At 44.9% G+C, this 144179-nt stretch overlaps 1 protein-coding gene across 1 annotated transcript; it reads right to left on the bottom strand.

Annotated features, from left to right (window-relative positions):
• Positions 1 to 57384: 57384 nt before the first annotated feature.
• On the bottom strand, positions 57385 to 141547 carry CUNH1orf162 (chromosome unknown C1orf162 homolog). Its single transcript, XM_077481528.1, has 6 exons — positions 141441 to 141547; positions 97306 to 97349; positions 79715 to 79805; positions 71628 to 71722; positions 66770 to 66837; positions 57385 to 57584 (listed from the first exon to the last, which is right to left on the bottom strand). Exons 2-6 carry the CDS (start codon positions 97331 to 97333, stop codon positions 57483 to 57485), a joined length of 384 nt encoding a protein of 127 aa, XP_077337654.1. The 5' UTR covers positions 97334 to 97349; positions 141441 to 141547; the 3' UTR covers positions 57385 to 57482.
• Positions 141548 to 144179: the final 2632 nt, after the last annotated feature.

Below are 144179 nucleotides of genomic sequence, written 5' to 3'. Positions count from 1 at the left end.
GGCCATCATGGGACACCAGGGGGAAACAAAAGCAGGATGATCCTAACAGACCAATATATACGAACAAACCCAACTTTGGTACACATAATCATCTGAGCAGCACAGTACATTACTTTAAGGCAGAAAAAACCCTCTCCCCAGAACATATGACACCCTACCCAAACATCATGATAACCAAGTTCAATGGCCAAAAAATAGACCAGAGAGCCATACAAACCAATGCAGGGTTTTGTCCCATAACTAGAGAAAAAGAAAAATTGTAGAATCCTTAGGTCGCTGGAACTCTTGGATGTTGGGCCGCCGGGCCAACGCTGGATATAATCCTTCCCAATAGAGTCCATCTCGGTTCGGGAGGAGAATCCAAGTGTGTAGGGGGGAAACGGGGGGGTAAACAGGGGGGCACTTCCAAACGAAGGTGGGGTAAGTCCGTGGCGTTCATTGGAGCTCCTTAGGCAGGAGTAAACAGCAGTCTAGCCAGCAACGTAAGGCAAAACACATTCAGAGTGGATAAGTTGGGATGTAGCAGGGAGGAAAGGGCTGGGGACAAAGAGCAATTAGAGCTGGGAGTCAGCTAGAGTCAATTCTTTTAAAGAACAAGAGGGATACTTAGTTACTTCCTACTGGCCTTGATCGGTCACTTTTCTCTTCTGAACGCTACACGTTAGCAGGCATCCAGCCATGCCGCTGCAGCCTCCGGAGTGTCAAAAAACCGAGTATTGTCACCATCAGTAATTTGTAGCCTGCTGGGATACAAAAGGCCAGAGCGAATTCCTCTTTCTCTCAGCCGGCGTCTCACATCGGAAAAGGATTTGCGTCTTTGCTGTACCTCCTGAGAGAAGTCCGGGAAAAAGAGCAGCTTGGTATTCTCAAACTTAATTTCAGGCATAGTATGAGCCGCCGCCAGGATGCGGTCCCGAACGCGGTAATTTAGCAGCCGTAACAGGAAAGGGGTGCCCCAGGCCTCGGAGGGAGCGGTGGGACCCTGTGGGCTCTCTCTACTACAAAGGTGGGTGGCATCTCCCCCAGGTCAAACAGGGTGGACAAGAGCCGCTCAGTAAACTCTGCTGGCCTAGGGCCCTCAGCCCTCTCAGGGAGTCCATGTATGCGGATATTGTTTCGCCTGAGGCGGTTTTCGGTATCTATTGCTCGCTCCTGGAGCGCTTTCACCTGGATCTGCAAGGCCTTCATGTCCCTGGAATCTGATCGGACCGTGTCCTCCACCTTGGGGACCCTGTCCTCCACCACTGTGACACGCAAGCGGAATTGATGGCGGATGAGACCGACATCTACAGACAAGAAGTCGATCTTTGCTGTCAGAGTTTCTTTACAGGACGTTATGGCTGCTAGGATCTCTGCTCCCGTGGGAGCCCCCATCTCCCCCGAATTCACGGCCGCCCATGTGCCGGATGCCATTGTAGCCGTTGACCGCCTTGTAGACGAGGCAGCAGCTGGCTGGGGGGCACGAGGGGATTTTGAACTGGATTTGGAGCAGAGGGTCTTAGGGTGGCCCATCAGCAGCAGAGCGAAAGCTGTTTCAGCGGTAGTGACCTGGGACAGGGGCTAAGTCTCTTTGCTGGGGGGCAGCAGTCAGGTGCCTGGGTTCTGGTTGCAGGATGGAAGGTGGATGAGCTTCCTGCACTGGAGCAGGGCCCTCAGCAGAGCACAGCCTCCACAGGGGGGAGACACAGGGAGGGCAAATCAGCGTGTCTGGGGCACAAATGGTGACACAGGGAGGGTAATGTGTTGTCTCTGGGGCACAGAGTGAGGCTCAGGGAGGATGGTACAGCAGTGCCACGACACCGTACCTGAGGATGGGGGATGAGCCTGGGAGAGTAGGCCGCAAGATGGTGCCTGTATTCAGCCTGTATAGATCCCCCAGCGCTTCCCCAGTCACAGACTAACCTTCTCTCAGGGACTTCAGGCAGGTATTCAAGGAATCGATGTCTCACCACCTGCGGATCGCGGTACCTGAGCCCAAGGATGGTGGAGGCAAAGTAGGCCTCAAGATGGTGGTAGGCCTCTGAAGTGTGCCGGGCTCCACAATTTTGGGTAGGGCGGGTACAGTTGATGTTCAGTAGCCTCCAGGGAGAATCCAGAGTCCCCCCAGGTTCAAGAAAAAGAAGGATGGCTCCGGATTATCAGGCCGCAAGATGGCGACGGCCGCGAGCTCCCGGGAGCATTCTCTGTGATTCTCCGGCAATCCCTCAGGCCCCCTCACTGTCATGCACCCCCCCAGGGACAGCTGATGCAGATGCTTCACGATGTGCTGCCTGTCTTCCCGCAGGTCGCGTCACCCGAGCCCGAGGATGCCGGAAGCGAAGTAGGCCTCAAGATGGTGATGGGTCCGCGGCCCTGTAAAGCCTCAATCGGCCGGCCGAGCTTCTCAATTTCTGCTAGGGCCGGTGCAGGTGATGTGCGTTGCCTTGTAGGGAGAGTTTGGACACTCCCCAGGTGCTGGAAATAGCAGGATGGTGGTGGATTGTAGCAGGATCTGCGGAGCTTCTCTGGAACACGTCCTGTTCCTGCTACATCCGGGCACGCCCCCCTCACAGATTGCCAGATTGCTGTCCTTCTTGAGCATCCCCTCTCTCTGCGCTCACGCTACTGCCTTCCTCTAGCTGAGTATCATCATCAGAGCCTACAAAACACTGGGCATCCTCCTGGAGCATGTACTCAACACTGTGCTCAAACAGTTCGGGGGACTCCTCAGGAGGACATGGTGGGTCTAGGGAAGGAGTGACTGATGATGACATTGAGACGAGGGAAGAGGATGCATTGGCAGCTGCTTTGCTAGTACCCTGAGTCTGAGTGAGAGAGGATGAGGAGGATGAAGAGGGCTTGGTTATCCACTCTACCAAGTCTTCGGCATGATGCGGCTCAACACGTCCAGCTGTCGAAAATAAGGACAAGCGTGTCCCATGGCCACGTGCTGATGACGATGCACCACGTCCACGACCAGCACTGTTGTCTCTAGACCCAGAGCCTGCTTGCCCTCTTTTATTGGCTTGTGACTGACTGCCTCTCCTTGTTGGCCTTCCAGACATAGTAATGGCATGCAGGGAGATGGGAAAACCGGCAATTAGGTAGTGTATACTGTGCAGGAGGCACACAACACCCACTAACACCTGCAGATGCCTGTATTATAGAACATCAGCAATAAAGGGTAGATACAGATGTATATTGTGCTGTGCTGGAGGCACACAACACCCACTAACTCCTGCAGATGCCTTTATTATAGAACATCAGCAATAAAGGGTAGATACAGGTGTATACTGTGCTGTGCTGGAGGCACACAACACCCACTAATTCCTGCAGATGGCTGTATTAGCGAACACCGGCAATTAAGGGTAGATACAGGTGTGTATTGTGCAGTGCTGGAGGCACACAACACCCACTGATTCCTGCAGATGACTCTAATAGAGAACAGCAATAAAGGTAGATACAGGTGTATACTGCGTTGGAGGCACACAACACCCACTAACTCCTGAAGATGGCTGTATTAGAGAACACCAGCAATAAAGGGTAGATACAGGTGTATATTGTGCTGTGCTAGAGGCACACAACACCCACTAACTCCTGCAGATGCCTTTATTATAGAACACCAGCAATAAAGTGTAGATACAGGTGTATACTGTGCTGTGCTGGAGGCACACAACACCCACTAATTCCTGCAGATGGCTCTATTAGAGAACAGCAATAAAGGTAGATACTAGACTTGCGCACAACGGAAAATTTTGTTTAGTTTCGGTTCGTTGTCATTCGGAAAATACATAATTTCGTTCTGTTATATTCGTTATGTTACGTTAATACGTTTTCGGATAATTCGTTATTATTCGTAGAGTGTCGAATTCATTCGTTCGTATTCGTTGAAATTTGCTATTTATGTATGTATAGACATTCGTGATAATGATTCGTAGTTTGGAAAGTCGTTTGTTTATTGAATCTTTTAACACACACAATGACAACGTCTCTTCTTGGCTCAAATACAATACAACAACCTTCTCACTCAGTTCTCAGGAATGCACTTTGCCAGTAATCCAACCTCCGGCACAAAATTAATTCGCTGATTGGACTATAAGATTTACTTTAAGCTGACCTTTTGTTTCATTAGATGTTTAAATAATTACCAAATTCATTCGAATTCATTCGTTATATTTCTTTCGTATTCGTTGTTATTCGTTATTTTTTTATTCAGACATTCGGATGCATTCGAATGTCCGAAAGATGCAAAATTCGGCCAAATTTCGATTCGTTACGAAACAAATTGCATAAGTCTAGTAGATACGCGTGTATACTGCACTGGAAACACACAACACCCACTAACTCCTGCAGATGGCTCTATTAGAGAACAGCAATAAAGGTAGATACGGGTGTATACTGCGCTGGAAGCACACAACACCCACTAACTCCTGCAGATGGCTCTATTAAAGAGCAGCAATAAAGGTAGATACAGGTGTATACTGCACTGGAAGCACACAACACCCACTAACTCCTGCAGATGGCTCTATTAGAGAACAGCAATAAAGGTAGATACGCGTGTATACTGCGCTGGAAACACACAACACCCATTAACTCCTGCAGATGGCTCTATTAGAGAACAGCAATAAAGGTAGATATGGGTGTATACTGCGCTGGAAGCACACAACACCCACTAACTCCTGCAGATGGCTCTATTAGAGAACAGAATAAAGGTAGATACCGGTGTATACTGCACTGGAAGAACACAACACCCACTAACTCCTGCAGATGGCTCTATTAGAGAACAGCAATAAAGGTAGATACAGGTATATACTGCACTGGAAGCACACAACACCCACTAACTCCTGCAGATGGCTCTATTAAAGAGCAGCAATAAAGGTAGATACAGGTGTATACTGCGCTGGAGGCACACAACACCCACTAACTCCTGCAGATGGCTCCATTAGAGAACAGCAATAAAGGTAGATACAGGTGTATACTGCACTGGAGGCACACAACACCCACTAACTCCTGCAGATGGCTCTAGTAGAGAACAGCAATAAAGGTAGATACAGGTGTATACTGCGCCTGAGGCACACAACACCCACTAACTCCTGCAGATGGCTTTATTAGAGAACAGCAATAAAGGTAGATACAGGTGTATACTGCGCTGGAAGCACACAACACCCACTAACTCCTGCAAATGGCTCTATTAGAGAACAGCAATAAAGGTAGATACAGGTGTATACTGCACTGGAAGCACACAACACCCACTAACTCCTGCAGATGGCTCTATTAGAGAACAGCAATAAAGGTAGATACAGGTGTATACTGCGCTGAAGGCACACAACACCCACTAACTCCTGCAGACGCCGGTACACTACACAAGGCCGCCACGCTGGCGGCCTTATATAGTGTGGGGCATGTACTAAACAGCCTGAGCTGTAATTGGCCACAGGCATCCTGCCTGTGGCCAATTATGGTTCTCTTCGCTGCCGGCGCTGTGATTGGCCAAGCATGTGGGGTCACAATGCATGCCTGGCCAATCACGAGCCAGCAATGCACTGTGATGGCGCAGTGCATTGTGGGCCGTGAGCGCCACGTGAATTTGGCGTGAACGGTCCACAGAGTTCTGGCTTCGCCGAAGGGGCGAACAGCCAGTGTTTGAGTCGAACATGCGTTCGACTCGAACACCAAGCTCATCCCTAATGGCATTATTGAATAATCATACATCCAGAACAGCTGGAAAAATATGGTGATCAGATTGAACCTACAAAATGTACCCTGTACACTTGTGCTCTGAAGTTTATTGCCACGGTGTAAAAGCCAACCAGGAACTCAGAACAAGGATCAGGAGAACCCCTTATAATGGGCACAGCAGCCAGCAGGTGTACAGACCTGGGAACTCAGCACAGGCATGGTGGGAACACCTCATTATGGGCACAGCAGGTGTACAGACCCAGGAACTCAGCACAGGAATGGTGGGACCCCTGATAATACGCACAGCAGGTGTACAGACCTAGGAACTCAGCGCAGGGATGGTGGAGACCCCTTATAATGGACACAGCAGCCAGAAGGTGTACAGACCCAGGAACTCAGCACAGGCATGGTGGGAAACTGCCATTCTGCTCCTTGACAGTGAGGTTGCTGGTTCCTTAGGTCCTGTGCTTCCAGAAACCAGGGGCTATAGTTGCTTCTCTACCCCAGGAAGAATCCTGGATCCTGGGGAGGACCCTGGCGGAGCCCTCTGGATAGGCCTGTGGAAGATTCTGTGCCTGGCCAAGGGGTGATGAGTCCCAGTCTGCCTTTAGACAGAGGATTGTCGGTAAGCTGAAGTGGATTGAGAAGGAAGAGGAGAAATTGTTGGTTTTGATGGAATAAAAAGCAGATGTTTGCCAAATTATACAGTAAGAAGAGACTAGGTCTGAGGCCTGAGTTGAAGGACTTGGAGCAAGCTGTGAAGAAGCAGAAGAAACTGGTGAGTTCTCTGAAGGAGAATAGTGGAATTTTTTAAGAAAAATATAGGAAGGAGGAGTGATTTAATCGCATGGGGAGAGGAGCCGCTTGCTGCATGGAGGGTGACCCAACCAGTGAGGAGATGCAGGTTCCAACAGACTCAGCCGAGAGTGAGAAAGTGGGCCCGGAGGATTAGCCCAGCTCTTCAACACTTCAGGAATCTGCTGAGCCCTCAATGGCGGAGGCCTCTGTCCCCCTTAGTCCCCAGCAGTAAGGATGAGCTCTGGTGTGTTCACACACCCCACGTGCAGAGCCCACCAGGAAGTTGGCACTGCGCTGCGCTAATCACAGGCAGTGAGACATTTCCCAATCTCTGCAGCCGTGCACTGGGACAATGTCTCACTGCCTGTAATCAGTGCAGTGCCGACTTCCTGGCGAGCTCTGCACGTGTGGTGTGCGAACACGCTGGAGCTCATCCTTACCCAGCAGCAATATAGAACATCTGCGCAAGAGGTTGAGGAAGGTGCTGGTATGCTGGAGTTCATCTCTAAGCCAGAATCCCCTCCAGGTGCAGATTTATAAGATGATGAGGATGGAGAGAGCAAGATCTGCCATGAAGTCTGCAACAACTGGGAGGAAGTATGTTCCCACTGTCAGCCATGACTAGGGATGAGCTTCGTGTTCGAGTCGAACATACGCTCGACTTGAACATCGGCTGTTCGCCCGTTTGGCGAATTCCGAACGTTGTGGGCTGTTCGAGCCAAATTCGTGTGGCGCTCACAGCCCACAATGCACTGCGCCATCGCAGTGCATTGCTGGCTCATGATTGGCCAAGCATGCACTGTGACCCCGCATGCTTAGCCAATCACAGCGCCGGCAGCGAGGAGAGCCATGATTGGCCACAGGCAGGATGCCTGTGGCCAATCATAGCTCACACTGTGTAGTACACGCCCCACACTATATAAGGCCGCCAGCGCGGCAGCCTTGTGTAGTGTGTTGGCGTCTGTAGGAGTTAGTGGGTGTTCTTTGTACTTTCAACACAGTATACACTGATCATTATCGGCTGATTTTGCGTTCTTGCTCTTCTATAGTGGTTGTTGTCTGCGTGCCCTGACCGCAGTATACACCGCTATATCCACCTATATAGCTAGCTATATTTCTCTTTTTTAATAGAGCTTGCAGTCAGTTGTAGGAGATTGTGCGTGCTGTCTGCGTGCCCTGAACCCAATATACGCCGCTATATCCATCTATATAGCTAGCTATCTTGCTCATTTTAAATAGAGCTTGCAGTCAGTTGTAGGAGATTGTGCGTGCTGTCTGCGTGCCCTGAACCCAGTATACACTGCTATATCCACCTATATAGCTAGCTATCTTGCTCTTTTTAAATAGAGCTTGCAGTCAGTTGTAGGAGATTGTGCGTGCTGTCTGCGTGCCCTGAACCCAGTATACACCGCTATATCCACCTATATAGCTAACTATCTTGCTCTTTTTAAATAGAGCTTGCAATCAGTTGTAGGAGATTGTGCGTGCTTTCTGCATGCTCTGAACCCAGTATACACCGCTATATCCACCTATATAGCTAACTATCTTGCTCTTTTTAAATAGAGCTTGCAGTCAGTTGTAGGAGATTGTGCGTGCTGTTTGCGTGCTCTGAACCCAGTATACACCGCTATATTCACCTATATATCTAGCTATCTTGCTCGTTTTAAATAGAGCTTGCAGTCGGTTGTAGGAGATTGTGCGTGCTGTCTGCGTGCCCTGAACCCAGTATACACCGTTATATCCACCTATATAGCTAACTATCTTACTCTTTTTAAATGGAGCTTGCAGTCAGTTGAAGGAGATTGTGCGTGCTGTCTGCGTGCCCTGAACCCAGTATACACCGCTATATCCACCTATATAGCTAACTATCTTGCTCTTTTTAAATAGAGCTTGAAGTCAGTTGTAGGAGATTGTGCGTGCTGGCTGCGTGCTCTGATCTATGAGAGCTTCCAGAGTGGTGGAGGAGGAGAGGGAGCTGATGGCTTCAGTCAGCCCAGGCCAGGGGCCTGTTTCTCGGCCTAGTGAAGGACGTGGAGCCCCTAAGCTCCTGGAGCTCGTCAAGGAGGAGAGGTTGTTCTTGGAGAACCAACTGGATCTTGCAGATTGGTCTCTGAGACAGCCAGGAGAGGATGCGGAGAAATCTGCAGACAGAAGAAAGAAAGCTAAAAGCTTAATTGTGAAGGCTTCCCGCAGCTACTGCGAGAAAATGAAGGTCCTGGCGGAGCTAAGGAACCGGAGAGACAGATCGGGCGTTGTAAAGAGACAGGAGTATAAGACGGTGATAGACGGATTGAAGAAGCAGTGCAACATGATGGGTGAGCTGTTATCCAACCTGATTGACAGTGCTTCTGGTGAGAAAGACTTTCTATCTAACGTGGACAAAGCGATGAGAATTGCGTGTGACGAGGGGACCCAGGCAGGGAGACGCCGTAGACAGTATCCAGCCCCGAACACAACGCAAGAGGAGGAAATGGCGGGTCCCTCTGAGGTGGCCACCCGTGAAGAGACAGAAAAAGTGGTGGAAGGAAAGATGGATGGTGAGAAACCAGTGAGAAAGACTGTGGGTGAGGGAAAGCCATTGACCTGCAAAGAGACAGTCCCAGTGAGTAAAGGTACAGAGAAACCTGGAAAAGTGAAAAACGTCCCTAAAGACAAAACTACTGACTCCAGTAATCTTACAGAGGGGTCAGGTAAGCCTAAGGGTTGCCAGCCTATGAACGAGGCTGTGTCCCATGAAGGCAGGTTAGACCCCAATGATGTAGGAAGGAGGCAACAAAGAGACAATAAAGAGAAGAAGGATACCAAGGAGAAGAAGATTCCGGTGGTTCAGCTGGCTAGACTAGAGAAAATGGACTTACCAATACAGTCCCCAATGATCCCAGCCGGTAGTTGCAAGCAGGGCACGCCGTCAGTTGCGTTGTCGGCCGCCACTGCCGCAAGCCGGTCTCAGGGTAAGGGAGCCGGGGTGTGTGTGGAGGATGGGAAGAGTCTGGCCAGCTTGGCTGCCGCTGTGGGGAGCGGTACAGTATCAGCCGGCGGCATGGCGTCTGTTAACTCAGCAATGGCGGCCGTGTGCAAAAAAACGCCGTCTTCCCGCGGGAGGAGGGGCGGTGCTTCTGGTCGAGAGGCCAATGGTAGTGTAATAGAGGGGGATGACGCACTTCCGGTGCGTGGGTTGGCTTCCGGCGGGGTTAGTCCGCGACCGGAAGTGACGATGGCGGAACCGGAAGTAGGCCGCGAGGGACACATCCAGCCGGTGACTACTATGATTTGGGGCCCTCCTTCCGGTCAGGGAAATACTAATGAAAATATTTGTATTGTAACATCAAATAATATAGAGCCAGGTCAAGTTACTGCCTGGGGTGACTGCCCAATGGGTGAGTTGGATGGGGAGAATCCCGCAATGGCATATATTCGTGGCTTAGAGGGATCCCAGCAGGAACAGGGCCAGGTGTTGGTGGATCCCTGTGGGGCCCACATGGAGGTAGAATGGCAGGAAGCTTGGAATGCTCTTTTTGATAGTTCTGAAGAGGAAGTTTCCCTGGAGGATCAGAGTGGTGTAAATGGTGGGGGGAATGTGAGTTCTTGTGCTGGGGGGGGAAAAACCTCTTCCCAAGCTGTTCCCCCAGTATTAGTGACAGAAGCTCCTCCTCCGGGACCCGTATTAAGGGGTACGCCGGAGGTAAGATTGCTGACAGCTCTTGGCGAAAAACGCTCCTACGCCAATGTGGTTGGGTCCAGTGTGCCTCTGGACCACCTGTACCATCAGTTCGGGCCAGTAATTTTAGAGTGCCTCCGGCTGATCAGACCTCTGGGGCCAACTCTTGGTCTAGGGGGACAGGTGGTCCAGAGCGCAAGCGTAGAAAAGTAGTCCAACTAAGGTGGGAGAGTACTGGTCAGTGCCCCACGAGAGGGCAAGTTGTGGACATGGTCCTGGCGTTGGGGTTCAAGGTGGAGGAATTATTTGCTGTAATTCACCCATCGGGTTCCCCGGACTTTGATGTCAGCTTTACTAACGCAGTGACCATGGAGCGATTCATTACTGCTTTTGGGCTAGTCAGGGGGACTGACCCTTGGAAGGGATTCCGCCTGATCCCATTGAGCAGACAGGAGGATATTAAAAGTCTTACAGTTTTAGTAAGAAATGAGAGCCTGCCTGACATAGCGACTTGGCTGGGTAGACACGGTCAGTTGCTGTGTCCTTTGAATAAATGCCTGGACGAACGCGGGGTATGGACTGGGGCATGGAACACCAGGATTCGCTTAAGAAGATCTGGCAACACAGTTGCACATGTCCCAGGGAGTGCGTTCCTGGGTAGGGACAGAATCCTGGTGTTCTACCCGGGCCAGCCCCGCCGATGTTTTAGATGTGGGTGTCCAACCCATTTGAGTGCGGACTGCACAGTTATGCGCTGCACCAAATGCAACAAGTTTGGGCACTCAGGTGACACCTGCGGATTAATTTGCTGCAACCTTTGTGGACAGATGGGGCATCCCTTTAGTAGGTGCCCCAGGGCTTACAGGGGTGAAGCAGCAGCAGGTGATAGGCCAGGGAGGGATAGTGCTCCGCCCCCTACTGGGCAGAATTCAAGGGGGGTGAGTCAGGAGGGTGTTCCTGAGTCGCAAGGGGAGTCTCGAGCCCAAAGGGCAAGTAGGGTTCCTCAAAAAGAGAAAGGAGTACAGCCTGCTGAAGCTGTCCAGGTCCCTGTTGTTGAAGCCCAAATGTCTGACCAAAATGTTGGTCAAGCTGAGGTAGTTGGGCCTCCTCCTTCGGGTGAGAAAACTCAGGGTTCCCATTCCCAAGTTTCTGTTCCTACTCCTCTTCCTCGGAGATGTCGGCCAGGTAGGCGTCTGGTCGCTGCCCCTTTGTCCGATTCCTCGGCCAGTGAGGATAAGTCTGGGGAAGAGGAGATGGAAGTCTCAATAAAAGGGGCTCAGAAACGCCCAAAAGAGGTGTCTGATGAGGAGGGTGAGGTGGCGTGGGTCTCAATCAGGAAGAAACAGGGAAAGAAAAAGAAAAAGAGGGCTCCACCACCTGAGGTGGAACCTAGGCCATTGCCAAGGCCTAATAGTAGAAGTGATGCCCTATTTATAGATTTTTCCTCTGAAGAAGTAGATGGGGAAGATGACATGTAAAGTTGTTTTCCCTTTGATTGTATAGTTTATTGTTTGTTTATTTGTAAAGTGAATTGATTTGTAATGAAAATTTGTATGATTGGTAGCAGATAATTATTAAAAAATATCCACCTATATAGCTAACTATCTTACTCTTTTTAAATGGAGCTTGCAGTCAGTTGAAGGAGATTGTGCGTGCTGTCTGCGTGCCCTGAACCCAGTATATACCGCTATATCCACCTATATAGCTAACTATCTTGCTCTTTTTAAATAGAGCTTGCAGTCAGTTGTAGGAGATTGTGCGTGCTGTCTGCGTGCTCTGAACCCAGTATACACCGCTATATCCATCTACTGTATATAGCTAGCTATCTTGCTCGTTTTAAATAGAGCTTGCAGTCGGTTGTAGGAGATTGTGCGTGCTGTTTGCGTGCTCTGAACCCAGTATACACCGCTATATCCACCTATATAGCTAGCTATCTTGCTAGTTTTAAATAGAGCTTGCAGTCGGTTGTAGGAGATTGTGCGTGCTGTCTGCGTGCCCTGAACCCAGTATACACCGCTATATCCACCTATATAGCTAACTATCTTGCTCTTTTTAAATAGAGCTTGCAGTCAGTTTTAGGAGATTGTGCGTGCTGTCTGCATGCCCTGAACCCAGTATACACCGCTATATCCACCTATATAGCTAACTATCTTACTCTTTTTAAATAGAGCTTGCAGTCAGTTGTAGGAGATTGTGCGTGCTGTCTGCGTGCCCTGAACCCAGTATACACCGCTATATCCACCTATATAGCTAACTATCTTGCTCTTTTTAAATAGAGCTTGAAGTCAGTTGTAGGAGATTATGCGTGTTGTCTGCATGCTCTGAACCCAGTATACACAGCTATATCCATCTATATAGCTAGCTATCTTGCTCGTTTTAAATAAAGCTTGCAGTCAGTTGTAGGAGATTGTGCGTGCTGTCTGCGTGCTCTGAACCCAGTATACACCGCTATAACCACCTATATAGCTAACTATCTTGCTCTTTTTAAATAGAGCTTGCAGTCAGTTGTAGGAGATTGTGTGTGCTGTCTGCGTGCTCTGAACCCAGTATACACCGCTATATCCACCTATATAGCTAACTATCTTGCTCGTTTTAAATAGAGCTTGCAGTCAGTTGTAGGAGATTGTGCGTGCTGTCTGCGTGCCCTGAACCCAGTATACACCGTTATATCCACCTACATAGCTCTTCTCTATTTGAGCCATCTGCCATCTGCAGGAGTTAGTGGAAGTTGTGTGTGCCTCCAGCACAATATACACTACCCAATTGCTGGTTTTCCCAACTCCCTTCAGGCCATTACCATGTCTGGAAGGCCAGCAAGAGAGGCAGACAGGCGTGAGGCGATAAAAGAGGGCAAGCAGGCTCTGTGTCTAGAGACAACAGTGCTGGTCGTGGACGCGGTGCATCGTCATCATCAGCACGTGGCCATGGGACACACTTGTCCTTCTTTTCGGGAGCTGGACATGTTGAGCCGCAACATGCCAAGGACTTGGTAGAGTGGATGACCAAGCCCTCTTCATCCTCCTCATCCTCTCTCACCCAGGCTCTGGGTACTAGCAAAGCAGCTGCCAATGCATCGTCTTCCCTCCTCTCAATGTCATCATCAGTGACTCCTTCCCGAGACCCACCACGTCCTCCTGAGGAGTCTCCTGAACTCTTTGAGCACAGTGTTGGGTACATGCTCCAGGAGGATGCCCAGTGTTTTGTAGGCTCTGATGATGATACTCAGCTAGAGGAAGGCAGTAGCGTGAATGCAGAGAGAGGGGATGCTCAAGAAGGACAGCAATCTGGCAGTCATGTTCCACAAGCTGCAGCATACTGCCAGGTTTGCTCCAGCGATGAAGAGGGAGGGGATGATGAGGGCACTGACTCCACCTGGGTGCCTGGTAGGAGAGAGGAGGAGGAGGAGGAGGCACATGTCCAACGAGGCAGGATGCCCTCCGGGGGCCAGCTTAGGGGCAGCACACTGACTGAATCACACCGCAGAGCTCCGCCTGTGCAGGGCGCTGCCTCTGCGCGTTATTCTAAAAGTTCTTTGGTGTGGGCCTTTTTTGAGACGAGTGCATCAGATCGCACCGCTGCTATTTGCAACATATGTCTCAAGCGTATCTCGCGTGGCCAAAACATCAGCCGCTTGGGCACCACATGCTTGACCAGACATATGTTGACCTGCCATGCAGCTCGTTGGCAAGCGTACCTCAAAGACCCACACCAAAGAACAAAGCGGACCTCTCCTTGCTCCTCACAAGCTGTGATCTCCAACCCCACTAGACCTTCAATCCTCTCTGAAACCTGCTCTGAGAGGAATGAAGGTGTAGAATTAGGTGTGTCACAGCCAAGTGCTTCCGGGCACTCTGCTAGCAGTACAGCCACGTCCGATTATAGCAGGCAAATGTCCCTGCCCCAGCTGCTGGACCGGCGAAAGAAGTTCACTCCCAGCCATCCACATGCCCAGCGGTTGAATACTAGCTTGGCTAAATTGCTAGCACTTCAACTGCTGCCTTTTCAGTTGGTAGACTCGGCCCCCTTCCGTGAGTCTGTACAATGTGCGGTTCCTCAGTGGCAAGTCCCCAAACGCCACTTTTTCTCACGGAAGGCGATTCCGGCTCTCTACCGGCATGTGGAAGGCAATGTCCTTGCCTCGCTGGACAGGGCGGTCAGCGGTAAGGCGCAAATATGCCTGCTGACTCATGGTCTAGCAGGCATGGACAGGGACGTTACCTGCCTTTCACGGCCCATTGGGTCACTCTTCTGGCAGCTGGGAAGGATGCAGGACAAGGTGCAGTAGTGTTGGAGGTTGTTCCGCCACCACGCCTCCAAAATGCTACTATTGGTTGTGACACACCTCTCTCCTCCACCCCTCCTCTTCTTCTTCCTCCATGGCCTCTTCCAGTGCTCTGTCCTCAGAACCAGTGGTGCTCCGTAGGCATTCCAGGGGCTACGCAAGTACGCAGGCAAAACTATGCCATGCCGTGCTTGTGCTGGTTTGTTTGGGGGACAGGAGCCACACTAGGGCAGATGTTTTGTCAGCTCTGCAGGGGCAGGCCGAGAGGTGGTTGACGCCACACCAGCTTAAGCCAGGAATGGTGGTTTGCGACAATGGCACCGACCTCCTCTCCGCCCTCCGACAGGGACAACTGACCCATGCGCCCTGTATGGCTCACGTCCTTAACCTGGTGGTGCAGCGGTTCTTGGGCAGGTACCCGGGCTTACAGGATGTGCTGAAGCAGGCCAGGAAAGTCTGTGTGCATTTCCGCCAATCATTTAATGCCTGTGCTCGGCTGGCTGAGCTCCAAAAGGAGTTGAACCTGCCCAAGAACCGCCTTATATGTGACATGCCCACCAGGTGGAACTCAACGTTGGCCATGCTGCAGCGGCTGCACACGCAGCAGAGGGCCATCAATGAGTACCTGTGCGACTACGGCACCAGGACAGGGTCAGGGGAGCTCGGTTTTTTCTCACTACGCCAGTGGGGCATGATCAGGGATGCATGCACTGTCCTGTCACCGTTTGAGGAGGTCACAAGGATGGTGAGCAGTGACAGTGCATGCATCAGTGACACTGTACCTCTTGTCCACCTCTTGGAGCATATGGTGCGTGGAATAATGGACAGGGCACTTGAGGCAGAACAGAGGCAGGAAGAGGAGGACTTCCTTGCCTCTCAAGGCCCCCTTTATCCAGACAGTGTTCCTGCTGTGCCACCCATCACACAGGAAGAGGATGAGGAGGAGGAGGAGGATGATGATTGTGTCAGCATGGAGGTGGAGGCTTTGCACTCAGCATCAGCAGCAGCAGCAGTCTTGTAGGGATGATTTACAGTCCCAAGAAACCCGTGGACTTGTACGTGGCTTGGAGGAGGTAGCTGCGGATCATGTTGTCCTTAGTGACCCAGAGGACTCCGGACCGAATGCCTCAGCTAACCTACGCTACATGGCCTCCCTGATCCTGCAAATCCTGCGGAAGGATCCTCGTATTCTTCGGATCAAGGAGAGGGACCATTACTGGCTGGCCACTCTCCTTGATCCACGGTACAAGGGTAAGGTTGCCGACCTTATCTTGCCGTCGCAGAGGGAGCAGAGGATACAACATCTCCGGGAGGCCTTGCAGAAAGGTCTGTGCAACGCGTTCCCAGAGACTGGGAGGTTACAAACTCCTGGTCCTGGACAACGTGTTGCTGATGCATCGGTCAGAAGGAGCGGTGGAGAAGGTGGCCATCTGACCGATGCTTTCAGACAATTTTTTAGTCCGCAGCCCCAAGGTATGATCGGTTCCAGCAACCATCGCCAACGTCTGATTTACATGGTGCAGGAATACCTAGGGGCAAGGTCAGACTTGGACACCTTTCCCACCGAAAATCCTCTGGCTTACTGGGTCTTGAGGATAGATCACTGGCCAGAGCTTGCACAGTATGCAATTGAGCTACTGGCCTGTCCTGCATCCAGCGTTCTTTCGGAACGCACCTTCAGTGCTGCTGGTGGCTTTGTTACCGATCACAGGGTGCGCCTGTCCACCGACTCAGTTGATCGACTGACCTTCATCCTCAAGATGAATCAGTCTTGGATCGCCCACAGCTACCAAGCACCTGAAGCTGATGTAACGGAATACATTTTTTTAGAAATATCACATCCCTTCAAGACTGCCTATGCTGATACTGAGTGACTGTCCTGTTATGTTGATTGTCTATCCTCGTCCTCCTCTTCCTCCTCCGCTGATATGTTGGAAGAACATTTTTGGTTCTGGGTGATGCCACCAGCCCAATTTTTCTGCCCCTGTTTAACAGGGGCGTTTAATTACAATTTTTGATGCAATGCTTTGCAGCAGGGCTCATTCCTGCACTACAACTAGAGTATATGGGAGAGGTTGCAGTGTCGTGGCACCAGCACCATTGCTAGCAGCCCAATTTTTAAGCCCCTGTTTAACAGGGGCATGTAATTACAATTCTTGATATAATATTTCACAGGAGGGCCAGTTCCTGTGCCCACCCAGAGTAACTGTGATGACTTATAGTGGTGTGGCACCAGCACCACAACCACCAAAAGGTAAATTTTTCTACCACTGTTCAACAATGGCATGTAATTACAATTCTTGATATAATCGTTCACAGCAGGGCGCTCCAGCGCCCACCAAGAGTCACTTTGAGGGCTTACAATGTTGTGGCAAAACCAACACCTTGTTCCGCCATTTCTGCAGAGCATATAGGCCAGGCCCCTACTTTCAAACATCCAACTTACAAACATCTCCTACTTGTAAACGGAAGGAGACAACAGCAAATGAGATGAAAAAAGACGGACGGCAAAACAAATTATACAGGGGTGATAACCCTTCCCTATGTTTTCCAAAAAGCTTAAAAATAGATTTTTTGACTGGAGCTACACTTTAAAAATGTACCAGTTGAAAATTACAAACAGATTCAACTTAACACAACAAATCTACACAGTCCCTGTCTTGTTTGCACCACCTGTATACTGCTGTTCTGAGTATATAGGGCCTGGGGGCCACACGTATTTCCTTTTTTTAATATGGGTACGGGGTTCCCCTTAATATCCGTACAAGACCTAAAGGGGCTGGTAATGGGCAGGGAGGGCTACCCATGCCATTTTTCTCAATGATTTTCAACCATATTGCAGGAACCAGATATAACATTAAAACCGCAAGCAGTTTTAAATGACGTTATTTCCGTTAAATGTCATTTTGTGCAGGGACTGTTCTAAACACGGGAAACACGTGGCACTTCACAGGCATACTATAGACACCCCCCAGGCATGATATTTAAAGGAATATTTCACTTTTTTTCACTTTAATCGTCATTAAAATCAGTGCTCCTGCCAAAACGGCCATTTTTAAAAACGTTTTAGGCATTAACCCATGTCCCCTGGGGCAGGAGCCAGGTCCCCAAACCCTTTTTAGGACAGTATCTTACATATTAGCAGTTAAAATGAGCACTTTTAATTTGGAACGTTCGAGTCCCATAGACTTTAATGGGGTTCTAACGTTCGTACGAATTTGGGGTCCGTTCGAAAGTTCTGGTGTGAACCGTACCGGGGGGTGTTCGGCTCATCCCTAGCCATGACAATGGCACAGACGTAACAACACAGCAAGCAGGTAGAGTGTGTGTGCAGGATGGTGGTGTGATCTTTAATGACAATGGGCTTGCTAAGGGTTGTAGTGCTATGGGCAGTAAGCCCAGACCCATAGACGATGTACAGCATACAATGCAGTCTGATTTACCTGCTGGAAACAAAGCTTCAGATGAAACCGGTGAGAGTAATTGTCTGCTTCTGGGTGGAAGAGTCTGCAGAGAGGAGTGCCATAGACAATACAGAGACTTTGCCTGTACCAGACACAGCAACTGTTCCTGTGAATGGTGGAGGAGATGCTGGGTGTAGTAGTGCTACAACTCTCCAGAAGTCTGCAGTGGACAGAATTGTGATTGAACCCAAGAAAGAAGCGTGTTCAGAGCAGGGGGAGAGGGCGGGTCCTGCCCTGCTAATCAGAAGACTGCTATCCCAGACGATTCAGATTCTCTGCCAGCATAATATTGGAGAAATGGTTGGTGTGGGAGTGCTGGGATAGCCGCTCACGCTAGCCCTTTAAGCAGTCCCAAACCACAATGGTGTAAGTTGGACTTTACCGGAACTTAATAATAAGTAAAGCAAAAAGTAACTTTAAAATTTCATATTATTTAATAAACACATAGAAAAGTAACAAAAATCACTCATTAAAGTACAATTAAGTGTACACCACAATAAGAGCGTTCTTGACGAATTCTCCACAAGGGGAGTTCAAACTTAGTGGGGCACAGGGTCTCCTCTACTAGTTTTGCGGGACAAACCGCTTCTTCAGGAGGATATCTATACAGGACATGGTAAGTAATATATAAACAATTAGCAAACAAGAGCAACATAACATGAAAATAATCATTAATATATAAAATTCATCATATAATTGGGAAAAGAAGGGAGGTCAGCTCACCCCGAACGTGAAAAAATGGATTGCAGACAAAAGGACCCCTATATTCCCCCTATGGAGGACATGGGGGATTGGTTAAACGGCAAGGGGAGGGGGGGCTGTACCCTTCACCAAAAAGAGGGAAAAAAATGTGACTTACCAAAAAACGTATTAATATAAGATTGCCCAGGCGCAATAGATAAAGGCCATAGGATTACATCAACTTAGATATTAGAATTGGGGCTGGGCTGGTAAGCCCAATAAAATCAAACCAGCAGGAGTAGGCTGCAGCGCTTGTGTCTATAAGCAAAAGTACAGCAATCACTATAGTATCCATCCATCCAATCATTATAGGTAATGGCAGCAAACACTAGGTCCATTAGAAATAAATTACCTAGTAATAGGGATTGCCACAAGCTGAGCCCCCAGAGAGACCATGTAACCTGCCCGTCTAGCGGTCAAACGACGGCTAAATAGGCTCCCTGACACACTCACGCCAGACGCTCACCGGGAAGCCGGCGGTGTCTGAAGTCATGTGGTCAGTTCCTCCACACTGCACAGACGCGGTGTTGAACCGCTACTGTGCAAGTGCGCAGGGGAAAAAATGATGCCGGCAGACCAATTGGTCCCAGCGTTAACCGCTGCAAGCCAGGGAAGAGTCCTACCTCATCCCCAGCCAGGGAGAAGACATGTCCGCTGAGGGGGGGATAAAAGGGGGGCTCTAATGTCAAAAAGGGGGGGGGAAGGGAGAGGAAGGGGAGAGGAAGGGAAGGGACGGGGGGGGAGAAAAAAAATTAAATACCATCCTTCAAATATCGGGGTGGAACGGAGCTCTTGATACAAAAAAGTTTTTTAATTATAATAATACAACCTAATACATAATATATCAATGCTAATGATAAATAAGACAGATTATATGTCGGGGCTGTGTAGTGCCCCAATAAATATGCCAACTCATAGTAAACCGGGTGACTATTAAAAGAATCAGAAAAGTAAGGGGAAAAAGGGGGGGGAAAGAGAGGGGTGTGAGGGAAGGGGGGGGATTTGAGGTTAGGATGACGTGTTGAGCTAAATTTATAAAAAAGGCTTATAGGAAATTGTCTCGTTAAGACCTGGAGGGTGGGTGGCGTTGAGCCGTTCGATCCACAGGGTCTCCCTCTGTAGGATCGTTCGGTCCCAATCGCCACCCCTGGGATTTGGAGAGACCACCTTGAGAATGAAGAACTGAATCACCGAAGTATCAAAGCGATGATGGAGGCCGATATGTCTACCAATTGTTGTAAGTTTGCCACTTTCAGAATAATAAAGATGAGCCCCAATTCGCTGTCTAAACTCACAGGAGGTCTTTCCAATATAAAATGCATTGCACTTACAAATCATTATATATATAACGCCTCTAGTATTGCAATCAGAAAATGTACGTGGTGAAAATAATTCACCATTTGGTAGAACAAATTGTTTACCCTCCATAACCCATGGACAACGGGAACAGTTGTTGCATTTAAATGTACCACCTGGGGCATTACGTATAGGGTTAGTAGGTGTGTAATGACTACGTAGTAGGAGTAAGTAGTAATAAATCTAAGCCCTTGTACACACGGTCGGAGAATCCGTCAGAATGTGTCCTTTCGGACCGTGTCGTCGGATAATCCGACTGTGTGTGGTATGCATCGGACTGATTCCGTCGGAATATCCGTCGAACCCAATTTTCCAACATGTTGGAAATATTTCCCGACCAACTGAGCCGATCGGACATACTCCGATCATGTGTAGAGAATTTTGATCGGACCAAGTGCCACGCATGCTCAGATCAAATTCCTACATCAAAGCTATTGGCTACTAGCCTGAATGTAGTCCCATCGTAACGAAATTACGTCATCACGTTCTGAAAGATCGTATTTTTCGACAACTTTGTCCGACCGTGTGTATGCAACAGTTTCGGACAAGATCCGACGGACAAAATCGGATGGGCAAAATCCAACGGATTTGGTTGTGGAAATCTCCGACCGTGTGTACAGGGGCTAACAGATTCACTGCCAGTAGTTTTGGGGCGTTGGTGTAGTAATGCACTACGGGGATGTGACACGGCTTTGTTAAAAGCTTTTTTTCAAACTCGTGGGGGAATAAACTCTCGCCAATAGTCGGTCACGTAAGGCATCTGCCTGAATATTTTTTTTTTTAAATCATTTTTATTGAAATTTTTCATACGGTACAAACAAAATGAAACAAATACAAGTAGTGATGACTACAATTAGATGATGCATATCAATTCAATAATGCGCTTATAGGTATAAATCTAGTTTTCGTCCACATTATCTACATATCTTATTACTACTAACTCAATCTCTTGTATTGGAAGTCCGACCAGTATTCTTAAATAATTAGTACGACCATGTAGTACGGTGAACTCTGTCTGGCTTCCTCCGCACCCCAACTGGGATCACACTGTGTCGGAAGGGCCATCCAGAGTATCACTGAATAACGCCAACTGCAGCAATCAGGTTTTTACCACAATATTGTCCAAAAATGGATGGTGATATAAAGGGACTAGCATCTGTACAAAGAATAAGTATCTATACACGACACAGTTCGATGGTCTGTTCGAGGATCTGTTCGAGGATTCCCATTACTAATGAAAGTAGAGATTATTTCTTATACCACTCTGTCCAACATTTCCACTGCGAATCAAAATTTTTACCACAAGATTTCGTAAGAGCCAACAATCTCTCATATTGAAAGTTCAAGTTCACCTGGACTAGAACTTCGGATGGGTTTGGGGACAATGTGCTTTTCCAGTGTTGGGCTATAACTAATTTAGCCGTAATCAGGATATGGATCACTACTGTACAGAAATGGGGCGGATAATTGTCAATACCGAGGTGGAGAACTGCTAGAGCTGGGTTTGGGGACTGCAACACTCCTGTGATTTCTGTGAGTATGCTGAACAACTTCCTCCAATAGCTAGAAACATTTTTGCAATGCCAGAATATATGCAATATAGTGTCTACGCTACCGCAATCTCTCCAACAAAGCGAAGAGTGTGTAGAGAACATTCTTGCTAACTGATGAGGAGTTCTATACCATTTATGGAGTATCTTCTGAGTGAGCCCCCAGTGGTTAACGCAATGGGCGGCTTTGTAATTATATCTTAGGGCATTGCTCCATTGATTGACATTGTAGGTTTGGTTTAAATCTTTCTCCCATGTGAGCATAGAGGAGGGTTTCACAAGTAGTTGTTTGTGTTGCAAAGTGTTGTACAAAAGTGAGATGCCTTTGCTCCTAGTGTTGGGGGACATATAGTATTGCCATATGAGGTTGTTTATTTCAATATTTGGTGGGGGAGATTTCAGTAGAAAGGATGACACCTGATTGTATAGAAATTTGCTAGTTTGGGGTATATTATAGATGGATTTTAAGGAGTCGAACGATCTTAGGGTTTCATGGATGTATAAGTCGTCCACCCACTCTATTCCATTCTCCTTCCATTTGGTAACAGGACTATACGGGAGCAGTATTTGCAAAGTTTGGATCGGGATTCTAACTGTAGTGCAGAGATTTCCCAGCAATTGTTGCTGTCGTAAGTGTCTCCATGCCACGATAGTTGCTGTAATAGTTGGGGAGAGGCATGTTAAGGATCTAGATTTCCAAGTGTCTGCTATGAGAAGGAGACTCATATGCTGGATTTTTGCTATAGACGCTTCAATGTTTACCCATAATGGTTCAGGGTAGTCCAATAATAGTCCTTGATGTCGGGAAGGTCCATGCCTCCCGCTTTCCTATGTATTATAAGTTTATTAATTGGGCATCTGGCTCTTTTACCCTGCCAGATGTACTGCTTGAGGAGTTTAGTCAGTTCTTGAAAATGTGAGGCTTTATATTGTATCTGGAGGGTTCTAAATATGTATAGAATTTTCGATAGGATCAACATTTTATAGGATGCTATTCTCCCTGCCCACGATAATTCAGTTGTTGAGGTTTTGGAAAGGGTCTTTTTTACTTCTTGTAGAAGAATTTTTATGTTGACATCTGCAATATGGGACAGGTTTGTCGTCAACTGTATGCCGAGGTAGGGAATCTGTTTAGAGGCCCATACATATGGGAATGTTTGTTTAAGATATGAGCTCACATGGTGATTCAGCCCTAGATCTAATATTAGGGATTTGGTAAAATTTACTTTATAGTAAGATATCTGTCCAAATGCTTCTAAAACTTCATGTGTAAATGGTAGAGACACAACCGGATTCGATAGAAAAAGAATGATATCATCAGCGAACAGATTAACTATGTGTTCCTTTCGCTGGACTTTGAGTCCTGAAATATGTGGATGAGATCTAATGGCCTCCACCAGGGGTTCTATCATCAGGTTAGATATTACAGGTGACAGAGGGCAGCCCTGGCGGGTGCCATTCGATATGATAAAAGTTTTGGATAGAAGCCCCAAGGTAAATACCTGAGCAGAAGGATTGGAGTAAAGTGCCAAGATAGCCGACAAGGCTTCATTTTGAAAGCCAAACTTCCTTAGCGCCGCTTCCATGTATTCCCACTGGACCCTGTCGAACGCCTTCTCCGCATCTATTGAGAGAAGCAGAGAAGGCGTTCCACGGGTCCCAGCTTGGTGAATGATATTTAGTAAGCATCGTGTGGCGTCTGACGCCTGCCTCCCTTTCATGAATCTAGTTTGGTCCGGGTTCACTAAGTCTGGCATAATATCATAAATTCTGTTTGCTATCACTTTGGCATACAGTTTGATATCTCCATTGAGAAGGGGTATGGGGTGGAAGTTAGCTGGTGTGTCTGAGGATTTCCCTGGCTTGGGCAGAGTGACAACATAGGCCTTAAGCATTTCTGCTGGGAAGGATCCGGTTGTCCTAGCTATGTTAAAGATAGAGAGAAGAGAGGGGATAGTATGTTACTGAGATTTTTATAATACACGTTAGAAAGCCCATCTGGGCCCGGGGATTTCCCTAAAGGTAGGGATTGGATAGCTTTCCCTAACTCGGTTGACGTAAATGGGGCTTTTAGTTCCTGAAGTTGAGTGTTCGATAGTGAGGGTAGATGGACTTTAGCTAAGAAAGAATCTATGTTCTCCTTTGTTGGCCTAATTGTGTTGGGGTCTGCATGTAGGTTATAAAGGGATGCATAGTAGTCTGCAAATGCGTCTGCAATTTCCTGGGGGTTTTCTACCTCAGCTGTTGTTTTGGGGTGGAACAGATGTGGAATTGATGTTTTAGAACGTTTATCTTTTAAATGATTGGCCAGGAATTTACCTGCGCTATTGTTGTTTCCATAATAATTAAGTTTGAGCCTTTTCATAGCGTGTTCATGTTTTACGCAGTACCATCCCCTATTTTTATATCTTACTTGAAATAACTGGGTGGCGAGGTCAACGGATGGGTTTGACTGGTGCGTTGTTCTAAAGAACGGAGTTCAGTCAGTAGGATATTTAATTTGGTAGAGCGGGCTTTCTGGATTTTGGAATTAAGTTTTATTAGAGCTCCCCTTATAAAAGCTTTATGGGCATTCCAATTAGTGAAGGGACTAGTGCACTTAGGGTCATTGAAATTAAAGTATTCCTCAAGTTGTTGGGAAATTTCTATTTGAAATTTTGGGTCTTGTCATATAGTCTCATTGTTCCTCCATATGCGGGATGGAGCGTGGGTTCTCCCTCCTTCCATGTGAATCGATACGGGGGCATGGTCTGACCATGTAAGATCTTGTATAGATGAATGTGTAATCCTATGGAGCAAGTCCTTATCAGTAATAAACATATCTAGACTGGAGTAGGAATTAAATCTAGGGGAGTAGCATGTGTATGATCTCTCGCTTGCATTTAGGCAGCGCCAGGCATCATATAATCCTTCCTTAAGCAGGAGTTCTCGAAATTTAGGGAAATGATTCCTGACTCCAGAGGAGGTATCTAAATCTCTATCTAGAATCATGTTAAAGTCCCCACAAATCAATATGCTTCCAACTCGCATCAGTTCTATTTTTTTAATAACTTTCTTTAGAAACTTTAGTTGGTGCAAGTTAGGAGCATATATACATGCAAAGGTAATGGGAATCCTGTTTATGTTACAAACCAATATGATGAACCTTCCATCCGGATCAATAAAAGAATCTTTAAGCTCAAAGTTCACCGAATCCCTCATGGCTATCATGACTCCTCTTTTCTTTGCCGTAATAGAAGAGTGGACAATAAACGGAAAGTTCTGGTGTGTGCATGTGGGCTTAGACAATTTGTGAAAGTGTGTTTCTTGCACTGCCAGTATGTCAACTTTTTGTTTGACTGCTTCTTGCCAGAGGGATCGCCTTTTGGCAGGGTGGTTGAGTCCTTGTGCGTTAAGTGAGAGAATTTTAATACTCATAGACGTTTTGTATGAGGTGATAGTTTCTACAGTGCCCAAATGATTTATAATTCAGTCCAGGGAAGTGGTCTAGTCGATAGATGTAGATGCAATTGAAAGTTTGAGTGTAAAGTGCTGCCATAGGAATGTGTCGTCCGCCAAGTCCAACTTATGGTATGGGTCCATAGAAAGTTGTTGTGCTGCAACTCTTCAGTCTTGTCATATGATTACGCGGGTTTTGTACATGCGAGTCAGAGCGTAGTAAGTAGATATATGAGAGATCCTTGATAGATAAAACTTGTGTGTTCAACGTGTGAGCAGTCATTTCTTCTTGCCAGTGCCATGACGAATGCAAGCGCCAAAAAAACAAAACAAAAAAAAAGAAAAAATAGAACAGCAAAACTAGAATAAGAAACAAGACCCATAAGGGCCAGGCAACTGAAATGCCCAATTTGGGGGATATATGGTACGGTGTTTGGTACCATGAATGCTCAGGGAATCCTAATGGAACCTATGGGAGGGAGGATACTGTAGGAGAGATTCAAGTGTAGTGTGCATTTGATCTTCGTTGTTGTTTTACTTGCCAGTCATTATGTAGTTTGATTGGCATTCGTCCTGACGGCTGAGATGTATCCGAAACTGGATCAGGATGTAAGATTTGCCATTTTCTCAAGAATTACAGCCCTTCTTCCAGGGAGTGGATAAGGTGGGTGGATCCATTGTAGGTCGCTTGTAGTTTAGCAGGGTATTTCCATTTGTACATGATCTTATGGTTTCTCATGGCTTTGGTTATAGTCGCCAAATTGCGACGAAGCTGCAAGGTGTGTTGCGACAGGTTTGGCAAGATCTGGAGTTTAGAGACCGCCTTTGGGATGTTGTCACCCTTACGGAGTGCCTCCAGGATTTTTTTGTTTGGCGTCGAAAAAATGCACTCTAAGCAGAATGTCCCGGGGTACTTCTTGAGGCGGAAAAGATGGTTTCGGGACCCTGTGAATTCGGTCGATCGTCAGATCCAATGGTGATAACGACGGGACCAATGCTTGAAAAAGGTCCTGAGCGTAGGTTGGGAGTTGTTGTGCTGTTACTGATTCTGGGACCCCCCGGATCTTTAGATTGTTCCTGCTGGAACGATCTTCGAGGTCCGCCATTTTTGATTGCATTTTGTCGATAGCCTCTAGGTGCGCTGCATGTGAGTCCACCAGCGCATTGAAAGAAGAGGTGACATCACACATTCTAGACTCCACCTGGTGCACTCTTCCCCCCAAATCGTTGATTTCAGCTCTGCATTGATGTAGACATGCCATCATATCAGTTTGCAAAGATGATCTCAACAGCATTAATAATTCCTTAAGGGTGGTATCGGAAATAGGCTGACCTGTGGTTGGGAACTGTGCGATTGGATCCACTTGTTGTTGGATTGCCGGTCCACTACAGATCGAACCACTCACCTTCATGTCTAGCCCAGCCATTCTATTTTGTGCATTAGTAGCAGGCTCCAATCTGGGCTTGGATTTAATGGGGCTTCTGGTCGATCGGGAGTTGTTTGGAGAGTCTGAATCAGAAGACTGTGTGCCTGTTTCAGCATCCATCTCCGCTGTGTATTCTGTTGTGGTCAGCGTCTTAGCTGACAATGCTGGCGCTTGAGGCTGAGAGCGCTGTTCTGTGTGCTGTCCTCCCTTGCCATCTTTCCGTGGCCCGAGGTCTAGGGCCGGATAAAAGTCCGGCAATTTCATCACATTTGGCGGGTTCTGGGATCTCCTCCGCATATTGGATCATTTGGCGGAGGTCTCCTGTGTCGCTGGCACTCAGTCCGCCGGCTGTGATGTTCGTCTAGTGGGCTTATAGGAGCTCATTCCCTGAGCGTTGAGCGGAGCTCTCTTAGAATGCGGCCATTACGCTGCGCGGTCGCCACACCCCCCCCCCCCCATCTGCCTGAATTTTAAAATCCGTGTCTAAGCTACAGTTTCTGCGTAGCCGCAGAAACTGCGCAAAAGGAATACTACGCACTAAAGGTTCTGGATGGGCACTGGTGGAAAACAATAAAGTATTGCCTGCAGTGGGTTTACGGTAGAGATCTGTGCATAAAGTGCCATCGGATTGCTTGATAATAGATAAATCTAAAAAAGGAATCCGTTCAGTATCAAAGGTAAAAGTAAATTTAAGATTAAAGTCATTTTTACCCAATTCCTGTATAAATTGTAAGAGTATTTCCTTAGTCCCAGTCCACACCCTAAACAAATCATCCAGATAACCATACCATAGAAGTGCATCTTCCAAAAAAGAGGCAAGTCTCTCATTCGAATGGACTTGTCTCTCCCAGGACCCCAAATATAAGTTTGCGTACGCCAGTACGTTTGAATGTGTCTTAGGACAAGACTGCAAATACTGATGGTGTAAGAAAAACTTATGCTGGTGTTGTTGCTACAGGATCTGGAAAGGGGGAGCAAGCAGGGACAAAATATGGAAATGTTTTATCTTCCTCTCTGTTTAAAAGGAGGAATGTTGTTCAATTAAAATGGGAAGGCAGTGGAATCCCCCCACATAGGAGGGCAGGGGTGGATAAGATTCTGCAGATGGGGTTTACGCCCACAGATATCTTTGCCCTGATCAGTCCGGCAGGTTCCTATCAATACTATTTGTTATTTATTCATCCGTCTTTGGACATATTTTGGGAGTAATATGAGCACGTGTGTAGGGGCCTGCCGGACTGTAAAGGGCTCATCCCAAAGCTTATATCACACCAGCCACTCATTAAAATGGTGACAATTCTTGTCCGCAATGAATCCATACCACAGGGGGATTTATCTGTTAGGTTTATGAGGTATGGAGAGCCCGCTAAAGAAGATTTTGGACGATCTGGGAATATGGACGGGGGTGGTCTGTGCAGTTAAAGTCAAAAATAATTGACAATGTTGTCCAGCATCTGCCAGCTTTCTTGGGGAGGGATAGGCTGACCATCTTCTATCCAGGCCAGCCAAAGATCTACAATAAGTGTGGACATAAAGGGCATCTTGCATCCTCCTGTCCAGTGATGAAGTGCTCTTTGTGTCAAGGTATAGGACATTTGGCAAAGGATTGTAATATCATCAGGTGCAATCTGTGCAATGCGGTGGGACATCCTTATAGTTAATGTCCTGAGGAAATGCACAACAAGCCAGAGCTCATGAGAAAGTTCCTCCACCTGGATATGGAGGATGCTCAGAGCTCAGCAGCTGGAGTGCCTGTGAGTCCATCTGAGTTTGTGCCAATACCCAATGTCTCTGTGTCTTCCCAGTCTGTGTGTTTACCTAGTGTGCCCGTGTCTTCCCAGTCTGTGCATTTACCTAATGTGCCTGTGTCTTCCCAGTCTGTAGGTAAGGTATCAGTTACTGAGAATGTGTCCAATCCTTCTGTGTCTATGTCTTCTAAAATTGCAAAGGCAACGAGAGGTGCTGAGGCTGGTACGTCAGGTGTGATGCCAGTCCCCCTTCTTCGACGCTACAGGGTTCCTGTTAAGGATCATGGCATACAGAGGAGTGGGGAGGATGGTGAAGAGACTGGCTTTGTAGTAGATAAGGGAAGGGAGAGTGGGGGGGGTGAAGGGGTGGATAGGTGTGGGGAGGCTGTTGACTCCAGTTTGTTCAAGGATGATATGGAGTGCTTGGAGGATAAAAGGAGGAGGGGCAAAAGGAAGAAAAAAAGAGGTACAGTTACCTTAAGTCCTAAGGTTTTGCCTTTGGCAAATAAATTTAAGGTCCTGTCAGATGACGATGATGATAAATGGTACTCGAGTTCTGCATCCTTTATGGATGATAAGTGCCAAGGTGCAACGAAGCGTACTGGTTCTCCAGGGAGAGGGAGTAGTCAGGCTAAAAAATAGCTGCCTCAACCACCTAATGGCAATTCCAGCTCCATTAAAGTGGCAACCATTAATGTTGTCAGCTTAAGATCAGTAAGTGCTCGTCATATGGCCTCATTTTGCTCAGCGAGTTTGGTGCTGACATTTTGTTTTTTCAAGAGACCCATCTGAATAGTCTGTCCAATATACATCTGGCAAAGAAGGAGTGGAGACCTGGTCACTCATTTTGGTCTCTTGTGGCCGAGCTTTACAGCGGGGTTGCAGACCTTTTTTTTGGTATGGTAACGTGCCGGTGGGTAATTGAGGTAGCGATGGGGAGATGCATGGTCTTAGACGTCTCTGTGAAGGGGCAGGACTTGCGCCTGATTAACATCTATGGTCCCCAGACAAAGCGGGACAGGAAATACCTCTTTACAAAGATTAAGCCTTTTCTTTTTACAACCCAGCTGGTTATCTTTGGAGGTAAATTCAACACTCTTACTAGGTCTAAAGACAGGAGAGGTTTCAGAGATAAGCTGGGCTATGGCACCCTTTTTCTCAATGCGATAGTTAGGGAATTAGGTTTGATAGATGTGCACATTAAGTGCTGTCCAGACAGCACAGGGATCACTTTTCAGTGCGGTAGTAGTCAGAGTAGGATAGATAGTGTTTTTCTTCTTTTTTTTTTTTAAAGGGAGACTCTGCTTTTTTTGGCACCTGTGCATCGGGCAGTGGAGTTTTCCGACCACTGTATTCTATCTGTGACTCTGAATACCTCAGACATGCCACCTGGGGGAGGGGTATCTGGAGATTGAATTCGGCCCTCCTGGAAGACAAGAGATTAAGACAATCCTTTGAGGATTTTTTTCAAGCACAGGTAACTTTCTGTGCAGGATGCAGCAGCATAAAACAATGTGGTTCAGTTTGTATTCTCCCAGGCTGATTGCCGTTAGAAATAAGTGGAACCAGCTGGCCATTATCCCAAAGGTATTCCCCACGACTCTTTGGGATCTGGCCAGCCGGTAATTAAAATCCCTCTTCTCCAGGGTGAGCGTCCTCTGGGGGAATGGCCTCATCACGTGATTGCCCAGACCAAATGCTTCATCAGCATGGAAAACAAACAGAAGTCTTTCCACATTCTCTTCCACAGGTGCCAAGTCACCGCTCTGGAGATGTCCATAGAATTTGGTCTGGGCAAAGACTCCACCATCCGACATTCAGCCTTCTTCCCCACGTCCACATATAGAAACTCATGTCACCGACACCACCGCTATCAACACAATGCTATGAAACCCCTTATAGTTAAAACAGTATGACCCAGAATGGGGTGGTGGGATAATATGGACGTGCTTCCCATCTATTGCCCCGCCACAGTTAGGAAAGTCCCAACAATGGGCAAAGTGGGATGCCACAGTCTGCCATTCTTGTGGCATTGAAGGAAACTGTGAAGTCAAAACAGAAAAAAAATTGTCATTTTGCAAATAAACATTGCAAGCAGATTAGACACAAACATTCTTGGCAAATATCAGTATAACATTGATTTTAATGTGTATTTAAAGACAAAAAAATAAGGTCCACTTATCAGATTCCTCACCCCCCTCTGATGGCCCATTGTCCAAATTTTAGAAGGGGAGGGTTCTGAATGAGTTTGTGAGCCCAAAAAAAGCCTCTGACACTCTGCATGAATTTAAGGACAACAATAACATTTGTACACATCATAAGGGGTGTTTCGGGTAAAACATTACAATGGAGCTGACAAATTACATTGTTAAATGACTAGGCTAGGTGTGTATGGGCCCAGGATAGCATGCTGGGGAGGTTAGTGAAGGCAAATGCATGTAGGCCAAAAAAGGAGTATTAAAAGATTCAAGCATGCATGAGGACAAAGGGGACATTCACAGCATATTACAGGGTAATTATGGAATGAGAACTTGCGGTCCTGTAGACTTCTCCCAGTCGCCAAGTACCAGAAGGTGGCGACTAGCCTCTGCTCCGGAGTGATGGCTTTCAGCATGCAGGTGTCCTGCCTGCTAATATAAGGGGTGAGCAAAGCCAACAAACAGTAAAAATGGGGTCCGTCATCTGGACAAAATTCCTGAAATCATCAGGGTTATTATCCTGGATCTCATGAAGCAGAGGCATATGAGAGAATTGATCACGCTGGAGTAACCAATTCTTGGTCCATGAACTCCTCGCCCTGTTCATGGGCTGGGCTTGTGTCAAAGTAAGAACCCCAACACCAAGCCCCCATATAGCACGAACTCTACGACGAGTTTGTAACCGCAACATGGTTTCAAAATGGTTGGCTGATCAGAACGAACTAACACACTGAAGAACAGCAAGGCCTGTGAAGAGTGAGCTGAAAATCAGAAACGAGCGGACAAGAACGCACTGAAAAACAGATATGCACTGACTGCATGCACTGAAAACCAGATACAAACCCACAAGCACACACTAAACCGCAGTAAAACAATCAGAATAAGCACGAGTCTGAAAAGCACGAATCGTCTCTCGCCAAACTTCGACTAACACAAGATTAGCAGGAGAAGCCCAAAGGGTTGAACACTGGGTCTTGAACTTCCTTTTCTAGTCGTACGTGTTGTATGTCCCCGCGTTCTTGACCGCCGGAATTTGGTGTGATGCAAGAAAGCTTGAGCAAAATCGGAATTCCATCGGGAAAACCATCAGAGCTTTTTCTTACCAAAATTCCAATCGTGAGTACATGGCATAAGGCCTTTGATTGGGTTAATCATGATTACTTATGGATTCTTCTTGGCAAATATGGCCTGGAAGGAGGTTTCATTGATTGGCTCAACATTTTGTACAAAGGTGCTGAAAGTTTTCTTCTGGTTACTGATTGGGTTGGACAGCCCTATGTGGTCAGCTCAGTGTGCATCAGGGGTGCCCATTGAGTCCTCTGTTATATGTGTTTGAAATCGACCCCTTCATTAGAAGGCGAGAGAGTGGACCATTGTGTGGGGTACCATTGGGCATCGCTGGTGAGCCTCCTTTGAAGGTTGTGGCCTATGCTGATGATGTTTCTGTTTTTGCCTCTGGGACTGGGGAGGTGCAGGAGGTGGTCTCAGTGATAAGACAGTAAACAGAGGCATCAGGTTCTAAAGTAATGTGTAACGATTGTATAACAAATTTTGTATAATCATCATATTTTTTTTGTAAACATTGTATTCTAATTTACGATTGTATAACACATTTTGTATAATTATCATATCTTTTTTGTAAACATTGTATTCTAATTTACCCCATTGTTGTTAACCTGCCTCATCTATGATGAGTGCTTTTCAGGGGGATGAATGGACCCATCTTATGTTTGGTTACGAGACTGATCTCGAACAAGGTGACCAGGTAGAAACTCAAATTTCTTTATTAATACGTAAATTTACATGTTTATGGGAAAAAATCACACCTTTCTTAAAAGGTTATACCTCAAGAAAAATGAGCTAAGGCATCAAGATGAGGGATTAAAAAGAAAAATGAAACAATATTAGTGAATGCAAAGAAATATATTCTTTGGTTGAATCTCAACATGGAGCCATCATGTGGGCTCAGCCATTATCCCTCTGTTTTCCCTCTGTTTCCCCCTCCCCCTTTTCCATTTTTGTTCTTCTCTCTCCCGTCTCCCCTTTTTTCCAGGATCATAATTGAATTTTTACCATAAAAATACCATGGAAGAAGCAGTGAAACAACAGTGGTGGTATCCATTACTCTGATAATATTTCGCATTACTAGCAATATATGTATTATATTTATTGGTGCATTGTCACTTTATGTGATTTCTCCTCAAGGATCTGCTGAAATTATTGAGGTCTGACTATATCGGGGGTTTCGCTGACTTCCCGGCACGGGGAGGGGAGGAGGGAGCACTTCATTGTTGCTTCCTATCCCCCAATTCCCTCGGCTAGGTTTGGCTGGGGGGAGTAAGCCCCGTGCCGGCGGCATTCCGTGATCGCCGCCGCACGTCGCGGGTTGCGCTTGTGCAAGTTCTCCCCGGGTTTTCATGGGGAGTATTGCATTGCGCATGCGCGCGTGCATTATCGCGACGTCACGCAGGTTGCGTCGGAGACGACAGTGTTTCCGGGGCATTGTTTAGCCCCGTACACACGAGAGGACTTATGTCTGACAGACTTCCGAAGGAGTTCCGCCGGAGTTCTGCCAGAGTTCCGACAGAGTTCTGACAGACTTTTCGGCTGAGCGGACTTGGCCACACACAATCACACTAAACTCCGACGGATTCGAACGTGATGACGTACGACTGGATTCGAATAAGGAAGTTCATAGCCAGTAGCCAATAGCTGCCCTAGCGTCGGTTTTAGTCCATCGGAATAGCATACACACGAGCAAATTTTTCGAAGGGACCGGGTCCGGCGGAGTTCCGTCGGAAAAATTTGAAGCATGTTCCATATCCTAAAGTCCATCAGACTTTGGTGAATCAAAAGTCCGTTGCAGCCCACACACGATCGAATAGTCTGACGGAATCAGTCCGTCGGACTTTGGATGTTGAAAAGTCCGCCCGTGTGTACGGGGCTTTAGCCTTCCGGAACGCAGAGGAACTGACAGGAGCCATAATTATGGCTCTGGGCGCTGAGGAGAGCAGTGGAGGGGCGGAGAATAGGGACACCTTTTAGGAAGAAGGAGAACCACACCTATACTCCATTCGAACAATTAAGCAAGTGATATAAATAGGGTGTAGCAGTCAGGACTCATTCATTTGATTCCTGGAACACCATACGATACAGGTCATTGAAACAGGTATGGAGGATGTTGAAGAGAGATATTTCCTCTTCCTTTGTTTTTCTCCGTTAATATAATGTGAAGTTGAATAACTATATTACTTTATATTTAGTTGTAGGGCTGCTGCGGTACTGGGGGCTCTCTCTTTTTTTACTTGCCATAATGGGGCTAACTTAATCATCTGCAGGCTACAAAACAAGTGCAGCAGATAGAGTATACAGGTATTATATTATCAATCATTAATGCTACTAATATCTTTTTAGTTTTCACTGCACTTTCTATCACTAATACTATCACAGTCACATCACCATATGCAGATGGGTCAGTGGTTTAAACACACTCCTGTGTCAGTTTTTTTTCTACACATTTTGGTTTGTTCGCACCACTCGTTAATCATTTACGAATAATAGTAACACCACTTCACAATAACGATAATCATCATACTGGTGACTCCACAGTTTTTTACTAAATTGCTTTTGTATAAACATATAATATTTGGGCAACTAAGCATTACTTTTCTTCCACTTTCTATTTCTTTTTTATATTCATATATGCACCTATATAATAGTACAATATTGTAACACAACATTTTATCTATTCACTTAGAATATCTTGACGTGGAACACTTAATTTATATTTTATTATATTTCATTATTTTTAGGTGTGGCCACCTAGGGTGTGCCAAGAACCTCCTCTTCTGTTCCTCTGGTTCCCCTGGATAAACTCCAGATACTGTCAATTTTTGCAAGTCAGCGATCAATGCCCCTGTGAAGTCATTTTCCTTTCCCCCCCCCCCCCTTCTTTCCCCCAGTTTGGTGGGTGGATGAAGTGGGTTAGAACAGCAGGGCAGCGGTACCAGGATGACCCTTCGAGAGAAGGCACTCATTTATTTTTCAGATTTTAATAAAAGTCTCTGGTTGAACAGTAACGGTTTGGTGGAACTGGTAAATATTACTGAAATAAGGTATAATAATTAGCTAATTTGTAGGCTAAAAAACTTTTTTATTGAAAGTCTTTTTTCTTTTGACTATTTGCAGAATATACGATATAATCACCCCTTCTGCTTGGGTTTTGCCCCCCCCCCGAAGAAGACCCTGGAGGTCGAAATGCATTGGGGTAGCATGGGTGCCATTTGTAGCTTTTGAAATATTGATGTATTTGTAAACTGTTCCTGTAACTATCTTTGTGCCAAATGTTGCATATATCCTTTACCCATCGATATGCTGTAATAACATATACCAGAGTCCGTATTTTAAATTTATGAAGGCGATTAAGCCTTTGAACTAATAAAATAAATATATTTTTACAAATTTATTTCTGCTTCTTGTCGCTGCCTAAAAAACCCCAAGGGGAACCTGTCCTTTCATTCTTTTCAGGTTCTAAAGTCAACCAGGACAAATGTGAAGCTTTCTGGATGGGCGTAGAAGGTGAGAGCTTTGTTCTCCCGGATGACTTCCCAGAGCCCCAACAAAAAATTTGAGTTCTAGGCATTGAATTTGGCCCAGATGACTATCGCCATTAAATTTGGTGAACAAGCTGGAGAATGCTGATGCCAAGTTGGAAAGCTGGAAAGGTTGGCAGCTTTCCATGAGGGAAAAATTAGATCTGATCAAAACTTACCTGATTCAGATTTTTCTGTATGTCAGTTTTGTTTGCATTTTGCCATAGTTGTTTCTTCAAGCTGTTATGGGGGAACAAAATAAACCTCATCAGAAGGAATGTGACTTACCTTCCTAGGCGGGAGGGTGGTTAAGGGATGATCAACCCTGTAGTCTTTTTATCTCTGATGTTTGTGAAGTACAATCTTGGTAACATGTTGGCAGAGAGACCGCCTGGGTGGGTTGGAATTTTCCAGTCCTAGTTTAGGCTCGGTTTGTAAGACTGGGAAAATGGTGGGTCAGTGAAAAGTCTGAGGGTCAATCATGATAAGCTCCCAGCTTATGTTCACCCCGTGTTTGAAAATGCTTCAGCAGTGGCAAGTAACAGCAGGAGAAGTCAGATCTCTTCCAAGAAAACTTCTTAAGAAGCAAATTATGAGCTTCTGAAGCCACTGGCCTTGAGGGATTGCCCAAGCCTGGTTTTGGGGTGGGTTATGCGATTGATTAATCTAGAGAGAATCCCAATGGAGTTTAGGGATCAAGCTTGGCTTGCCTTTTATGGAAAATTATATGTGAAAGGGCAACTTGAAGTTTCTTTCCATGAGTGATCTGGGCTGCCCAAGAGTGGAGTGTGGTGAAGTGGTGGAGTCCATGGATCACTACTTCAGTGCCCTTTTAATATAGAGGTGTAGAAGAGGGTGGGGAGGGCTCTGAGTATACCCTTCCTCCTCCTATATGAGTTATGCAGAGTGGGTGTATGGGGCATTCCAGACTTGTTGGGATTATTATTTGGAAACACTTTTAGTTAGGTACTGATCATTGTGGAAAAGGTTTTCAAAATGAGTGAAAATTCGGTTCCATCTTTGAAACTATTTCCCTTCACAAGGTGTTCAGATGAAGAAAAAAAGAGGATAAAGGAGCTCGGACCACATCAACCTAAATTGCAAATTGAGGTCAAGTGATTAGGGATGAGCCGAACACCCCCCGGTTCGGTTCGCACCAGAACTTGCGAACGACCCCCGCGTTCGGTACGAACGTTAGAACCCCATTGAAGTCTATGGGACTCGAACGTTCGAATTGGAAAGTGCTAATTTTAACGGCTAATATGCAAGATAGTGTCCTAAAAAGGGTTTGGGGACCTGCCTCCTGCCTCAGGGGACATGGGTCACTGCAAAAAAAAGTTTTAAAAACTGCCGTTTTGGCGGGAGCACTGATTTTAATGACGATTAAAGTGAAAAAAAAAAGTGAAATATTCCTTTAAATATGGTGCCTGGGGGGTGTCTGTAGTATGCCTGTGAAGTGCCACGTGTTTCCCGTGTTTAGAACAGTCCCTGCACAAAATGACATTAAACGGAAATAACACCATTTAAAACTGCTTGCGGTTTTAATGTTATATCTGGTTCCTGCAATATGGTTGAAAATCATTGAGAAACATGGCATGGGTAGCCCTCCCTGCCCATTACCAGCCTATTTGGGTCTTGTACGCATATTAAGGGGAACCCCGTACCCATATTAAAAAAAGGAAATGCGTGTGGCCCCCAGGCCCTATATACTCAGAACAGCAGTATACAGGCGGTGCAAACAAGACAGGGACTGTGTAGGTTTGTTGTGTTAAGTTGAATCTGTTTGTCATTTTCAACCGGTACATTTTTAAAGTGTAGCTCCAGTCAAAAAAACTATCTTTAAGCTTTTTGGAAAACATAGGTAAGGGTTATCACCCCTGTATAATTTGTTTTGTCGTCCATCTTTTTTCATCTCACTTGCTGCTGTCTCCTTGCATTTGCAAGTAGGAGATGTTTGTAAGTTGGATGTTTGAAAGTAGGGGCCTGCCCTATATTATAGCGGTATGTACTGGGTACAGAGCACGCAGACAGCACGCACTATCTCCTAACACTACTGACTGCAAGCTCTATTATTAACCACTTGTTAGCCCAATGTTTGCATAAAGTGAAAGATGAAGTTATGCTGAGTAAATAGATATCAAACATGTCACTCTTCAAAATTGCACATGCCCGTGGAATGGCGCCAAACGTCGCTACTTAAAAAATCCCCATAGGCGACGCTTTAATTTTTTTTTTACTGGTTACATGTTTTGAGTTGCAGAGGAGGTCTAGGACTAGAATTATTGCTCTCGCTCTAACATTCTCGGCGATACCTCACATGTGTGGCACATGCGAGCACATGGGGACATGGGCGCTTTAATTTTTATTTTATTTTTTTATTGTTCATTTTACTTTATTTATGTTAGTTTGACATTTTTTTCCCCAAAAATATATTTTTGATCACTTTTATTCCTATTACAAGAAATGTAAACATCCCTTGTAATAGGAATATGGGGTGACAGGTCCTCTTTACAGTGAAATCTGGGGGGTCAATATGACCCCACATCTCACCTCTAGGCTGGGAAGCCTGAAATAAAAAATAAAAAAAAGATTCTGGCTTTGATCGTACTGGCGAGTTGGTAGAAGCACCGGAGGGCGGTGAGGGGTGGGGGGCGTCTATGGCTGGGTATTTCAGGGTATCACTGAGTATGGCTGGGTATCTCTGAGTATGGCTGGGTATGGCAATTTATGGCAGGGTATTACAGAGTATTGGCGGGGTATTGGCGGGGTACTACAGAGTAATAGCAGGGTACTGCAGAGTATTGGGGGGTACTACAGAGTAATGGCAGGGTACTGCAGAGTATTGGGGGTACTGCAGAGTAATGGCGGGTACTGCAGAGTATTGGGGGGTACTGCACTGCAGAGTAATGGCAGGGTACTGCAGAGTAATGGCGGGTACTGCAGAGTAATGGCGGGTACTGCAGAGTAATGGCGGGTACTGCAGAGTATTGGGGGTTACTGCAGAGTAATGGGGGTTACTGCAGAGTAATGGCGGGTACTGCAGAGTATTGGGGGGTACTGCAGAGTAATGGGGGTTACTGCAGAGTAATGGGGGGTACTGCAGAGTAATGGCAGGGTACTGCACTGCAGAGTAATGGCAGGGTACTGCAGAGTATTGGGGGTACTGCAGAGTAATGGCGGGTACTGCAGAGTAATGGCGGGTACTGCAGAGTAATGGGGGTTACTGCAGAGTAATGGGGGGTACTGCAGAGTAATGGCAGGGTACTGCACTGCAGAGTAATGGCAGGGTACTGCACTGCAGAGTAATGGCAGGGTACTGCAGAGTAATGGCAGGGTAATGCAGAGTATGCACTGGTATTGCAGAGTATTGGCAGGGAATTGAGGGGTTAAATTCGGTGAGCAGCGATGTGGGCACTGCAGATGCAGCCCACATCGCTGCTGACACCGATCTCTTTCCCCTCCGCTGTACCGATCGGTACAGAGAGGGGAGGGAGGAACAGGCGTCATAACATGACGCCGGTTTGTTTCCAAGTGATCACTCCGTCATTTGACGGAGCAATCACGTGGTAAACGGCCGCTATGAGCGGCCGTTTACCGTGATCCGTGATGCGACCCGGCGGTCACGGATGCTCTCGAGTGCGCACACCTCGGGGCACGCGAGAGCAGAATTCTGGGAGGCCGTTAATTAACGGCCTCTCAGAGTTAAACAACCCCCCTGAAGCCGTTAATCGGCAATGGGCAGTTGTTAAGTGGTTAAAGCTAGATCACTAGCTATATAGGTGAGGTGAATATAGTGGTGTATACTGCAGTCAGGGCACAGACAACAACCACTACACAGCAGCAAGATAGGAAATCAGCCAAAAACGATTGGTGTGTACTGTGTTGAAGGTACACAGAACACCCACTGCTTCAGATGCTAAGTAACACACTACACGAGGCCGCCTCAAAGACGGCCTTATATAGTGTGGGGCGTGCACTACACAGCCTGAGCTATGATTGGCCACAGGCAGGATGCCTGTGGCCAATCATGGCTCTCCTCGCTGCCGGCGCTGCGATTGGCCAAGCATGCGGGGTCACAGTGCATGCTTGGCCAATCATGGGGCAGCAATGCACTGCGCCACCGCAGTGCATTGTGGTCCGCACGCGCGTCACTCGAATTTTGACGCGAACGGCCCAAACGTTCGGAATTCGCCGAACGGCCGAACAGCCAATGTTCGAGTCGAACGTACGTTCGACTCGAACACGAAGCTCATCCCTACAAGTGATCATGATCAAGTTTACGCTCAAAGCTTTCCCACCACTTCTTATAATAAATGGAGTTGGCTAGCTGGATGTGACTTGACTCATGCCTATTATTGTTTTCCCTGTTTGCTATTTCAAAGTCATGGCACCGACATGCTGTGGATATCAACAGGGGTTTGCGACCTAAAGCATCTCACTGAAAAGTGCAAGCGGCATGAAACTACCCAAAGCCATCTTGACAACATTATGAGGCTCAAGTTTTTTGGGAAGCATAGCATTGGTTAACAGCTTGATTGAATACAGAATTGCCATTAGAAGACACAATGAAGACGTCACAAAAAATCAACACATTTTGTCTAGAATAATAGACTGTGTGAAATTTTGTGGTGCATTCAAACTGGCTTTGCGTGGCCATGACAAGAGTGAGAGATCAGATAATCCTGGGATATTCCATGGCTTGGCCGATTTTGTTGCTTCTCTTGAGTTTTGAAATGCCCCGTACACACGATCGGAATAACCGGTGGACTTTGCAGTGGATGTCCGCCGGACTTTCCGAACAAGTGGACTTGCTCACACACGACCACACACGAACTGACTTTTCCAGCGGACAATCCACCGGACTTTTGGCAGAGGTCTGCCAGACTTTCCAAATGAACGGACTTGCTCACACATGGACTAAAGTCCATTAATTTTGAACGTGACTTCAGGTACGACGGGAATAGAGAAGGAAGTCAATCTTGCCACCTCCATCGGTGAGATTGACACCTTTTGAGCCCCGTCTCCTGGTATGAATTTTAAGGGGAAGCCCCTACGCCGAAAAAATGGCATGGGGTCCCCCTAAAGTCCATACCAGACCCTTATCCGAGCACGCAGCCCGGCCGGTCAGGAAAGGGGGTGGGGACGAGCGAAGGCCCCCCTCCTGAGCCGTACCAGGCCACATGCCCTCAACATGGGAGGGTGGGTGCTTTGAGGAAGGGGGCGCCCTGCGGGCCCCCCACCCCAAAGCACCTTTTCCCCATGTTGATGAGGACAAGGGCCTCTTCCCGACAATCCTGGCCGATGGTTGTTGGGGTCTGCGGGCGGGGGGCTTATCGGAATCCGGGAGCCCCCTTTAATAAGGGGCCCCCAAATCCTGGTCCCCCACCCTATGTGAATGAGTATGGGGTACATCATACCCCTACCCATTCACCTGGGGGGAAAAAGTGTCAATAAAAAAACACACAACACAGGTTTTTCAATTTGTTTATTAGGCAGCTCCGGGGGTCTTCTTCCGACTTCGGAGGTCTTCTCCTCCGCTATCTTCTGCTCTTTTGCCGCTCTTTTGGTAGCAGAGGAGCCCGGCTTTCTCCTTCGTTGTCATCTTCTTCTTCCTTCTTCTCTTCTGATGTTGACACGACGCTCTCCCCTTGTGTCCCCCAGGACTGTGATATCATAAGGGGCAGGGTCACCATGTGACATCACCCGGTGACCCCGCCCATTATGCCTATATAAGTCGTCGGGCAACGTGTCCCCTGGCATTACAGCGGGAGAGAGTATCGTGTCAACTTCGGAAGAAGAGAAGAAAGAAGAAGAAGAAGACGGCAACGACGACAACGAAGGAGAAAGCCGGGCTCCTCCGCTAGCAAAAGGGAGGCAAAAGAGCAGAAGATAGCAAAGGGGAGCCCAGCAAGAAGAACCGGAAAGCGCAGAGAAGTTTGAAGAAGACCCCTGAATTCGGAAGAAGACCACAGGATGGCGACAACGACAAAGGCCGGGCTCCTCCACTAGCAAAAGAGCAGCAAAAGAGAAGAAGATAGAGGAGGAGCCTGGCGAGAAGACCCCCAAAGTCGGAAGACCCACATAGCTGCCTAATAAACTACTTTAAAAACTGTTGTGTGTTTTTTTATTGACACTTTTTCCCCCAGGTGAATGGGTACCCCATACTCATTCACATAGGGTGGGGGGTCGGGATCTGTGGGCCCCCTTATTAAAGGGGGCTCACGGATTCCGATAAGCACCCCACCCGCAGACCCCAACAACCAATGGCCGGGGTTGTCAGGAAAAGGCTCTTATCCTCATCAACATGGGAACAAGGTGCTTTGGGGTGGGGGGCCCACAGGGCACCCCCCTTCTTCAAAGCACCCACCCCCCATGTTGAGGGCATGCAGCCTGTTACGGCTCAGGGGGGGCACTCACTCATCCCCACCCCCTTCCCTGAGCGGCCGGGCTGCGTGCTCGGATAAGGGTCTGGTATGGACTTTGGGGGGACCCCCACGCCGTTTTTTCAGCATAGGGGCTTCCCCTTAAAATCCATACCAGGCAACAGGGCTCGCAAGGTGTCAATCTCGCCGATGGAGGCAGCAAGATTGACTTCCTTCTTCAGTCCCGTTGTACCTGAAGTCACGTTCAAAATGAATGGACTTTAGTCCATGTGTGGGCAAGTCCGTTCATTTGGAAAGTCCGGCGGACTAGCAGACACACGAGCGGATTGTCCGCTGGAAAGCCGAGTCCGGCGGACAATTTTGAGTCAAGCCTTCTTTAAAAGTCTGCCTTGGGAAGAAAAAGTCCACAGCAGCCCACACACGGTCGAATCGTAAGATCATGTTTACGTGGCAAAAGAGCTCCTTGAGAATGCCACTGTTTTTAAGGGAACTTTGAAAAATGTGTAGAATGAGCTGTTGGACTGTATGTTGTCTGTTGTGAAGGAGCACATTATCCAAGAAGCACGGAGCAACAATTTTATCTAAGTCCAGGCCGGTGAGACCACTGATATTGCTATACAGTGCCAACTTGTGCTTTTATTGCACTACATTGATGCCAAAAGCAACGTACAAGAGAGGTTTTTTGAGTTTATTCCTCTGCATTCAACTACAGCAGATTCCAACACTACAGCACTACAAGAGCATCTTGCTGCCATCCTTCCATGGGATCAGAAGCATAAACTCATCTCCCAAGCATATGATGGAGCCAGCATAATGAGGGGTGCCACTGCAGGGGTTCAAAAGAAGATTCAAGATACACAAATGCCCATTACATCCACTGCTATGCACATCAGCTCAATCCGATAATGCAACAGTCCACTTCTCAAATGCCCAAAGTGAGACTTTTTTTTGCTAACCTTGGAGGATTTGCCAGCTTTTTTGCAATAGACTACAGACATCAAGCAGTGTCAGGTGGAACTTCCTCAGCCCTGCCGTCACTACAATGAGCACAGAGGACCTTATCCGCTGTTTTGAAACTATGCGAGACTCGGGTGACTTTGACCTTATTAATATGAGAGTAGGCAGTAGGCTTTGCAGTGCTGCTGGAGGATCAGGATTTTAAATATTTTCTGACACTTTTCCACAACTTCATGCTGCATGTGGACCTCCTCTATGCCAAACTCCAGGAGAAGGACATAGATTCAGTCCACATTAAGGAGAGCATCTAGCAGTTTCAGCAGGACATACAAAAGATCAGGTATCAGCTGTATTCCTCCTTTTCCATGTGTTGTTGTTGTTATTATTATTATTTATATTATTATTGCTCATACATTTTGCAGAGATTCTATCCCATCCCTGGTTGACCAAAGCAGTAAGGCCCCTTTCACACCACACCGCCCATAGCGTGGGCAGTAAAACGCCGCTATTTTAAGCGGCGTTTTACCGCCGGATTTGCTGGGGATTTCCGGTGCATTTCAGCCGCTAGCGGGGCGCTTTTACCCCCCGTTAGCGGCCAAGAAAGGGTTAAAACCGCCGGCAATACGCCGCAATGGCAGCGTTTTGACAGCGGTATTACTGCGCTGCCCCATTGATTTCAATGGGGAGCAGCGGTGGAGGAGCGGTAAACACACCGCTCCTTCACCGCTCCAAAGAAGCTGCTGCCAGGACTTTTCCCTGACGTCCTGCCAGCGCACCGCTGTAGTGTGAAAGCCTTGGGGCTTTCACACTATATACAATGGTGCAGCTTTTTTAGGGCGGATTACAGGCGCTATTTCTAAAGCTATAGCGCCTGCAAAATGCCCTGGTGTGAAAGGGGTCTGAAGGTGGTTCTCAACCGAGGAGGCGGTGCTCGCTGAATCTAGGAGAACATAAACGCATTGCAGCTGAGGTAAGTTTTTATTTATTACAATATTTGTCTTTTTGATAGCATCCTCTTATAGATATGAAGATTACAAAGAAAAATATAAAAAATTATGTGATCTAAAAGGAGTTATTCCCTCTAGTGGGTAACATTATTATTACAGCCTCCATCTGTGTTAGCTGCCTGAGCATCAGAAATGCATGAAACTTGACATATTTACTAAGAATGTCTTGTCCGTGTGTATGCGGTTCTGAGAAGTTATGGATTCAAAACCACTGAAACTGATCTCCCTTTATAACTTAAAACTGAACATTTTAAAATGACCAGTTTTAAGTTATGAAGGGAGATCAATTTCAGTGTTTTTGAATCCATAATTTCTCAGAACTCCATACACATGGACAAGACATTCTTAGTAAATACGTCAAGTTTCATGCATTTCTGATGGTCAGGGAGCTAACAGAGATAACATTGACATTTTGTCATCACTACATAATTTTAGTTTTTATCCTTCACTCTATAGGTCTGTGATACCATACTATTACACACCATGTAATGTTTCTCCTTCATAAGCCACCTTGCTTCAAGCAGACAGGTTTGAACAGTACGCAATGGAGATTCCGGAGGATGCACTGAGTAAGACTTTGCTCAATAAGAGTAAGCTAAAGACAGAGCTTAGTCTCATCTACCGCAAAGATGAGTTCAGAAAGTGTAAGGCCCCTTTCACACGGGGCGGATCAGTAATGATCCGCCTGTGATGATCCGCTTGCTCAGCGGGGATCGCTCTGTTTTCCCCGCTGAGCCAGCGGATAACAGGGCGGTCCTGGCACACTGTGCATCCCTGTCAGCTCTCTGCTCTCCTCTATGGGGGATCGGATGAACACTGTCCGTGTTCATCCGATCCGCTCTGCAGACGGATAGAAAAATAGGATTTTCCTCCGTCTGCAGAATCGGACAATAGCGAAGGCGGACGATAGCGGGTGTCTGTGGATGTTTATCCCCAGACACCCGCTATCCCATAGGAATGCATGTATGTCCGTATTTCATCCGCAAACGGATGGATGAAATACGGACATAATGTCCGCATGTGTGAAAGGGGCCTAATGGTGCTGTGGACCTATTCCAGCTGTTTATGGAGAACAATCTTGAAAAAGTATTTAGAGAAACTGTAAGGGTCCTTTCACACGGGGCGGATCAGTGCTGATCTCCGCTTGCTCAGCGGGGATCGCCGGACCGATCTCCACTGAGTAGGAAGAGGACAAGTCCGTCTCTGCACACTGCGCAGGGATGTACCTGTCACAGCGCCGCTCTCCCCTATGGGAGATCGGATGACGATGAGCCGCAGTGTCCGTTGTCATCCGATCCGATCCGAAGACAGATGGAAAAATAGCTTTTTCCTCCATCACACTTTTTCGGATCGGAGCGGGTCGGATGTCTGCAGACATGTCACCGCTGACATCCGACGGTCCATAGACCTCTATGGAGCATCTGTTCAGGTCCGCCTGAAAAACTGACAGGCGGATCTGAACGGATCTGTAGTGTGAAAGGGGCCTTACTCTGCTAAAGATTCTCATCACCACAGCAGAAGCTGAGAAGTGCTTCTCAACCTTAAAAAGGATTAAGGCTTTTCTGAGAAATAACATGACCCAGGAGAGGCTAAATGCATTGGCCATGCTGTCAATGGAAAAAAGAGCGGTGACACAGACAACTGACTTCAATCAGAAGGTCATTGAGAAATTTGAAAGCCAGAAAGAAAGGAGAGCAAAATTTATTTTCAAATAGTTCTACTGGCGCTAATGTGAATATGGCGTGCATTTGTATTCAGTCACCTTTACTCTGATTCAGAGTTTTTTTGTTGTTTGTTGTACAATAAAGTTTGTTTACTGTTTTTAAAAAAATCACTGATTCTTGGTACATTTATTGCAATCTTTAACAGTTGACAGTTAACATTTTCTATATTTTATCTAGCAGTAATGACATATAATCACCTGATAAATGCCTATTTAGGGTCCTTCATTACTAACAGTGTAATTTTTCAGTTGGTTTGCACTGATCTGCGAGGCTGTGCTATATACCATGATCTGCGAGGCTGAGCTATATACTCTGTCCTGTTGTAATAGATAAGAACTACAAATTAGTTCTTGGTTATCTGCTGCTATTTCTAATTAAAAAGTATAAATGTGCATGCACATTAGAAGTAAACACTCTCTGAGATACGTTCAGTTCAGGCTACTTCTAAATTCTGATTTATTGGTGGGCGGTGTTAATATTTTATACAGAAATATACGTCATTACTATGTCAGTCTAATTGGTACATCTCATTGGTTACAATACAAGAGAAATGAAGAAACTTGATGCTTGAAGTTTGGTTGAAGCTTGTTCCCTTATCTCCAATGAATTCTTCTAATGCGTGGGATGTAGGGTATAGACGCCATCTTGGCTCCGAACAGAAAGTCAATCTGTATATTACATAATAAGTAAGGAGCATGGGAACATGTATATACATAAGCAAATAGACATTTTCTGATTATCATCATGTACATTGGATTCCTTAACAGTCCCCCCTAAAATGGCTATTTTCTTCTGTCCCTCATCTAAAGGTCCTACTCACCTGGCCCATTCTCCTCAGCAACTCTTTTTAAGCTGTATATAGAGTTAGGCAGCAACTAGTTCACTACCCCCCTCGATACAGCTGGAGAAGGGCAATCAGGTGCTATCTACCCCTATAACCCTAGAGGATTGTGAGATTTTGGACAGGGAGTGACTGTAGAGGAGTGAAGGGTTTGACATCTTCCATCATAAGAGGGTCCTCTTCTTCTTGGTGGAGAAATGTAGGTGGGCTGTTGTCTACAGCCTTGCTCATTAACTTCTTTACGAAAGGTAGAATACAGCATACAATCGGGGCTAAAAGAACCAGGATTATTAGTACCGTTACCCCTATCTGGGCGAGCACCTTCTGCCACCCACTCATCCAGCTAAAATATTGATCCCATGGGTCTGTAATACCGGAGTTCTTCTTCAACTCCAATGACAAATCTTCTAATTTCTTTATAGCTAAAGTTACTTTACAATTTGGGCCGGTATTATCAGGAATGTAGGTGCAACAGGTTCCCATTTTTTCTATAATTTTACAGACACCTCCTTTCTCAGCTAACACCATGTCTAAGACCATCCAGTTCTGGAATGTCATGTAGGAAGTGGGGGGGGTAACTGGTCAGCAATTCCCTGGAGGGCATCTTTAGTGTAATTCACCAATCTTTGTTGGTTGTAGTTTATGTAATTGATCCAATCTACATTCTTGTTCACAGTTATTATGGGGATCAAAGACTCAAAACCAACTTTTACCTGATCCCTGGCTTTGAATTCATCAGGGACCCCTCTTGGGACCCCTATAGCATCTATGTACACATGAGGGTCAAAGCTTCCGGAGAGAGCTGCTCGCTTCCTCCTCTGACTGTGTGCTGGGTCAGTGTATGTATCAGGGGTATCTTCTGCTAGGATATGGAGAGGCATAATCACCTTTTCAAGGGCACATTCACCGGTCCAGATACCCTCTAATCTGGTCCTATGTTTCAACCCACTGTCCCTCCCAGGAACCACAATTCTGGCCCCAGTAACTGTCTGTAAAACACACATATATATCCTTACCATCAGGGATGTCACTGTACCAATGGCATTGCCATGAAAGAGTCAAACGGACAAGGTACTATGTCACAGTAATCAAAGGTAAAGGTGGTCACATGTGTACCTGAAGAGTTATACCAAAATGTAATTATATTATAATTTTTTTTGTGATGACCACCTCCTGGGCCTCCCCCCTAGACCAAACAGAAAAAGGATATGCAGCATGATCGTCATGAAGTGGGCAGGATCTTGTCCTTGGGGGTGCAGCTTTCTTGCAGTGGGAAGCGTGTATTCAGGTATTCTTCCCGGCCAGTTCGACTGAGTTGGCTGTGGTCAGCAAAACTTGGAATGGACCATCATATCTGGGTTCAAGAGAATGTTTTCTCACAAATTTCTTTACCAGCCCCCAATCTCCAGGCAGTAGTTGGTGTGTTCCTGTATCTAATTCAGGATCTGGAATGGAAGAAAACACCTGGACATGCATTTGGGTTAATTCTCGTGATAATGCGGTTACATAATTAGTCAACACATCAGATTGCAACTGTAACTGTTGTGGAAAGTAACAGCCAAGTCTGGGGCTGAACCAAACTAAATTTCATAAGGGGATAGGGCATATTTCCCCCGAGGTGTGTGTCTGACACTGAACAGGGCAATGGGCAAACTGTCTGGCCGACTCATGTTAGTCTTTTGGGCCATCTTTAACATCCTGTTTTTCTAGTGTCCCTTTTATCCTTTCTACCTTCCCGCTACTTTGAGGGTGGTAAGGGGTGTGTAGAGCCAACTGAACCCCCAGTGCTGCCCTAATCTTTTGTAAGGGTTGCTGTGAAGGCTGGGCCTGATCGTTCTCTATCACCTCTGGGACCTCAAATCTACATACTATCTCACTCAGTAGTTCCTTAGCTGTGGTCCTGGCAGTCATGTCCACCTCCACTAGGGCGTATTCGAATCTGTCACTCCTTTGGCATTTGGGAGTGATCAATTTGTATCCTCTGGAAGGGGGTATAGAGCTTTTGCCAGGTGCTTCTTCTGTGCCTTTTCTGTACATTCTGGGTTACATTTGTTGCAGATAGTGCATGATCTGCAGAAGTCGTTGGTCAATGAAGTAACTCATAAGTTCATAAGAGTCTTTGTCAAGTGGGCAGTTCCATTTCCCCATTGCACCATGGCTGGGTACATACTCCTGGGTAGACAAGGCTTCTTGTTGCACTCGAATAGTCCATCTCTGAGAGTTGCCCCTCTCCGTTTCCAGCTTTCCTTCTCATCCGGACTTGCTGCTTCCTGTAATTATTTCAGATAAACTCTGTCCACTGGGAGAGTCCGTAGGGTAAGCACGGAGTGGTCTTCTTCTACCACCCTGCTGTCCACTTCCCGTGGACCACTGGCTGTCTGTTTGGCAGCTGAATCGGCTAGATTGCCTCAAGCTTCCTTCGAGTTGAGTTTGTTGTGTGCTTTTACTTTTAGAATAGTCATTTGGGTTGGGAGAAGCAGGGCGTCTATCAAGTCCTTGATGGCTGAACTATGTTTCACAGGTGTTCCTGCAGCCATCAGGAACCCTCTGTCCTTCCAGATAACACCAAAATCATGGGCAACGCTGAAAGCATATCTTGAGTCCGTATGAATGTTGGCTCTTTTTCCCTCTGCCAATTTACATGCTGTAGTAAGTGCTTGCAGCTCTGCTACCTGTGCAGACATCACCGGCGGTAAGGTTTCAGTTTGGAGAACCGAGTTTTTAGTGGTGACCTGGATCCTGCGGGGTATTTCACTCATGGTGGGGATATGCGTGGTTTCCAGCCGCATTAGTTCGATGCAGTCATGGGGTGACAAGTCAAGACTCGACTCCTCCTCCTTACCCCCCTCGAGAAGTGGAAGAAGGGTGGTAGGTTTCGGTGTTTGACAACGTAATAGAGTAATGCTGTCTAGAAGGTAGGAACTCAGGAGTCTCAAGTGTCTGGCAGTGGACGGATGTTTCGGCTGGATCTTGGTTGAGTATGGGAGCAATGTCATGGGAGCAAGCAGAACGAGGCAGAGTCCGAGGACCAAGCCCGAAGTTTCGTCAAACAAGGCTTGTACAGCAAAGACAGCTCACAGACACGATGGGCCTCCTCTTACTATCGCATCCAGCTGACAGGGATAATATCCTATAGGGCGTAGGCAGATGCCGTGTGATTGGATGAGTACACCTGTAGCATGTCCCAGATGTTCGGATACAAAAGGGCTTGAACGTTTTGTCGTAGTCTGGGAGCCCTAGCGCCAGAGATGGTGTGCTTGAAGGCCTCAAAGTTGGATATTGCTTCAGGAGACATCTGGAAGGGGTCTGCTTTCAGGGTATCATACAAAGCTTGCATCAGTAGGGAGCCTTCTGGAATCCATGCTCTGCAATACGAAATTAGTCCAAGGAAGGAATGAAGGGGCTTCTGGCCTTGTGGCAGTGGGATGTCAGAGATTGCTTACACCCTGTCTTCAGTGAGGTGTCTTGTCCCATGGGGCAAGACAGTGTCCAAGAACAATTACAGATGTTGAGCACCACTGCAATTTGGGCTTTGAGGCTTTGCAGCCCTGTGTGGCAAGATAGCCCAACTGGCTTTCTGAGGTGACTTCAACAGTGGGTAAGTCAGCTACACAGTGGAGAATGTCATCAACATATTGGAGGAGAGTCACTTCCAGGTGATCCTCTTGTTATGTGTCAAGGATGATAGCCATAGCATTTGCAAACTAGCTTGGAGAGTTCTGTGCCCCTTTTGGCATAACTATCGAGGTACGTTGCTGTCTTTTCGTGAGTGAATGCAAAAGGTACCAGCAGGAGGGGTGAGGGTGGACACTGAAGAGAGCGTTTGCATGGTCCACCACTGTGAGGTACTTTGCAGTCAGGGACACCCCTGCAAGTAGCTGGTTCTCTTTTAGGGGTTCTCTTCTTCCTAGAGAACAGAGGTGTGTTGCATGGAGATGCGCAGGGTATCAGGGCTCCATCTGACACGAAGGCCTTGACATGCTTCAAAATAGCTGCAGATTGAGCTAACTTTAGGGGGGTTATTGTGGTTTCCGGGGCAATGATGCGCCCTCTTTGAACTTGACTGAAACTGGTGGCACCTTTAAGTGACAGTTGTCTTCCGGTCCTCTGGATCATAGGCACGCAGGGATTCTGTCAAGTACTTCCTGTGGTATTGAACTTGGAGTTATTGCTTAATGAAGTGTCATCAGGAGAGGCAGAGAACACAAAGCAGATGAGTCTTCCAAGGATAGGGGAGTATGTAACTTCACCCCCCCTTCAGGTGTGAAGATGATTGACGCCTGTAGTCTGGACAGCACATCAGCTCCTAGTAGATTCAAGGGACATGTAGAGGACACCACAAACTTGGCAAGCAAATCAGGAAATGCCCCCACTTGGAGAGGCTCAGTGAGTGGACTGGAGCGGGGCACCCCATCCACTCCCACGCAGGAAACATCAATAGTGGAAAGGAAAGAATTATCAGGCAGGTCCTCAGCCCTCAACACACTCCTGGCTGCACCCGTGTCAATGAGAAAAGTGGTAGGTTTTCCTTGTATAGGTAACATGACCTTTGCTAGGGGTCCCCCAGTCTCATTTGAGGACACTGTCATATGGGGTGACACGGGTTTGCCCATTTCCTAGCATGAGTTGGGGCGTGGTGGGGAAGGTTCATGTCCATGTTGCCCTTCGCGGGGATCCCTGTCTTGTCTCGGATGTCTTGGGGCTCTGCGTACTCTTCTGATGTTACCCCGCTTCCCACAGTTATAACAGATGATCTTTTCCCTGGTATTGGGCAGTGGTGGTGGACGAGTGTAGGCGGGATCTTCGTCTTGTGTTACCATGAGGGGCATTGGTTTTTTTCCTTTTTGGTTTTCTATCCCTCTGGCCACCAACAGTAAATCTGACATTTTCATTGAGCGATATTCAGGGCGGACCACCATCAAGCTTTTTCTGATATCCTGTCTGAGTCCCGAGACAAAAGCGGATGATAACACGTGTGTGTGTGTGTTTTTTCATAGATGGAGAAGCCCAGATGTTCAAAGGCCTGTATGAGTCTAGCATGATACTTCTCCACAGACTCCCCGTTATCTTGGGCAATATCTTGGATGGTGGTGGTCTGATCTGCCAATTTCTCCTTTTCCCAGTCGCAGAGTTGTGCACAGAACTCAAAGCCTGAGGTGTAAGAAGTGGCACTTGCCAGGCAGGCATCATTGAAGGCTGTCTGCATGACCAGCCAAAGGACATGTCCTGCTTTAATTTGGCATAGGCTGATCAAGTCTCTCCAAGCAGCTGAGTAAGTTTCTTGTATCTGCACTATCCTGCGGTAGAAGAGCATTGGCTGTTTCTCTGGGTCAGGCAGACTTGTCACTAAGGTTGCTGCTCGTGATGGGGTAAAAGCGACATACATCACCAGTGCCCCTTCTGGTAACCGAGACTGGTGTTGGGGCAGGGGCTGAGAATGGGCACTGTTTCTCATGGTTGTCAGCATATGTTTGCGATCCTCTCGGAATTGTGAGTCCGGAGCCGGATTAGGGGTTAAATCAGCAGGTGGCCTTGCTGCCTGTTGTTGGTCTTCCCACTCGGACGCTTCTTCATCATTAACATATCCGGCCTGTGAAGGTAGTGCTTCCATATTAGGGAAGACAGGTGTGTGGTAGGAACCATCCTGGTTTAAAAACGGGAAGAACTGGTTATATGCCATGGCTGGACCTATTGGGTGTACCAAGATGGCCGCTGGCAGGAAGTGCACTGGGCTGTGCCTGAAGTGAGGGCTTGGGTGTACCAAGATGGCCGCCTGGGAGTGGTCACAGTGGGTTATGCTCGGGTTAGGGTGGTGAGAAGGGAGTGGGCGTTAGGCGGATAGCAGGGTTGTCCCTCTCCTCCTTCGTTCCAGTTTTTGTATTTGGGGGCGGTACAGCCACATTATCAACTCTGTGATACACATACATAGTATAATTTGCATCTTTCTTGATTTCCTCTTCTATCCAACCCTCTTTGCAATGTCCTTGCCGTCCTGTACCATGCTTCTGCCACATCCAATAAGCCGTTATCACACAGAGCGCCTCTTTGTTCTCTTATCAGCACATGCCATTCCTCTGCTTTTTGCAACATCTTCTCTCCTCTTCTAATATCACATTCTAGCATTCCCTTCTCTCTCTCTCTCTCTCTCTCTCTCTCTCAGCGGACGGCTTAAGAGGAGAATACAGGCAACAAATTGGTTAATACTCCTCTGACTGCTGTCTTATCAAAGAATTCCTAGGGTGGGGGCTCGCATCCCTGTGAGAGATCTGTCTCCTCGCACACTCCTGACTGTTCTATCTCTTCGAGGGTCAAAACTAGCATGTCAGAGGTGGTGTGGAGCAGTGGCTTATGGCCCAACTGAATCTCCAGGTAGCCACCTTCTCTCCAACCCTCTTCGTGTATATCAAACAGTAATGGACAAATACACACACAGTACAGGACATGACACCTGACACTCTTTGAACTGCAAAGATAGCCCTCGGGAAAAGCTCACCTGAGTCACAAGACTGCCAAATTCCAGCTAGCCTTCTTTCAAACTGCCCTAATTCACAGTTTGAGATAAACCCTCAGGAAAATCTCACCCGATAAGAACGTGTATAGACGGTTGCAAGACTGCCACTTCCGCAAGTCTTCTTTCAAAGTGCCCTAATTCACAGTTTGAGATTAACCCTCAGAGGTCCTACACAGCCAACCTCGAGTAACCCCGTCTATAAACGCCTGCAGAATTCCACCCCACCACCAGAGATACAATCTAGGCATGTCGACACGTTCACACCGCCCTACGCGTTTCGTAATAATTTACGTCGTAAATTAAATTATTACGAAACGCGTAGGGCGGTGCGAACGTGTCGACATCACCCCAGTCGTGTTCGTTCTTTTTGGACCAGGAAGGACGGGTCGGTCTCTGCGTTGGCGTGCATCCGGCCGGTGCACGCTTCTGTTTTGAACCTGCTTTTAAAGTCTTTTATGTAAGTGTATACGTTCGTTTTTGCAAATTAAAGTCATTTGGTTTTACACTATCTGGAGCCTATGTTTTTCCCTATGTGATACCACGTTGAGTTGGGAGTGATATGTGGAATAACAGCCATAACCCTATCGCGTGAAAGATTCAGGATCGCTTGAGGAGGAATCGCTATCCGGATATCCTTTGACTATTGTCGCCTGTGGTGACCCTCTGTAACGGGGGGTCGCTTGGATCTGGTAAGGAGCCAATTCACACATTCGGTGATGGGAAAAGCACAGTACATCTTTGGAGAAGATTTTAATTTGTGTACTTATAACTCAGCTGTTTGAGGATTGTTCTTCACTGCTGTACTCCACTTGAAGCTTCACTTCACTGGTGTTTTGTTTACTATATGGACAGTCTATTATTATTATTTTTTGATATATGACTATATGGACATTATATAGAGTGTCTCTGAATACAATCTCTTTTCCTGCTAGTTCATTTATGTAAAAAAATTGCAAACATTTTTTTCATATTCTATTCTATTTTTAAAAAAAAAATTATTTTCTAGAGGTATATGCACTGAGTTTGATATACTCATATTGTGTTTGGGAACTCACACTATTGACACGCATTTATGGTTTGTTTTTGTATTTAAATTGCACTTATTTGTATATGGTTTGTACTATATTTTGGAGGTGGTCTTGGAGACATTAAGATACTAAGACCCATATCGTGGGTCTGGCACATATACATACCCTACTCACGTTGGGTATTCGTGGTTAGCGCAGTTCTTTCTTTTTTCTACAATCTATGGTGTAGATATAAAAAAAAACACCATCGTATATAGAATATAAACATAAGGATCTTCTACAAAGGCATACAACTAGTGACTTTTCCCCATCTACATCCTTATATATGAAATGTGACAAAGCTCATGCCTTGATTCATACCTTATCCCTTCAGGGACCCATGTTAAAGTTCCATAAACATGTTATGTAAAACAGCTTTGTTATATGGAGGCAGTGCTGATACCAGAGACAGAGCTGATACTCCAAGTTACGGTGCACCCACTGCCGCCTGAAAAGACTAAGCAGTAAGGGGAGTTGCCTAAAATGCCAACCTGACTACCATACTTTACAGATTATGGGATGCCAAAAATCCACTAGAACAAGCCTCCACATGCACCTTGTGCTTGAGGAAAATGCTATTTAAAGGCACCAGCTAGCCCTTCCCCTCAGGGGCTGCCCATCCATAGGAGGCGCCTGGGCACCGCCCCCCTCCAGGCAGTCAAAAAAAGAAAGAAAAAAATGTCCAAAAAATTTTTTTTTCAAGCTGGCCCTTTTTAAAAAAAAAAAAGAAAAAAAAAGGTCTGTAAGTGCACTGTGTTCGGACGCCGGACAGTGCACCTATGGGAAGCACCACCTCTATGTAATCACAAGATTGCAGACGTGGCGCTTAATTTGCGGGCGAGTAGCTCCTGCCCGTTCTTAGTATATATAACTATGGCCAGGCGGTTTGATTGACATGTGAGTTTGATGTACTTCCTGTTTTTTCTCTCCAATTGCACCCAGGAGAGAGGAAACAGGAAGTATGAGGGGACGGACCTCTCCACAGGACAACACAGTGCAAGGTAAGTAAGGGGGAGGGGACAACACACTGCAAGGTAAGGGGGAGGGGGGTTTGATGTGAGGCTGCTGCAACTTGGTGGGACACATGCTGCTGCAACTTGGTGGGACACATGCTGCTGCAACTTGGTGGGACACATGCTGCTGCAACTTGGTGGGACAAATGATGCTGCAACTTGGTGGGACACATGCTGCTGCAACTTGGTGGGACACATGCTGCTGCAACTTGGTGGGAAACATGCTGCTGCAATTTTGTGGGATGCATGCTGCTGCAATTTGGTGGGACGCATGCTGCTGCAATTTGGTGGGACGCATGCTGCTGCAATTGATGGTGGCACATGATGCTGCAATTTGGCGGTGACACATGCTGCTGCTATTTGGTGGGATGAATGCTGCTACAATTGGTGGTGACACATGCTGCTGCAATTTGGCAGTGATGCATGCTGCTGCAATTTGGTGGGACACATGTTGCTGCAATTGGTGGTGACACATGCTGCTGCAACTTGGTGGGACACATGCTGCTGCAATTTGGTGGGACGCATGCTGCTGCAATTTGACTGTGATGCATGCTGCTGCAAGTTGGTGGGATGCATGCTGCTGCAATTGATGGTGACACATGCTGCTGCAACTTGGTGGGGCACATGCTGCTGCAATTGATGGTGACACATGCTGCTGCAATTTGATGGGACACATGCTGCTGCAATTTGGTAGTGATAAATGCTGCTGCAATTGGGTGGTGACAAATGCTGCTGCAATTTGGTGATGCACATGCTGCTGCAACTTGGTGGGACACATGCTGCTGCAATTTGGTGGGACACATGCTGCTGCAATTGATGGTGACACATGCTGCTGCAATTGGTAGGGACGCATGCTGCTGCAATTTATGGTGACACATGCTGCTGCAATTTGGTGGGACACATGCTGCTGCAATTTGGTGGTGACACGTGCTGATGCAATTGATGGTGACACATGCTGCTGCAATTTGATGGTGACACATGCTTCTGACATTTGGTGGTGACCCACGCTGCTGTAATTTGGTGGTGACACATGCTGCTGCAATTAATGTTGACACATGCTGCTGCAATTGATGGTGACACATGCTGGTGCAATTGATGGTGACACAGGCTGCTGCAATTTGGTGGGACACAAGCCGGTTTTTGGTCGGACACAGGCTGCATGTAAGGAGGGACTCTGCTGGGGACCCCCGATGTAAGGACAGACTCCGCTGGGGACACCTGATGGCATCTGGTGGCAGGCGACGTGGCTAGTGACCACTCAGGGCTCCCAGTGATTCTGCATTATGGCAAGTTGAATGATTTCATTTTATATTACAATGTTATAATAGATATAATGTGCTTCAATCATCCTGACACCATAACAACCATGGTGCCAGGATGATTAAAGTGCTAACACAAGGTGTTTGGAATATCTTTATCCGCTGATTGTTAAACTTTCTAGAATACACATATTTCTATTGTTGTGTAGGATCTAGGCCTTCTGTCCCTCTATCCCTCTCTCCCTCTCCCTCGTTCATCTCAGACACTAACCACACCACCTTAGAGCCACACCCACTATTTCTCTGAAACCACACCCAATTTCACCAAGTGGGAGGGGTCAAAAAGGGAAGAGCAGGATCTGGTGCCCCCCCATCCTAAAACTTCACCAGCCACCACTGCTTCCCCACTCCTGTGCCGAAAAAGAGGCTTGGAACCAAAACTTCCAGTGCCTGGAAATTACTTTTCCCCTACAAGTATTACTGCCGTGCATCATCCGGTCACACAGGAACACAGGCAGGCCACAACCCAATGTAGCTACTGCATGAGCCCCTCTGTCCAAAAATGTCCTATAGTGCAGACAATGCACACACCCAGACATTTGGACTGGGAACCCACGCTGCCTCCTGTGAAGGGGGTATGCCACTTCTAGTCATGGCCTTTACCAAGCATGGAAGGAAAAAGGGAGCTAAGCTTCCACTTTCCTCCCAAGAGTGGTTTTGGAGGGCCTTCTTGAGAAAAATCCTACTAGCTGCTCCCAATGGAGCCAAGTAGGTAAAAATGTGGGTGAAACAAAAAGAAAGCCGGAGAACAGAGGCCTACCTCACCTTAGTTCTATGTGATGCATCTCCTCCATCCGGTATTGGTGATGCATTACCTGTTCATCACCAATACAGGATGGAGGAGATACATCACCTGTTCCTGTCAGGAGGAGGGGCTTCTCTCATGGGCTGTCCTGGAAGACGACTGGGGAAATTCACTTAGGATAATGCACTAGGCTGGTGCGTCTTCTTTTCTTCTCTCTGTCTGTGTCTCTGCAGCAGAAGCTGGCTGAATGGTATCAGATCAGTGCTGGCAACCAATGACTCTGAGCGCTGACCAGTATGTTCTGGCAGGGCAGTCCTCCATGTCCCCCCTGTCAGAACACAATAGCTCCGTGGGGAGATCACTGTGCTAACCTCAACCATCTACTGAGCTCTCCAGAACCAGCTCTTGAGGGAATCTATTCTACATTTTCACAGCTCTTACTGTGAAGAAGCCTTTGCGTATTTGGAGGTTAAATCCCTTTTTATTCAAATATAAAGTACCCCCCCCCCATCCCCTGTGATGACCTTAAAGTGAATAACTCAACACCAAGTTTACTATATGGACCATTTATATATTTATACATGTTGATGATAACCCCTCCCCCCCCCCCCCCCCCATTAATCTCCTCTTCTCAAGAGAGAATAAATTCAGTTCAGATAATCTATCCTCATAGCTGAACTACCCACGCTTCTTACCAGTTTGGCTGCCCATCTTGGCGCTTTATAATGATAATGGGGTTAATACCAGCTTCTGATGCCAAGGGTGTACTTACCTTTTCCACAGCACACCATTACATTTTTTTTCTTTAATACAGCATTAATTTTCCTTGAATTTTTATTCAAGTATATACCCTATACTCTATCAACTGGAATGTTTTGAATGAAGGTCTAATACTTGTCTGTTCAAATATGGTAAATAAAAGTTAACAATTTATCAGTGTGAGCACATTTCCAATACATTGGTGTAGAATGGGATTAAAAATTATGCAGGAGATTGAGAAAATATTCATATTAAGGAAGAAGGGGGTCTTGCTTGATTCTTGCCATATACTGTGGAGTTTCTTTCATCAAAACGTAAGGTAGCATATGTGATTCCTTCATCTAATGCCTGGTGATAAAGTGATAAAGATATATTGGATTAATTGCATATACAAGCTTAGCAAAAGCAATGATGCCTTGCAAAGCACGTTAATATAATACAGAATTAGGCAAATATTCTCAAAATCTCAGAATTATCTACAAAATTTAGGACCCAGTGTTGCATTAGGAAAAAGGATATGTTATTACAGATACAGTATATTCCTAATTCAGCCGAATTGATAAATACTCATAGTTTAGGAACACAATAGGCTTGCAGACTTTAATTGACATCTAGCTGCCAATTTGTTTCTGAATTTGGTTTTAGGTTTTGTGGAGTAGGCAGATAATTAACTGTTGTCTCAAAAACCTACAAAGAATCTACACAGACCAATGGGACTACAACTCACCAGGAAAAAAGTGTTTTTTACAAATTGACTCTACATTGTCTGGGAACCACTTCTCATTTTCTTAATATCATATGTTCATCTCAAATAAAATCAAAAATTTTAGTCACAGAGAGATGGAAATTATGCCTTCTGATTGAATAAACTGTGAGCTTCAGGTGAATTGTGTATGGGGGCTATAGATGGTGGCCATGTGATATTTGAATTCATTTAGATTGGGATGATGGGCTGGGGTCACAAATCTTAACCATGACCAGGCTATCAGATTTAGCTGGTCCATAACCTATGACCATTTTAAGAGTTGGGGCCTCTCCTCACAGCTGGTGAGGTAACATCTTCAAAGGTGATTCATCAAGGTTAGCAGAAAAACACAAACTTGGCAAGGCATTTCAACCGATTTTACCATCAAAATGTAAAATCCTTTAAAATTCAAATATTTGAAAGGGTTAATTGCCCGGCTCACGGTGGTGATTGCTTCTCCCTTCTGTGCAGAAGGGAAGCCAATTGGATCTTTAAACTGGATATTCATATCCCCAAAGGCCTAAAAGCCTAAACCATGAGTGGAATATTACCCTGAATAATATATACTTATTTCTGTCTTCATTCTTACATAGACTCTCATTATTTATTATATATATATAATATTCCATCGTTTCTTATTCCATCGTTTCAGTGTTCTGTTCCTCTTTGGAGATTCCACATCATTTCCATTAGTGTAACATTAATTTTTTTATTTTATTTTTTAATTCTTCATTAGTGGTTTAATATGATAAAATAATTAATTTAAATTAAATTAATTTAATTTAAATTTAATTCCAGCTCAGCATCAGTATTTTTTACTTTATCATTATAATTTTTTGCATTTTCATTCATTGAAATTCCCAGCCTAAGGAGGTTTAATAATCCCACATCTTTTAATTACAAACCAACATTTTTTCAGTTTTTTTAATATACTCTCTCACCATTAGGGATGAGCTGAACACCCCCCGGTTTGGTTCGCAACATGAACTTTCGAACGGACCAAAAATTTGTGCGAACTTTAGAACCCCATTGAAGTCTATGGGACTCGAACGTTCAAAATAAAAAGTGCTAATTTTAATGGCTAATAAGCAATATATTGTCCTAAAAAGGGTTTGGGGACCAGGCTCCTGCCCCAGGGGACATAGGTCAATGCCAATTTTTTTTTCAAAAACTGTAGTTTTTTCAGGAGCACTGATTTTAATGATGATTAAAGTGAAAAAAAAGGGAAATACTCCTTTAAATATCATGCCTGGGGGGTGTCTATAGTATGCCTGTGAAATGGCACATGTTTCCCGTGTTTAGAACAGTCCCTGCACAAAATGACATTTAACGGAAAAAAAGTCATTTAAAACTGCTTGCGGTTTTAATGTCATGTCTGGTTCCGGCAAAACGAATGAAAATCTTTGAGAAAAAAATGGCATTGGTAGCCCCCCCCCCCCCCCCCCCCCGCCCATTACCAGCCCCTTTGGATCTTGTACGGATATTAAGGGGAACCCCAGTACCTAAATTAAAAAAAGGAAAGGCGTGGGGCCCCCAGGCCCTATATACTCAGAACAGCGGTATACAGGCGGTACAAACAAGACAGGGACTGTGTAGGTTTGTTGTGTTAAGTAGAATCTGTTTGTAATTTTGAGTTGGTACATTTTTAAAGTGTAGCTCCGGTCAAAAAAATCTATTTTTAAGCTTTTTGAAAAACATAGGGAAGGGTTATCACCCCTGTATAATTTTTTGGGGCATCCGTCTTTTTTCATTTCAATTCCTGTTGTCTCCTTTCGTTTGCAAGTAGGAGACATTTGTAAGTTGGATGTTTGAAAGTAGGGGCCTGCCGTATATGCTCTGCAGAAATGGGGCCGAAGGTGTTGGTGTTGCCACAACACTGTTAGCCCTCAAAGTGACTCTTGGTGGGCGCTGGTGCACCCTGCAGTGAACGATTATATAAAGAATTGTAATTATATGCCATTGTTGAACAGTGGTAGAAAAATTGGGCCTTTGGTGGTTGTGGTGCCACAACACTATAAGTCCTCACAGTTACTCTTGGTGGGCGCAGGAACGGGCCCTGCTGTGAAATGTTATCTCAAGAATTGTAATTACATGCCCCTGTTAAACAGGGGCTGAAAAATTGGGACTTAGGCACTGCTTGCAGGTGCCACGACAATGCAACCTCTCCCAGATACTCTAGTTGGAGTGCAGGAATGAGCCCTGCTGCAAAGCATTGCATCAAAAATTGTATTACATGCCCCTGTTAAACAGGGGCTGAAAATTGTGCCTTAGGCACTGGTGCCATGACAATGCAACCTCTCCCAGATGCTCTAGTTGGAGTGCAGAAATGAGCCCTGCTGCAAAGCATTGCATCAAAAATTGTATTACATGCCCCTGTTAAACAGGAGCTGAAAAATTAGGCCTTAGGCACTGGTGCTGGTGCCATGACACTGCAACCTCTCCCATATACTCTAGTTGTAGTGCAGGAATGAGCCCTGCTGCAAAGCATTGCATCCAAAATTGTAATTACACGTCCCTGTTAAACAGGGGCTGAAAAATTTGACTGGTGGCGTCACCCAGAACCAAAAATGTTCTTCCAAGCTATCAGCAGGATCATTGAGGAGGAAGAGGATAGTCAGTCAACATAACAGGACAGTCAGTCAGCATCAGCATAGGCAGTCTTGAAGGGATGTGACATTTCAAAAAAAATTATTCAGTTACATCAGCTTCAGGTGATTGGTAGCTGGTGGTGATCCAAGACTGATTTATCTTTATGAAGGTCAGTTGATCAACCGAGTCGGTGGACAGGTGCACCCTGTGATTGGATACAAAGCCTCCAGCAGCACTGAAGGTGCGTTCCGAAAGAACGCTGGATGCAGGACAGGCCAGTAGCTCAATTGCATACTGTGCAAGCTCTGGCCAGTGATCCATCCTCAAGACCCAGTAAGCCAGAGGATTTTCTGTGGGAAAGGTGTCCAAGTCTGGCCTTGCCCCGATGGTGGCTGGAACCGATCATACCTTGGCCACCTTTCCCACCACTCCTTCTGGGACTGAACAAAGCCTCAACAACACATTGTCCAGGACCAAGAGTTTGTAACCTCCCATTCTCTGGGAACGTGTTGCACAGACCTTTCTGCAAGGCCTCCCGGAGATGTCTCATCCTCTGCTCCATCTGCAATGGCAAGATAAGGTCTGAAACCTTATCCTTGTACCATGGATCAAGGAGAATGGCCAGCCAGCAATGGTCCCTCTCCTTGATCCAAAGAATACGAGGATCCTTCTGCAGACTTTGCAGGATCAGGGAGACCATACAGCATAGGTTAGCTGAGGCATTCGGTCCGGAGTCCTTTGGGTCACTAAGGACAACATGATCCGCAGCCACCTCCTCCCAGCCATGTACAAGTCCACTGGTTTCTCAGGACTGTAAATCATCCCTAAAAGACTGCCGCTGCTGAGTGCCAGGCTCCACCTCCATGCTGACACAAGCCTTCTCCTCCTCCTTCTCGTCCTCTTCCTGTGTGATGGGTGGGACAGCAGGAAGACTGTCTGGATAAAGGGGGTCTTGAGAGGCAAGTCCTCCTCTTCCTGCCTCTGTTCTGCCTCTCACTCAGCGTGTGCTCCAACAGGTGGATAAGAGGTACAGTGTCACTGACAGGACAGTGCATGCATCCCTGATCATGCCCCACTGGCGTGGTGAAAAAAAAATGAGCTCCACTGACCCTGTACTGGTGCCGTAGTCGAACAGGTACTCATTGATGGACCTCTGCTGTGTGTGCAGCCGCTGCAGCATGGCCAACGCTGAGTTCCACCTGGTGGGCATGTCACATATAAGGTGGTTCTTGGACAAGTTCAACTTATTTTGGCGAGCACTAGCATTAAATGATCGGCGGAAATGCATACAGACTTTCCTGGCCTGCCTCAGGACATCCTGTAAGCCTGGGTACCTGCCTAAGAACCGCTGCACCACCAGGTTAAGGACATGAGTCACACAGGGCACATGGGTGAGTTGTCTCTGTCAGAGGGCGGAGAGGAGGTTGGTGCCATTGTCGCAAACCACCATTCCTGGCTTAAGCTGGCGTGGCGTCAACCACCTCTCGGCCTGCCCCTGCAGAGCTGACAAAATATCTGCCCCAGTGTGGCTCCTGTCCCCCAAACAAACCAGCGCAAGCACGGCATGGCATCTTTTTACCTGCATACTTGCGTAGCCCCTTGAACGCCTACGGAGCACTGCTGGTTTCCCGAGGACAAAGCACTGGAAGAGGCCATGGAGGAAGAAGAAGAGGAGGGGGTGGAGGAGAGAGGTGTGTCACAACCAGTAGTAGCATTGGAGGCATGGGGGTGGAACAACCTCCAACACTACTGCTCCTTATCCTGCATCCTTCCCTACTGCCAGAAGAGTGACCCAATGGGACGTGAAGGATAGGTAATGTCCCTGTCCATGCGTGCTGGACCATGAGTCAGCGGTAATCTTACCACTGACCCCCCTGTCCAGCGAGGCATGGACATTGCCTTCCACATGCTGATAGAGAGCCGGAATCACCTTCCGTGAGAAAAAGTGGCGTTTGGGGACCTGCCACTGAGGAACCGCACATTGCACAAACTCACGGAAGGGGCCAACTCTATCAACTGAAAAGGCAGCAGTTGAAGTGCTAGCAATTTAGCCAAGCTAGCATTCAATGGCCGGGCATGTGGATGTCTCGGAGTGAACTTCTTTCGATGGTCCAGCAGCTGGGGCAAGGAAATTTGCCTGCTACAATCGGATGTGGGTGTACTGCTAGCAGAGTGCCCGCAAGTACTTGGCTGTGACACACCTAATTCTACACCTTCATTCCTCTCAGTGCAGATTTCAGAGAGGACTGAAGGTCTAGTGGGGTTGGAGATCCCAGCTGATGAGGAGCAAGGAGAGGTCCACTTTGTTCTTTGGTGTGGGTCTTTAAGGTACGCTTGCCAACGAGCTGCATGGCAGGTCAACATATGTCTGGTCAATCATGTGGTGCCCAAGCGGCTGATGTTTTGGCCATGCGAGATACGCTTGAGACATATGTTGCAAATAGCAGCAGTGTGATCTGATGCACTCGTCTCAAAAAAGGCCCACACCAAAGAACTTTTGGAATAACGCGCAGAGGCAGCGCCCTGCACAGGCTGGAGCTCTGCGGTGTGATTCAGTCGGTGTGCTGGCCCTAAGCTGGCCCCCGGAGGGCATCCTGCCTCATTGGAGATGTGCCTCCTCCTCCTCCTCCTCTCTCCTATCAGGCACCCACGTGGAGTCAGTGACCTCATCATCCCCTCCCTCTTTATCACTGAAGCAAACCTGGCAGTATGCTGCAGCTGGTGGAACATGACTGCCAGATTGCTGTCCTTCTTGAGAATCCCCTCTCTCTGCGCTCACGCTACTGCCTTCCTCTAGCTGGGTATCATCATCAGAGCCTTCAAAACGCTGGGCATCCTCCTGGAGCATGTGCCCAACACTGTGCTCAAACAGTTCGGGGGACTCCTCAGGAGGACATGGTGGGTCTAGGGAAGGAGGGACTGATGACACTGAGACGAGGGAAGAGGACGCGTTGGCAGCTGCTTTGCTAGTACCCTGAGCCTGGGTGAGAGAGGATGAGGAGGATGAAGAGGGCTTGGTCATCCACTCTACCAAGTCTTCGGCATGATGCGGCTCAACATGTCCAGCTGCCGAAAATAATGACAAGCATGTCCCGTGGACACGTTCTGATGACGATGCACCGCGTCCACGACCAGCACTGTTGTCTCTAGACCCAGAGCCTGCTTGCCTTCTTTTATTGGCTCTTGACTGTCTTCCTCTCCTTGTTGGCCTTCCAGACATAGTAATGGCCTGCAGGGAGATGGGAAAACCAGCAATTGGGTAGTGTATACTGTGCAGGAGGCCCACAACACCCACTGTAAATGCTGCAGATGCCTGTATTACAGAACACCAGTAATAAAGTGTAGCTTCAAGTGTATATTGTGCTGGAGGCACACAACACCCAATTTAACTGCTGCAGATGCCTGTATTACAGAACACCAGCAATAGGGGGTATCTTCAGGTGTATACTGTGCTGGAGGCACACAACACCCACTTTAACTCCTGCAGATGCCTGAGAAAAGAACACACTGCCTATCCTTCTCTCCCTGCATGCTGGAACACACTACACAAGGCCGCCGCGCTGGCAGCCTTATATAGTGTGGGGCGTGTACTAAACCCCCAGCGCTGCCGGCGCTGTGATTGGCCAAGCATGCGGGGTCACAGTGCATGCCTGGCCAATCATGAGCCAGCAATGCACTGCGATGGCGCAGTGCATTGTGGGCCGTGAGCACCACATGAATTTGGCACGAACGGCCCATAACGTTCGGTATTCAAGTCAAACGTGCATTCAACTCGAACACCAAGCTCATCCCTACTCACCATACACACCTGCTAATCCTTTGTACATTTGAATGATGGCCAATGATGCATAAATACTCCCCCATATGCCTGGCATCTTCATCCCCATAACTAAGCTCAAAGGGGCAGAGCAAAACGTGTTGGGGGTGTGGCTTGGTCAGAGTCCAGGCTGAAGTTGCCATTCATACACCCAGTATAGGGACAACACGGATGTGTGGCTTCAGGGAGTCCTTTCTTTACTGCCAGTGATTCATCAAGGGTTAACATCCATTCCACATCTATACCCCTATAAACTATGTAACATTTTAAGTAGCTTATTCTAAATAAGGCGGCTCCTGGGACTTCTGATGTGCTCTCACCAGCAAGTTAAAGCATACTGCCCCAAATGGTAAAGGAGCATTGAATTATAAAAATAAATAAGTGCCCTCTATGTACTAAGATAAGAATTTACACTACTAGAGAAATTGTTGCAATAATTTATTAATGCCAATATGCTTGGTTGTAAATTCGCTTTTAATCTGATTGAAATTGTGTTGTTTACCTTCTGACTGCATATAGATTAGTTTCAATGCGTGGAAGCCATTGGATTTTTCAAAAAGGATATGCATGTGTGTTTATGGTTGCCTACCTGACCAACTGCAGATGCTGGCAAGTTACCCTAAGTCAGTGATGGCGAACCTTGGCACCCCAGATGTTTTGGAACTACATTTCCCATGATGCTCTAGCACTCTGCAGTGTAGTGGAGCATCATAGGAAATGTAGTTCCAGAACATCTGGGGTGTCAAGGTTCGCCATCACTGCCCTAAGTTGTATGTCTTGTGTGTATGGCAGTTGAAAAAATGATCACGCCAAGATTCTAGCTTTCAGGAGAGCTTGGGAAATCATTAACGCACCAGATTGTATGTAACATTTGTATCTGCCTGTGTGTTTAGCTACCCCATTTCCCCAAAATTAAGCTTGGGTCTTATATTAATTTTGGCAAGAAAAGACACAGTAGGGCTTATTTTCGAGGTAGGTCTTACCATTTAATGTGATGTCTTCTCTCCCCTCTTCTTCCCTGCCTGTCAGGAATCCCCAGTGTGAACATAGTAAAAGTGCTTGTAAAATTCTAGAATCCTCTATTACAGTAGTATATAATGTACAATATGTGTATTTCTGTAATCTAAATGTGCCAAATACCTTCTTATAGTGCCTTTTGGCACTTCTGTGACCCAACCTAACTGTCTTCCCTGCTCTGAGCACTGCGGGGGGGGGGGGGGGGGGCGAGATCCCCCACTGACAGCTGGGAGAAGAGGAGGAGAGCAGCGGGAGATCAGCTAAATGCTGAGTGACGCTGTACCATACCGGTATTTGGCAAAATTAGATTACAGAAACACACACATTTTACATTATATACTACTGTAATAGAGCGGATTCTACAGGCACTTTAAACTAGGGCTTATTTTCGGGGTAGGGCTTATATTGCAGTCTTCCCCAAAAATCACAGGTGGTCTTACCTTCAGGGTAGCTTTTATTTTCGGGGGAAACATGGTAGCTAGATATTGAGTCTCCCTCCAGTGGTGGCCATCAGTATTACAAGACGTTTCACAGCTCTGCTTTATGTCCCCAAAGGAAGCATTCTCCACATTCCTCCTCCATTAAATAAGGATTTTAAACTTCTTCTCTAATGAGTTGTAGACTTATGGTCTGTGAGTGTTTTTGATGGTTTGTGAAGTGACAATTGATTAACTTTACCCCATAAGCCTGTCAGAAACTTGTTGGCAGTTAGATGGTAATTCAGGTCTACAAGCCGATTCAGATCTTAAACTATGAGTTTTTGCCCAATTGGATGAATTAGGAATACATCTATAAATGCAGATCGTTTTTAATATCTAATTTTACATCCAACAATATGACTGATCTGATGTCAGTTATCGCCCCACACAGCAGCCATATTATACGAATATTCATTTGCCATTAAACATCCCCCACCCCCAAACAAATAAAGAATACTGTGTGCATATATATATATATATATATATATATACATATATATATATATATATATATATATATAAAAACCACCACCCTATTATTCATACCTCTTTTGGGCATAATTGGTGTTTCAAGATTACCGATTTGCCTTTCAACAGTCCTGTATAGCAGTAATCAATAAGCACAACACTCAAACCTATTAGCCAGACAACCTTTCTTTATATACAGTATAGTCCTTTGGTAAGATTTTTGTTGAAAGTAATGGTCTGGCGACAGGGTCACTTTAAATCAGAAAAGTAACATGAAGAAGATGAGCTTTTAAAAATAAAAGTAGAACCTAAACAGGCATGTACTTGGGAAATTAGGCATTTGATATTACATTATATTATTATATTTGACTAATTGTGATTTTTTTTTTGTTTTTTTAAATATAAAATGATTATTTACCATGTGGAGACCAGTGGGAGAGGAAACATCTTTACTTGTGCCTTGTGACGTGGTAGGATCATGTTTCACTTACAAAAAAAAAATTAAAAATATTATTAGGTTATAAAATATAATCATCAATAATATATTTAAATCCTGGTTAGGCTATTTATAATTAGAAATATGGTCTAACCCTGTCGTGCCTTATCTAACAAAAACAAAACAAAAAACAAGGTTCATATTTAGATATACTTTCACCTCGAAATGTTACAAGATGTAAAAATTATTACATACAAGTTTACTAATAAATACTTCGGAATATGGTATGGAGCCTCTGACAGAGGCTTCTTACCACATGTTTAGCTGTGACCAATCGTGTGAACCAGGAAGTGCCTTTAAACAGCTTTACTCGGTTCACACTGATAGGGAGAGCTGATCGATGGCACTCCTTGTCAGAGGGGGGTTCTGCGCTGATAATCAGTACATTGATTATCAGTGCAGCCCCCATCAGATGTGCCCATCAGCTGCCAATAAGTGCCCATAACCTGCCAGCCTGTGTCCCATAATAAACGCCTGCCAGTGCCCATAAAAGTGCCAGTGTCCACAACAGTGCCAATCAGTGCCCAATAAAAGTGCCAATCAGTGCCCCATCAGTAATGCCTGTCAGTGCCCTTCAGATGCCACTCAGTCATGCCTGTCAGTAGTTCCTCATCAGTGCAGCCTATCAGTGCCCATCAGTTGTTTTTTTTTCCCAAAATTGTCGAGCTTTTTTCTTTATAGCTCAAAAAATAAAAACCACAGAGGTGATCAAATACCACCAAAAGAAAGTACTATTTGTGGGAAGAAAATTATAAAAATTCAGTTTGGATACAGCGTTGCATGACCGCGCAATTGTCATTCAAATTGCAACAGCGCTGAAAGCTAAAAATTGTCCTTGGCAGGAAGGGGGGAAAGTGCCTGGTATTGAAGTGGTTAAAGGGTAGACATATTAATTTTTTTTGCTAATTTTACTTTACATCTTTTTAAGCAGAGCTCCACCCAAAAGGGGAAGCTCCTCTGCCACATTTGGCACCTTTGGGGGGGGGGGGGGTGGTCGGGTAGCTAGTTTTGACCCACCCTGACGAACTGAGCTGAAAGTTCTTTTTTTCCCTGCAGCCTTCTGAGACGCTTCACAGGTCCCAGAAGACTGCGGCCTATTAACAAAGGGCACCATGCTTTGCGTATGTTCAGTAGGAAGCCACAAGACTTAACTGCCAGTTTCTTTAGTCAAGGTGGCGGCACCAGCACCCGATAGCCAATTGAAGGACCAGCTCAGGTGAGGACACTGCCAGATGCCTGGACAGGTAAGTGCCATAATATTGAAAGTCAGCAGCTACAGTTTTTATAGCTGCTGACTTTTAATTTTATTGGGGGGGGGGGGGAGCCTAGAGGTCTTCTTTTATTCTATAAGTACTTATTTGTTTGCTATTTACCTAAAATCCTTATTTTGCAAGTACATTTGTGACAGCATTTATATATCATTTGTGTGTGTGTTTTTTTTAAAGAGAGCACAGCAGGAGATTTTATTTATTTGTTCAAACAGATTGAAACTCCCTTTGGTTCTGTTTGAGCACAACCGGACAACAGGGGTAGGGAGGGAGAAATGTCAATCGTCTGCTCATTATGTTCTATTCTCTGCGTAAATTGAAGTTTGATCACTATAAATGACAGGATTTATTTCAGCAAACTAAATAATCTCTACAATCCCTATGACTAAGCCCTCTCGATGATGGAATGCATTAATGAAGTGGCTCTATGTTATGCCTTGTACACACAATCAGATTGCTGGCCAACAAAACCGTGGAATTTTGTCCGAAGGGCGTTGGCCCAAAACTTGTCTTACATACGCATGGTCTCACAATTGGCCAACAACTACGAACGTACTGATGTACTAGACGTACTACGTGTTTTTTTTCAGCTCTTTTGCGCCACCCTTTGGGCTCCTTCTGCTAATTTCGTGTTAGTAGAAGTTTGGTGAGTCTTGATACGCACTTTTCATTTTACACTTTTCAGTTTGCGCTTTTCAGTTTGCACTTTTCAGTTAGTTTCTGAACGGCCGCTCGTCAACCAGACATGTTGCGGAATCGGAGAAGATAACATGTTATTTAGTATTGGCCTTGGAGTTATTGCTTTGACATTATTTTTTTGGTTGAATAATGATTTGATTTGCTATATTTTCTATATTTTTGGATGCACAGAATGCACCTTTTTGGTTAAGTTCTATTGGCAGATAGCATGTCTAATTTTATTAGTTTTCTTTTTTTAATGCACAATAAAAAATGTGTGTAGAATAATACTTGGCTATGTGTTCCTTGCTTCCGAGCATGCGTGTTTGTACTTTGGACTTTTGTCCGCCGGACTTGTGTACACACGCTCAGAAAATCCGACAACGCACATCTGTCCGTGGAAAATTTGAAAACCTGCTGGCCAACATTTGTTGAAGGAAAGTCCAACAATTGTCCGGTGGAGCATACACATAGTCGGATTTACCGAAAACAGCCTGTCTTTAAACATTTCCCGTCGGAAAGTCAGATCGTGTGTACGGGGCTTAACTCTTGCCTGCATAATAAACTTAAGTAGAGTTCGGACACCATTGGCGTGCAGCCCATTTCTTTCAACTTATATTTATACTATATTCTTGATTTAGAGCCTGCAGGTAGAACATTAAGTTATTTTAACAGACCAATCGTATTTAGTTTGCTGAAAAAAAATCCTGTTATTTGTAGAGATCAATAACTCAAGCTTCAATTTATACAAAGAAAAGAATGAGTAGAGAATTTACTAATTGCCCCCTCTCTCCATCGGGCTGTTGTGCATAAACAGAGAGCAGATCTAGGAGACGACAGGCAGCTTTTGGAGAGGTGAGACACGTACAGATCATCCAAACCAGTGTTGGACAACTTTCTTAATATGAGGGGCCTCAAGTGTGGCCCCCAACATCACCAAGGGGCAACATATATAATTAAGTGAATATTATGTTTTTAAATCAGCAGACACATGTAACACTACCCCCAGTAGAGGCTGCAGGTGACAGGGTTCCCCACTGCTGCACAGCCAGGCATGCAACGGTTTCAGCTTTCATCCAAACACAGGGATCAGTCTTTGAGCTTTGCTTTTGTTTTATTGAGGGTTATTAACTTGGATGGGGATAGGAAGTATGGGATGCCCAACTTGAAAGTGACAAAAAAAAGCAGGGACAACTTCCTCCCTATGTGCAACTCCAATTGATTCTTCTGTACAGCTTCAATTTATTATTTTCTTTAGCTCAAATTGATCCTTCTGCCCAGACTAACAGTCAGTGTTAGATTTAGCAACAGCCCTTTACAGGCTAGGAATCTCAGTCTCTTTAGTAACTCTTTAGTAAGTAGCACAATGTGGTGTGAACTGCATTTGGAGCTCCTCCACTCCCTTGTGGACACTGGTCTCAGCTCTAACGCTACAAGAAATGCTAGCCCACCTGGCTGCCTCTTTACCAGCCCACCTGGCTGCTTCTCTTCACTAGTCTACTTGACTGACACTCTGGAGATCTCTCAGGGCAAGGCTAGAGGACTTAAGCACCCCGCTGTCTTCAAAAGAGACCTGCTACATGTGGCAGTCTCTTCCCTTGTTGATACCTGTACTGTGCTGTAGTACTCAAACTTTTTTTCCTGCTCCTGCTGCCTCGTAGGAAAGCCTCCTTAGAATTCCTCCTGTGGCAGGATCCTTCTAAGCCAGCACCCAATCCCTGGCTTGAGGCAGAGATCCCCCCTCCCAGACTTGGAGGTTCCCCTCAAGGGCCACCCAAAGCCTCCTCAGCACTGCATTTTAATCTTCCACCCGACTCCCCTGCCACCATGACTCATGTCTATTTAAGGACTCACTTAGTCCCCTGACAGGCCCAGTTCATAGGGATTGGCTAAGGGCCCCTGAATATGCAGGACAACCCCCCTAGCCTCTGCCCTCTAGCTTCCAGAACATTCTCCAACATTCCAGAACTCTGGGGGGGGGGGGGGGGGCACCAGAGAGAGCTGCCCGTATGAGTTATGTTGCTATGAACCCTAGTGACCCTGACCCAATTACAGACTCACAGGTTTTAAATATGAGTCAGAATATGATTTTACCTACTCTGACACTAGTAGCACACTAGAGGTTGCTACACACACAACAATATATATTAAAAGACTATGGATATGATACAAAAGATGGTCAGACACTGCAGACATGATACAAGAGCTATTCAGAAACTGCACACATGACACAAGAGATAACCAGAGACAGTGGGCATGACACAAGTGGTGTTCAGAGACTGTGGGCATGATATAAGAGATGGTTAGAGACTGTAGACATAATACAAGAGATGGACAGAGACTACAGCAAGATACGATCAAGAGATGATCAGTGATTGTGGACAAGCTGCAGAGGACTGTCAGAAACTGTAAACATGCTATAGGAGTTGTTGGAGCCTGGGAGCATGCTTCAAGAGGGTCATAGACTGGAACCACATTATACTGATAGACATCACATAACACTGCTAGACATCACCGCTATACCAGGGCTATAGGGAAAGACAGGTGTCTGCAAGGGTCCAAAGAACCACACAAAAAGTGCCAAAGAGCCACAGGTTGGGCACCAGGGGTCTAAACAGTATATATATATATATATATATATATATATATATATATATATATATATATAATTTATGTACCAAAAACATAAAAAAATACCAATAAAACTGTTTTTTTAAGTCCTGAGGCTAAAGAAATAATGAAACAAAGAAAGTGCATATAACATTACTATACATTAAAAACAAAGCTTAAAAAATTAAGAAAGAAAGCAGTCTTCAAAAAATTATATTTTGTACCTTTTTTTTTTATCTTAATAGCACAGAAGATCAATGCAAGGATGAGCAGTGTTACCATTGCTCCTGAGAAAAATGCTAATACAACCATATTAACGCTGCAAAGAAAAAGATGTGTTTTAAGTGCCTACAGTCTATAGAGCAATATAGATTTTTATAGGTAACAGTAATACAATAAAGCAAATACTATAAAATGGGAACATACATAAAGATTTCAATGACCCCATTACAGTAGACCATTCAACTCCCAGGGGTCATTTTCATAGTCTGGAATGCACTCTAGGTATTCCTGACCCTGCCTCATGTTGTCAAAGCCATATAGATTGTAAAACATAGAATCATGTGACCAAAGGCTCTGTAAAAAATCTATCCAGCCAAATCTGAAAGCCTTTGGATTGCAAAAAAAGAATAAAAAAAGGTTAACCTAAAAAAAGCACCTATAAACATACAATAAAAACCGATACATCCTCGAAATAAATGAGAAGCCCAAAATAATCCCCCATGAAAGAGAAGCCTAACTTCTTAAAGGAAAGCCTTACTGCAGAAAAAAACATTTTACCCATAATTTACAACATAAAATAAAAGCCAGCATTCCTCATAAAAAATTAAAACTCCAAAATACTGCACCCATGAAACAAAAGCCTTTTTTTTTTTTTTTAAGTGAAGCCTTGCACTAAAAAAAAAGATTTCCATGAATGGTACAGCATGTTAAAACTGAATGTTGACCTCCAATTAACCAAATTAAAAATTAAAAAGTAATTTCAAGTAAAAAAGTAAATCAAAAATAAGAAAGGCAGAAAGGTGTTTGCCCTAGCAATTAGAATTAAAGTACAGTCTCCAAACTGATCCTCACTCCTCCCTATGCAGTTGGATAGATTTCCCTATCCTTTTCCTGCAACAGCTTCCAATACAATAGGACCATGGCTTCTCTACTCCCACTTCTTATTTTTATAGTGAGGAGGCTGGCACATAATATAGCTCCCATTATTAGCCCTTCTAAGTCAGCTGGCCAAAATTCCAAGATCTTTGCAGTATACTATTAGCTGAGTAAATTGCCGCATTAGTTCCGCAGGTCAGACCTTAAACAGGAAGGGTTTGCCCCAAAACCAGGATTGTCCTGAACCCAAATCTCATGCTTATATGGGGGTATTTGTTTGCCTACCTGAGTGATAATTTATTTATGTTTAAACTTCATCTTTTGATTTGGACAAAAGATTGTGCTATTCATCACTAGTTTTAGCTTATATTAGGTGGTTAAAATTTTGTCCTTACTTCCTCTTGGCCTTTTTACAATTAAGCTTTGGCCTTACCTTATGCAGTCTTCTGCCAGTGAAGAAAACCACAAAGCTATGGTTGGGGGGGGGGGGGGGGGGTGATATTGTAGCAAAATGGGAATCTAACATGAGTACCAAATAAGCACCAGATACTCTTTTTAGTCTAAACTCACGAGAGTCTATGCCTATTGCTAGTTATGATGTATTGCTTTTTATTTGTATAGTGCCAAAATAATCTGCAGTACTTTACCATTTCTAGTAAGAAATGCATATACTGTAGACAGGAATTAAAAGGAGGAAAGAGATGCCCTAACAAATATAATCAAATGAGATGCCACTCTTGTATACCCAACAACATTTCTAATCTCCTACAGTATATACGATTAACAAACTTTACATAACTATAATCCCTTCTAATATAAAAAGTGTATCCAGTCCCCAGTGGAAGAAAAGAGGTGGCAGGCACATGATCAAATGCTTGGATCAAGATAATACAATTTATTCATATACATAATAGACAAATGCATATATAAAAAAGTTCCTACGTTTTTATAAAAGCTGGGTTACAAAATGTACACATTAAAAGTTTAAAAGTTGAACATGCCCATGCAAGGGCAAGTACTCAAAATGGGCTGACGCATTTTGGGGGAATTTCCCTTTTCATCAGAGCCTTGCAAAAAGGAGAAAAATCTGTACAATGCAGTTGGCCAACATGAAAGGAATGGCTAGTTGGAAGGTGTGTCACATGGTAAGTGATCAGTTCTCCTTAGCTCTAGACCTGTCCACATCCCAGCGCTCTGCCTATGTGGTGTAGAGAGATGTATTTCTCTTTCTGTGTGGGTCTGTCAGTAGTACCTGCATCGCTGATGTCTCTCATGGTGAAGACAGTTAAAAACTTCCTTAAAGCAGAAGGCACTCTCTGGCAAGTGGCTTTCAGAAACCCCACAGAAGCAACCGCTTGCTGCTTTCTCGCTGATGCATGTTCAACTTTTAAACTTTTAATATGTACATTTTGTAACCCAGCTTTTATGAAAACATGGGAACTTTTTTATATATGCATTTGTTTATTTTGTATATGAATAAAATGTCTTGTCTTGAGTCAAGCGTTTTATCATGCGCCTTCTACCTCTTTTCTTCCACTCGGCCTTATTTGGACCACCCCCGGTCAGTTTAGGCAGTGAGACACACACGATCATCTACTATATCCCCCCCTTTTTTTTTTGCAATGGTCTACCGTTCCATACCAATAACGCCTTCACGAGCGCAGGAGTAATTATTTATTTGTCTAAATTGCGTAGCGTGGGTTGTCAGCGATGGGGGCATGGCAGGTTATTTGTGCCCCCTAACTCAGGGACTTACCTATTCTTAGCTTGCTCCGATCTGGTCACACGATCCCCTGTGATAGTCACCGGTGGATGCAGGGGAGAGGGAAGAGCGCTTGACAATGGTTGGTAAAGCCTGGAGCGGTGACATGACCCATAGGTTCCTATGTCCTATCTGTTAGCGCTCCCTCCTCTCCCCTGCATACACCACTGGCTCACACAAGGGATGACGTGACTGACTGAAACAGCCTAAAGAAAAATGTGTATACATATTTTCTGCACATGTTAGCTAGCATAGGCGTTAGGAGAGATAGAGATAGACAGGCAGAGAGGCGGGACTCTGGCAGTAAACGGCTGCACCAACTGCGATCACCCACAGGACAGCCCTCCGCATGTGACTAGCTCGGCCGGGAAAATCACAGGACGCCCATGTCCACCCCCGCACATGACCCCATTCATCAAATCATAGGGAGCCCTTGGTTGGACATGGAGCACACCGGCTGATGCAGTGAGAGCGTGAGACAGTGTAGATAATTAAGGACATGATGGAGTTGCATTGCTGATGGTGGCGCAAGATGCCCCCCTCTAGATGTTGTCCCCACCCCCTGCATGCTATGCCACTGCTAGTCCCTTATCCAGGATGGATGGACTAAACCTTAAGACTCGGTTCACATATATGCAGTGGTGACTCTAGGAACAATATATAGGAGGACACATAAGATACCACGGTCAAAACTGGGGGGGGGGGGGGGGCACTAATAATTTTCACCACTAAATGATACCACTGAAAAAAACTAAATATGTATATATAAATAAGAATACAAAATATAAGAATAATGCGATAAGCAATGATACCTTTTTTTTGTATTAACCTAACACTTTAAAGACAAGCTTTCAAGAGTCTTCCTTGAAAGCTTGTGGAGTGTATGGTGGAGGGGGACATGTATGGGAGAGGCGTGCAAAGTGTATGGAGGCTGGTAGTATGTACATGAGAAGGGTGAGGAGTGTATGACGGCAGGTAGTATGTACAAAAGCGGGGTGCAGAGTGTATGTAGGCCTGAAGTATGTACATGAGAGGAGTACGGAGTGTAGGATAGCAGGTAGTATGTACATGAGAGGGGTGAGGAGTGTATAGCGATTGGTAGTATGTACATGAGTGGGGTGCAGAGTGTATGGAGGCCAGTAGTATTAACTGAGAGGCGTGCGGAATGTATGGCGACCAGTAGTATGTACACGAGAGGGGTTCAGAGTGTATGATGGCCGGTAGTATGTACATGAGAGGGGTGCGGAGTGTATGGTGGTAGGTAGTATGTACACAAGAGGGGTGCAGAGTGTATGGTGGCTGGTAGTATGTACATGAGAGGGGTGAGGAGTGTATGGTGGCAGGTAGTATATACATGAGAAGGGTGTGGAGTGTATGGTGGCTAGTAGTATGTACATGAAAGGGGTATGGAGTGTATGGTGGCAGATAGTATGTACATGAGAGGGGTGCGGAGTGTATGGTGGCTGGTAGTATGTACATGAGAGGGGTGTGGAGTGTATGGTGGCTGGTAGTATGTACATGAGAGGGGTGTGGAGTGTATGGTGGCTGGTAGTATGTACATGAGAGGGGTGCGGAGTGTATGGTGGCTGGTAGTATGTACATGAGAGGGGTGCGGAGTGTATGGTAGCAGGTAGTATGTACATGAGAGGGGTGCGGAGTGTATGGTGGCTAGTAGTATGTACATGAAAGGGGTATGGAGTGTATGGTAGCAGGTAGTATGTACATGAGAGGGGTGCGGAGTGTATGGTGGCAGGTAATATGTACAAAAGAAAGGTACGGAATGTATGGTGGCGGGTAATATGTAGATGAGAGGGGTGCAGTAGGCATGGTGGCTGGTACTATGTACATGAAAGGGGTGCTAAGTGTATGGTGGTGGATAGTATGTACATGAGAGGGGTGTGGAGTGTATAGTGGCTGGTAGTATGTACATGAGAGGGGTGCGGAGTGTATAGTGGCTGGTAGTATGTACATGAGAGGGGTGCGGAGTGTATGGTGGCGGGTAGTATGTACATGAGAGGGGTGTGGAGTGTATGGTGGCTGGTAGTATGTACATGAGAGGGGTGCGGAGTGTATGGTGGCAGATAGTATGTACATGAGAGGGGTGCAGAGTGTATGGTGGCTGGTAGTATGTACATGAGAGGGGTGTGGAGTGTATGGTGGCTGGTAGTATGTACATGAGAGGGTTGCAGAGTGTATGGTGGCGGATAGTATGTACATGAGAGGGATGCGGAGTGTATGGTGGCTGGTAGTATGTACATGAGAGGGGTGTGGAGTGTATGGTGGCGGGTAGTATGTACATGAGAGGGGTGCAGAGTGTATGGTGGCAGATCGTATGTAAATGAGAGGGGTGCGGAGTGTGTGGTGGCTAGTAGTATGTTCATGAGAGGGGTGCGGAGTGTATGGTGGCAGATAGTATGTACATGAGAGGGGTGCGGAGTGTATGGTGGCTGTTAGTATTTACATGAGAGGGGTGCGGAGTGTATGGTGGCTGGTAGTATGTACATGAGAGGGGTGTGGAGTGTATGGTGGCTGGTAGTATGTACATGAGAGGGGTGCAGAGTGTATGGTGGTAGATCGTATGTACATGAGAGGGGTGCGGAGTGTATGGTGGCTAGTAGTATGTTCATGAGAGGGGTGCGGAGTGTATGGTGGCAGATAGTATGTTCATGAGAGGGGTGCGGAGTGTATGGTGGCAGATAGTATGTACATGAGAGGGGTGCGGAGTGTATGGTGGCTGTTAGTATGTACAAGAGAGGGGTGCGGAGTGTATGGTGGCTGGTAGTATGTACATGAGAGGGGTGCGGAGTGTATGGTGGCTGGTAGTATGTACATGAGAGGGGTGCGGAGTGTATAGTGGCTGGTAGTATGTACATGAAAGGGGTATGGCGTGTATGGTAGCAGGTAGTATGTACATGAGAGGGGTCTAGAGGGCATGGTGGTGGGTAGTACGTACATGAAAGGGGTCTGGAGGGCATGGTAGTGGGTAGGATGTGCATGAGAGGGGTCTGGAGGGCATGGTGGCAGGTAGGATGTGCATGAGAGGGGTTCGGAGGGCATGGTGACGGGTAGTATGTACATGAGAGGGGTCCAGAGGGCATGGTGGCAGGTAGTATGTACATGAGAGGGGTCTGGAGGGCATTGTGGCAGGTAGTATGTACATGAGAGGGGTCCGGAGGGCATGGTCGCGGGTAGTATGTACATGAGAGGGGTCCAGATAGTATAAATGTATATGGCGTGAATGAGCCTTAATTCATGGAGCACTGCAGAGAGCACTTGGCAGTGGCATGCATAAATCAGCTAAAGTTAGCTACATAGCACCAGTACTGGCCTCCCACCCTGCTGCAGACATTGCTCTCCCCTCCCTGTCCCCACGTCTCTGTACACATGTTTCAACATCTCACAAAACCCCGCCAGTGGGGGTGTTGGAGAGTGTTGAGCAAGTCGGAGGGAGGAGACTTTAGATCGGCACTGTATTAACAAACCGGCTATGTGTGTTCAACATAGCGGTGCTGATTTTTGCTTAGCGGCAGCAGTGCAGCCTCTTTTACAGCACAATTGAGCGGCGGCCCAAGGGAGCAGGCTGATTTAGAGGGAGGGGCAATTGCCCCATGTGTGATGCCACTGCATATATGCTGTGCGGGAATGCAGCAAATCCTGTAAGTTTTCTGACCCAAAATGAAATCGCACTCCGTTAATGCGATCTGCTACTGGTATCAATGTTAAATGAATGACACTCCAAAACAGATTGCAAAATGCAAAATCCTGCTTTCACCTGACCTGTTTCTGGGTTATCCCTGTTTGCCAATATTTGCTGCTCATTTTTGTTGCCAATGTCAGCATGGACTTCTGACCAAGATTTTGCCTACCAATTCTATATTTCACTGCCTGCACATTGCCAACCTTTGTTTGATCCTGACATTGAACCTGCCTCCAATTTGATACCTTCCTGCTTGGCTGTTGTCAAATAAGCTCAGTGTATCCTGGGTGATAGTGGCGGCTGGTGTTCCATATTTTGGGGGAAGAGGGGCGACCGACTGACCTACCGTCTGCCATGGGCCGCCCCTCCACTTACCCCATCTAGGTCGCGGGCAGCGCTTTCTCCTCCTCAAATTCACGCCGGCTTCCCATGGGTCTTCTCCTTCTCCTCAGCAGACAATACGATCGATTCTCCTCTCGGCCAGACACGCTTCCTGATTGGCTGAGGGGAGAGTGATTTAAACAATAACGAATCTTAGTTCGCTATTGCCACACAACCAGGCGGGCTCAGTGCCCTGCGCCCACCCTTTTTTTGAAGCCAATTTAATCACATGCTTAAAAAAAAAAAAACATTGGAATCCATGCGTCCAGTGCCTTGCATGTAAATTAGGGGCTAGATGCATAGATTAGGGGGGTGCCCCGTATGGACGGACCACCGCTGCACCCACTGTATTTCTGCTTGTCTGATATTAGCATTCCCAGATATAAGTTTTCAAAGTCAGCAACCTTACACTTGTGCCCTTTCATTGTCTCAACTTCCATTGGCGTTCGGACGGGAATTTTGCAAGAGGCCACATAGGCCACCTTCATCATCTCTGGCCCCTCATACTGGTACATAACATTATGTCTATTAAAAAAACATTTTAGTTATTGATGTATTTATGAGCCAATCACCCAACTAATTTCTGTAAAAAAAAATGCATTAGAATACAATATGTATTACCAGCATTGTTGTTATTGGAAGTAGAATGCAACAACGTGTTGATATTAAGAATAAAAAAATATATATAATGAATTCCGTCACATTACCAAGTTTTTTTCTGACTACAATAGTTTATTACATTGTGATCCTGCCAGTAGATCCATTATTTTCCATTTCCTTTAACAGGGTGACAACATTGTGGTAGGGTAATCCTAAATAGGGTGGTATCTTTAAATGGAATTTAAGTACCAAACAAATTAGAGCCAACTCCAATTAAAGCTAACTTTCAATTAAAACTCTATTTTTGGCTGACAATTTTCGGCAGCTGATATATCGGTGCATTCTTATTTGAAAAAATAAATACGTTTATAGTGAAGAAAATCTATTGGCATTGGACAATGACATAGAGCAGACATATGACAAAATGAGCTTTGCCTAGCTTTGATAATACTCCAAATCCTTATGGGAACAGTTAAAACACTGTATGGACTGGAGTGAACTTTAGACTGGTAATGCTCCAAGTCCTTAGGGGAACAGCTGAAACACTGTATAGATTGGAGCAAACTTTAGAAGCAATAAGAACCCCATACAGAGTTTCTATGATTATTGAAAATGTATAGTATACAAGTTATTTATTACCATGCACTGTACAATGTTATATTCTTCTCTACTTTTAATAAAGATTTGATTGTGAAAAAATAAACATAAATAACATTTTATTTTTTGTGATTTTGCTATATTAACTTAACCTGTTCTTCCAGTGCTACATGTACCTGCAGTTTTCCAGAAGGTGTTCAGTGGAATCAGAGTCGATTGCTGTAGATCGAGTGGTTGTGTAAGCAACAGTTGTAGTAGTGCTTGATTCTAGAATAAAGTAATATAGCTTTACATATTAAATCCAAAGGATAGGGGGGACATTACAATATCTAGATAATTATAAAAGTAAATTCTTGTTAACAGATGTATAAACTCATGTACAGTTATACATCGGTTCACAAACGCTTCTGTTGACGACCCACTCAGTACGCGAACAGAAGAGTTCACAGAAAGTTGCTTCGGTTCACGAACACGAGCCGCCTCCATCTTCCCTGCTTTGACACGTTCATATTGAGAAGAGCAGTGCTAGATGAGGAGAACCTGTCCACTCAGATAAGGGTTTCTTCCCCCTGACTACCATGAGGGTGGGCTCAATTTATTGGGAATCATGAAAAAACAGTATGTAATATATGTTTAAAATCCTTTTGTTTGTAATCTTACTGTATATATAAACAAAAAAAATTTCAGAACGGATAAACCTGAATTACATTAAACCCTATGGGAAAATTTTATTTGGTTCACAACCAATTAGGTACTTGACCAGAGTCATTTCATTAATTAATTTGTGAACCGAGGTACCACTGTATACCCACACAGCATATACTTTAAAGGGTTGACTAGCTGTATTTGCCACTGTTCTTGATTAGGGTTTTTTTTATTTTTATTTTTATTTTTTTTTGCCTGGAAAGTTTTCCTTTTTCCTCCTTCTATCAACTGCTGCCATTCATTTTAGACATTTTTGCTGTACTTTATTTAACCACTTCCCGACCAGCGCACGCCGATGTACGTCAGCAGAATGGCACGGGAAGGCATATTGGCGTACAGGTACATCCAATCTTAAATGCCGCCCTGCCATCGCTAGCGCAGCACGCTCGCGTGCTGGTCGGGACCTCCGTGAGTCCGGTCACGGGTCCCGTAGACTCGATCGCCGCGGGCATACCCGCGAACGTCTCACGGGGTGGCTGAACTGGGAGATGCCGTTGTAAACAGCATCTCCCCGTTCTGCCTAGCAACAAGTGACGCTGATCTCTGCTCCATGTGATTGGAGCAGAGATCAGTGTTCACTAAAAGAAAGCCCAGCCCCCCACAGTTAGTAACACACCCCTAGGAACACTTAACCCCTACACTGCCACCCACCGGTTAACCCCTTCACTGCCAGTGTCATTTACACAGGAATCACTGCATTTGTATAGCAGTGATTGCTGTATAAATGACAATGGTCCCAAAAATGTGTCAAAAATGTCCAATGTATCCGCCACAATGTCGCAGTCACAATAAAAATAGCTGATTGCCGCCATTACTAGTAAAAAAAAATATTAATAAAAATGCCATAAAACTATCCCCTATTTTGTAAACACTATAACTTTTGTGCAAACCAATCTTTTTTTACCAAAAATATGTTGAAGAATACGTATCGGCCTAAACTGAGGGAAAAAAAAATTTTTTTATATATATATTTTTGGGGGATATTTATTATAACAAAAAGTAAAAAAACGCAGAGGTGATCAAATACCACCAAAAGAAAGCTCTATTTGTGGGAAAAAAGGTTGACAATTTTGTTTGGGCGCCACATTGCACGACCGCACAATTGCCAGTTAAAGCGACACAGTGCTGAATCACAAAAAGTGGTCTGGTCTTTGGCCAGCAAAATGGTCCGGGGCTGAAGTGGTTAAATATAACACATCTATTAGTTCAGAATTACAATACTTTGTTCAGATTCAGAATGCTTTATTAATCCCAAAGCGAAATCATCAAGTATAAGTAGTGAGAAATGACTTGTAATTCAGTCTTTTCTTCTTCTAAGTGGGCTAATGTGTTCTTTTTCAATGGGTATGTAAAAATACTGCACTTTTTCCTCCAATATACAGAACTTTTTTCCTCGCTGTACAAAACTTTTCTTTGAAAATGTTTACTAGTTAATTATTTTTTAGTATGCCAGGTAGCTATGCATGCCAGAATAAAAGATGCGCTAAACAAATAGTGTACAGACTCTCTAAAGTGGCATACAAGGTAATACTGTGGTGTTCAAATTTCATGTGACTTTATAAAAAGGCCTGTACATAATCTATGTACAGTTTATTTGCCTCTGACAAAAGATAACAAAGCATGACAAAGCAAAACATATAGTAGCACATTTTTTTTTTTTTACCTAGACAGTTTAGTTGCAGAAACATTCATTGTTTAATTCAAGATTTGTATAGGATGTCACTCAAGATATCATACTTATTACTGGGCACATACTACTGCAACAAAATACTGTTTCATCATTCTTTAAGTGGTTCCCAGTATAAACATATTCCTGTTTTTCATAGTACTACATTTTAGACAGGATGTGAAACCATAAAATGTGAAGTAAGTAGCATTAACAAAATCATACATTTAGTAAACATTAAACCACAAATAAAAACTACCGGTAACTTACAGAATGCAAATTGGAAGTATGTTCTTAAAGAAGCAAAGGATGTAATAATAAATCTGTTACTTTTAGCCCTGACAATTGTTCTTGATAGGGTATTATAAAAAGAGTGTTGTTGCGCTGTTCTAGGGAATAGTAAAAAATATATAATAATAAAAGAACGAGGATAAAAGATATTCTAGATGCAGTGGGAAAAATATGTTACTGCAGCCATCAGTATTGATAAAAAGACTGATAAAATACAGTCTGGCAGATAAGATATCACAGTATACGGGAAAGGACTTAAGAGTAGTAGAAAAAGTCTATATTACTGTGCAAAAAAAGGAGGAAATACGTTCTTTCACCTTTCAATTGGAGTGTGGCGTACCGTCAGACCATATCAAAGGGCCTAAGTGCAAAAATGGCTTCCGTGCAAACAATGCAAATATAAATAATAGTGTATAACAAATCAATGCAAAATCCACAATAAAGTGCAAAGTGAATATTATCACTAAATAAAATGAATAATCAATAGTGCACCAAGGTACAGTCAAAAAGAAAAAATCATAAATCCACATAGATGGTCTTTTTCAAAAGTGACTTGTGCTTAAATAAGTCACTGGTGAATGTTGAGTGATATTCCACATGTGCTTCCCCCTTCACACTCACCAGAATGATGCACCCCTGAAAAGCACCACACTAGGAACAACTCTTTATCCAGTGTCTCCTCCTCCTCCACGGTGGATCCAGTTTCAGGGTACATTTACATAAGGATGGGTAGAAAGAAAGGCATCTCACAGTATAAGTCCGTAAACCAAGTTTTTTAAAGTAAAAAAGTTTAAAAATGCAATCTCAATAGTGCTGTGGGGTTAATACAAATGAACAGTGTCTGGGAAGCCTCGTATTCCACAGATCAGAATCTTTCAAACTGGACGTGACCTAATGACACTACAAGCTCATGATGGGGGTCAATACAAATGAATAGCAGTGTGTCTAGGATGCCTCACATTCCACAGATCAGAATCTTCAAAACAAGGGGCGTGATATAATGATGCTAACATCTCAGTTATACGCATTTCGTCATACAGACACCAGGAGCGCAACCATCTTAGTGTCCCTCGTGTCCTTTATACTATGCGGTCGCCTAACAATAGTACACCCGGGCAGCCATATTTGATTGAGAATTGAATGCAGCCCTTCACACCCGAGCATTGTGGTTGCCCGTCAACAGTGTTCATTGGCAACTGGATCTAATTAACATTAGATCTTGGATACAGCTTGTCCTAGCAGAATGTTCTTATCGGACAGAAAACCATATGATTAAGCCCCTAGCGGTTAGGCAAGGTATTCAGCCTGGGACATTGTCTGGCAGCCCATACGAGGCAAAGCATCATGGGTAAAAGGTGCATATTGAAATTGACATACACAACTGGTTAAATCAACCCAAATATTACCATGTAAAACTTCACAATATATAAAAATATATATTTTTTAAATATATAAGTACTTTTTAAGAAGAAAAGTAGATAAGGGTATGGATATGGATCTTAGGTTATCTAAAGCAAACCAAATACAGTGAAAGGTAAGAATCTATGTTACCAATCCTAACTAAATCAGTATGAAACAGATATTGACATGTAAGCAGTGCATTGTGGAATTAGCATACACAACTGGTTAGATCAACCCTGATATTATATGTAAAACTTCACAATATGTGAATAAGAAAAAAAGTGAATAAGGATATAGATATGTATCTAATATCATCTAAATGCACCTACAACAAACCAAATTGATACATGTCAGATATTATACCATTTTATTTTACTTTAATTTTAATTTCAAATTGTGTCCCAACCATGAATCAAGGGGTCGTAATGTTCTTCTTTTCTGCTTCCAGTCTATTTACTCATTCTGCCATCATTTCCTTGAAAAGGAAAATAAAAGTGTTTTGTAACTGCAACCAATTACATATAGTAACACACTAAGTAGATGATATGGTGACAAATTTCAGGAAGTAGACAGTGAGTTAACTGGAAGACCTTTCTCTCATTTTCATAACAGACATGAGCTGTAATGACTATTTTGAAAAGAGGATGTGTTGCATAGGTCAGATCTGTAGCATGCTGCACGCAGGGCATTGTAAGCCTATCTGCAATAAAATAGCGTAAATAGTCTTATTGCACTACAGAAAAAAATGAATGAAAGCCACACTCTGGTTAATTACCCTGACAATGTTCTTCAGTTTCAGTAATGTTATATCTGTTCTGTAAATTTTCTTCTCCTCATCCCTGCCATTCCATCACCTAAGCTGCTACAAAAATGTGTTTTATACTTTATACACACATGCCAACAGCTCTAGCCTACTAATGGTTCAACTACAATTGCACAAAAATGTCAGCTCTCAGATAGCAAGATCGGTGTTCAGATAGAACCATTTTTTTACTTCTACTTAGATAATGGCTATGTGGCCTATCATGATAGAAGAAACTGGAAAATGTTGACAGGTAGCATAGCAGGATAAAAAAAAACTTAGCAGTATGTTACAGTTTAGGTCTGTTTTTTAGGTAAGCCTGTGCTTTGCTGCCACTTGAGGTGGGGAAATAATCCTCAGTTCTGTGCATGTAACTACTAGAGCAATTTGATAATTGTTTTGCCTGCTCCCAGCAGCCAGAGTCACCAGGGAGGTTATGAATGGTGAGACTGTGCTGCTAAGGAGGGTGTCAGCAAGGCATACCTACTGATTTTCATACATAAGTAAGACCCCGTTTAGATGGGGCGGGCTCTGTAAAGTGCATCTGCCTGATCAGCAGGGGATCTCTCCGCTGATCCCCGCTGAGCAAGTGAATGGCAGGTCCAGGTCTACTCTGCATAGCCCAGCCCTGTTGTTGTCTATGGGGCTGTCGGATGGAAATTTACCGCCTGTCCAGGATTAGATCAGGTACGGCAGGTGTCAGCAGACATATGTGGCAGACATCCGCCACTCTATAGAGATCAATGACTGGTCCAATCAGGTCCACATGAAAAACAGATTGGATCGCCATGTGAAACCAGCCTAAAGCACATTTACTTTAAGTTCAGCTATCTCCACCCATAGAATATAACAGGTGGGTAAACATTAAAATGATTTTGACAAAATTAGATTCAACAGGTAAGTTTACAATTTGAATGATTGTAAATGGGTTGAAGGAAAGATCCATTGAAGACTTATTGAATTTAGCCCAATTTGTGCAATAAAGCAATTATTTTAAAATGACACATTTTAGCATTTAACTCCCATGACAGTGCCTGGGTGCAATCCACTCTTTTTTTACGAGAATCCTTTGGTTTGCATTGCAATAATCATAAACATATCTTACCCACAACTGACTCTGATCACCCGTTTAAAATTATGCTATCATCAAGATGGCATCTAGAAACAGTACGAGCTTCACATTGATATCCTAATCAATCAAGTGCATTTTTATCCCTAATGCCTGGTACACATGATCAGAAATCGGATGAGGATTACTTCTTTCAAAGTGATCGTACGATAACCTGATCATTAATACACAGCTTTCGACAGTCGATCACGACAGTTCATCCAAAATTATCTGAAGGAACATACATGAAAAAAAAGTATCATACCAGAACTAACGATTTTCATTTAATCAGTACTGTATTCGTTCAAAAAAAAAAATGGAAGCAAAAGATCACGCATTTAAAAATAAATGTGGCTGCGCTACCTACCCCACTCTATATGACCCACTGATATTGTCACTATTTATGGACCAGATATAAACAAAAAAGGAAATTAATCAAATAATTTCAATTAATTAAGTGAAACCCAATGATATCAAATTCATAAATCACAATACACCTAAATAAATTGATAAACAATCATAGTTATATACTTATAAGTGAATAAATAATTATTTAAATAAATAAATAGAAAATATGTGAAAATATAAATATATTAAATACAGTGATTAATTGCAAATATATATATATATATATATATATATATATATATATATATATATATATATATATATATATATATTAAATACAGTAATTAATTATAAATAAATACATGAAATCCCAGTGACAAATTAATTAAATCAATTAAAAATTATATAAAAAGTATAAAAAAAGTGAACCAGTAAACCCATAACCAATGGAAAAAAAAGTCCAAGCAAAGTCTTTATAATGAAAGGGATATCTCTTTAAGAGGGTGGCAATCAATCGTGTGGTCCACCTTCACCAAGCCAAAAGATGTGAATCATCAGTGAGAATGCACGCTTACCAGATTGGGATATGTAAACGCTCACTATATATATAAGATCACCCGAACTGCACCAATCCTGACTCAGGCTTATTGTGGAGCTTATTCCGGAGGGATCACGGAGGCTTTTTATATAGGCAGGTAATAGTTTAGATGATAACTCTAAAAACACAATAAAGGCTTCCCATAGCGTAAAACTGGCGGACAATTTTATTTAAATAATCAAAATATACTCACAAACGTATCTGTAAAAAAGCATGAATGCCGGCCGGCATACAGGCGCCCATTCGCTCAGAAGGTCAACATAATTGTGTCAGCGCGTCTAGACCACCCGACGCGCATTTCATCATACGTTGACGTTGTCTGGGGTGTGGGCGACGCGCTGACGCATCACGTTTAAATAGAAACAATAATAAAACCAAGCCTCGTTACAGGTAATAAAACCGGAAGTATTACAGCATTTACAACCAAGCCTCGTTCTGAGTTGGAAGGAACAACAGGAAGTAACCATGGTAAACACCGCTGAACGCGGATGCCATGTTAAGAAAGGGCACAGCTAATGGAAAAAACGAGAAGTTTGCATTAGCATCCGGACCTATTTAATAAAAATGTGTATATTGAATATATATGAAAAATTATTCACATACTAATAACAAAAAATGAATAATGATACCAAAAAATTTGTAATAATAACAAAAAACCTGGAGAATAATATTAATAAACAGAGGAAATGGAATGCGAATATCCTCTTCAAAAGACATTGTAGGTAACTAAATTGTCTCAAATGGAAAAGGCCAGACAAATTTTCTTTATAATGAAATACTAACGAAAATATAAATAATAAAAAATATAAATTATAAAAAATATATGAAAAAATATAAAAAATAATATATATAGAAAATAATAAAAATAAATGAAAATAAAAATAAAAATAATGGCCCCAGTGAGGAAAGGGAACCTATTCTTCCAAATCAGTTTGAGGTGGTAAATAACGGTCCCCCGAACAGTTCACAGGGTCCTACTTTTAACTCAGGCCTTGAGTATGCTGGTTCTGGGCCACTGTGCCGTGAGCCTAATCAGTGGGGTTTTCACAGGCCAAGCCAGGGAACCAAAAGGACTATAGACAGAAAAGAGGAATTAGAGGGGAGAGAAGAGTATGAGCAAAAGAGAAAAAAAAACGTAGTAGGAACTGGTATCTTTAATCTTAGCACGGCTGTTCTAATTCAATCAGAGAAGACCGTGCTAGATAAGGGCCTAAAGTTTGCACCTCCCCGTAGACTTAATAAGTTTGAAACCTATATGGATGTACATAAATACATCCGTAAACTAAATATCAAGAGGTACATGCTCTTTAACCCCATCAAAGATAGGACATTGAGACCTAATGATTATCATCATTCTGGACTCTCAATGCTTCACTGTTCAACCCCCCGGGGGCATTATCGCCGACGATTCATGTCTTTAGAGATGTGATTCTCAAAGATCTCGAATCGATGCCTGTTAAGAAAATCACACCACAACCCGAGCTCATTGCTGGCCTGGATTCTTTATGCAATAATAAAGATCTCGTTATCAGACCCGCTGATAAGGGTGGGGGGATTTTTGTTTTTTAAATAGAGCCGACCAAATAGCTGAAATGTATCGTATTTTGGATGATCATGATACCTACTCTTTGCTCAAATCTGACCCCAAGTTTTCATATCTTAAGGAGTTGCAAGATATTGTCATATTGTCATGTGAGAGGATTTGATCAAGGTATCCTTGACAAGAAAGAAAGATCTTATCTTGTTCCTAAGGCACCTCGCACGTCCATTATTTATTATTTACCAAAGATCCATAAAAACCTTACCTGCCCCCTGGGGCGCCCTATTGTTAGTGGGATTGATTCCCTCACGTCCCAGGTGGGCAGGTATATCGACTCAGTTTTGCAGACTTTGGCCTCTGGGATGCCATCGTACCTCAGGGACTCTCGTCAGGTTATTAACCTGTTATCCAATTACACCCCGACCGATAACATGTGGCTGGTAACGGCCGATGTGGCATCACTGTATTCAATCATTCCCCATAAGTTGGGTTTTTTAGCAGTCAAATTCTACTTAAGGCGGGATTCTGGCCTTGTGGACGAACAAATCTTTTTTATTATGGAGCTCTTAAGATTTGCAGCCACACACAACTATTTCTGGTTTGATCATAAAAAAAATTTGTCAGGATAGGGGTGTAGCGATGGGGGCTAAATATGCCCCCAGCTTGGCAAATTTTTTCATGGCCCTGTGGGAGGAGGATGTCGTCTATGTTGGCCATAGACCCCAGCATAAGCTGTGGGCTCAGTACATTGACGTCATCCTCCTCCTGTGGGATGGGGATCGCAGCGAATTAGATGCTTTCATGAAATTTCTGAATTCGAACCAGAGAGGGATTTGTTTAAGTTTTGAGATTAGCCAAACTAATATCAATTTTTTGGATCTAACCATTTCTAAGTCCAATGGCTGCTTCATCACTTCCACATTCTTTAAATGTACGGATAGGAATTCATATATCCCAACTGACAGCTGCCACCATCAGCCCTGACTGAGGTCAATCCCTAAGAGCCAATTCTTAAGAGTAAAAAGGAATTGTTTTTTAACACAGGCAGAGGTCCTCTCTAAACGTTTTTTGGATAAGGGCTACGATGATCAGTTGTTGAAGTCTGCCCTCGAGGAGGTTGGTGCCATTAACAGAGAGGATCTGTTAAAAGTAAAGGCCAAGACTCCTTCTAATGATCTGTCAGGATCTATTCCATTTATCACAACCTACTCAATACAACATGGTAATATCAAGAGCTTGATTAACAAACATTGGCACATTTTGAATAATGATCCTGTGTTGAGCACCGTTTTACCAGCTAGGCCCCGGGTACTGTGTAGAGGTGCCACTTCCCTTAGAGACAGGCTGGCACCCAATGTGTTAGATCATCCTGTTTCGAAGAAAGGTTTCTTTGAAAATTTTACTGGGTATTACCAGTGTCATAGCTGCCAAGTCTGTTCTCTTAGTGGCTGTCCCCATAGACGGACTCATACTTTTGTTTCTTCTAGCACATTGCGTGTATTCACTATCAAACCCTTTATTACATGTGCCACTGAAGGGGTTGTTTACTTACTCCAGTGCCCATGTGGGCTACAATACGTGGGGAGAACTAAATGACCCCTTTATGTACGGTTAAACGAACATATCACCAACATTATGAACGGTTTTCCCAAACATTCCGTATCTAGACATTATCTCGAACATCATAATAAAAATCCGGCCAAAACTATCTTTTTAGGGATAGATAAATTTAGCCTACCCTGGAGGGGTGGTTCTCTTGTCAGGGGCATTTCGAGATTGGAGATGTCCTGGATTCATTGGTTAAAGTGTTACACTCCCTATGGACTCAACGTAGACGTAAATGTCAACGCATTTATTGACAACTATTGAGACCTTTTTGGTCATTTTGATATATGGGTTGGGAATGGGTAATTATGATCATCCAAAAGACATGATTGGTGGGAGGGTTTCTGGATATATGATAATAGATGTAACAAGTTTGTGAACTCATTGTGAGATTTTTTTTATATATTTTTTATAATTTCTATTTTTTATTATTTATATTTTTGTTAGTATTTCATTATAAAGAAAATTTGTCTGGCCTTTTCCATTTGAGCCAACTTAGTTACCTACAATGTCTTTTGAAGAGGATATTCGCATCCATTTCCTTTGTTTATTAATATTATTCTCAAGGTTTTTTGTTATTATTACAAATTTTTTGGTATCATTATAAATTTTTTGTTATTATTATGCGCATAATTTTTCATATATATTCAATATACACATTTTTATTAACTAGGTCCGAATGCTAATGCAAACTTCTCGTTTTTTCCATAAGCTGTGCCCTTTCTTAACATGGCATCCGCGTTCAGCGGTGTTTACCATGGTTACTTCCTGTTGTTCCTTTCAACTCAGAATGAGGCTTGGTTGTAAATGCTGTAATACTTCCGGTTTTATTACCTGTAACGAGTCTTGGTTGTATTATTGTTTCTATTTAAACGTGATGCGTCAGCGTGTCGCCCACACCCCAGACGACGTCACCGTATGACGAAACGCGCGCTGGGTGGTCTAGACATGCTGACGCAATTACGTTGACCTTCTGAGCGATTGGGCGCTTGTATGCCGGTGTTCTGGCAGATAGTGTCCTGCCATCACATAGTGTCCACCCCGTACTGTGCATGTGCAGTACGGGGCAGAAGAAGCTTCGGAAAATCTCCGAAGATGAACGGCGCCTGCGCCGTGAGTGGAGGTGGTAGCCCCACCATCCAAACGGACATAGGGTTGGGAAAATTAGAGGACCGCTCGCCACGCTTCAGGCTCGGCCTCGCTGCGCTCGGCTCTTTTATATTCCAACTCTATGTCCACTTGGATGGTGGGGATAGAATCTGGACTCGCGGCGCAGGCGCTGTTCATCCTCGGCTATTTTCGGAATCTGTGTGTGCTGTGTACTGCGCATGCGCAGTACACATCGGACACTATCCGATGGGGGATCATACAAAGCATTCATGCTTTTTTACAGATATGTTTCTGAGTATATTTTGTTTATTTAATTTGTCACTGGGATTTCATTTATTTATTTATAATTAATGAATTACTGTATTTATTATATATATATATATATATATATATATATATATATATATATATATATATTGCAATTAATCACTGTATTTATTATATTTATATTTTCACATATTTTCTATTTATTTATTTAAATAATTATTCACTTATAACTATGATTGTTTATGAATTTATTTAGGTGTATTGTGATTTATGAATTTGATATCATTGGGTTTCACTTAATTAATTGAAATTATTTGATTAATTTCCTTTTTTGTTTATATCTGGTCCATAAATAGTGGCAATATCAGTGGGTCATATAGAGTGGGGTAGGTAGCGCAGTCACATTTATTTTTACAGGCACTAAATTTTGGATGTGTATCACATCCTGGTAGCTGCAGCTGTAACTGTGGGGTGGTTTATTTTATTTTTTATCTTTTAGATTAGGAGCGTAGTAATTTTTTCCCTTTTTTCGTTGCCACAAGATCACACATACTCGAAAATGAAAGAATACATTACAATACATAAACAAATCTCCATAAAGTGTAGATCTAGTAGCGCTGATCAGTTATTTATACATCTACTTCTTTTGTATAATCAAACAATCAGTTCAGGCCATATAACCTATATAAAGGATTATTGTCCAAGAGCTATCTTTTTCTAGCAAAAAAATACGGATTTTAACTTGTAAACACCAAATGTCAGAAACAGGCTTAGGCATGAAAGGGATATATGTATGTGTATGTGTATATATATATATATATATATATATATATATATATATATATATATATATATACAGTGCCTTGCGAAAGTATTCAGCACCCTTGAACTTTTCAACCTTTGCCACATTTCAGGCTTCAAAGATAAAGATATAAAATTTTAATTTTTTGTGAAGAATCACCAACAAGTGGGACACAATTGTGAAGTGGAACGAAATCTATTGGATTTTTGAAACTTTTTTAACTTATAAAAAAATGAAAAGTGGGGCGTGCAAAATGATTCGGCCCCCTTGCGTTAATACTTTGTAGAGCCACCTTTTGGTGCGATTACAGCTGCAAGTCGCTTGGGGTATGTCTCTATCAGTTTTGCACATCGAGAGACTGAAATTCTTGCCCATTCTTCCTTGCAAAACAGCTCGAGCTCAGTGAGGTTGGATGGAGAGCGTTTGTGAACAGCAGTTTTCAGCTCTTTCCACAGATTCTCGATTGGATTCAGGTCTGGACTTTGACTTGGCCATTCTAACACCTGGATACGTTTATTTGTGAACCATTCCTTTGTAGATTTTGCTGTATGTTTGGGATCATTGTCTTGTTGGAAGATAAATCTCCGTCCCAGTTTCAGGTCTTTTGCAGACTCCAACAGGTTTTCATCCAGAATGGTCCTGTATTTGGCTGCATCCATCTTCCCCTCAATTTTAACCATCTTCCCTGTCCCTGCTGAAGAAAAGCAGGCCCAAACCATGATGCTGCCACCACCATGTTTGACAGTGGGGATGGTGTGTTGAGGGTGATGAGCTGTGTTGCTTTTACGCCAAACATATCGTTTTGCATTGTGGGCAAAAAGTTTGATTTTGGTTTCATCTGACCAAAGCACCTTCTTCCACATGTTTGGTGTGTCTCCCAGGTGGCTTGTGGCAAACTTTAGACAAGACTTTTTATGGATATCTTTGAGAAATGGCTTTCTTCTTGCCACTCTTCCATAAAGGCCAGATTTGTGCAGTGTACGACTGATTGTTGTCCTATGGACAGACTCTCCCACCTCAGCTGTAGTTCTCTGCAGTTCATCCAGAGTGATCATGGGCCTCTTGGCTGCATCTCTGATCAGTCTTCTCCTTGTCGGAGCTGAAAGTTTAGAGGGACGGCCAGGTCTTGGTAGATTTTTAGTGGTCTGATACTCCTTCCATTTCAAAATGATCGCTTGCACAGTGCTCCTTGGGATGTTTAAAGCTTGGGAAATCTTTTTGTATCCAAATCCGGCTTTAAACTTCTCCACAACAGTATTACGGACCTGCCTGGTGTGTTCCTTGGTCTTCATGATGCTCTCTGCGCTTTCAACAGAACCCTGAGACTATCACAAAGCAGGTGCATTTATACAGAGACTTGATTACACACAGGTGGATTCTATTTATCACCATCAGTCATTTAGGACAACATTGGATCATTCAGAGATCCTCGCTGAACTTCTGGAGTGAGTTTGCTGCACTGAAAGTAAAGGGGCCGAATAATTTTTCACGCACCACTTTTAAGTTTTTTATTTGCTAAAAAAGTTTAAATTATCCAATAGATTTCTTTCCACTTCACAATTGTGTCCCACTTGTTGGGGATTCTTCACAAAAAATAAAAATGTTATATCTTTATGTTTGAAGCCTGAAATGTGGCAAAAGGTTGAAAAATTCAAGGGGGGCGAATACTTTCGCAAGGCACTGTATATATATATATATATATATATAATATAAATTAAGTAAATATAAATATATATATTTATTTATATATTCCTATGACACCTCTAGCGGTTCTCTATTTATGTGTGTGTCTCTGCACAGTTTATTTGGAACCTTATAGTAGTACAGTAGTGCATAGTACAGTATATGTATATATTTTTATATATTTGTAGCCATACATGTAGATTTGTGTTGACACTCCTGTAGGAACGCTATTAGGATTCCATTTATAACCCCTGCCTGTATACTGGTTTTATCTTTTTCACATACCGGTGCAGATTTAGTCTGCATGTCCCCATCAGTTTGTTTTCATATGTTTCCTGTTTGTGTGTCCCTATGGGATCCTCTCTTTATCTGAGACTTCGATGATTTTTTCCATTAAATAAGATTATTGACAGACTAAAGCTATGTTATTCCTTCCATACTGTGATTATCACAGTTATATGTACCTAGTAGTACCAGAATCAGTGACATATTTTGCATTACAATATCAATGATATACAGTGGTGTGAAAAAGTGTTTGCCCCATTCCTCATTTCCTGTTCCTTTGCATGTTTGTCACACTTAAGTGTTTCGGAACATCAAACCAATTTAAACAATAGTCAAGGACAACACAAGTAAACACAAAATGCAATTTGTAAATGAAGGTGTTTATTATTAAAGGTGAAAAAAAATCCAAACCATTATGGCCCTGTGTGAAAAAGTGATTGCCCCCCTTGTTAAAACATACTATAACTGTGGTTGTCCACACCTGAGTTCAATTTCTCTAGCCACACCCAGGCCTGATTATTGCCACACCTGTTCACAATCAAGGCATCACTTAAATAGGAGCTGCTTGACACAGTAAGGTCCACCAGCAGATCCTTAAAAGCTACACATCATGCCGAGACCCAAAGAAATTCAGGAACAATTGAGAAAGAAAGCAATTGAGATCTATCAGTCTGGAAAGGGTTATAAAGCTATTTTCAAAGCTTTGGGAATCCAGCGAACCACAGTGAGAGCCATTATCCACAAATGGCGAAGACATGGAACAGTGGTGAACCTTCCCAGGAGTGGCCGGCCGCCCAAAATTACCCCAAGAGCGCAGCGACGACTCATCCAAGAGGTCACAAAAGACCCCACAACAACGTCCAAGGAACTGCAGGCCTCACTTGCCTCAGTTAAGGTCAGCGTTCATGCCTCCACCATCAGGAAAAGACTGGGCAAAGGAGAAAACCACTGCTGAGCAAAAAGAACATCAAAGCTCGTCTCAATTTCTCCACAACACATCTTGATGATCCCCAAGACTTTTGGGACAACATTCTGTGGACCGATGAGACAAAAGTGGAACTCTTTGGAAGGTGTGTGTCCAAGTATATCTGGCGTAGAAGGAACACTGCATTTCATAAAAAGAACATTATACCAACAGTAAAATATGGTGGTGGTAGTGTGATGGTCTGGGGCTGTTTTGCTGCTTCAGGACCTGGAAGACTTGCCGTGATAAAAGGAACTATGAATTCTGCTGTCTACCAAGAGATCCTGAAGGAGAATGTCCGGCCATCTGTTCGTGTACTCAAGCTGAAACGAACTTGGGTTCTGCAGCAGGACAATGATCCTAAACACACCAGCAAGTCCACCACCGAATGGCTGAAGAAAAACAAAATGAAGACTTTGGAGTGGCCTAGCCAAAGTCCTGACCTGAATCCTATTGAGATGTTGTGGTATAACCTTAAAAAGGCCGTTTATGCTCGAAAACCCTCTAATGTAACTGAATTAGGACAATTCTGCAAAGATGAGTGGGCCAAAATTCCTCCAGGACGCTGTAAAAGCCTCATTGCACGTTATCGCAAACGCTTGGTTACAGTTGTTGCTGCTAAGGGTGGCCCAACCAGTTATTAGGTTTAGGGGGCAATCACTTTTTCACACAGGGCCATGATGGTTTGGATTTTTTTTTACCTTTAATAATAAACACCTTCATTTACAAATTGCATTTTGTGTTTACTTGTGTTGTCCTTGACTATTGTTTAAATTGGTTTGATGTTCCGAAACACTTAAGTGTGACAAACATGCAAAGGAACAGGAAATGAGGAAGGGGGCAAACACTTTTTCACACCACTGTATATGTATATTGATTATATTTCATTTCTTTACGGTTACTCTATGCTATAATGAACAAACAAAGAACAAACACAGAAAAAACAAAAGACAATGTGTTTCAATGTGTTTTATTTTATTTCCATATATATGCACAATGGTACTTGGTTTTTCAGCTTTTTACTTTTTCATTTGTCTTTTTATTCTCATTATTCGTTTATTTTCTTTTTAATTTTTTTCACTTTCTTCATCTTTTCTTCGTTGATTAATTTGTTCCAAAGTAGGAATAATTACACATTATGTTTGTTCATCATGCATTTTTGTGTTGCACGATACATCAGATATGTCTATCAGGTTATTTTGGGATGTTGTGTTTAAATTCATTGATTAAGATATCCCATTCACCTGCATGACTCCAGGTGTTTCGTATTTGGATTGATGTATCCATGTGGGTGGCCTATCAGAAGCATTTCCTGTTTGATCGACTTTTGTCTCATCCCCATATACGGTATATGGATGGTCATTCCATCTTCCAACAGCTATGACTAAGCACCCCATAATGGTGTGAAATATGTCAGCTTTGCATTGATCCTATGCCTCTGATGTCTTTGTACCAGAAGAATTTTTAAACCGTCTTCAATAAAGGTGTCAACAGAATGCAACCCTCCAGTCTTTTATTTGATTCATAAGTAAGTGTTATGATCAGAGGGGTATCCTACTGACGTTTAAAAGGGTTGTGTATCTGGTGATTAGTTGTTTATCTATCCCTGTTCTTATATAGGATTGTATGTGTATTGTCATGCACTTAGCTTTGCCATATCATCCAATATATTTGGTTTGGACTGCACACTATACCACCATCCTCCTGTCATGCACATAGGGAAATATCTAATTTGATGCAGCAAGCACAGTGTGTTATTTAGATTATGATTCTCTGCCTCATGCAAATGCATTGAATACTTCATTTTCTCTTGGCCAGGACAATTTTCTTTGTTGGCAAAACAATGAGAAACTAAATGCGTGGCTGTTCCTCTCTGGTACCAGGAAAAGTCCAATAAAATAAGGTCTCTTTTTTTGGTAATATGGTACAAACGGATGAATGCATAGGCAAAAGAGTACTAAAATAGCCAAATGAGCAACAAATCATTAGCTTACACTTACAGAAACCACAGCAGCGTTAACCTGAATCTTAAACTGCATTACCAATGTCACTAAACAATATCAATGAGTTCAAAGCAATAGAAAAGGTCCTGTTGTGAACCTTGAGCAGACCCTAATTGTCTCAAGCTCTTTGCCAGGCAGGGTGGGGGGGGGAGCAAGGGGGGGTCACACAGATCCCTCCTATCACCTGTACAGAGAAGCTGCTGGAGCAGTCAGCTACACTTGAAGAGAAAAATGCATTGGTACATGTTCTCCATACCAGTTCCCAACTACCCTTGTGTTTTTTTTTTTAAACAAAAGCTTGTAAATTAGTCTTGAGAAAAGTCCACATAAAGCAAGATTTGGGGATACAGGGTTCACAGAACCTCCTTGAATTTTGCCTGGTTTGCATACCCCTTTTAGCCTCCAAAATTGACAGATTGACAATATTCCTAACCAAAAAACCCTCAAAAGTTATTATTTTTTAGTTTAGGATGAAGATTTAAAAGAATCTAAAACAACTTTTGAAATTACATAAATACTGTATGTTTAGGTTATATGAGAATCTAGTGATTGATTTTAGATCCACTTTAGATTGACATTTGGTACTTACGTGTAGCTTTGGAAGATCCTCCGCCCATTGTTCTTGCTAAGTATCTATGAGTAAATAAAGTAAATTGTGTTAACTGCCACATAGCTGACAAAATAGGTAAATCTACTGTATACTGTGCATCCGGAAAGTATTCACAGAGCTTCACTTTTTGCACATTTTGTTATGTTACAACCTTATTCTAAAATGGATTCAATTCATTATTGTCCTCAAAATTCTGCAAACAATACTCCATAATGACAACGTGAAAGAAGTTTGTTTGAAATCTTTGCAAATTTATTAAAAATATACAATTGAAAAAAAAAACACATGTACATAAGTATTCATAGCCTTTGCCATGACATTTTGGGGAAAATAATGAATTTAATGTATTTTGGAATAAGGCTGCAACATAACAAAATGTGGAAAAAGTGAAACACTAGGAATACTTTCTGGTTGCACTGTATACCCATACCTTCCAACAGTCCCGGATTCTGCGGGATTGTCCTGCGATTCTAACACAGTTCCGTTGTCCCACGGATCCAGGCTGTGTCTCACAGCCTAATAGAAGTTTGTAATTACAACTTGTAAATTATACTGCATCCTGCCCACTCCCTTGCTATTGGAAGACTGCAACCATGCTCTATGCAGTGTCCAGGGCTTTGTCACTAAGCCTCGCCCACTCTAATCTAGCATAAACTGTAAACTTTGTGCTGCTGGGGAGAGGGGATCCCGGATCATCAGCAGTGTGTGCAGGGTGTCTACGTTCCCACACACACGCCGCAAGCAAGCTTGTGCATTGCAGCCACCAGCCGGCATCTTTCCCCATTGGTCCGGCTGCCTCTGACATATGGACGCACACTGCAGAGTGGAGCACCCTGAGCCCTACTCCTCCTCCTTCTGCTGTACCTGCATGCGCTCCACTCTGCTAGAACCACGATCTGAGAGGTCTATGCAAGTCTTCAGAGGAGATGGAAAGCTCTGCCCACTGATCGCTGAAATCAAGAGGAGAGTCAGCCTGAAGATATGTTGATGGGATAGTCATTGGGGGGGGGGGGGGGGTGTAACAGTAAAGGGGGATAGACTGGGGGATTTGTGCTAGGAGGGGGTGGGGGGATTTTGTTTAAAAAGAGGAATGGGGGATTTGACCCTGCTCTACTGACCCCTGGTCCTCCGTCCTGCTCACCCCTGTACCTTGCTCTGCTCACCCCTGTACCCTGCCCTATTGACCCCTGGTCCTCTGTCCTTCTGACCCCTGTACCCTGCCCTACTGACCCCCTTTCCTCCATCCTGCTCACCTCTGTACCCTGCAATACTGACCCCGTCTCCTGTCCTGCTGACCCCTCTACCCCGCCTTACTGGCCATCCTTTCCTCTGTACCCTGCCATACTGTCCCCCTGTTTTTCCTGACCCCTGTACCCTGCCCTACTAGCCCCCATTTCCTTTGTCCTGCTAACCCCTGTACCCTGCCCTACTGATCCCCCGTCTTCTGTCCGGCTGACCCCTGTAAGCTACCCTATTGAATCCCTGTCTTCTGCCCTGCTGACCCCTGTATCCTGCTCTACCGACCCCGTATTCTGTCTTGTTTTGCCTTGTACCTTGCCCTACTGACCCCCCCCCGTCTTCCTCCCTACTGACTCCCACTTCTGTCCTGCTGTACCCTACTTTACTGACCCCCTATCCTCTGTCCTCTGCCTTTGTGATGCCTCTTCTCTGCCCTGTTGACCCCCGTACATTGCCCTGCAGACATTTCTCCTCTGCTATTCCTGTCCACCACACTGCTAAGTCTCTCCCACTGTTAAGAGTTTGGCCACACCCACATTTTGCAAATTACTTCCTCCCTCTACTGTCCCTTATTACAAAATTAAAAGTTGGGAGGTATGGTATACCTAAAAGTTATGTATTTATTTTATTTCAATTTTTTTTTTTTTTTGGTAAATCTAGTATTACTCAGCTTAGAGCATTTTGCAGATCTTTATTTCCAGTTTTATACCACCTTCTGTATGTATCAGACTTTTTGAGAGTAAAGATAGCAGTAAATGAGTGAGACTTCATAGTAAAAGCAGTAAAGGTGACAACTTGGAAGGAAAATTATGTGGCTGGAATCTTGAGTATAGGTTGAAATAGAGTATAGGTCAGCCCAGCAGTTCAACCTGTAGATAGAGAACTGTGAATTGACCATTTAATAGTCCACAAAACATTACATTGATTTTAACTTTTTATTACTGGAGAGAAGGGTGAAAATTAAGAAGCCTTATTATTGTCCTCTAAAAAACATTTTATTTTAACCAGCTATTTTTATTTTTACCTACTTCCTTGTTCGTATAGCTTTCTGCTTCCCTGTTTAGCTAGGTGACAACTACTTGCTTCCTTGTTCTAAATACACACAGAGAGAGCAGCTGTTTGACCATATATACAAAATATTAGTGTGCTTATTCAGCACTAAATCCTTTACATAAAATTAATCAAACATATAAACCAGGATCAGTGCATTGCCACACCTAAACAATGAATAACCATAAAGTGCAATAGTGAGAAAAGTCCAATGGTGATTTGAAAGTCCAAATCTCTGATGATTATAGGATGAGTAAATAACCCTCTCACTCAAAAACAATAAAATTCAATCTGTGCCAAAATTAAAAAAAAATTGGTTTTCAATATCATCCACCATCCACCTCTGAGTGAATTGGCCACTTACCTTAGGGGGAGAGCGTTGGGGTCTATTCAAGCCTTGTGTATAGATATAGGAAGATCTTCAAATATCAAGAACACCACCTCCAGTAGTTAGTAACACACACCCTGTATGAAGATCAATCGGTTTATTAAAACATAAAGCAAGTGTGCACATTTTCTACATCTTGTAATTATTGCAAGTGCAATCTCCAAATTACGAGCTATTCACCGAGCTCTTCACCGCTAAGTTTGACTGAAAGTGACATCACCGGCTCCACCCAACATATTGCGTCACTTGTCAGGTGATTTCTTCAAAGGATCCATTGCAGTTACGTGACAAGTGATGCAACGTGCCCGGTGGAGCCGGTGATGGTTCCGTGCCTGTAAAAAGTATTGCAATGCTGTTTCCCCTAAGCTCCTCCAAACTGTGACCTGTCAGCATGAGAAGGAGATTGGAAGGCAGCCTGCAAGAAGAAGAGGAGTCAGGAGGCAACCTGCAAGATGGGAAGCCCAGACCTGCATCTGAGGTCTATGTGTTGAAGGAAGGAGAGGATTGTACTGTGGAATGGGAGAGTAAATTACATTTTTGCTGGGGATGAGAGTGTGCTAGTAGGGGGAAGGAAAGGATTCTTTCTAGGTGGGGGGATTTGTCTTGAAAGAGGGAAATCTGGGGGGGAGACATGGGTAAGATTTGTTCTAGGAGGAGAACATTTTGTGGGGGGTTTGTGCTGGGAGGGGGAATTGGTGGGTCACAGAAATAAGATTTGTTCTAGGAGGGGGGAGTTTTGATGAGAGAGGGAATTTGGGGCTGACCAGACTAACATTTCTTCTAGGAGGGAAAATTTGGAGGGGATGTGCTACTAGGGGTGATTTGGGGTATATGTGTATTGCAAGAGGGGAAGGGGGATTTGTGCTGGGGGCATTACATGGAGGGGGTTTGTTCTGGGAGGGGAGATTTGGGGGTGAAAGGGGTGACAGTTGTTCTAGGAGGGAACATTTTAGTGGAATTGTTCTAAGAGGGGAAATATGGGGTGTTTTTATACTAGGAAGGGTGATTGTGGGGGTTGTGCTGGGAGGGGGAATGGGAGAAAGCTAATTGTGATAGAAGGGGGGGGGGGTGATGCTAGAGTTGGTTGGGGGAGGGTATATGTGCTGGGAGGGGGAATTTGGAGGGCAGCAGGAAGTATGATTTGTTCTAAGATGGGAAATTGGGAGGCATGTGCTAGGATGGGTGATTTGGGGGGGTGTGTGCTGGGGGATGGGGGGAAATTGAGTTTTCTTATGAAATGTCTCCTTTAAAGTAAATGTTGTCATGCTTAAGGGTCACCACTGGGGGCTGTATGGAGCACTTGCCTTCTCATGCTTTGCTCAGAGTCACGCTGTGTCTCAGAAGCAGCAGACTTTTTTCCTCCGGCTAGCAGGTAGACCTCCAGTAAGTTTCGGGGGTTTTGCTTCTTCCAGACACCCCCACCTGGGCTGAACTCTTCCCCTCTTCATGAGGCAGAGTATGGGAGAACTGAAAATGATCGGCAATGCCGTTTTCTTTCACCACCCCTATTCGGCGGCGGCTTCCAGGTCTCCTCCACGCCATACCCCTTCCTCACTCACAAGCTGATTCCTTTGGATCGGAGGATCCATATTTGCGCAGGAAAGATCTTTTTTTGAAAATGAAAGGGGGGCGCGATACGAGGTGGGGGCAGGGCTTAGCGTGGCGGCAGGGCTTAGCGTGGCGTCCTCCAATGCGGGAGGGTGTTTTTAAGAAAAAAAACCTCCATTTGTGCTGGCTGCAAAATTGGCAGAGGGACATAAGAGCAAAGAGGAGCATGAAAGAGGTTTTGGTGACATTTCCTATTTGACACATTTACTATTTGCATCAGGCTGAGCATTAATAGCAGCGGCAGTGGCTGGACTATTGCTTAAGCAGTGGATGCGATTTCTTCTGGTAGTACCTCTGCTTTGTGCATCAGGCTAAGGTCAGAAGGAAGGGTTGAAACACCCCCAAAAAAAAGAGCTAAAACGGTTTCCCTGAAGCTCTGGAAAGCCTACTCATCTCTACAAATGACGTCCTGCTCTGAGAGGGGGTGACTGGTCAGAGTGAGCATCGGGGCCATGAAATGTTTGCAACTATTTTCAACATTGCAGCCCCTATTTACTTTACTGAAAATATCTTTTTTCCTCAGCCATAATAGGTTTAAAAAAAATAAAAACTGTTTGACTTTAATCGCATCCCAGTATGGGTCAAAATGTGACAGGTTCTCTTTCATTGCCCAGGACGCTCAAACTGAGGAACTAGGGGTGAGAGAAGATAAATTCCCTCAGGGGGCCATGGTGAGGCTGATGACTCCTCTTCTGAGGTGTCAAATCCAGGAGAATCAGCTGTTTCATAGACATGTGCATTCGTTTTCGTCCAAATGCATTTTCGTCCGAATTTCAGGTATTTTCATTTTCAGAATCCGAAAAACGAAAGATCCGACATAAATAAATGCTTTATTTTCGTTTTCGTTGTTACAACAGTTCGATATAGAATAGGAGATTCAACGTGACTCTGACAATAACAATCTGTGTCTATAGAACCTGTGGTCGAATGTGCCTAACCTTACCTCTTAATCCAAGATTATATAGAGAAAATATTTGACAGAGAAAAAACATTTGACAGAGAGAAAAGATTCTGCAAGTTACTGTCCTAAAAAGTGTTTGGGGACCTGGGTCCTGCCCCAGGGGACATGTATCAATGCAAAAAAAAGTTTTAAAAATTGCCTTTTTTTCACGAGCAGTGATTTTAATAATGATTAAAGTGAAACAATAAAAGTGTAATATTCCTTTAAATTTCGTACCTGGGGGGTGTCTATAGTATGCCTGTGAAGGGGCGCATGTTTCTGGTGCTTAGAACTGTCCCTGCACAAAGTGTAATTTATGCAGGAAAAAAAGTCCTTTAAAATCACTTGCAGCTATTATGAATTGTCGGCTCCGTAATACAGAGAACACTCATTGAAAGTCATTCATAAAATAAATAAATAAATAAAGTGTGGGGGTCCCCCAAATTCAATTACCAGGCCCTTCAGGTCTGGTATGGATATTAAGGGGAACCCTGCGGCAAATAAAAAAAAAATTGACGTGGCGGTCCCACTAAAAATCCACACCAGACCCTTTATCCGAGCACGCAACCTGGCAGGCTGCAGGAAAAGAGGGAGGGACAAGAGAGCGCCCCCCCTCCCTCCTGAACCGTACCAGGCCACATGCCCTCAACATTTCGAGGATGCTTTGGGGTCTGTGACCCCTCAAAGCACCTTGTCCCCATGTTGATGAGGACAAGGGCCTCATCCCCACAACCCTGGCCGGTGGTTGTGGGGGTCTGCGGGCGGGGGGCTTATAAGAATCTGGAAGCCCTGTTTAACAAGGAGACCCCCAGATCCCGCCCCCCCCTGTTTGAAATGGTAAGGGGATACAAAAGTACCCCTACCATTTCACAAAGAAAGTGTAAAAAAATAGTTAAATAAGACAAACACACTTTTGAAAAATTCCTTTATAAAAAAAAAAATAAAAAATAAAAAAGATTCCAGCGGTGGTAATCCACTCTTGCTATCCAGCGATGGATGATCATCTCTCCAGTGATGGCTGATCTGATCCAGCGCAGCAAATCCATCCATCTTCTGTCTCCACAGAGGAGACACTGCGGGGATCCGGAACCCCGAACCACATGACATCCGCATCTTAAGTACCCTCTCCCAGAAAGCACAGCAAGAGTGACACTCCCACTGGGCTGGCTCTGAGAGAAAGTAACCTTAAAGCACCCAACCAGGCTGTGTTTCCGTGCCTGCCACAAGAGACAGCACCCCCCTATGGCCAGGCCAAACACCCTATAGTCCAGTCAGACTGATGCTGAGGTCAAAATTTAGAATAATTATACCCAAACCAAACTGCAGTTTAGGTAGAACTTTAAATTTCAAAAATACATAGCGCATGCTCTTTAGGAGAGGAGCCGGCACTACATTTATAACAGCATACCTGTAAAATCCTTTTCTTTTGAAGTACATCACGGGACACAGAGGTCCTGCGCCTCTTTCTATTATACACGCGTATTGCTTTGCTACAAAACTGAGATTCTCCTGGTATGGGAGGGGTTATATAGGGAGGCAACTTCCTGTTTAGGGTGTGCCAGTGTCCAGCACCTGAAGTTGAACTATAACCCACATAGTAATTACTATGGCTCTGTGTCCCATGATGTACTTCAAAAGAAGAAGGATTTTACAGGTAAGCTGTTATAAAAATCCTATCTTACCTTTCCTGCCGCAGGGTTTTCTGTGGTAAAACCAACAGACCCAATCTTCACCCTTCACAGTGGGTTCCATTAACAAACCTTAAGGAACCGTGGACCCTCTGGGAACACACAATCCTGGACCTGTAATATCACCCTGCCAGTAAACTTTATGGCCTTAATAGCAAAAGTACTGGATCCTGGGGGCCAGCTCTCTAAAAACAGAAGCGTTTACAAGCAAAACCTTGTTTCTTTGGATACGAGGCCCGGGCACCATTCAATTTGGCCTAAAAGACACTTTGAATGGATCCGGCTGCATAGCTAGCCCCAGCAAGGATTGCTCCAGTGGAGCTCAGCACATCTTCACTCATGATCAACACCTTAGACACTGGTGAAAAAACTGAGATGCTCCCGGTATGGAAGGGGTTATATAGGGAGGCAACTTCCTGTTTAAGGTGTGCCAGTGTCCAGCACCTGAAGGTGGACTATAACCCACATAGTAATTACTATGGCTCTGTGTCCTGTGATGTAGAAGCTAGAAGGGAGGATGGGGAGGGGGGGGGGGGGTTGTGCTAGAAGGGGTAATTTGGGACAGGAAAAGCTATGCTAGGAGGAGAATTTTTTGGGGTGTGGAATTTGTGCTAATAAGGATGAATGGGAAGGGGGTACAGTTTGGCATTTTCACCATGTCCACTAGATCACCTGATCACCGTGTCTCGACACTGTTCACAGCATACATTTGTTTGCTGTAAAGATTGAACATTATAATAGTGCCGATTTGTGTTTTCTGTTCCTAAAAAATTCTTTAGGTATCTTTCAGCACAGCATTTTACAAAAAAGTCAGATTGTTGAACAATGAAGTGCTTGTACTCAAGCAAAGCAGCAGTTTTCTTACACCATGTTGCTGGAGCAAAGAGACAAAATCTTCACGTATGACTTGCAAGGAGGGAGGGGGTATGCTAGAGAATTGACTCTCCGGTCATTCAATTTCAAAAGCACATTGCAATGTGTTTTTACTGGCAAAAAAACAAAACAATAAAGCATGATCCAATATGCTTCAGTAGGGGGGAAAAAATCCTTTCTGATCGCCCAGGAGGCAATCAGATATTCCCAAGATCAACTATGCCCCGGTGTTATTACCTCTATTTATTAGTATCTACAGTACTTATATTGTGTGCATTTAAAAATGCATCCAGCTCCTTTTTAAACAATTTACTGAGCTGAAATAGTTCTTGAGGGAGTGAATTCCACATTTTCACAGCTCTTACTTTGAAGAAGCATTTCGTTATATGTGAAGGTTAAATCTCTTTTCCTTCAGACATAAAGAGTGCCTCCTTGCCCTCAGTGATGACCTGAAAAGAGCTATTTTATCTAAGGGAAGTTCCCAACACATGGCCTGTTGGGGATACTTGAGGACTGAGGTTGAGAACTACCACTCTAATCTTATCCTCATAGCTGAGCTCCTCCATGCCTCTTATCAGCTTGGTTGCCCTTTTCTGCACTTTCTCCAGTTATCTGATATCCTTTATGCTGGAGGGGGTGCTACCTAGACATGTTTTACCTTAATGCATCAATCACTTGCTGACCGCCGCACGCTGATTTACATAGGCAGAATGGCACGGTGGGCAAACGGGTGTACCTGTACGTCCCTCCCCCCCCCCCATGAGCGGGGGGGCATGATCGCTACCACCACCCCCGTGCCTGCGGCAGTCGGATTCGTTAGAGAACTTGTCAGTCCTCAGGTCCTGTACCTGCTGATCGGTCCTAACGAATGGAATGACTCCTCTATCTGTGTAACACAGACAGGAGGAAGTGATGTCATCTCTCCTCGCGGAGTCTTTTCGATTCCAGTGAGAAGAGAGAGGACGTCTTACCGTGAGTTGCACAACACTACACTAACACCAGTACACATAGGAACACTTGTCACACCCCCCCTCCGATCACCCCCCAGTTAACCCCTTCACTCCCTGTCACTCCCTGTCACTGTGTCTAGGTTACTCCCCTAATAAAAGTTTAACTCCTTGAGTGTCACAGGTGATGCTAGTTAGCCAGTTAGTTAGCTTCACCGTCAGGTTTTTATAGCGTCAGGTACCCCCATATATTACCTAATAAAGGTTTTAACCCCCTGATTATCCCCTAGTTAACCCTTTCACAACAATGATCACCATATTAGTGTTATGGGTGATGCTGGTTAGTTTTTTTTTTTTTTATAGTGTCAGGGCACCCGCTGTGTATTATCCAATAAAGGTTTAACCCCCTGATTGCCCGGCGGGTGATATCAGTTAGGTTTTAGCATCAGTCAGGGTCTGCGTCGCCCCAGACAGCGCTAGATTAGTGCCAGTAGCGCACTCACGCATGCACCATACAACTCCTAGTAGTATAGTGTCTGAACAGATTGATATCTTTGATCTGATCAGAACTATATTAGCATCCCCAATAGGTTAGGGTTTCCAAAAATGCAGCATTCGCTGAATCAGCCCAGATACCTGCTAGCATGTACATTTAGCCCCTCCGCCCAGCCCACCCAAGTACAGTATCAATTGATCACTGTCATTTACAAAAACACAACACGCATAACTGCTGTGTTCGCAGAGTCAGGCCTGATCCCTGCGAACAGTTTTTTAGTAGGGTGTGAATGAGTCGCTGACAGGAGCTCTTTTTCCTGTGAGTCTCACTGGTGTACCAGTAAATTTAGAGACCAAAATGTAAAATTGAATGTACACTAGTGAAGAGGCCTGCACGTTTATGAGCATGACAGATGGTGAAGAGGAAGTCATCCATCTGTCAGATTCAGGCTCAGAATACGATCCTGTAGACAGCAGCAGTACCCTGACAGATAGCTCTGACAACGGAGTTGTGATCCCTGCCAAGGTCAGGCGTACCCGACCCCATTCTTCTGCTGTTGTTAAGTTGCAAGAACCACAGCGCTCTGGAGCAGAGAGCCAGTACTAGTGCCGCTCATCCTTCTGGTGAACTGGCAAGCACCAGCGGCCTAGTACACCCTGGTTTTAGTCAAACCAGCACTGCAGTAACACTTGGTGACGTGGCGAGTCCCATAAGTGCAGTTCAAGCTGGTGCAGTGGCTAGCACAACTAGTGTCCCGCAGCCACCAAGAAGACAAAGACAGGCCCATCGAGCCCATAGCGCCCTTCCTGCTGCATTTGCCAATCCTAATTGAGCACCCACCACTTCTACAGCAACCGTACTTGCCCTATTCACTGGCCAACCCGGAATTCAGGTGGAAACAGTTTGATTTTACATCACTTGATTTTTACTCGCTGCATTTCCTGGAAGATCTCTATTGATCTATTGGGGACCAAAGCAATTTGTATGCTGGTCAATTCATCGCCGCTAATCCCCATTTGACCCTTGCCAGAGAATGGAAACCTATTACGGTTTCCAAATTTAAGACCTTCCTGGGCCTATCCATCCTCATTGATATAACTAAAAAGAGTGAGTTGCCGTCCTATTCGTCCACTGACCCAATTCACCATATGCCCGTGTTCTCTGCCTCCATGGCCAGGGCACGATACGAGCAAATCTTGCAGTTCATGCACTTCATTGATAATAAACTCTGTCGTCCTTGGGGTGACCCTGGATACGATTGGCTCTACAAAATTCGACCCCCTCATAAATCACTTCAACCAACAGTCTGCAGCCTTGTTTACTCTCGATCAAGTTGTCTGCGTTGATGATTGCCTGATTACGTTTTCTGGCCGCTTGTCTTTCAAACAGTATCTTCCCAGCAAGTGGCCCAGATATGGGGTCAAGATGTATAAGCTCTGTGACAGGGCCACAGGCTATACATATAGTTTTATGGTTTATGAGGGAAGAGATAGTCACGTCGAGCCGGAGGACTGTCCAAACTACATAGGAAGTGCTGGTAAGATTGTGTGGGACTTGGTGACACCCTTATATGGAAAGGGGTACCACTTGTATGTGGACAATTATTACACAATCGTGCCACCTTTTAGTCACTTGTTTGATCATGGAATCGGAGCATGTGGCACCGTGTGATCTATTCGCCAGGGCTTACCCCAGCGGCTTGTAGATTCCCGTCTTAGGCTGGGGGAGAGAGCCTGCTTGAAGTGTAATAATTTGCTCACTGTGAAGTGGAGTGATAATTGGAATGTTTTCGTTCTGCCCTCCGTTCACGTAGACATGGCGGTCCAAATTACTGCGGCGACTTTTTCTGTGGAGAAACCCCTCTGTGTCCACGAATATAACCTTTATATGGGAGGGTTGGACCATAACAACCAGTTGTTTGCACCGTACCTAGCTGCCCGTAAGACCAGACGCTGGTACAAAAAAGTGTCTGTATACTTATTTCAATTGGCTTTGCTGAATGCTTATGTGCTATACAAAGCTTCAGGATGAACTGGATCCTTCCTTAAATTTCAGGAAGAGATCATTACAGCCATTCTGCTTCCAGGCAGTGCTGTGGCCCAACTTCCCAATCTAAATGCAGTAAGCCAGCTGCATGAGGCATTTTCCATATGTCCTCCCTGGTACCCCTACCCAACGAGCTCCCCAAAGAAAATGTTGTGTCTGTAGAAAGCCCAGATATAGGCGTGACACCCGCTATTGAATTGGTGAATGTTTTGAACGCTACCACACTCTAATGGAGTATTAGCGTTGGGGTACAGAACTTCACAGACTAGGACACACTTTCACAGGATCTCCAAAGATGCCATCGCATTTTGAGACCCGAACCTGGAACCGAACCGCTGCAACCACTACAACCATTACAGTTACAAATAAAAATGTAAAAAAATAAATATATATATATATATATATATATATATACTTATCTATATATTAAAGCCTAAATAGTTGTTGTTTTAGTTTTCTCTCTATTCTCTCTTCTTTATTGTTCTGCACTTTTTTTATGTATTCTACAATGGAATGTTTTATTGTTACTATGTTTTATCATGTTCTGCTTTTCAGGTATGTAATTCTTTTATACTTTACTGTTTACTCTGTTTTATTGTTAACCATTTTTTTTGTTTTCAGGTATGTCATTCAGCTGCAGCAATGATTTATTTATCTTGATAGCAACAGCGTTTGCTCCCACGATCCGTAAATTAGCGACTCCATCGCTGTAGAAGGTGATTTCACATCGCAGTTAAAAAAAAAAAATATATAGGATTTTTAAAAGCTTACCTGTAAAATCCTTTTCTTTGAAGTACATCATGGGACACAGAGCCATAGTAGTTACTATTTGGGTTATAGGCCACCTTCAAGTGATGACACACCCTAATGCCGCGTACACACGATCAAACAATCCGGTGGAAAAGACAATCTGCCCGTGTGTAGGCTCCGGCGGACTTTTTTTATCCAAAAGTCCGGCGGACTAAGATTGGAGTTTTGCACATCAATCTGTCCGCCGGACTCACATTTCAGCGGACAATACGGCCGTGTGTGTGTCAGTCCGCCGTATTTTTTAAATGATCGGACTTTTCCCGCCCGGAGAAAATTCCGCTCATTTTGAGCGCAGCTCCAGGTAGCCGGGACCAGCGAAGGAGGCGTCGCTGGTCCCGTCACCTGGTATGGACTTAAAGGGGAATCCCTAAACCAAAAAAACAGCGTGGGGGGTCCCCCCCAGAGTCCATATCAGACCCTTATCCGAGCACGCTACCCGGCCAGCCAGGAAAGGGGGTGGGGACGAGTGAGCGCCCCCGGGCCGTACCAGGCTACCCCCACCCCAAAGCACCTTGTCCCCATGTTGATGAGGACAAGGACCTCTTCCCGACAACCCTGGCCGTTGGTTGTCGGGGTCTGCGAGCGGGGGGCTTATCGGAATCTGTGATCCCCCTTTAATAAGGGGGCCCCTGGATCCTGGTCCCCCACCCTATGTGAATGAGTAGGGGTACAATGTACCCCTACCCATTCACCTGTGAAAAAAATGTAAAAAAACACAACACACAAGGGTTAAAATAGTTTATTGCACAGCTTCGGGGGTCTTCTCGCCGGACTCCTCCGCTATCTTCTGCTCTTTTACTAGCGGAGGAGCCCGGCTTTCTTCTTCCGAATTTGGGGGTCTTGTCCCCCTCTTCGGTTCTTCTTGCCGGGCCTCCGCGCCTTCTTCTAGCTCTTTTACAAGTGGTGGCCCGGTCTTCTGTTGCCGCGGTCTTCTGGTGTTCTGTTCTGTTCTTCTCTTCTCCTCTTCTTCTCTTCTTGAGCTGTTGCCTCGTCCCTGTCTCTGGTCACAATGACAGGGACGCGGCGTGTGGCGACTTATCCGACATCGCCGGATTATGTTCCCGCCCATTATGATGTCACAGTCCCAGCATCCTCTGTACGGACCTAGTCTGCTGCAAAAGAGCCGTGTGTGGGCAGGTAGCTCGTTTGGAAAGTCCAGCGGACAGTCCGGCGGTTTGTCCCCCAGGCTAAGTCCGCCGGATAGTCTGATACGTGTGTACGCGGCATTAGACAAAAAGTCCACTCCTTATATAACCCCTCCCGCTAGTGGGAGTACCTTTGTTTTGTAGCAAAGTAATACATGTGTATGCCAAAGAAGGGAGGGACCTCTGTGTCCCATGATGTACTTCAAAGAAAAGGTTTTTACAGGTAAGCTGTTTTAAAAAATCCTATTTTCTCATTGTACATCACGGGACACAGTGACATAGTAGTTACTAAGTGGGATGTCCCATAGCAATGCCAACTGAAGGGAGGGCAACACAACAAAAGTAGGGAACTAAGAGACTAGAGGACTTATACTGGAGCCTGCAGTACACTGCGCCCAAAGGCGATATCCTCATGACCTTTTACATCTACTTGATAGAATCTGGTAAATGTATGGAGTGAAGACCAAGTTGTGGCTTTAATATGAAACGGTGGAACTTTCCTTATTAAATCATAAGCTTGAACAATCACTTGACAAATCCATTTAGAAATGGTACATTTCAACGCTGCCTGTCCTCTTTTAGGACCTTCTGGCAACACAAAAAAACATCTGTTTTACGAATCTGAGCAGTCAAATAGACCTTTTCTGCTTTCACCACATCAAGAGAATGTAGTGGCCTTCCTTCCACAGAATGAGGTTCTGGAAAAAAGGCAGAATATCCTGGTTTAAATGAGAACCTGACACTACCTTCGGTAGGAAATTAGGATGAGGCCATAATACAACATTATCCTTATGAATAATCAAATATGACTCTTTACCAGAAAGAGCAGCCAACTCTGATACTCGTCTTGCAGAAGATATGGCAACCAAGAAAATTAATTTCCTTGTCAAGAGGACCAAGGGATTATCTCATATTGGCTCAAAAGGCTGTTTCTGTAATACCGACAGGACTAAATTTAAGTCCCAAGTGTTCAGGGGTGACCTAACTGGAGGATTAATCTGCATTACCCCCTGAATAAAGCTACAAACCAGAGTGTGAAGCAAGTGTTTGTTGAAAAAACACATATATGGCCAACACCTGGCCTTTGATAGTACTCAAGGTCATCTTAATTTCTAATCTCAGCTGTAGAAGTTCAGGGATCCTACCTATGACATATTTCCTGGGGGCCAACCCCTGGATTCATGCCAGGAGACATATGCCTTCCAGACTCTATAGTATATGACTCTGGAGGCCGGCTTCCTAGCATTAACCAAAGTAGAAACTACTGAAGCTGACAGCCCACGGTCTTTCAGAATGTGGGTCTCAATAGCCAAACTAAATTTAGGAAGGTAGGATGGAATACCGGACCTTGCGAGAGAAGGTCTGGCCAAAGTGGTAGGGCCCATGGGTCCCCTACTGCCATCTTTATGATCTCTGCAAACCGAGATCTCCTGGGCCACACAGGGCCACAAGAATCACCTCCTTCTCTTCCTGTTTGATCCTGTGAAGAAGGCACGGAAGCAGCATAACAGGAGGGAACACATAGATCAGTGAAAACTGATCCCATGGAAAAACCAAGGCATCTGTTCCGCATGCTATTGGATCCCTTGTCCTTGACACAAAGTTGTTAATCTTGTTGTTGAACCTGGACGCAAACAGATCCACCTCCGGAATTCCCCATCTTTGACATATTGACAGAAAGATGTCAGAGTGAAGAGACCACTCTCCCCGGAACAACTGTTGGTGACTCAAGTAGTCTTCCTCCCAATTCTCTGTTCCTGGAATTAAGACTGCCGAAAGACAAGGAATGTTGTCTTCTGCCCAAGTTAGGATATGATTCACCTCTCTCTGGGCCACATGACTTCTCGTGCCCCCTTGGCCATTGATATAGGCCACTGTTGTGGTATTGTCAGATTGGATTCTGACAGGACAATTCTGTAATCTGAGCATTCAGGGCTAGGCATGCTGCCCGAATCTCTAGAATATTGATGGGCAAGGTCATTTCTGATTTGGGACTGATCTATCAAGAGTAGATCATCTAAGTCAGCTAGAACCGTTATACCTTGAGCCCTTAATCTGGCTAAAGTAGGAGCCAGGACCTTTTGTAAGCACTCGAGGTGCAGTAGCTAGACTGAAAGGCAGAGCTATGAACTGAAAATGAAGATTTTCTATCTCGAAGCGTAGATATTTCTGGTGAGCAGGAAAAATAGGCACAAGGAGAAAAGCATTCTTGATGTCGATTGACGCTAGCAGCTCTCCACCTTTTAAAATGGAGACCACTGATCGGATTGACTCCATGCGAAAAGAGCGGATATTTAAAAACCGGTTTAGATCCTTGAGATCTAAAATGGGTCTGACATCCCCGTTTGGTTTTGGTACCGTGAAAAGGTTTGAATAAAACCCTAATCCTTGCTCTTCCAAGGGGACCACCGATATTGCTCTTTGAGACAAGAGATGATCCAAAGCTAGAAAGACTTTTTTTACTGGATCTCTGAGAACGTTTGATCTGAGAAAACTAGGAAATGGGAATTCTCGAGGAAGCCACCCATCTGTCTTGACATTGTTCATGCCAGACCCTTGAAAACTGCAGAAGTCTCCCCCCCCCCCCCCCACTCGAGCGAGCGGGGGCACCCCTTCATAAGAAGGTTTTAGTATTTTGTTTTGTGGATTTCCTCCCCCAGGGCCTCTTTTACCCTGTCACTGACCGTGAGGTTTACCTCTTGAACCTGACGTTGGAGGCCGTCATGACTGCTTGGAGGCTGATGCTCCTGGCACTGGAAAATAAGCTTGTCTAAAAGAAAAACTCTTAAACTTCTTCTTAACTGGTAAAAGGGAACTTTTTCCATTAGAAATTATTTGGATGTACTTATCCAGATCTTCCCCAAATAACCATTCACCGTGAAAAATGGAAAACTGGCCATAACGACTCTGATATCCCTGCTAAATCTTGGGCCTTCTGATCAAGAATAATCTTGAGTACCTCTATAAACTGGTCCTTTAAGGACTGAGATACCCCGATTGCTGCCAGCACAGGCTGAACCACTGAACCTTGCGAGTGAAATATAGTTTTTAAAAAAGAATTCCAACTTCATGTTTGACACTTTATCCTATAGAGGAAGAGTTTAACATTTTTGGAGGAAAAAACTTTTTATCTTGTACTCCCACTCAGAATACATAAGCTTTTTTAGCCATGAATGGAGAGGAAAACCATGAATAGTTTGGGGAGGTTTTAGTGAGCCCAAACCAGAAGTGGGCTCATCGACTGACTGTGCTGCAGCAAAAATGTGTAGCGGACCAATTCAGTGAGAGATTGTACCAACAATATTTCTTGTGAACCAGATCCTTCCGTATTAGGCTTTTCGGAAGGAGTCATCAGCCTCATCCTAGTCCCCTGAGAGAAAATTGTCATATCTCGCCCCTTGTTCCTCAGTTTGAGGGTCCTGATAATGGACAGGGGCCTGTTACGTTTAGTCCTACTCTGAGATGCGATTAAAGCATCAATTTTTTGCTCCAAGCCTAAAATGGTTGAGGAAAGCAAACCTCCTTAGTAATATATACAGGGGCTGCAGTGTTAAGAGTAGCTGCAACACCTGACGTCCCTGATGGCTTACTCTGACCAGCCATATCATTCTCAGGGGAGGATGTCATTTTTTTTTAGATGGTTCTAGGCTTCCGTGTGACTGTAGAAGTCTTTCTATAATCCCTTTTTTGAGATGCTTTTACCCTCCCCCCCCCCTTCCGACCATAGTACCTCTGCTTTGTGCATCGGGCTATCAGAAGTAACACATCCACTGCTTGAGTAATAGTCCAGCCCTGCCGCTGCTATTAATGCTCAGCCTGATGCAATAGTAAATGTGTCAAAAGGAATGCCTGTGTCGCCAAACCTCTTTCTTGCCCCTCTTGCTCTTGTGTCTCTCTGCAGCTTGCAGCAGTAACGATGGTGCTTTTAAAACAATCATTCCCACGCTGGGCGTTGGAGAACACCAAGGCCGCACTAAGCCCTGCCCCCTCCGTTGCCTCCTCCCCCTCTCTTTTAAAAAAGAGCTTTCCCACGTGAGCACGGGCCTCTGATCCTAGGGTATCATACAGAGAGGGGAAGAAATGGCAAGGAGAGCCTGGAAGCCGCCAAGGAGGGTGGCGTGCCGTTATTTTTTTTATTTTTTTCTTCTTTTTTTTTGCGCTTCTTCCTCGTGAAGAGGGGGAGAAAATAGCACAGGTGGGGGGCTTCTGGTGGGGATAAACCCCCCCCCCCCAGACTTACCGGAGGTCTGCTGCTGGCTGGAGGAAAATGGAAGCTGCTGCTCAAGACACATTGTGAGCTCTCTGAGGAAGCGTGAGAAGGTATGTGCTCTATACAGCCCCCAGTGGTGACACATAAGCATGACAACATTTAAACTTAAAGGAGAAATTCATAAGAAAATTCTAAAATTTCTTAGAAAACTCCTTATCTTTCCCACTGCAGGGTTTTCTGTGGAAAAACCAACAGACCCAATCTTCACCCTTCACGGTGGGCTCTGTTAACAAACCTTCAGGAGCCGGGGATCCTCAGGGAAACCCACAATCCTGGACCTGTAATAGCACCACAGCCAGTAAAACTTTATGGCCTTAATAGCAAAAGCACTGGATCCCGGGGTCCAGCTCTCTAAAAAGAGATGCGTTTACAGGCAAAACCTGGTTTCTTCAGACAGGATGCCCAGGTACCAATAAATTTGGCCTAAAAGACACTTTGAATGGATCTGGCTGCATGGCGAGCACAGCAAGGATTTCTCCAGTGGAGCTCAGCACAGCACATCTTTACTCGTGACTAACACCTTAGACACTGGCGAAAAAACTGAGGTACACCCAGTAGTGGGAGGGGTTATATAGGCGGTGGACTTTTTGGCTTAGGGCGTGCCAGTGTCTATCACCTGAACGTGTCCTATAACCCACATGGTAACTACTATGGCTCTGGCTCTGTGCCCCATGATGTACGATAAGGAAAAGAGCATATATGCTGAAGCATGGAGCCAGGGGTGGAGGGGCAATTTGCCCCTAACATTAGGGGTGGATTGCCCCTGCGCTTCAGCATATTTTTTTTAGGCACAGATTGCATTAAAAATGTTTTATTTTTACTATGTTTTATTGTATTTGCTTTGCAGGTATGGTATGTCTTACTGTTATACTGTATTGTTACTTTGTTTTATTGTTAATCATCATTTGCTTAGCAAGTGCGCCATTCAGCTGCAGCACTGATTTATTTATCTTGACAGTAACAGCATTTGCTCCCATGATACGTAAATCAGCGACTCCAGCGCTGTAGGAGGTGATTTCACCACCACAGTTAAAAAAAAAAATGGTGCATGTATGCCCATCATTAGAAGTGGGTGGATGAAGGACGCTATTCTAATGGTGGGCTTACCCACCAATCAATCTCTTTTTTTTTTAAGAACATTAGAAAGTATGCCCAACAAGGACCAGAGGCTAATTAGCCTCTAGACTGCTTTTACAAGCAGTGGGAGGGAACATCTTCCATGGTTTTCTCGGGCAACAGGGAACCCTCGAATGCAGCTGGTGGTTCCACCAGCTGACCATAGAGCTGATCAGAGATCAGACTGGATCCAATCATCTCTATGGCCTAAGAAACCAGAAGCTACAAGCATTTCATGACGTATCATTGGATATAAAATCAGCGCCTTAGGAAATTGGCAAAGCATTTTATCACACTGATCTTGGTGTGGTCAGATTCTTTAGGGGGCAGAGGAGAGATCTAGGGTCTAATAGACCCAATTTTTTTCAAAAGAGTACCTTTCACTAACTATTGCTATTATAGGGGATATTTACATTCCCCGAGATAACAATAAAGAAGAAAAAATGTAATGAAAAGAACAATTTAAATAAAAAATAAAAAAAGCAAAATAAATAATTAAAAAAGAAAATGCACCCCTGTTCCCCCGTGCAAAGGCAAACACACGCATTGGTCTGGTGTCATGTGTAAACAGAAATTGCACGATGCATGTGAGGTATCTCCGAGAAGGAAAATCTAAAATGGTAACCTGTAAAGGCTTTTAAAAATGTATGTAATTTGTCGCTGCGGCACATTTGTGTGCACCTTTAAAGTATGTTGTGTTTGGTATCCATGTACTCGGCATAAGATCACCTTTTTTATTCCAACAGTTGGGCAATAGAGTGTGTTTTAGAGCCGGTTCACACAGGGGCGACTCAGATCCGACTTCAGGTTGCCCCTAGTCGCCTCAGGTCGGACAACATTTAAAAATCAATGTAAGTGAATGAGAGCCATCTTAATGCACACTACTGAAGTCGCTCCGACTTCTGAAGAGGTTCCTGTACTACTTCAATTCGACTTGTAGGCGACTGGTACCCATTGATTTCAAAGGAGGTCGCCTCCAAGTCGGATCTCCATCTATACGGAGGCGACTCTGACAGAATTATCAGCTCTCAAGAGGGAACTCCACGCCAAATTTATGAAAAAAATTTGGCGTGGGTTCCCCCTCCGAGAACATACCAGGCCCTTAGGTCTGGTATGGATTCTAAGGGGAACCCCCTACGCCAAAAAAACGGCATGGGGTTCCCCCCCAGATCCATACCAGACCCTTATCCAAGCACGCTACCGGGCCGGCCAGGAAAGGGGGTGGGGACGAGCGAGCGCCCCCCCCCCCCTCCTGAGCCATACCAGGCTGTGTGCCCTCAACATGGGGGGTGCCTTGGGGAAGGGGGTGCCGCGCGGCCGCTCCACCTCAAAGCAACTTGTCCCCATGTTGATGAGGACAAGGGCCTCTTCCCGACAACCCTGGCCGTTGGTTGTCGGGGTCTGCGGGCGGGGGGCTTATCAGAATCAGGGAGCCCCCTTTAATAAGGGGGCCCCCGGATACCGGCCCCCCACCCTATGTGAATGAGTATGAGGTACAATGTACCCCTACCCATTCAGCTGTGAAAAAAATGTACAAAAAAACACAACACACAAGGGTTAAAATAGTTTATTGCACAGCTCCGGGGGTCTTCCGTCTTCGGGGGTCTTCTCGCCGGACTCCTCTGCTATCTTCTGCTAGCTCTTTTGCTAGCGGAGGAGCCCGGCTTTCTTCTTCTTCATCGTCGCCGCCGCCGCCCTCTTCTTCCGACTTCGGGGGTCTTGTCCCCCTCTTCGGTTCTTCTTGCCGGGCCACCGCTTCTTCTTCCAGCTCTTTTACCAGCAGTGGCCTGGTCTTCTGTCGCCGCCGTCACCTTCCGTTCTTCTTCTTCTTCTTCTTCCCAGCATCCTCCGGGACTGTGACATCGTAAGGGGGCGGGGTCACCATGTGATATCAACCGGTGACCTCGCCCCTTGTCCCTATATAAGTCGCTGCGCACCGCGTCCCTGGCATTGCGGCCGGAGAGAGCGTCGAGTCAACATCTCCAGAAGAAGAAGAACGTAAAAGAGCTGGAAGAAGAAGCGGTGGCCCGGCTGGAAGAACCGAAGAGGGGGACAAGACCCCCGAAGTCGGAAGAAGAGGGTGGCGGCGACGAAGAAGAAAGCCGGGCTCCTCTGCTAGCAAAAGAGCTAGCAGAAGATAGCCGGAGGAGTCCGGCGAGAAGACCCCCGAAAACGGAAGACCCCCGGAGCTGTGCAATAAACTATTTTAACCCTTGTGTGTTGTGTTTTTTTGTACATTTTTTTCACAGGTGAATGGGTAGGGGTACATTGTACCCCATACTCATTCACATAGGGTGGGGGGCCGGTATCCGGGGGCCCCCTTATTAAAGGGGGCTCCCTGATTCTGATAAGCCCCCCGCCCGCAGACCCCGACAACCAACGGCCAGGGTTGTCGGGAAGAGGCCCTTGTCCTCATCAACATGGTATGGCTCAGGAGGGGGGGGGGCGCTCGCTCGTCCCCACCCTCTTTCCTGGCAGGCCGGGTAGCGTGCTCGGACAAGGGTCTGGTATGGATCTGGGGGGAACCCCCACGCTGTTTTTTCGGCGTAGGGGGTTCTCCTTAGAATCCAGACCAGACCTAAGGGCCTGGTATGCTCTCGGAGGGGGAACCCACGCCAAATTTTTTTCATAAATTTGTGGTGGAGTTCCCCCTTCAGAGCTCATTCTCTGATTGGCCGCGGCAAAAGTCGCCTGGCCTGGGGCGACTTAAAGTCGTGTTGTAAGTCGCCCCAGGTCGTGTTCAAGTTGTCTCCAAGTTGCCTCACAAAGTCATCCTGGAAGTCGTGTCGCCCCTGTGCTCTTAATGCATTAAAATAAAAAGTGTGTGTTCTTTGGGTAATGTAATGTTTGGGTGTTCAAAGTAATTTTCTTGAAAGAGAATATTTTTTCATGTAAACAGTGTCAGAAAGGGCTTTATCTTCAAGTGGTTAGAAAAGTGGGTGATGTATGATATTGTGATATAAGCTTCTAAATGTTGTGCATAAAATGTCAGGACAGTTCAAACCACCCCCCCCCCCCCATTACCCCTTTTTCTAAAGTAGATACCCCAAGCTATTTGCTGATAGGAATGTTTAATCAATGGAATATTTTATATTTTGGCGCAAGTTTCAGGAAAATTGCATTTTTTTTTTTTTTTTTTACACAAAGTTGTCACTAAATGATATATTGTTCAAACATGGCATGGTTATATGTGGAATTACATCGCAAAATACATTCTGCTGCTTCTCCTGAGTAATATCTCTCTCTCTCTCTCTCTCTCTCTCTCTCTCTGTCGGTATTTCATGGTGTATGTTTTCAAATACTTTCAGGCAGGCCGGCAGGTGATTCAGTGATCTGCAGTGCATAAAATATATATTCAGTCTCCTACATACACATATCCACTGCATTCTAGTCTACCCAAGCCTATATCTGACTGCAGGTAGTTCCTGGTGTACGTTTTCAAATACACTTTCAGGCAGGTGATTCAGTGATCTGCAGTGCATAAAATATATACAGTCTCCTATATACACATATCCACTGCATTCTAGTCTAGCCAAGCTATATCTGACTGCAGGTAGTTCCTGGTGTACGTTTTCAAATACACTTTCAGGCAGGTGATTCAGTGATCTGCAGTGCATAAAATATATACAGTCTCCTACATACACATATCCACTGCATTCTAGTCTAGCCAAGCCTATATCTAACTGCAGGGGGTTCCCGGTGTACTTTTTCTAGTAAACTTCAGGCAGTGTTTTGCTAATAAAATTTGACAGCATGTCTGGAAGGCCACCAAGGAGAGGCAGACGCTCACAGGCCAATAAAAGAGGGCAAGCAGGCTCTGTGTCTACAGCCAACAGCCCTGGTGTCAGATCACCTTGAGGCGAGGTGACAGGTGCACCCCGTAGGGATCAGGAGTGCACCACAAGGTTGTGGACCCTACGGCTGACTGCTGCAGACGGGGGACAGAACCCGCTGGGGTTAGAGCGTAAGATTTCCTGGGGCGCGGAGTCTAAGAGCCAGCAGGTGTTCACCATCGCCTCTAGTTGTGAGGATGGACTTGGCTGCAACTGGCTCCAGGTCGCGACCCCCAGGGTCCCCCAGCTCACACCCACAGTAGGCAACAGGAGGATAGGGATGGTGAGGGACAAAGCCAAGGTCGGGCCACAAGCAGACAAGAATAGTCGGGGACACGCCAAAATGTCAGGAACACAGGCCAACAGGGATAGTCAAAGACACGCCAAAGTCGGTAACGGAACAACAGAAGAGCACACGGCAGGTAACAGGAAGCCAAACACACAAAGGAATACACAATGGTTGATCAGCACTGATGGCCTGCAGTGCACAGGTTAATATAGGGCTCCCTGATAGGGCCTGGGGTGGAGCCATGCTTAGAGGAGAGGTTATAAAAACCACCAATGGCGTTGTAAGGGGCAAAAGGGTAAGTCCCATGGAGGATGCAGTTTCCCAATCCATGAAATTGGCAGCGGCTCCAGAATCCATATGTGCTGAGACCGAACGAGAGGAAGAACCGTCATGAAGCAACACAAAAAGGAGAAGATGAGAAGGTGAAGGTGATATTTCAGGGTCTAATACTCCACCTTCCAGATGTATTAGCCCTGAGCGTTTTTCCGGATGAAGAGAACAAGTGTCAAGGAAATTACCTTTGGCCCCACAATAGAGGCATAGGCCCAGAGTTCTGTGCCTAGCACGTTCTTCAGGAGATAGCTTAGTCCAGCCCAACTGCATAGGTTCCTCGGTAGGCAGGGGGTGCTCCTCGGATCGAAGAGAAGGGACTGGGGGCTCAGGCTGCCTAGAGAACGGGAAGTGCTGGCGTCTTTTTTTCCAGGGCCCTCTCCTGAAAGCGAATATCGATCTGGTTACACAAGGTGATGACACTGTCCAGATCAGCAAGAAGGGATCTTCCTGCTAATTCATCCTTCACTCTATCAGGGAGGCCATGTAAAAAGGTTGCAACTCATTATTCCAGCTCAATTCAGCTGTGAGCATACTGTCCCACAGGCGCAGACTCTTGACGGAGACGTAAAAGAGCGCTAGCCGCTGAGGAGACACGACCCGGTTCCTCGAAGATATTCCGAAAAAGTTTCAAGAAATCAGACAGGCTAGAAACCACTGGATCATTCAGTTCCCACAGAGGGGCGGCCCAAGCTAACGCCTCGCCGGACAGGAGGGACTTTTGCCCAATCGGACAGGAAGTTTTGGGGCTGAAGTTCAAAATGAATTGTGCACTGGCTAAGGAACCCCCTGCAAGCCTTGGAGTCACCAGAAAAACGGACCGGAGCAGGTAGTTGTAATGAATGTGTGGCTGCGACTGATGCGATAGGTGCCGCGGCAGATAGTGGTTGAGGTTGTTGAACCGGGGGTCCTAATGAGGCCTGAGCCTGTTCAACACGCGATGCCAAATCCTGAAGGAATCGCATCACCTGGGTCTGATGCGATTCTTGGGTCTCAAGTCTGCGAACTAAGCTCTGCAATGGATCATCTGCAGGAAGCGGCACGTCAGCCGGATCCATGGCTGATCAAACTGTCAGGTCACCTTGAGGCGAGGTGACAGCTGGTCATGGATACAGTACATTCTCGGCATGTGGCCGTGGGACACGCTTGTCCTTTTTTTCAGCAGCTGGCCGTGTTGATCCACAACATGCAAATGAGTTGGTAGAGTGGGAGTGCGCATGCACGGCACCCTGTGATGGACGCCTAAACACAGGGCTCCGCATCGTTCCAGCCATTCCGCACACTTAGCGGCTGAACACCGCTGGACTAAGCCACGAAAAGACTAGCGGAGGTGCCCGCCGACACAGGGGATCCTGCGGATGAATGGAGGGACAGCAAGGAGAGGTCTAGGCACCCGATTTGCAGGCCTCCCGGGAACTGACGAAATCTCCAAGATGGCGGCGGAGCGGCCGCCTCACGAGGCCCACACAGGACCTGCGGGCTCCTCTCCCTGGCGTGACAGGCTGCATGAAGAGGTATGCGGAGGGGGTCATTCACCACTACCCCATGGAGGTCCCCTATCCCTTGCCACCACAGTTTCATTATTGAATCATACACTGGAGGACATTCAGGGCCTTTCCCCTGCAGGGGAACATTCATCCAAACATACCATTTCTTTTAAAGAAGCAGCACAACTCATCCCTCAGCCATCCCAGTCTCCTCAGCCGCAGGACATGTCTTTATTGTTCTCTAAATTTGCTGAAATGCTTGACAGGGGGCTAGCTCAGACTGCATCTATATTACTTCTCTATTACTTCTGACATAAAATCTGATCTCCACATGCTGGGCTCCTGAATTGAAAGTATTGAACTCAAAATGGATGCCACAATCGATCGAGTGAACCAGAATTCCGATCAATTTCAGGAATTGCACGATCAACTTGAAGGGGCGTTTGCCAAAATCAACGATTTGGAAAATAGGTCCCGCAGACTTAATTTCCGCATCTGGGGTCTTCCTGAGTCAGTAACAGACGTTCAGGAAGCAGTTCAATCACTAATCAAGACCCTTAACTCTGACATCAGAACCCACAGACTAGAGCTAGATCGCGCTCACAGAGCCCTAGGTCCTCCCCGCCAAGACGGACTTTCGCGTGATATAGTGGTTAAACCACACTACTTTAGCGTCAAGGAAGAGGTGATGAAGAGAGCCCGGTCGTCACCCCAGCTACAACTTATGGGTCATCAGCTACAACTCTACGCAGATATTTCTCCCTTCACCATCCAGAAGAGGCGATCCCTCAAACCTTTGCTGACGGTTCTGACACAGAAGAATATTAAGTACTGGTGGCTGTTCCCATTCGGTTTGAAATTTGACTTCAACGGTAAACCTTTCCGCTTCACCTCACTCCACGAAGGGGAACTATTACTTCGTAAGCTTGGCCTCATTCCCTCAGATCCACCTTCCCCCATGCAGACTTCCTCATCTGGGATGTCCAAACGGCCACCACCTTCCAGCCCTCTCACCTCTCTCTGGATCTCCCCCAGGCACAAGAAAGCTAAAGATGGACTTCCTCCATGATTTCGAGACTTTCCTAGCTCCAGTTCATTTCTTTTTGACTCATTTTTTGGGTCTGGCCCTTCCATGACCTGCGGCCTCAGTGCCAGTTGAAAATTTCATCTTCCAGAACCCCCCCCCCCTTTTTTTTTCTTCTTTTTTTTCCTACTTTTTGTCCCTTTTTTAGGGTCTTTTGGTGGGGATTGCTGGGTACTATTTTCATGATCCCCCCCCCCCTTCTTTTTTTTTTTTTGCTTTTTGCGTGGCAGTTTGCCCCATACAATATTTTTTGATAGGCCTCCTCTCCGGTCTTACATCAAAGCCATTTCAATTGTGTGTTATAGGTGTTCAGTTATTAAGTTGAAACTGCTTGCATATTTGTTGGTGTTGCGGGGGTTGGGGCAAGCCTCCTGCGCACTCATTCCACTCTGGGTGAGGCAGTCCCCTGGGGTACTGTCTCGCCTAGTTTGGGTGACTCCTCCTTTGTGGGGAAAGTCATGTTGGTTTCCTATGGTGGGGGGAATCTGTCTTCTCCCCCACCTTGGGAATGTTCTCCTTTCCTGACTCTCTCTTCTTACTGTTTCATTTCTCTCTCCTTCCTCTTGTCTTTCTTTTTTGCAGCTCATGAAGTAGTCTCTCTCACCTGTGACGCTCGTAGTGAAGCTTGGAGGTACCCACTGGTTTTTCGGAATCTGCAGTTGGTAACTAGCATGAAGGTAGGTCTTCAGGTATTTCCTGCCTTCTGTTCCTCTCTGCTCCATGGCTAACCCACTCCACCACAACCCACTCCTGCGCATAGCCTCTCACAATGTGCAAGGTCTTAACTCCCCGGTTAAACGGAAAAAGATTTTCTAGCTTTATCACACCCAAAAAATTGATATCCTATTCCTTCAAGAAACACATTTCCCGAAATCTTATCAGCCCTCTTTCATTCATGCCAAATTCCCCAACTTTTTTTTAGCTAACTCTGACAACAAAACCAAGGGGGTTGGACTTTTCTTCTCGGGTAGGGTTCAATTCTCCTTGGTATCCGAATTTAGAGACCCAGGGGGTAGATTTCTCCTCATTAAAATTCTTATAGATGAACAAATTTACTCTCTTATTCCTTACTATGCTCCGAACAAAGGGCAAGCACAGTTTTTCCAATCCATGCTCGGAACCCTATCTCCGCTTACGGAAGGTATAGTCATCTATGGCGGAGACTCTGACTTAGCATTTGACTCTGGTATTGACAAATCACTTCCCCCAGGAAGGAACAGGGTTCGTCCGACTAAGCAGAGTCTAAAAGTTGCCAGACAATTGTATCATTATGGCTTGGTTGATATTTGGAGGGAACTCAATCCCAGGGTTCAGGATTATACTCATTACTCTAGTCCTCACCAAACCTTTGCAAGAATCGACCATTTTTTATCCTCCAACAACATATTCCGTTGGTTCAACGGTCGACAATTAGGGACTCTGCTTTGTCGGACCATTCCTTTGTCCTTCTCTCCATTCGGGGGGGGAACGATCCCTCGCTCCGGGTTTCATTGGCGTCTTAATGCCTCCATTCTCAGCAACCCTGTTCATGTTACGGAAATAGAAAAACATATCCAAGAATATTTCCGCCTAAATGATGTAGAAGACATCTCCCCCTCATCGCTATGGGCGGCCCACAAGGCCACCATCAGAGGTATACTAATCCAACTTTCTACCAGATTGCGTAAGGCACGTAAGGTGGATATAAACAAGCTAGAATGGGAATTCCCCTCCCTGAGCAAATTACATAAAGCCAATCCCACACAACTTACAGCAGACAAACTTGATGCGATCCGCAATGCTTTAAACCTAGCGCTCACAGCTGTTGCAGAAAAAGACCTCAGATGGGAGAGGGGACGCTTTTATCAACACAATAACAGACTCGGTACTCGGCTTGCTAGACGGTTAACCCCTGAAACCAAACTTTTTGCGCTTCCCAAAATCAAATTGAAGGACGGTCCCCTCACTCAGAATCCCCAAAAAATCTTGGATGCATTCCACGATTTTTATCTTTCCCTTTATGGCAATAAGGAAGTTTGCTCATCCCCTAGTGCTATCCACTCCTTCTTAAAGTCGACACAAATCCCCACACTGAAGGACCATCATAGGGATGAATTGGAAGCTCCGATATCCGCAGAGGAAGTTGAAGGGGTCATTAAAAATCTTAAGACAAATTCGGCTCCTGGGCCTGATGGATTTTTGGTTCCTTACTACAAACACTGCTCTCAGACTCTAGCCCCATACCTAGCACGCTTTTTTAACCATCTTAGATCTGGCTCTCCCCTGGATAAAGCCTTGAACTCGGCTTTCGTAACAGTTATTCCTAAACCTGTGAAGGATCCCAGCTGTGTGTCTAACTATAGACCCATATCTTTGATCAATAATAACCTTAAAATCCTGACAAAACTCTTAGTCAATCGACTATCCAACTTCATTAGCCTTTATGTTCATGCAGATCAGGTAAGCTTTATCCCGGGGAGACAAGGCCCAGATCAGATTAGGAGGGCCATAGACATTATCTTGCTTCTGGGGTCAAGGTGGGACGGGGGCCCTCCCCAACAGGGTTGCCTCCTTTCACTGGATCTCATGAAAGCTTTTGATTCGGTCTCCTGGTCTTTCCTGATCCCCACACTGGAAAAATGGGTATTCGGACAGTCCTTCATGAACATTATTCACACACTATACTGGACTCCAGAGGCCCAAATAAAGATGCAGGGATACTATTCAAACCCCTTCCCAATCCTCAGGGGCACAAGGCAGGGGTGCCCCTTATCTCCGTTGATCTTCGCCATGATCCTTGAGACACTAGCTATAGCAATTAGAGCGAACCCAGACATTAAAGGTATAAGATGTGGATCAAAAATACATAAGTGTGCCCTATTTGCAGATGAGGTATTGCTTTTTATTTCTTCTCCGACCACCTCGCCCCCAGTTATATGCAAACTGCTCGATGATTATGGCAACATTTCTGGTCTTAGGGTCAATTATGCCAAGTCCTTAGTGCTTAACGTTAATCTTCCATCTATACTTGTTTCACAAGTTAAAAATAGCTTTAGGTTCGATTGGTCTGACTCGGTTCTTCCTTACTTGGGGATACACCTGACGGCATCTATTGACAAATTATATGCAGCTAACTTCCCCTCGACATTCCACAAACTTGAGGAAGACCTGGCCTTCTGGAATACACTTAATTTATCCTGGCTGGGCAGGGTAAATTCGGTTAAAATGACGCTTCTCCCACGTATATTGTATCTCTTTCGGTCTTTGCCCATCCCCGTCCCTAAGGACCGTATCCATAGCTTTCAGTCCAGAATCATGAAATTTATTTGGGGAACTAAGGGTCATAGAATTTCAAAGGGAACTTTATTCCGCAAAACAAAAATCAAGGGGGTCTGGGGGTCCCAAACATCCTTTGGTATTATCAGGCAGCGCAACTTTCCCAACTTTCCACTATTTACCTAAAAATTGCCCATTCGGACTGGGTTCAGATGGAGAGACAGGCGGTTCCCAGCTATACCCTGGATTATCTTTTATGGAGCGCAGCTAGGTCCAGACCAGCCATTATGGCGTTTACTCTCTCCCACTCCATTGCCCTATGGGACTCTTTGAAAATGAACCCGCATGTAACCTCCCACTGGAAGCCCCTTTCCCACATCTTCAGGAACCCCCTTTTCCCTCCGGGCCAGGACATTACGGCCTTCCGTTGGTGGCTGGATAAAGTGTTATATAGGATCGGCCACTTTGTTTCGCCCTCAGGTCCTTTTTCTCTAGGTCACTGTATCAGGAAGCTTCACATGCCTGAAACCGAAAAATTTAGATTCCAACAAATTTCCCATTTCCTAAAGTCCTTAGAAAGAGGGGAGCAAGCTGAGGAACCTATCACTGATTATGAACTTTGGTGTGGCCAAGCCATGGAGCAGAGAGAGGGGGGGGGGATATCGGTGATCTATCGTGCTCTTGCCCAAACAGATTCTAAAACACTTTTCATGCGAGAATGGGAAACAGACTTACATCAACAATGGTCCTTAGGGGAATAGCATAGGGCATCACTTACGGCCTCAAAGGGCTTTCTTAATGCAACTCTAATTGAAGCTGACTTAAAGATTCTTATGAGATGGTACAGGGTTCCTCTCAGACTAGCAAAAATCTATCCGAATGCCTCTCCCCTTTGTTTCCGTAATTGTGGTCATACTGGATCTATGTTACATATTTGGTGGGATTGCCCAAAAATCTGAAATCTATGGAATAAGGTGTTCCAAATCATACGGAAGATCACAGCCTTACCCATCCACAAAACGCCTCAAATCGCATTACTAAATTTCTCCTTACCGGGCGTCCCAAAATTAACACAACAACTCATCAGATTTATTCTTGTCGGAACTAAACTTACCATTGCCAGAGCCTGGAAATAGCCCACTGTGTCATTGAGATTGGTTAAAAGAAAGATTTCTTGGATTATGGTTCAGGAAAAAACGGTGAGCATCTTCCTAGACAAGGTAGAAAAGCACACAGTGACGTGGGATCCTTGTATCAGATACACCTCTTGGTGTCTACATTCACCAGGGACTTCATGTTGATGCCAGGTGAGAGGGATCCACTTCGACAGGAGCTACTTCATTTCGCGTCTCAATTCTTTTCCTTTTCTCTATTCTTCCACTTCTTTTTTTCTACTCTCTCTGTACACCTTCTATCTCCTTCAGTGCTCTTTCTCAGGCTTAATGTAGGTACAACATGAGGTCTTTGCTCTCTATAGGATTATAAACCTCAAGCCTCAATTCCTATAGCGGTTTGTTCAGTGTTTCTTTTTTATATTAGATTGATCGTTCATTTTGGTTATTTCATCTTTTATGGTATTTAATGATACTCCGGTCCAGGATTTCGGTCCTCTTTTACTTAGTCCAGACGATGATTTAATAGCAGTACTACGAACTTGTGATGAGTAGGGTCTTCAGGTGCTCGGCACAGCTAGTTCCCATTCGGGGTGCTGGGACCAGGAGGCTCGCCCCTCAAGTTAAAATGTATGATTTACGGGACCAGGGACCCAAGAGGTATATTGCTAATAAGGTCTCGCATTTGATAGGATCTTTAGCCTAAGTGATTTCTGGTCTACACCAGTTAGCAATACGGTGTTAGCAATAACCATTAAGACTCATGGTTTATTATCTGTCAAAACTGTACTCTATATTGTGTTTTGTACAAATGAGCATTGTTTATACTTTTATCTGTATTTCATTGAATTCTCAATAAAAATTTATTGAAAGTAAAAAAAAAAAAAAAAAATTGGTGATATAAATCCTAGTAAAAAATACTGAAATAAATAAATAAATGCAATATTATTATCCTATAAACATAAAAAAAGAGAGTTGGTAGAGTGGATTATTAAGCCGTCCTCATCCTCTGTCACCCAGGCTCAGAGCAGTTTGCCTGCCATTGCAGCTGCCAAAGTGGACTATTCCATTGGCTCAGTGTCATCGGTCACTCCTTACCTAGCCTCACCGTCATGCACGGAGGAGTCCCCCGAACTGTTCGACCACAGTGTCGGGTACATGCTGCAGGAGGATGTGCAGCGTTTTGAAGACTCTGATGATGGTACCCAGGTTGAAGAAGGCAGTAACGTGAGCCCAGAGAGAGGGGTTGCCCAAGAAGGACAAGGAACTGGCAGTCATGCCCCCCCCCAGCTGCAGCACATTGCGAGGTCTGCTCCAGTGACAAGGAGGGAGGGGATGATGAGGTCACTGACTCTATGTGGGTGCCTGATAGAATGGAGGAGGAGGAGGCATATCTCCAACGAGGCAGGATGCCCTCCAGGGGCCAGCTTAAGGGCAACCACCCGACTGCATCACACCACAGAGCTCCGCATGTGCAGGGCGCTGCTGACTCCCCACGTATTTTGAAAAGTTCTTTGGTGTGTGCCTTTTTTGATATGTGTGCAGCAGATCGCATCGTTGCTGTTTGCAACAAATGTCTTAAGCGTATCAAGCGTGGACAAAACAGCAGCCGCTTGGGCACCACATGCCTGACCAGACATATGATGACCTCCCATGGAGTCCATTGGCAACAGTACTTATAAGACCCACACCAAAGAATAAGGAGGATCGCTCCTTGCTCCTCATCAGCTGGGATCTCCAACCCCACTATACCTTCAATCCTCTCAGAAACCTGCACTGAGAGGAATGAAGGTGTAGAATTAGGTGTGCCAAGTACTTGGAGGTTAGGGATGAATGAGCCAAACACCCCCCCCCCCCCTGACCCCGGTTTGGTTCTGCCCCAGGGGACATTTATCAATGCAAAAAGTTTTAAAAATTGACATTTTTTCGGGAGCAGTGATTTTAATAATGCTTAAATGGAAAAAATTTTAAGTGGAAAATTCCTTTAAATATCCTACCTGGGGGGTGTCTATAGTATGCCTGTAAAGTGGTGCGTGTTTCCCGTGTTTAGAACAGTCCCTGCACAAAATTACATTTCTAAAGGAAAAAAGTCATTTAAAACTGCTTGCGGCTGTCATGTAATGTTGCCCCAACCCCAAATAAAAAAAAGGTGTGGGGCCCCTAGGCCCTGTATACTCTGAACAGCAGCAATATACAGGCAGAAATGGCTTACAAACAAGATAGGAACTGCAGGTTTGTTCTTAAGATGAATCTGTTTATAATTTTGAACAGGTAAATTTTCTAAGTGTAGCTCCAGCCAAAAAATATATTTAAAAGCTTTTTGGATAACCTAGGGAAGGGTTATCATAACCCCTGTAACATTTGTTTTGCTGTCTGTGCCCCTGTTCAGAAGATTTCACCTCACGTTCTGTCCCAATGAGAATTGGATTTTGAAAATGTTGGGTTGTTGTAGACACAACGATTGGTGATAAAGCATTAGTGGAGACACATTTTTCCCATATTAACTCTTAGCCCTTGTACACACGGTCAGACATTCTGACAACCAAATCCGTTGGATTTTGTCCGACGGATTTTGTCCGAAACTGTTGCATACACACGATCGGACAAAGTTGTCAGAAAATCCGATCATTCAGAACGTGATGATGTTATTTCTGTACGATGGGACTACGTTCAGGCTAGTAGCCAATAGCTTTGGTCTAGGAATTTGATCTGAGCATGCGCGGCACTTTGTCCGATCGGAATTCTCTACACGTAATCGGACAAAGTGATCATGTTGTCGGAAAATTTTATAGCCCTGCTCTAAAACTTTGTCCGTCGGATATTCTGACGGAAACAGTCCGCTGGAGCCCACACACAGTCGGATTATCCGACAACACGGTCCGATCGGACATTTTCCGTCAATGTCCGACCGTGCATACAAGGGCTTACAGGAGAGAATTTCCCTTCCTAGTGGTAGATTTCCTCTCACTTCCTGTTGTCTCCCTCCGTTTGCAACTAGGAGTCATTTGTAATTTTGATCTTTGAAAATAGAGGACCGCCTTAGGTGTTGGTGGAACCAGAACACTGTAAGCCCTCACAGTTACTCTTGGTGGGTGCTGGAACCTGCTGCAAAATATAATATCAAGAATTGTAATTACATGCCCCTGTTAAACAGGGGCAGAAATATTGGGCCTTAGGCGGTGGTGGTGCTGGTGGCACAACACTGTAAAGCCTCACAGATATTCTTGTTGAGCACAAGAATGGGCCCTGCTGTGAAATAATAGATCAAAAGTTTTAATTACGTGCCCCTGTTAAACAGGGGCATAAAAATTGGGCCTTAAGAAGTGGTGGTGGCACAACACTGTACCCCCTCACAGATACTCTTGTTGGGCGCACGAACGGGCCCTGCTGTGAAATATTAGCTGAGCAAATATTGTAATTACATGCCCCTGTTAAACAGAGGCAGAAAAATTGGGCTTTAGGCACTGGTAGTGGTGCCATAACACTGCAACCCCTCACAGATACTCTAATTGAGCGCAATAACGAGTCCTGCTGTGAAATATTACAGCAAAAATTGAAATTACACACCCCTGTTAAGCAGGGGCAGAAAAATGGTGCCTTCGGCACTGGTGGTGGTGCCACAACACTGGAACCCCTCACAGATACTTTAACCACTTCAGCCCCGGAAGATTCCCCCCCCCCCCCTCCTTACCAGAACCCTTTTTGGATTCGGCACTGCGTCGCTTTAACTGACAATTGCGCAGTCGTGCAAAACGTCCTTTTTCCCAACAAATAGAGCTTTCTTTTGGTGGTATTTGATCACCCCTGTGGGTTTTATTTTTTGCGCTATAAACAAAAAAAAGAGCGTCAATTTTGAAAAAACGCATTATTTTTACATTTTGCTATAATAAATATCCCCCAAAAATATATAAAAAACTTTTTTTTCCTCTGTTTAGGCCGATACGTATTCCTCTACATATTTTTGTTAAATCGCAATAAGCTATTATTGATTGGTTTGCGCAAAAGTTATAGCATTTACAAAATAGGGGATAGTTTTATAGCATTTTTATTAATAATTTTCTTTTTTTTTTTTACTAGTAATGGCGGTGATCTGCAATTTTTATTGTGACTGCGACATTATGGAGGACACATCAGACATTTTTGACACATTTTTGTGACCATTGTCATTTATACAACAATCAGTGCTATACAAATGCACTGATTCCTGTGTAAATGACACTGGCAGTAAAGGGGTTAACCACTAGCGGGCAGAGTAATGGTTAAGTGTGTCCCGGGGCGTGTTTATAATGGTGAGGGGGTGTGGCTACATGTGGCACATCACTGATCTCTGCTCCCAATCACAGGGAGCAGAGATCAGTGACACTGTCACTAGTCAGAACGGGGAGATGCTTGTTTACATTAGCATCTCCCCGTTCTTCCTCCCTGTGAGATGATCGTGGGTATCCCCAAGGCAATTGAGTCTGTGGGACCCACAATCCGACTCACGGAGGTGCTGCCGGCCTTGCGCATGCGATGGCATGGTGGCAAATTTTAAAGGGACGTACCTGTACACCCATTTGCCTGTCCGTGCCATTCTGCCAACGTACATCGGCGTGCGCCGGTTCGGAACCGGCTAGTTGACCGCAAGAACAAGCCCTGCTGTAAAATATTACAGCAAAAACTGTAATTACACGCCCTTGTTAAAGAGGGCCAGAAAAATTGGGCCTTAGGCACTGGTGGTGGTGCCACAACACTGCAACCCCTCAAAGATATTCTAGTTGAGTGCAAGAATGAGCCCTGCTGTGAAATATTACAGCAAAAATTATAATTATACGCCCCTGTTAAACAGGGGCAGAAAAATTGGGCCTTAGGCACTGGTGGTGGTGCAGTGAAACAAAAATGTTCTTAGAAGCTATCAACATGAACATTGAGGAGGAATAGGATAGTCACTCTTGCCCCTAGGTATTCCTGCACCATGTAAATTAGATGCTGGTGATGGCTGCTGGAACTGATCAGACCTTGAAGCATTTGATCTGGAGTCCTCTGGGTCACTAAGGATGACATGAGCCACAGCCACCTCCTCCCAGCCATGTACAAGTCCATGGGTTTCTGGGGACTGAAAACGATCCCTTGAAGACTGCTGCTGATGCTGAGTGCTATGCTCCACCTCCATGCTGACACAATCCTCACCCTCCTCCTCCTCCTCCTCTTCCTCTTCCTGTGTGATTGGCGGGCCTGCAGGAATACTGTCAAGATAAAGGGGGCCTTGAGAGGTGCCCTGTCCATTATTTCATGAAGCTTGTGCTCCAACAGGAAGACAAGAGGTACAGTATCACTGATGCATGCACTGTCACTGCTCACCATTCTCGTGGCCTCCCCAAATGATGACAGAGCACTGCAAGCATCCTTGATCAGTAGCCACTGGCATGGTGAAAAAAAGCCAAGCTCCCCTGACCCTGTCCTGGTGCCATACTCACACAGGTACTCATTGATGGCCCTCTGCTGCGTGTGCAGCCACTGCAGCATTGCCAACATTGAGTTCCACCTGGTGGGCATGTCACAAATGAGGTTCTTGGGCAGGTTGCATTCCTTTTGAAGGTCAGCCAGCCGAGTAAGATCCTGCAAGTCCGGGTACCTGCACAAGAACCGCTGCACCACCAATTTAAGGACGTGAGCCAAACAGGGCACATGGGTCAAGTGTCCCTGTCAGAGGGCGAAGAGGAGGTTGGTGCCATTGTCGCAAATCACCATTCCTGGCTGAAGCTGGCATGGAATCAACCACCTCTGTGTCTGCCCCTGCAGAGCTGACAGAATGTCTGCCCCAGTGTGGCTCCTGTCCCCTAAGCAGACCAACTCAAGCACCGCATGGCATCTTTTTACCTGAGTGCTTGCGTAGCCCCTTGAATGCCTATGGAGCACCGCTAGTTTAGAGGAGAAATCTGCAGAGGAAGAGGCCATAAGGGAAGAAGAAGAGGAGGGGGTAGAGGAGAGAGGTGTGGCAGAATCACCACTACTAGAATTTTGGAGGCGTGGTGGTGGAACTAGCTCTAACAATACTGCAGCCTGTCCTGCATCCTTCCCAGCTGCCAGCAGATTTACCCTGTACACTGTGAAAGAAAGGTAACATCCCTGTCCATGCCTGCTGGACCACAAGTCAGTGGTAATATGCACCTTACAGCTGACTGCCCTGTCCAACGAGTCCAAGACACTGCCTTCCACATGCCAGTAGAGAGCCAGAATGGCCTTCCATGAAAAGAAAGGACGTTTGGGAACCTCCCACTGAGGTACTGCACATTCTAAAAATTCAACAAAGGGGGCAGAGTCTACCAGCTGAAGAGGCAGCAGTTGGAGTGCTAGCAATTTCACCAAGCTTGCATTCAACCGCTGAGCATGTGGATGGCTGGGACCAAATTTCTTTCAACAGTTTAGTAACTGGGGTAGGGAAATTTACCTGCTGCAATCAGATGTTGGTGTAGCAATAGCAGATTGTCAGCAAGTACTTGGCACACCTAATTCTACACCTTCATTCCTCTCAGTGCAGGTTTCTGAGAGGACTGAAGGTATAGTGGGTTTGGAGATCCCAGCTGATGAGGAGCAAGGAGAGGTCTGCCTTGTTCTTTGGTGTGGTTCTTTTAAGTAATGTTGCCAACAGACTGCATAGGAGGTCGTCATATGTCTGGTCAAGCATGTGGTGTCCAAGCAGCTGCTGTTTTGGCCATGCTTGATACGCTTCAGACATATGTTGCAAACAACAACGATGCGATCTGCTGCACACGTATCAAAAAAGGCCCACACCAAAGAACTTTTCAAAATGCGCGAGAAGTCAGCAGCTCGTCGCACATGCGGAGCTCTGCAGTGGGATGCAGTCAGGTGATTGCCCTTAAGCTGGCCCCTGGAAGACATCCTGCCTCGTTGTAGATGTGCCTCCTACTCCTCTCTTCTATCAGGCACCCACGTAGAGTCAGTGACCTCATCATCCCCTCCCTCCTTGTCACTGGAGCAAACCTCACAGTATGCTGCAGCTGGGGGAACCTGACTGCCAGTTTCTTGTCCTCCTTGGCACCCCCTCTCTCTGGGCTTAGGTTAGTGCCTTTCTCAACCTGGGAATCATCATTAGAGCCTTCAAAATGTTGTGCATCCCTTAGAGCCCTCCTGTGGGACTATCACGCAAAATTTCGCATCATGTCCGCACTATCTCCATTGACGATAGCAGCACTTACCCACTGGTATCGCAAACAAACATCTCTTCTCATCTCCACGGATCCGAGCCCATTGTCACCCCTATTTGACAATCCGGCAATCCCGACACTTCACACGGGGAGACAATGTGGCTCTTACTCTAGGGACCAGTGGCCTACTGCCAAACAGTATGTACAGGCTTCCACCGGTCTATTTTGGGCACCTGTAGACCCCGAACCTTTGAACCAGATAGACTGGCTCTCCAGGCTAACCATAACACAATACTGTAAGTCACTCCATCTCTCTGGACAGGTACATAGACCTCTCACAACCTTTGAGGATATGTGTGGTCTCTCTCGAAAGCCTAAACACTCATTATCTCTGATATATAAGGACATCCAACTACATTCTTATAACCCACTACCAAATTTCGCGCAAAAATGGTCCAGGGACCTCTGCACTGAAATATCCCCGACACAATGGAATACTTTGTTTATGATCACTCACAGATCCTCCATATCCGGTTTCACGCAAGAAAAAAATTACAAACTGCTGGCGAGATGGTACAGGGATCCAGTCACAGTGAGCAAAATGTATCCTGGGACCTCGGACAGGTGCTGGCGTTGCCACGGAGGAGAGGGCACGTATGTCCACGTGTGGTGGGATTACGACCGAGTACGCCATTCTGGGACAAGGTATTTAAAATTCATAATGACCTGTATGATGTTTCTGTGTAGCCGACACCACAAATAGCTTTACTTTCCATACTCCCAGGACCCCTGAGCTCACACCGAAAGAGCCTGTTTCAGTTCTTTCTGTCCACAGCTCGTCACGTCATTTCGCAGTTCTGGAAAAAGGATGTTGTCCCCCCGATTATGAGGTGGACAGATGCCATGAATGATATTATGCTCATGGAAGAACTACATGCCAAACAAACTGACAAATGGGATAAGTATATGTCCCTCTGGTATCTTTGGCTCCATCACTCCTCATTGGCCCCCTTTCTCAATAGTATGGCTTTGTGAAAATGAGGCCTTGTAAATGTGGAGCACGGGTAGACTGTTCAAGATGGTCCTCCAGACCAAAGGGCTCAGAGGAGACCCCCGGGTGGACAAGCCAATAGACCTTCCTTGTTGAGTCCCCCTTACCTACACCTTGTCCCCCCCTACCCAGGTGACTCAAAAGGTCACGCAAACAACTAACCCGTCCCATGCCGCATAGGCTACCATTTTAGGCTTACAGGCCCCTTGACTGCATGGACCTCCCAAACATGGTCCTTGTATAGACAAAACCGCGGGGGGAGTTTTATGATAATTTCCTTCTTGTATGGGTTTCACTGTATGATTTGTGCGAATTCTGCAGATGCCTGTAAGTTGTTTTGTATGCAATGCACTCCCTACCCCTTCCCCCCTCCCCAACTTTCTTTATTCTGTACCCCCCTTCCCCTCTCAATTCTTATTGTATTAAACTGTTACCTGAACTGTAACAATAAACAAATATTCAACCTCAAAATGTTGTGCATCTTCCTGCAGCATGTACCCGACAATGTGGTCGAACAGTTCGGGGGACTCCTCCATGCATGATGGTGGGGCTAGGGAAGGAGTGACCGATGACATTGAGCCCATGGAATAGGCCGCTTTGACAAACTGCTTTGAGCCTGGGTGACAGAGGATGAGGACGGCTTAGTTATCCACTCTACCAACTCTTCTGTATATTTTGGATCGACACGGCCAGCTGTAGATAAAAAGGACAAGCGTGCCCCACAGCCAAGTGCTGAGGATGCACCGTGTCCACGAACAGCTCTGACTGTAGACACAGAGCCTGCTTGCTCTCTTTTAGTGGCATGTGAGCATCTACCTCTCCTTGGTGGCCTTCCAGACATGCTGTAATATTTTATTAGCAAAACACTGCATGACATTTACTAGGAAAAAGTACACCAGGAACGGCCTGCAGTCGGATATAGGCTTGGCTAGACTAGAATGCAGTGGATATATATATGTAAGAGACTGTATATATATTTTATGCACTGCAGATCACTGAATCTCCTGCCTGCCTGCAAGTGTATTTGAAAACGTACACCAGGAACTACCTGCAGTCAGATATAGACTTTTCTAGACTATAATGCAGTGGGTCTATATATGTAGGAGACTGTGTGTGTGTGTGTGTGTGTGAGAGTGTGTGTGTGTGTGTGTGTGTGTGTGTGTGTGTGTGTGTGTGTGTAATATATAATATTAATATATATATTTTTTATCCTTTTACCATAAAATCTGTTTCTTGCCATTCATTGGGGGAACACAGGTTTTAGAGACAGTGGTGTTACTAGCAAACAAAAAAGATTGCCCAGTCTGATGTTACCCCTCCTGGCTCCTGCTCATAGGATGCCTCCGTTTTAGAGCTGCACAATTAATCGTCAAGAATCGTTATCGCAATCTTGACTAAAGTGTTTCACAATTCTTTCTATGCAAATAGTTCTCTCCTTCTGAAGCCACAGCCTTCTAAAGAAAGGAAGAGAAAAACCGGGCAGTCTGCCAAGAATCAAAACATTCTTTATCATTTGAACTTAAGTATAAACATTATAACAATTTGTCAATGGAATACACTTTGTGTGTAAGGCCCCTTTCACACGGGACGGCTCCGTAATGATACGCCCCATTATGAATGCAGTGGATATATATATGTAGGAGACTGTATATATATTTTATGCACTGCAGATCACTGAATCTCCTGCCTGCCTGCAAGTGTATTTGAAAACGTACACCAGGAACTACCTGCAGTCAGATATAGACTTTTTGTGTGTATATACATAAAATATAATTTTATGCACTGCAGATCACTGAATCGCCTGCCTGCCTGCCAGGGCTCGTTCTTGCACTCAACTAGAGTATCTGTGAGGGGTTACAGTGTTGTGCCACCACCACCACTGCCAAAGACCCAGTTATACTGCCCCTGTTTAACAGGGGCATGTAATTACAATTTTTGATCTAATATTTCACAGCAGGGTCCATTCCTGCGCCTACTAAGAGTAACTGTGAGGCCTTACAGTGTTGTGGAACCACCACCACCGCCTAAGGCCCAAATTTTCTGCCCCTTTTTAACAGGGGCATGTAATTACAATATTTCCTCTAATATTTCACAGCAGGGCCCGTTCCAGCGCCCACCAAGAGTAACTGTGAGGGCTTACAGTGTTCTGTTACCACCAACATCTAAGTCCCAATTTTCTGCAGAGTATATAGGGCAGGCCGTATAGTATATACAGGCGGTCCCCTACTTTCAAACATCCGACTTAAAAATGACTCCTACTTACAAACGGAGGGAGACAACAGGAAGTGAGAGGAAATCTACCCCTAGGAAGGGAAATTAACTCCTGTAAGAGTTAATATGGGAAAAAGGTGTCTCCAATGATGCTTTATCACCAATCCTTGTTTCCCTAATAACCCCAAATTTTCGAAATCCAATTGTCATTGGGACAGAAAGTGAGGTGAAATCTTCTGAACAGGGGCACAGACAGCAAAACAAATGTTACAGGGGTGATAACCATTTCCTATGTTATCCAAAAAGCTTAAAAATAGATGTTTTGGCTGGAGCTACACTTACAAAATGTACCTGTTCCAAATTACAAACAGATTAAACTTAAAAACAAACCTACAGTCCCTGTCTTGTTTGAAACCGCCTGTATACTGCTGTTCAGAGTATATAGGGCCTGGGGGCCCACATCTTTTCTTTCCTTAATTTTATTGCAGGGTTCCCCTTAATATCCATACAAGTCTCAAAGGGCCTGGTACTGGGCCGGGGGGGGGTACCCATGCAAATTTTCATCCATATTGCCGGTACCCAACATTACATTACAGCCGCAAGCAGTTTTAAATTACTTTTATTCCTTTAGAAATGTCATTTTATGCAGGGACTGTTCTAAACACGGGAAAAATGTGCCACTTTACAGGCATACTAGAGTCACCCCCCAGGTATGATATTTAACCACTAGGGATTCGCGCTATAGCCAAATGAGGGCTACAGCGCGGACCTCCTTTCCCGGGACTAGGTCTATTGACGTCGTCCCGTGCACGAGCGGCCTGCGCGACCCCTGAGGGGCGCGCGTGGCGCGCTCTGTTATCAGCGAGTCTATGAGACTCACCTCATCACGGATCAGAGCAAGGGGTCGATCCCGACCCCTTAGCACATGATCAGCTGTCAGCCAATGACAGCTGATCATGTGTTACAACGGAGCCAGTAATCGGCTATTTTTCCTTCTCGCGCTGTGAGCGCGTGGAGAAAAAAAAAGAGCAGATCACCGGCGGCCGTGATCGGGACATCAGTCCCGATCACGGCCAGCTTACCAGTGCCCACCACGCCCCCTGCCAGTGCCAACTCAGAAATAAAAAAGTGCCCCCCATCAGTGCCACACATCAGTGCCCACAGTGCCACCCATCAGTGCCCACAGTGCCACCCATCAGTGCCCACAAGCTGCACCCCAGTGCCACATATCCGTGCCCATCAGTGTCATTTACCAGTGCCCATCAGTGCCCATCAGTGCCACCTATCAGTGCCCATCAGTCCCATCAGTGGTACCTATCAGTGCCCTTTAGTGCCACCCATCCGTGCCATCTTATCTGTGCCCATCTTTGCCGCCTTATCTGTGCCCATTAGTACTGCCTTATCTGTGCCTATCGGTGCCACCTTATCTGTGCCTATTAGTGCCGCCTTAACTATGCCTATCAGTGCCCACCAGTGCAGCCTATCAGTGCCCACCAGTGCCGCCTCATCAGCGCACTTCAATGAAGGAGAAAAATGACCTGTTTGCAAAATTTTATAACAAACTATTAAACATGATTTTTTATTTTTTTTGCATCTTTTTTTGTTTGTTTAGCAAAAAATAAAACTCCCAGCTGTAATTAAATACCACCAAAACAAAGCTCTATTTGTGGGAAAAAAATGATAAAAATCTAATTTGGGTACAGTGTTGTATGACCGCGCAATTGTCATTCAAAGTGCATCAGCGCTGAAAGCTGAAAATTGGTCTGGGCAGGAGGGGGGTTTAAGTGCCCAGTAAGCAAGTGGTTAAAGGAATATTTCACTTTTATTTTTTCACTTTAAGCATTATTAAAATCACTGCTCCCGAAAAAAACGGCCATTTTTAAAGCTTTTTTTTGCATTGATCCATGTCCCCTGGGGCAGGACCCGGGGACATGAACACTTTTTTAGGACAATAACATATTATATTAGCCTTTAAAATTCGCACTTTTGATTTTTCACATTGGGGTCCCATAGACTTTAACAGTGTTCGAATGTTTGCGTGAACTTACGGTCCGTTCACATGTTCTGCTGTAAACTACTGAACTGGGGGGTGTTCGGCTCATCTCTAATCCAAAGCGACTTGGAGCTGTGATAGCCACAAAAGGTGGCTCTACAAAGTATTGACTGAAAACGGAATAGTTATGCACATTGACTTTTTCTGTTATTTTGTCCTATTTGTTGTTTGCTTCACAATAATAAAAAAAATCTTCAAAGTTGTGGGCACGTTCTTTAAATTAAATGATGCAAATCCTCAAACAATCCATCTTAATTCCAGGTTGTGAGGCAACAAGACATGAAAAATGCCAAGGGGGTGAATACTTTTGCAAGGCACTGTATCACAATTATGGATGTCCTGAAATGTCCAGATAGCACAAAATCCCCCCCACCCCATGACCCTATTTTGGAAAGTAGACACCCCAAGATATTTTCTAAGAGGCATGGTGAGTATTTTGCAGATCTCATTTATTTTTGAAAATTAAGAAAGGAAAGAAAATCTTTTTCAATTTTCAAAACTTTGTGACAAAAAGTGAGATCTGCAAAATACTCAACATGCCTCTCAGCAAATAGCTTGGGGTGTATCCTTTCCAAAAATTGGTCATTTGGGGGGGGGGGGGGGGGGCGTGCTGTCTGGACATTTCATGGCCTCCGAAACTGATAGGCAGTGAGGAGTGAACTCAAAAATGTACGCCCTGAATGTGGTGATTGTGTGGTTAGACTGCCAAGAAGTCCCACACATGTGGTATCCCCATACTCAGGAGAAGCAGCAGAATTTACTTTGAGGTGTAATTCCACATATAACCATGCCATGCTTGAACAATATACCATTTAGTGGCAACTTTGTGTATTTTTTTTTGTTGTCATATTCAATGAGCTTAACATGCCTCTCAGCAATTTCCTTGGGGTGTCTACTTTCCAAGATCGGGTCATTGGGTTGTACTGCCCTGCCATTTTAGCATCTCAAGAAATGAGATAGGCAGTCATAAACTAAAAGCTGCGTAATTTACAGAAAATGTACCATAGTTTGTAGACGCTATAACTTTAGCGCAATCCAATAAATATACGATTATTGAATTTTTTTTTACCAAAGACATGTGGCTGAATGCATTTTGGCCAAAATGTATGACTAAAATTGAGTTTATTGAATTTTTTTTTTTATAATTTTCAGTCTTTTTCTGTTTATATTGCAGAAAATACATATCGCAGAGGCAATGAAATACCATCAAAAGTAAGCTCTATTTGTGGGAAAAAAAGGACGCACATTTTGCATGACCGTGCAATTACCAGTTAAAGCAACGCAGTGCCAAATTGTAAAAAATGCTCTGGTCATTGAGCAGCCAAATCCTCCGGAGCTGAAGTGGTTAAGGTAAAAACTGCCATGCCTTTAGAAGCCCTTTAAGTTGTTTCTGATTACATATATTTTATTGTATATCTAGAAGAAAAACTCCACACAAATCACTTTGTCAAGCATAAAACAAGACATAAAAACATCACTTAATGTATGGACTAGTGAAAGACTGCTATCCAATGATATCCATTTAACAGCATTCAAGAACTGCACGTTAGCTTTAGTATAATTATTAAATCCTAAATTCCCTTTAACAATACAATTTGTAGTATGTAAATTTGCATAATTAAATGTTAGGAAAGCAATTTCATACCATTAAGTCCTCTGTCGGCTTTTCAGACTGTTCCTGGAGATTTACCCCAATGGTGTGAAAAGAGCAGATGGAAATTTCATAGAGGATATGTCACATGAAAGTTAACCACTGTCTCTCTGTAAACAGCACACATCATGGTTACAGTTATTGTCACTTCTCTTTTTTTCATTTAGATCTGTTACAAATACATTTCAAAATATTTAGGTGAATATACAGTGTCTTGCAAAAGTATTCATCCCCCTTGGCTTTTTACCTATTTACCTATTTTGTTACATTGCAGCCTTTAGTTCAATGTTTTCTTAATCTGAATTATGTGATGGATCAGAACACAATAGTCTAAGGTGGTGAAGTAAAATTAGAAAAATATATACATAAAACTATTTTTCAGAAATAAAAAATGCATAATTGGCATGTGCGTATGTATTCACCCCCTTTGTTATAAAGCCCATAAAAAGCACTCGTGCAACCAATTACTTTGAGAAGTCACATAATTAGTGAAATGATGTCCACATGTCTGCAATCTAATTGTCGCATGATCTGTCATTACATATACAGTATGTAAAACCTGTGATTAAGTCAATTGAATGACGAAACATGTCGGGGTGTGGCTACTAGGCGAATGAGACAGACATACACGGGACGCTGAACATCCTACATTTATCCCTACTGAGGTGACGGTGTTACTAATGCCACGTACACACGATCAAACAAGCGGGTGGAAAAGTCCGGCAAACTCAAGTCCACTGGACAATCCCCCCGTGTGTAGCCTCCGGCATACTTTTTTGACCCAAAAGTACGGCGGACTTAGAAAGTAGTTTTGCACTCCAATCTTCCCGCCGGACCCGCATTTCGGTGGGCAATCCGGCCGTGTGTGTGCCAGTCTGCCGTACTTTTGAAATGAACAGACTTTTCCCGCCCGGAGAAAAGTCTGCTCATTCGAGCAGGTCTCCAAGTAGGCATGGCCCGCGAAGGAGACGTTGCTGGCCCCACCACCTGGTATGGACTTAAAGGGGAACCCCAACGCTGAAAAAAATCGGCGTGGGGGTCCCCCCCAGGTCCACATCAGACACTTGTCCGAGCACACTACCCGGCCGGCCAGGAAAGCCGTACCAGGCCGCGTGCTCTCAACATGGGGGGTGCCCACCCCAAAGCACCTTGTCCCCATGTTGATGAGGACGAGGGCCTCTTCCCGACAACCCTGGCCGTTGGTTGTCGGGGTCTGCGGGCGGGGGGCTTATCGGAATCCGGGAGCCCCCTTTAATAAGGGGGCCCCCGGATACCGGCCCCCCCACCCTATGTGAATGAGTATGGGGTACAATGTATCCCTACCCATTCACCTGTGAAAAAAGTACAAAAAAAAACACAACACAGGGTAAAAATAGTTTATTGCACGGTTCCGGGGGTCTTCCGTCTTCGGGGGGTCTTCTCGCCGGACTCCTACGCTATCTTCTTCTAGCTCTTTTGCTAGTGCAGGAGCCCGGCTTTCTTCCTCACCGCGGCCTCTTCTTCCGACTTCGGGGGTCTTGTCCCCCTCTTTGGTTCTTCTGCCGGGCCACCGCGCCTTCTTATAGCTCTTTTACAGGCGGTGGTTATTAATCTTTTAAATGTGAGTGCAATTAGATAAGAATTTTTATGTGTGATTAAAAAGGTTTTAAACGTTATCATGCTATGGGAGCAAATCTCATCTTTTTTTGCATGAGGGCATCTATATGAAACTGCCAAGATAGCCAACCCTTTTTCCTCTGAAGTGAAGGTTTATGCATTCCAGTTCACAACCTTGAAAAAAAAAAAAAGAAAGGGGTAAAAGCGTGTCTAGCTAAACACGAAAGGCTTATACAGCTGGTGAGTCTATTCATATAAGGGGAGAGGAACCACATTCACAGAGGTGTGGTGGAGGAGTGTAGATGGGAGCTGTTTTCCGGTCCAAGAGGCACTGATCTTCGTAGTTTTCATTACTTTGATTTGTTATGTCAGCATGTTTTGAAGATTTATGGACTTTGCAACACTGTATATTTATATCGGGAAGTGTTTTGTTAATTGTAGAATTCCCGGTGGAAGTGGGTTTGTGTATAATTGAATATGTGGTACGGCTAATCACTTGATCACAAGGTGATTTTATTTCAATAGATTAGTTTAATTCTTTATTTGTAGGTATTTTTTCACGAGAGAAATATTTATTAATTTTTTTTTTCACTGAACCCTTAGTCAAATATTATAAATTTTTTATTGATACAGATTTATAGGATTTAGTGGTGGAAATACACACTATATCTAGCGCCACTTGTTTCAATACTTGGTAAAGGAACATTATACACAGTATGTAAAACCTACGGTACCTAACTGGTTAAACTGAATACACTGGTAATAGGACTTTTTCTGAAATATGAAAGTAATCTATTTCCTATTTCTACTTTTCAAAAGAGGAAAGTCTCCCACCATCTGTAACTTTCAACCAAGCAGGGTTATATATAACCTAACTAGATTCAGGTTCTGTGAAGTCAAAAGGGCATGCATGCAGAGGGTCTAATCAGAGAGCAAGAGGCCAACAGTCACTGAAACAGAATGCAAACCTTCAATGGCGCTGAGAAGGGTCCTAGTCCAGACCCAACTGCAGAAAAAAAAACGGGGGGGGATAAAAAGTCTTCTGTGTGCAGCAGCACCTCCTCAGCCCCCCTAATACTTATGAACGAGAGACTCAGCTGCCCAGGACTCCCATTGGCTGAGACAGAAGCGAAGCGC

This window comes from Lithobates pipiens, unplaced genomic scaffold (genome assembly GCF_037356315.1).
Source record: "Lithobates pipiens isolate NorthernLeopardFrog02 unplaced genomic scaffold, aLitPip1_a1.2 Scaffold_16, whole genome shotgun sequence".
Classification (NCBI taxonomy): domain Eukaryota; kingdom Metazoa; phylum Chordata; class Amphibia; order Anura; family Ranidae; genus Lithobates; species Lithobates pipiens.
Note: the sequence above shows the minus strand (reverse complement) of the source record. Positions and strands in the feature narration are given on the sequence as shown.

Coding starts and splice junctions, on each gene's coding strand:
- CUNH1orf162 (XM_077481528.1), bottom strand. CDS start 97,333: ATGGGCGGAGGATCTTCCAAAGCTACAC. Junction 71,723..79,714: donor CACCTTCTGGAAAACTGCAG/GTACATGTAGCA, acceptor TTTTCTTTGCAG/CGTTAATATGGTTGTATTAG. Junction 66,838..71,627: donor TATTAAGATAAAAAAAAAAG/GTACAAAATATA, acceptor TTTTTTTGTAAG/TGAAACATGATCCTACCACG.